At 47.8% G+C, this 120,863-nt stretch overlaps 2 protein-coding genes and 3 long non-coding RNA genes across 7 annotated transcripts; all 5 read right to left on the bottom strand.

The window, feature by feature from the left end:
* Positions 1 to 6,796: 6,796 nt before the first annotated feature.
* On the bottom strand, positions 6,797 to 15,148 carry DUSP7 (dual specificity phosphatase 7). Its single transcript, XM_069865879.1, has 3 exons — positions 14,593 to 15,148; positions 11,855 to 12,283; positions 6,797 to 9,246 (listed from the first exon to the last, which is right to left on the bottom strand). The coding sequence occupies exons 1-3, from the start codon at positions 15,002 to 15,004 to the stop codon at positions 8,939 to 8,941; spliced, it is 1,149 nt and encodes a 382-aa protein (XP_069721980.1). The 5' UTR covers positions 15,005 to 15,148; the 3' UTR covers positions 6,797 to 8,938.
* A 16,398-nt stretch (positions 15,149 to 31,546) lies between these two features.
* On the bottom strand, positions 31,547 to 37,769 carry LOC138725070 (uncharacterized). The gene is made up of 3 exons (XR_011338177.1): positions 37,482 to 37,769; positions 34,812 to 34,946; positions 31,547 to 32,895 (listed from the first exon to the last, which is right to left on the bottom strand). It is a non-coding gene; the product is annotated as an uncharacterized lncRNA (long non-coding RNA).
* A 7,771-nt stretch (positions 37,770 to 45,540) lies between these two features.
* On the bottom strand, positions 45,541 to 50,443 carry LOC138725216 (uncharacterized). Its single transcript, XR_011338204.1, has 3 exons — positions 49,795 to 50,443; positions 48,192 to 48,460; positions 45,541 to 45,789 (listed from the first exon to the last, which is right to left on the bottom strand). It is a non-coding gene; the product is annotated as an uncharacterized lncRNA (long non-coding RNA).
* Positions 50,444 to 59,439: 8,996 nt separating this feature from the next.
* Positions 59,440 to 101,302, bottom strand: POC1A (POC1 centriolar protein A). Of its 2 annotated transcripts, XM_069865873.1 has the most exons (12): positions 101,127 to 101,302; positions 100,589 to 100,759; positions 94,115 to 94,199; positions 93,129 to 93,300; positions 92,268 to 92,447; positions 91,449 to 91,556; positions 90,291 to 90,406; positions 85,271 to 85,404; positions 74,822 to 74,890; positions 74,371 to 74,469; positions 66,511 to 66,654; positions 59,440 to 59,725 (listed from the first exon to the last, which is right to left on the bottom strand). In XM_069865873.1, exons 4-12 carry the CDS (start codon positions 93,287 to 93,289, stop codon positions 59,627 to 59,629), a joined length of 1,110 nt encoding a protein of 369 aa, XP_069721974.1. In that variant the 5' UTR covers positions 93,290 to 93,300; positions 94,115 to 94,199; positions 100,589 to 100,759; positions 101,127 to 101,302; the 3' UTR covers positions 59,440 to 59,626. The 2 variants fall into 2 exon arrangements, with proteins under 2 accessions (XP_069721974.1, XP_069721973.1); XM_069865872.1 differs by lacking the exons at positions 100,589 to 100,759; positions 101,127 to 101,302 and adding an exon at positions 95,696 to 95,773.
* Positions 101,303 to 102,341: 1,039 nt separating this feature from the next.
* On the bottom strand, positions 102,342 to 119,210 carry LOC138725212 (uncharacterized). 2 transcript variants are annotated; one of them, XR_011338200.1, is made up of 5 exons: positions 118,335 to 119,210; positions 113,322 to 113,424; positions 105,064 to 105,128; positions 104,458 to 104,564; positions 102,342 to 103,405 (listed from the first exon to the last, which is right to left on the bottom strand). It is a non-coding gene; the product is annotated as an uncharacterized lncRNA (long non-coding RNA). The 2 variants fall into 2 exon arrangements; XR_011338201.1 differs by lacking the exons at positions 102,342 to 103,405; positions 104,458 to 104,564; positions 105,064 to 105,128 and adding an exon at positions 112,096 to 112,347.
* Between the last annotated feature and the right edge of the window lie 1,653 nt (positions 119,211 to 120,863).

Below are 120,863 nucleotides of genomic sequence, written 5' to 3'. Positions count from 1 at the left end.
TTCAGTGCCCAAAGAACAAGCCTCCGGAAAAGCACCCTCCCCTCTTCTTCCACAGGGAACAGCTGATTGCTTCAGATAATGGTATTAAGAGAACAAGCCGGACACTGAGCAGCTAGATTAGTTCCCACAAAGACTGGGTAGTAATGAGAGTGGTTAAAGACAGGTAATGAGTGGGTGGCATCTGTCAGCTTCATAATGTACATTATAATTTGTTTATTACTCTTGCTGCTGCTTTCGCTGCTGATGGAATGCAATGAAATAATAGCTGAGTATCTGTCATCCCTGACCCACAAACATCCCTGGGCCTCCGCTGCACAGGCAGAGGCACTGGACGTGTGGTAGTATGGCAGGAGGAAGTATCCCACGGCACAGAAAGAAAAATGAGGAAGAAGTCCATAGCCAAAATCAAAGGTACCTTCACAAGGAACAGGCTCACAGAAGATTCAAGAAATCTAACCATCATCCATGTGTAGTTTCATTCATACTTACTCCAGGACAGTAACATCTGGGAGTTATTCTGGACTAGCAGAGATCAGAGCTTGATTTTAACACTGAGGCAGGGAAAATATTCTTGTGTGCAGCTCACATCTCCAAGGTCAAGTGCTTCATCTCTTGGTGACCAGCCAATACTAGCTGCAAGAGCCCACTGTTTTCCAGGGGAGCCAGCACATACGATCTGGGAGTGCGTTTGATAAGACAGATGTGTCTCTCCTGAGAGGATTTGCTCTCTCCCTTTCCCTCTGAGAAGAGCCTGGCTAGCCCAGCCTGGGGGATGAGGCAGCAGGCACCGGAATGATACAGGCAGTTGAAGAAGAGCATGGACAGGGGGACAAGATGGGGCTTCCCTGGCTACTGCTGGCTCAAGCCACAGATAGGAAGCAAGAGTCCCATCATATTGACTGGAAGAACTTATTCTGTATCAGGAATGCACATTGGCAGACAGCAGAGTCACACATGACTGCATCTGTTTTATTAACAATACTGACATTTGTAAATCTTGCTTCATGCGCACACACGCTCCTCTCTCCACTTTTACCGGACTTAAAAGTAGACTGGGAATTTCTGTAAAACTCCTTGAGCAGCTGGCAACACAGGAAAGCAACAGGCTGGCTGCTCTGAGCTTCTTCAGATAACAGGTTTTGTGCAGTTTGGCCTCTTCTTTGGACCCCTATTGGCACGACACCCCTGAACACTAGTGCCTTCATCATGTTCTACTACAGGACTTGTGGCAAGAGGCAGACGGGGTCAGTTCAGAACCTCTGCTTCACTAACTTTCAATAACAACCCTCCTGCCTCTCCCCAAACCGCCTAAGTCCTTCCCTTTGCAAAGAAAAACATGCTGCAGGGACATAAATAAAAATCAGTGGTGGATTTCGGCACTGAACTGCACTATCAGTGCATGTTTGGGCACAAGCTAGCGCCCACTGAAGTCAGCAGAAGTTTGGAAAGACAAAACACCTCCCACACAAAGGAGAGACAGAGGAAGCACTCAGAGCCGCGAGGCAGATAAGCCGCCTGTCAGAACAGGCTTGGACTGTCCTAGCAGGAATATGATGTCCAATGAGAGGGAAAGCTATTTGGGGAATGAATGGTAAAGCTGCTTGTTAAAAAAAAAAACCAAAACCAACCCAAAGAAAACCCCAACCTCACAACACTTTCCCAAACATCTCTCTCCCTCTCAGCTTTCTGCCAAGTGGATGCAAGGCCAAGACACGCAGGAGCCTGCTTGAACCTCTAACACAGGATCAGTCAAAGGCAACAGCCTGAACGGGGGCAGAGGGAAGGTGATGGATGGCAGAGAGGACACAGAGATGGAGCTGACAGCAGAGCTAATCCTTGTTCTGCCAGAGGAGAGGGCGGTTTCTGTGGGCTCAGCACCCTGAATCCCCTCAAACTCACGTCTAGCATCCCGCTCTAAAGAGCTTCAAAAGGATCCTGCCTGGAGCACTGCCTGTTCACAGGAGAATCAGCTATCCAGGGAGAGGAAAGGGGAAAAGAGAGTAAGAACCAAACAAGCTGCATCACTGGAGTAGAGCTGTAAATCTTCCACCAGGTACTGAGCTCTTCACTGCCAGAATCACATGGTAAAATGCCAGGTCCGGTTCAGAGCCACCCCGGCAAAAGGAAGGAGAGCACTTACCCCAAACCCAAAGTCACAGCCCCTCTAACTGCACCCCGTCATACACATTTCAATTCAAAATCTCCCATACAGAAAACCACTGTGCTTGTAGGGTACCGCATCCACAACCAAACCTCAGAGCTCAGCGTCTCGTCGGTACGGGGCTTTCACTAAAGTTGTATCAGTGACCAGGGGCTCGCCAACGCACCAGTCTGCTCCCTCCCACTTTCTGCAGGGTTTATCACAACAATTCACCTCTCAGGAGAAAACAAGGCAAAACCACAAGCCAAACTGGAGCAGTCCTTACAAGAAAAGGAAAGGAGAGAAAACAAAAAAAGACAACACAGACCAGAAACAAAGAGTAAACTTCATAAAAGCAAAACCCCAAATGATGAAGAATCTGCCCTTGAGGCAGTGATGGGAGATGAGAAGAGCAGGAAGATGAGAAGAGCAGAGAGTGTCTGAACACAGAGACTTCCAAAACAAAGCAGCAAGAAGCCCAGTAAATGGTTTTACATAAGCCAGATGTTTCTCCAGGGAAAGTAAGTAGGAAAATAAATAAATCTGTCTGGATTACCCTTCCTCCACTCATACTTGGTTCCCTCACCAGATACTTCTTAAGCCTGTAAGTCCCTATTACATGCTCCTGGATCACTGGCACCACTGTACAGCACAGAAGTAACACGTATGCCTCCCAAATCTTCCCATGGCACAGTCAATCCAGTCTTCATTTCCAACAGGCCCCAATGTGTCTGAGAGAAAGTCAAGGCATTTCCAATCTAAATCTTCCTCCTTCCATTTTAAAGCCATTCCCCCTTGATGGCCTTGTAAAAAGTCCCTCCCCAGTTTTCTTGTAGCACACTTCAGGTACTGGAAGGCTGCTAAGATATCTCCCCAGAGCCTTCTCTTCTCCAGATTGAACAACTCCAACTCTCTCAGTCTGTCCTCATAGCAGAGGTGTCACAGCCTTCTGATCATCTCCATGGCCTCCTCTGGACCTGTTCCAACAGTTCCATATCCTTCTTATGTTGGGGATTCCAGAACTGGAACAGGACTCCAGGTGTGTTCTTACAAGAGCAGAGTAGAGAGTCACAATCACCTCACTCGCCTTGCTGGCCACATTTCTTTTGATGTGGCCTAGGACACTGTTGACTTTCTGGGTTGCAAGCACACAATGCCAGCTCATGTACAGCTTCTCATCAACCAGCCGCCAGCCTGGTCGTCTGTGCCTGTCGTATGATTAATTCCCAACCCGTAATTCATCCCCAACCCTTGTCTGAGACATTAAAAGTTGAACCGCAGCTTCCGCCCTGACCCAGCTCCCAACCCAAAACCACCATCGCGACACAGTTGAGCAGGGCAGCATGGAAATGTCAGGGAGGAGCCTGGAGGCACCAGAAACTTAGTTCCATTGCGAGCAGCTCATTGTCTCTGACTGCTGGTGCCAGCATCGTCACTGCTCCCAAGGACCGCTGCTGCAGGCTGAGGGGTTCAGCTGCCACCGGCCGCACAGAACCTTCTTCCCCTGAATGTCCATCCTCTCACACTCCCTTTACAAGACCCAGCTGTGTTTCTCTACATCTGTGATGGCTGTGAGTCTTTCAGGTCTTCCCAGGCCACCAGTTGGGGTCCCCTCAAGTGCCACTCAAGTTGTCACAGAAGTTCCTCAGGTGTTTTGGAGAGGAAAAATATGAGAGCATGGGCTGAGGATCCAGCAGTGACCTCACAGCAGCTCTAGGTGGCCTTGCCACAGCCGATCCTTTGGGCCCATGCTGCTGGGAGACACAGCAAGAAGGTCAAAAGATAAAAGCCAGAAGAAAGGGGAACTTTGCAGCTTGGATAGAGGAACTGGTGGAGATAAGACGTGGAGGCTGGATGGGGCTCCCATGAGCTGCTCTTCCTACCTGATGAACATTTCCTCACCCACCCTCTCATCCCAAATTATATTTAGCCTGCCCAGCACTCTGACCTCAAGCACAACTGAGAGAAAGATTTGAGGAAACACAGGAGCAAATCACACAAAATCCAGAAAAAAAAAAAGCTCACTTTGACACACTTTGAGCAGCCTGGAGCATGACTATCACAGCCTGTGCCAGCCAGCTGTAAATACAGGCACGTGTTGATTAGCTGAACTATTTACATGCCTTTGCAACACTGCAAGTAGCCTGATTTGCTCACATAAAGGATAAAAAAAGAAGATAACAGCCCACAAATAACCTGGTTACCTTGGAAATGTAAGCACCCAAATTCAGAGGGTGGCAGGAAGAGTCTGTTTTCCCACGTGCATCTCTGGGTGACACAACAGCAGGCAAGTTCAGAGCTGCAGAGGTTGACTTGCATCATACTTGGAGTGCGTTTGATGCCACACCAAGAAATATGGGCCTAGGAAGGAGGCAAGGGTAGACACAAGCAAGAGAAAGAAAGCTACTAGTAACCCCAAAGCCCCTTCCCTGAGCTCACGTCCTGTTCCTTGGGCTCCTGATGTTGCTTCCACCACTCCTTCACATCTCCCATGCCTTTGTATTGTCTACGACCACAAGCAATCCCTGGGAACATGATCTTTGGTCTCCTGTTTAACAAGATGCCAAAGGATGATGCCCATCACCCCCACGCTCAGGACAGACCTCTCCTTGTCCTTCTCTCTCCATTCAGGGTAAGCAGCACGGAGGGAGGGAGAAGTGGCCGCTGGGAGACACTTTTTGAAAGCACCTGGAACCTGCGGTCCTTTTAACCGTTCAAATCGGAAAGGTAAGGCAAAGTCATCCCTTGGGAAAAGAAGTTCCCACTTGTATTGCCTGAGGGCTTGTGGCATCACAACTGAAAAGCCAGGGACAGATCCCTGTGCCCGAGCAGGAGATGACCTGGTTTTGTAGAGCAGAACACCACAGAGCATCTTACAAGCGGCTTGCCTGGATTCAGTGGGTTAACCAAGGAGCTTCTCCCTGCTGTGTGTGGGAAGCAGCATCTCCTTGCCAAATTCCACTGATCTGAACATAACCAGCTTTCTCACTCAGCTCGCGTGCCTACGCTCAGCTAGTGCTCGTGCCCACCTCTGCAAGGGAGCGCAGACAGACCCCACGCTCCTTTCTCTCTGTAACTATTTCTCCAGCATCGCCCCATTCCTGATGTCAGTGCTTGTCTCTTCATTAAATTACAGGACACCAGGTCTCCAAGGAAACTCCTCTGAGCCAAAGCAGCACCACGCAAGACATTTCTCAAATACTGATGGCTGAAGACCAGCTAGACTGGCTGCTCCCTGCTGTCAAAGCCAGGAAGCTTGGAAAATTCTCCTTTGGTTCCTAGAGGAAAGAGCACTTGCAGGTGGCAGGATGGCTTTCAGACAAACTATCTCCTCTATTGGCAAACAAGGATTTTGAGCGTAGCGGCGGCAGGACACACGACAGCCCTCCACCTCCCAGGATGAGGTATCCCAAGGGAGCTGCCTCCACACCAGCTCTTCCACCGAGGCCGTTGCAAACAGCAGCTGTGCTGTTCCAACCAGCCACAACCCAGCCACCGCGCAAACGCGCTCGCAGAGCTCATGTTAACTGCTAATATCCTCTTCCACACCTCAGCAGAAAATCATAAGAGAAAATTAGATGGAAGCAAATATAGCCATACACCTGACAAGCTGTTCTGCACTCCTCCAGTGCACAGCTAGCCTCCAGCAGGTTTTCATATCTTCCTCAGGAGCTATTCTACCATGTAATTACAGGGAAAAAACTAAAGGTCTTCTTTTCCCTGCATTCCAGGTAGGTTTTCAGTTGTTGAGCCATGAACAGCCCTCTAAATCAATATATAGATTCCCATCAGGCAGTCACAGAGTAAACAAACAAATTCTCACGCACACACACTCCCTTGGCTCCTGCTTCAGCCTCCCCAGCTCTGCAATGGACTCTGCCTGAGCTCCTTTAGAATAAAATTAGCTATCGCTCTAGGATAAGAAGAACAAGGCAACATACACGTTCACTTCAAGGAACTGAACAGATAGTCGTTTGATTTCTTGCCATTTAGATTAAAACAAGGAATACAGGGGCAGGGAAGCTCAGTCCTCCCCAGCTACGAGCAGAGGCATGGAGGCTCGAGTCCCTTAGCTGGGCTGCACTCAGATACACAGAGCCACATTTCAACCTCGATCATCCACATCAGCCCCTCCGGGTTGCCCACAAACCTCATGCACCCACAGCCCATGGGGACACTGCAGCCAGGGCTTGGCACCCACCTGAGGATGCTGGAGGGCATCCCTGCTCTGGGAGACCCATTAGTAGTCATCAGCCTGTAACTTCTTGCTTTCCTACCAAAATAAAGTCTGCTCTCGCATGCCATGCCTTGGTAGACCACACTTAAACTAAAGACACTTTTGTTCACTGTTTATCTACTTCTTTTTGGCACGGAGGAACGGCCGGGGTCAAAGTCAGTCCCATTCTCAAGCTGTTCTTTGTTCTCCAGTTTATCTGATACCCCATATCCCTCTCCTTGCCCTCCCACCTCCCCCTCTCCATTTTACCACAGGTCTTAAAAATTAAGCTGTGCACGAAACCAAACACCATACTTGAACACTGCCCAGCAAATGCTCTCCGTGGTCACAGAATAATACTAATCGACCATAAAAAAAAAAAGGGTAAGAGCAGTGTGCCCTTAAATGGGCAGAAGCTAGACAAGCATCTGACACAAACATCATTTTTAAAGAAAAAATAATATTTATTTGCAATATAAACAAAGTCCCAATATTGGATCAGTATATATAGGGTCACTAATTTTCCTTCATAACTCAGAAAGCAGAACCATTCCTCACTAACAAGCTCTCATTTGTACTAATCACAAGATGCATCTTGGTTTGTTTTTTTGTTTTTGCTTTTTTTTTTTTTCCTTTAAAGAAGAAAGACCACTAACAGCACAGGAAGCCTTTACAAACCAGCTTAGCTGTAATGCAATACAGATGCACTGTCAAAAAATCCCTGAAAAAATAAATTCCTCCATGAGGTAAGATGCAATTAGGATATTCTCAATTTTTCTCACTCACAACTGTACTTATGTCCATTCTCCCTTCCAATGACCCACGATCCCAACATTGTTGCAAACAAAACCCAAACAAACAAAAAACAACCAGAAAACAAGAAAGAGAAGCTCATTCCAACATTCTGGTAACATCTTGAACAAAAAGAACGGTTTCAGGATGTGACAGCGTCTAACATTCCTCCAGATGGAGGTGGTTTTTTTTATTATTTTTTTCTTTTTCTTGAAAAAAGTACAAAAACTGGATATTTAGAAAAAATCCGTGGCTTTTTTTTTTTTTTTTTTTTTTCATTTATATGAGAGTTAAAGTGGACAGGGAGGGGGGAGAAAGGAGGGACTACATTGCAGCCAATAAAGAAATCTCCAAATCCGTTCTGCCCTCCTCCCAGAAATTATTACCACTTCCTCCCCCTCCCGGCTTCGTATAAGGTGTTTGCCAAACACTAGCCAGAAATATAAACAAGTCTTCTCAGAATAGAAGGCACAGCATAAAGTTATTTGAAAGAGGAAGGAAAAAAAAAAATCAGAACCTCTGTTGAAAGCTCCAATCATCTCAGAATTTGCCAGTTAATATATATATATACTCATATATATATAAAAAAATTCTCTGTTACAACGGTCTTGTCATCATTTCCACACCTCTTCACTCCCCTCACACACTCTGCGCGTGACAATTGAGCCCCGTCCCACTCCACAATCCTCGCTCTGCTCCCAGGCACTCGCCGTGTTCCCCCTCCGCCCCACGCACGTGGGAACAAATCGAGCGTGCGCGCGAGACGCCAACAGCACAACTACCTTCTGCACTCAGGAAGCTGGAATGGTTTCGGGCCAGCTGGATGACGTTAAGTCAGTCAACAGGCAGCAGAAAACGAAGCCGGGCTCAGACATGCTTCTACCAACTCTGGAGGCTACGAGGGTTTTACCTCTGGCAACAGCAAACAGTGTTTTTGGCAGGGGCGGCATTAAAAAGAAAAAAGAAAGCTCGCGGCTTAGTCACCTTGGCTGAATCAGTGCAGAGTTTGTGATTGTGAGTGCAGGAGTGGTGAAGGGGTTGCGTTTAAGCCCAACTGGCCTTCACACATAACAAAGCTTCCTACCAGATGCTAACAACAACAGCAGCAGCATGTATCTCTCTCTGGAGTACCCAGTAATATGCCAGGACATACCAAGGCTTCACAAAGTGTGCAAAATGCATTTGGTCAATATAAACATTTGATTAAAAAAAATAATAAATGATCAAACAAGAAACAGAATAAAATACTGGTTTTGCAACCTCATCTGTACAAACAGTCAGGAACTTACATATTTAAAAAGAGTTTGAACCCAAAGCTCGAGTAAGATCTACCTTTTCTTTTTTTAAAATAAAAAAACCCAAAAAACAAAAAATGAAGTAAACTTGGGTTTTAAAACAGTCTTGGCCCAACACCTTTTGTTCAAGGTTTCCAAGTGCATAAATCTCCTCATTCTCCACAGCAAGCTAACCCCTGGTAGCTCTTCACACGTGTGCGTGTTCTGACAGTCCCAATGCACCCAGGAAAGCGGTTATTGCCGGTAACAGCTGCGTTCAAAACGCTGTAACATCGCCCGTATTAAATAACCCCCTGTAAAAAGACTACCTCATCCAACCACTTTGATCAGGACACTAATGAACGGCATTAGCCTTCTTAAAGCAGCAATCAGGCACCTCTGCCCAGAGAAGCCAGTCGTTTCAGAGCTGCCTGGCAAGACAGATACTTTTCTAAGAGTTGAAATGCTCAAGAGAAGCAATTTGATGCTCAAGTTCCCGACCAGGCGGCATCCCCTTCATGTGGACTCCAGAGTGTTCAGCTGAAACAGGTTGTGGTTGGTGGGGGTGGTGAAGTAGAGCTGTTCGCTGGGCGAGCGGTTGTCGCACGGGCTGTTGAGTCCCAGAGTCCTCTCAAAGTCCAGGAGCTGGCCCATGAAGTTAAAGTTTGGGGAAATGTTGGATTTTTTCCTTTTCACAAAGTCATAGGCATCATTCAGGGACAAGTTGAGTTTTTGCATCAAGTAGGCGACAGTGACTGTTACAGACCGGCTGATGCCAGCGAGGCAGTGAACAAGGATCCCACACTTCTTGGAACGGGCCTCATCTGAAACAAGACAAGGGGAAGGGGGAGTCTATTATTCTGCACCAAAAACGCGTGGCTTTGGAGCAGGGGCAGGTGGCAGCTGCAAGCTTCCAGGACCAGGACAACTGCCAGAACTGGATCCCCTGCTCCTAGTGACACCATCTCGTGTCCCTTTGACACCCACATCTCTCCCAAAAGGGCTCCTGAGCTATTCCCACCACACTGCCAAGCTGCGCATCCCAGTTTGCACAGCAAGGCTAAGCATCTCACATGCTTGAGAATCATAGAATCACCAGGTTGGAAAAGACTCACCGGATCATTGAGTCCAACCATTCCTATCAAACACTAAACCATGCCAAAGAATTAACCAAGAAGAAGAATTAACCAAGCCTGGTAACACATCCCTCACCTAGGGAGCATCAGCACCCTCTATTCAAACAGAGAAATGAAGAAACCCACAAAAGGCATGTGGAGCTGGAGACAACAGCTCCAGGGAGATGCCAGCACACCCACCTCAACTACCAACTAACTAGGGAAGGCTGTGCACTTGAAGTGAGGCTACAGCCCAGCACTATGCAAGCTATTCTCTTCCACTGTTCTTGTCCTCCTTTCACTAGGAAGTTCTCTCAAATGCAGTCGAAGCCAATTGAAGCGGAGTCTGAAGTGCAGGAACTTCCCTTATTGCGAAATCGTTCTTTAGGACCGACAGAAATGCACTCCACTACAAACAAACGCTTGTGTTGGAGGAGGCTCTCAGGATGAATGGTAGCAGGGAGCAGGAATGCAGGCTGGACCAAAAAAAATGGTGAGAGAACAGCGACAAAATTTCCCCTCCCTTGCCACCGATTGAAAAGCACACACACACTCATTGTCTCTTGCACAGCCGGAACAGCGTGATCCCTTTATGAATTGACATCTTAGTGCTGAAAGAGGGACACGCCACTGAGAGCACTGAATGCACGCAAGGACCCAGAGCTGCTTACTTCTGGGCAGCCCTGTTTGAAGTCAGTCATTTGACAGAGAGCTTGGCAGGAAGGGAGAAGGTGGCAGGAGAAGGGATCTTCAGGCAAAGCCAGAGGCAACACACACACACACACACACACTCTGGCACCACGAGGGCAGCGAAGGGCAATGAAGATGTAGGCAAAACAAAATCCAGACCCAAGCCACAACAGGTTTTCTGCCCCTGCCTCCAAATCAAAGCAAGAATTCCCAGTACCGTCAGCAATCACCCAGCCCTCCCCCCAGTCTCTCCCCGTTCAACATTTTTTCTGAGACATTTTTGCCTTTCATCTGACCTGCGCCGCATTTTTTGGTGTTTGGTTTTAGAGTGAGGTAATCCTCCATTTCCTGTCATTAGCTGGAAAGCACAAGCACCGTGTTCACAGAGACATCGCCCGACCAGAGCGGACAGATCCCAAATGCTACACACCAGCAGGGACCCTGCACCTCACTCCTGATGTTTATCACCCCGCTCCGTGTGGGAAGTGCACACGGGACACAGACTGATCTCTGCCACCACACCAAAGCAGCTGCTTCTGCCCCTAGTCATGTTGCTAGAGAACAGAAGCTGAGGGCCAGGGAGAATGTGGGAACAAGGGTTTCCAACAACTGAAAAGCAGCCGAGGACCTACTAGTGCTCTGCCTGCTTCAGGCCTTACAGCACAGCAAGTGAGTGCACACACTGGGGTCTGAAACCAAAGGGTAGCAAAGCACCATCAAAACAGGCTGCACAGACTTCAGTCTGAAGGTAAAAGGCCCCCCTTACCTTCACCTACACCAGTGCTCTTGATCAGATATGAAGCCATAGGGCTTTTAATAGTTAACAGTGGTAACGACTACCTGTGTCATCTGCCCCCCATAAATCAGAACTGATTAGGTTAACGACCATCACCAGCAGACAGCACAGGTCAAGCTGGAAGGGTACATCCCTATTCAGTTGACAGACACTTCTCAAAGAATAAGAAGCAATTTTCAAAGCCTGGGACAAAAGATCTGCCTCCTGCACCCCTTCCCAAGAGCAGCCAAAGCTGTCCCAGGGGCTGCCTGCACAGCAGTTTTTCCAGCTGAGCTCTGCGGCGTAACTGTAATCACCAACCCATTGTGTTGACACTTACCTTAGGAGAAGTATCCATACGAGGAGTTAGTTATGCTAGGGCAACTTAGAGTGGGATCTCAACTAGACTAGCAAACCCCCTTGGGAAAAGAAAACACAATCCCTACACTCAGATTGCAACCACACTTGGGGCTAAGGCATTGCTGGCACCAGTCACGTTAACGCAAAGCCCATCAGCACTTTCTCTTCGGAGAAAAGCAGTCAAAGGAGCTCCCCACCATTTCACCCAAGTGCAAAGAGGCAAGAGACAGCAGGGCCTGTCCTACCACTTCCAGGGAACCCAGCTGAGGTGCTGCAAGAGGGCTGAACTTTGGAAGGGGAGGCCACCCTGAAACCCAGTCAGGGTGACACGCGCCGTGAGTGTCACCTCAGCAGCATGACACTCGGCTGTTAAGCTAGCGCTGATGCTGTGCCCCGGAGAGGTGAGGCCAGAGATGAGCAACAGCCCTGGGAAGCAGCTTCCCACATTCCCGAGCAGTGAGTAGGAAAAGAGATGTTCTGCCAACCACCTACCAATGAAAGCAATGGCCTCGGGAAAGAACTGCGAGAGGTTCTGGCTCCAGTGATCCGAGATGGGGATCTGCTTGTACTTGAACTCTCCGTCGTGCTCAAACATGTTTGGCAGGTTGGGTGTCACATTCAGGATGTATTTAATGCCATATTTGCCCAGGATGTCCAAGTTGGTGGAATCTTTGGCACAGCCCAGGTAAAGGTAAGGTAGGATCTGGACCGGAAAGGCAGGCTGATTGTTAGGGATGGGGCTCCCATCCGACTCGGTGGCACTGCTGGGTTCCCTGTCAGATTCACCATCCGAGCAGTCAGAGCTTATCCGCAGCCCTCCCAGGCCAAGGACCGATGCTGGGGGAGAGTTGCTGGGTGAGGAGCTGTCGAGGTTTGTCTCGCAGTGCTCTGAATATTCAGTCTGAAACTTGTTAAAACCACCTGGGAAGGGGGAAAGGAGAAAGGGAAGGGGAGAGGCAGAGAGAAAAAGAAGTTTTATTTTTCAGAATAGGATATCCTTCCACCTGAACAAGTGTTTATATTACTTAGCAAGTCTGCCAGTAAAAAGTTGCTATACCTTCAACTTCACCCCAAGAAAGGCAACTCCCTGCTCCCTCATCCTCCCTGGGTAGATGTTACTGAGCAAACAGGTGCAGGAAACCAAAGACTGTCTCTTACGAAGTTCGATATTGCTTGAGATAAACAGGAGCCAAATCTCAATTTCAAAAGAAAAAGCATCCAAAACTAAAAATCAATGGCAAGAGACAATCTCGCCCTGTTTTCCCTCTCAGAAATATGGGTCTGAGGCAGCTCAGGCAAGAGCTATTATGCCACCTAGACAGAAAAGCACAAAAATATTTGCGTCTGAAAAAGTAAAATGAGAAGAACAACCACATAACCAGCCCAGGCACTAAAACTCAGTAAAATAATTCACCGTCAAGCAGGAAAAGAGGCCGTGAGTTTTGCTGGAGAGCGATCCTCACACCTATTTTATCACTGGAAACACATTTTGCGACAGAGCAGTGTCACACGTTTGTTCCTCACCCAAACCACAGACGGCTTGAGGATGGATGGACCCCTTTTTGTCTGCTCTAGAGTCCTCAGGCTCCTCGGCTCAACAGTTTGGGAAGGAAAGCAGAGGCAGGGAAGCAAAAAAATCCCACTCATCTACCTCTTTTCCAGGCAATATTAAACCAGAGCTCAGCCATCGGTATCTGACACTGACAAATGGTTTAATTAGAAAGGCCTCCTGGAAACTTGGTTAGTGGGTTCGGCGGTTGTGGTGGGGTCACTGAGCAGGACAGACAGCTCCTGCCACATCCATTCATGAAAAAGGCTCGTCCTCATCCTCCTCCTCCCCCCGCGCCACCAGACAGCGCCGAGGAGCCATTTTGGAATTTTAATTGAAAACATTTCCCACTGAGGCTCCCAGAAAATATAAAGGCAGAGAAAGGCGCTCAGCTCCTTTACCCATCAGGGAGAGCTTAGGAGTAACTTCAAAGCTGCACCTTCCTGCTAGGGATGAGGATGATGGCGAGAGAAACGGGAAGACGAGGCGAAGGAGCGATGGAATCCATTGGGAAACCCCAAACTAGGATGGGATGAGGGGGTTCTCCCACTGGCACAGGCGGGGAGCAGAGGGACTGAAAGGAAAGCGGGATCAATCCCTGTGCTGGAGGCAGATTTTTCCCCCTGATGTCCCCTTTGAAGGAGGCTTCTGCAGGCTGTGCGACCCCAGAGGATGGTCCCAAAAACCTACCTGTTCCCTGCCACCCCAACCCCGTCCCAGGGGCTCCCTGAGGTACCCAAAAAGGGTCTTGATGATTTTTTAAAGGGCTGCAAGTGGCAACTTTCCTCACCACTCTCCCCCCTTCAGCTCCTTCGCGCCTCCGCTCTCCTGCCATTTCTGCCTCAACCCCGCCACCCTGTGACTGAACTGGGAAGACTGGGAGGATGGGAAGGGTCCCAGCAGCCGGCTCTGCTCAGCCTGCTGGGATCTTTCAAAATACCCCAAAACCACATATTTCCCCCCAAAACCCCAAACCACCCCCTAGCCCTCCCAAAAGGGTACGTGTGGGGTGCAGGGCTGGCATCTCCAGGGAGAGAGGGAGAAAAACGCTGTCTTTTTGGAGATAGGGAGGGAGGGGGGGAAAGGGGGCTTCTCCTGCATCCCTAAACGCCCTCCTGCATCCCCAAAATCTGAGCATCCCTTCCCGAAGGCAGCCTGGAACCGGGGAGGGAGCCCCCAAACAGCCCCTCTGGGGAGCGGTGAAGGGGGGACCGGTCAGGGTCGGTTCGGGACGGGTTCGGGGGGGTCTGGAGGGGTCCTGGGGGGCTCCTGTGGCCGCTGCTGGGGAGACGATGCGGGGAGAAGCGGGGCGCCTCCAGCCCGCGACCATTTTGTGCGGGGGATTAATGCGGGATGCAGGGGGGGAAGGATGTATATATGTATATGTATGTATAGAAAAACATATACACACAAATATAAATAAATCAAGCGCAGGGGGAAAGGAACAATCCAGCCATCTCCGGCCGGGGGCAAAAGGGGGAGCAAGGAGGGAGGGCAACGAGGGGGACCAAAGAGGGAGAGAGGGAGGGCAACGAGGGGGACCAAGGAGGGAGGGCAACGAGGGGGACCAAGGAGGGAGGGCAACGAGGGGGACCAAGGAGGGAGGGAGGGAGGGCAACGAAGGGGGACCAAGGAGGGAGGGAGGGCAACGAAGGGGGACCAAGGAGGGAGGGCACCTCACCTTTCAGGTAATAGGCTTTGCAGCCGTCGTCGCGCAGCTTCTGGAGCAGCAGCCCCAGGACGGAGGTGGCGGCGCCGCCGTCCTGCCAGTCGGCGGTGGCTTCGTCGTAGAGCAGGACGGTGTCCGCCTTGCAGCGCTTGACGAAGCGCTCCTTGTCCTCGTGGTTGGGGATGATGGAGCGGATGGGCAGGTTGCCCTTCTTGAGGCGGCGGAGCATGAGCCCGGGGATGGCCAGGTTGATGGCGGTCTCGATGTGGGAGCTCTCGAACAGCTCGTGGGGGCGGCAGTCGAGCAGCAGCAGCGAGCGGCCGCCGCCCGACTCCAGCTCCTCCTGCAGCCACTCCGCGCTCTTGCACGGCATCGCCGCAGCCATGGGCGCCCGCGGGGAGCTCCCCCAGACCTGCGTTTTCATGGGGCTCGGCAGCGGCGGCCGCCAGCTCCCGGCCCACCGGCCACGGCTCCGGTGCAGCCCTCGCTCTGTGTGTATGCGGCGCGCGTGTGTGTGTGTGTGTGTGTGGCGCTGCGGCAGCCCCCGCTCTGCCCTACGCGCTGCGCCTCATCCCGGCGGCCTCAATTAAAGCGGCGCTTCGCCGCCGGCTCGGCGGGTCATGCCTCGGGAGGCGGGGACGGGCGGCGGGGACGGCCGAGCGGCGGGGCAGCTCCGCCCGCCGCGGCGCCCGCGCGTCACGCACCGGGGAGGCGCGACACCGCGACTAGGCCGCGCCCACCGCCGGCATAGGCCTCGCCTACCGCGACTAGGCCGCGCCCAACGCCACCACAGGCCGCGCCCACCGCCAGCATAGGCCTCGCCCACCGCGACTAGGCCGCGCCCACCGCGACTAGGCCTCGCCCATCGCGACTAGGCCACGCCCACCGCCGGCATAGGCCGCGCCCACCGCCACCGCGCCCACCGGCAGCACAGGCCGCGCCACCGCCGGCACAGGCCGCGCCTACCGCCAGCATAGGCCTCGCCCACCGCGACTAGGCCGCGCCCACCGCGACTAGGCCGCGTCCACCGCCGGCACAGGCCACGCCCACCGCCACCTCAGGCCACGCCCACCGCGGCGAGCACGCGCCCCATATCGCGCCCGCCGCTCGGAGGCCACGCCCACCGTCACCCCAGACCACGCCCACCGCATAACCCACCGTTGGTTAAAGCCCCGCCCACCGCCTCAGGCCCCGCCCACCACCGCCCCACGACCAGTCCATATATGGACAGGGGGCGTGGCCAGCGTGGGCAGAGCGCGGGAAGGCGCCCCCACCCCCCCCCCTTCGAATCGTACAATGATTTGAGTTGGAAAGGAGCTCAAAGCCCATCCAGTTCCAAGCCCCCTGCCACAGCAGGGACACCCCACGCTGGATCAGGGGCTCCAAGCCCCATCCAGCCTGGCCCTGAGTGCATCCAGGGAGGGGGCAGCCACGATTTCTCTGAGCCAGCGCCTCCCCGCCCTCATCGTGAAGGATTTCTTCTTAATGTCGAGGCTAAATCTTCCCCCTTCCAATCTAAAGGCATTCCCCTTTGTCCTATCACTACACACACTCAGAAAAGCCCCTCCCCAGCTTTCCTGGAGCCCCTTTCAGCGCTGGAAGCTGCTCTAAGACCTCCACAGATCCTTCTCCAGGCTGAACAACCCAGCTCCCAGCCTGCCCTCGGATGAGAGGTGCTCCAGCCCTTTCATCATCTTTGTAGCCTCCCCTGGACCTGTTCCAACAGCTCCATATCCTTCTTGTGTTGGGGATTCCAGAACTGGACACAATACGCCAGGTGGGGCACTCAGCCTAAAGTTTAAGTGAAAGATGCAGGACTGAAGTGACATGGGACGTGGGGCCACAGGTGTGGAGGCTGGCACGGGGTTTGAGTGGGTTGTGTCCAGCCCTGCCTTGGTCTCTGATGGCAACACACGTTCCAAAATGAAATTGCGTGAGGCTCATTAAGCCTCTGGGTTCCTTTTCATTCTCAGAGTGACCCTCAAAACACATGATATTGACACAGGTTGCCCAGAGCAGTGGTGGCTACCCCATCCCTGGAGGGGTTCCAGGCCAGGCTGGATGGGGCTTTAAGCAGCCTGGTCCACTGGGAGGTGTCCCTGCCCAAGGCAGGGGGTGAAACTGGATGGGCTTTAAGGTTCTTTCTAGCCCAAACCATTCCATGATTCTATGATTTTTTTTGTCCATCCTCATTTGTTTCAGGTATCTTCCCCATCGGTATCCACTTCTCTAAGTATAAACCTTTTGTTCTGCAATACTGAAATGTCATAGAATCACTAGGTTGGAAAAGACCTCCAGGACCATCAAGTCCAACCATTCCTATCAACAACTAAACCACGTCCCTGAGAATGTAACTGGGAGCATCCTTCTGCTTTCCTTCCATCTCTTACATGCCTTTTCATGTGAATCAGTCCTCCAGTACCAGAAGTTTTCCATGCCTCGCTAATCTTTCTCTTTCTAGTAAGCCGGATGACATTAAAGTCGTGGTTTTGTATGAGCTGCTTTTATCACAGTTTATTTTCACCATGCAGGCAGTCAGATGGTGATGGGTTCCTTGGAGAGGTTGCATGATTTCCATCCTTGCTGGTTTTCAAGCACAGCTCACAGCTCAGCACAGCTCCAAGTAACCTGGTCACACCCCAGGGCTGACCCGGCTTCGTGCAAGAGCCCTCCTGTGATCCCTTCCCACCTGGATTATCCTACAAGTCCAAGCTCTTCAAATTCCTGTGGGCATCAGTGGGAGGAGGAACGGCTTCTCCTCCCCAGTCTGGGACAGATGAGCCGTTCCTCTTTGGCTCTAACTTCTCTGTAGCTTCTCACTACAAACTTCCTCAGCAAACGCTGTTACAAAGGGAAGAGTCAGGGTCTGTCTCAACACCAGATTTGCAGGCTCAGTGCCCTGACGAGGTCTCGACTGGGTGTTTTCCAAGCTGATTTTCAAGACCAGGGCTGGATCTTGTGTAACAGGAAAGATATTGTTCTTTAAAACGCCACCCCCCGTGCAAACAAACACTTACACACACACATAGAGAGTCTTAGCCTTAGTTTTGCTTAAAACCGTGCTGTTCAAATGATGTCATGTCAAGACAAAAGATACAAATCAGATTGTATTTTCATCCTGTCAAGACCTGCTTTTCTCAAATCCAAGATCCACTACTGAAACCGTAACAGAGCCACCGTTTTCCTCGTGGTCTTCTAAATACCCTTGACATATCATATCTCCCAAGAAGGCTGTTTTCCTCTGTCTTTAGTACCAGCACTCAGCTGGTTGAGGGACCCCATCTCCTTTTATTTTAATTCATAACTTTGCATCCTAATGAAAAATACATTCTCAACGCAGTACTCGAGCGCATGCTTCGCTTTGAGCACACTGAGCATCTCCGTTGCAAAACACACCGTGATTTCAGTGGGACCGTGCTCCAAACCGCTCATGGATTTTGTCAGCATCAGCAAAGTAAACAGCTTGTTCTACATGGCTTTTTTTTTTCTTTTTTTTTTTTTGTGACTCAAGAGTGCCCGAGAAAGCGGAACAGCAGAGGCTGTCCACTTCCCCTTGCCCAGTTTATTTTTACCACTGGTTGCTGTGGCAAGCTATTGTGATTCAGTGTTGCAGTAGGAAGTCACAAACGCTGCTCTTGCAGCGGAGGATGTTGAGGTTCTTATGCAAGCCACAGCGAAAACAGCTGACCTTTCAGTATGGTTATCAAAGCACCTTCAATTCATGAGGGGAACAGCAGAGAACTTACAGCCGGGTCTGAAGCCCCTTTATAATGAAAACAGCACCCAGAAATCTTAGAATTATAGAATCACCAGGTTGGAAAAGACCCACCGGATCATCGAGTCCAACCATTCCCATCAATCACTAACCCATGTCCCTCAGCACCTCGTCCACCCATCCCTTAAACCCCTCCAGGGAAGGGGACTCAACCCCCTCCCTGGGCAGCCTCTGCCAGGGACCAATTTCTGTGAAAATTTTTTTCCAAATGTTCAGCCTAAACCTCCTCTGGTGGAGCTTGAGGCCATTCCCTCTCGTCCTGTCCCCTGTCCCTTGGGAGAAGAGCCCAGCTCCCTCCTCTCCACAACCTCCTTTCAGGTAGTTGGAGAGAGCAACGAGGTCTCCCCTCAGCCTCCTCTTCTCCAGGCTGAACCCCCCCAGCTGTCCCCGGCCCCTCCTGAGTGGTGTGAGGGATGCAGGTGTAGCCACCAGCGTGCGGTGATGTCAAACCAGAGCAGAAAGGTTTCACCCCCATTCTGCGGTCGCACCGGCAACCACAGAAGTTTCGGGACAGGCTCTGGGCGCATCACCTGCAGAGACAAGACTGGATTTCACCCTGACGAGGGTGAAAGCAATATAATATCACCTAACACTGGTGTGGCATCCTCTGCCTGCCCGGCCAGGAGGTGAAGGGCGTTGGGAGAGATTCCCTTGCATCTCCAGGCCCTCAGGACTGTGGCTCACACCAGTGAATCCCTCCTGCAGCCCAGCAGGCAGGCAGGGAGGGCTGGCAGCGGTGGTGCCAGCCTGTCAGCGTGCTGCCCTCTGGAGCCAACCGCTCCACAATGCACCAACCGGTTCTTGTACCACCCTCCAGCTCCAAGCTCCCTTTGCCAGACCCTGCATCCCCACCCCTGCGACCAGGGCTGCTGTCCAAGGGGATTTCTTCAGTAAAATGAGAATTCTTCACAGAAAGGGTCATTGGTCCCTGGCAGAGGCTGCCCAGGGAGGGGGTTGAGTCCCCTTCCCTGGAGGGGTTTAAGGGACGGGTGGACGAGGTGCTGAGGGACATGGGTTAGTGATTGATGGGAATGGTTGGACTCGATGATCCGGTGGGTCTCTTCCAACCTGGTGATTCTATGATTGCCATCATCTCTAAGATGAACCAGCGCAGCTGGCCTTGGGTTTCTAACACACAGAGCTGTGTATGTCTTCCTGGTTGTTGTCCTGAGGTAGAACTCTCTTCCACCAGCCTTTCTACATGATGCCCACCACAGTGACCAGCAACTTCCCCCTGCCCACAGCCACGTCTTGCTGGTTTGGCTTCAGACTGGTTTTGTCCGTATCCGTCCCTGTCTCCCATGATGCTGACGCAGCCACCTCTCAGGTTCCTCATTTCCATCGCCATGACCTCTTCGAGGTTCTCCCACTGCTGAGCACGCAGGCTGCGTTTTGATGTCTCTTTTCCACCTGGATCTTTGCCTCGTGTTTTAGAAACCGTGAGACCCAAAATTCACTCTAGATCCTGACTTAGCCGGTGTGGTGGGCATTGCTTGCAAAGATGTGACAACTGCTGCTTTGAGCCAAGTGAGCAAAGGGCAGAAGGTGTCACATTGTGAAGAGACTCATGGTACAAACTACAGCTTAAGTCATGGAGAGTGACTCCCAAGGGTTTGAAGAGCAAAACAAAGGTATTTGCAGTTGGAAGCTGGTCAGAACTTAAACCATATTTTCTTCTTAAAAATGAACCTTTGAAAACCATTTTGGCTTTTTATTTTCTTTTTAGCCTGCGCTTTCTGAATGACATCACACTGCAAAAGATATTTCCTTCCAGGCTCAGCTGTTAAATCAGCCCTTCCTAAAAAAACTCTGGGCTGTATCAGCTAAACCTTCCTAGGACTTATATTCCGATTGCTCAGTCAGCTCTTTGCAACATCTAATAACAAGTATCAGGTGTGATTCATGGCCCAGATACCAACCATAAAGCTGGCCTATTAAGCTCCTTCTAGCAGGAGTCTTCACTGCTCTCAGGTACCTGCGGTCAAATATCCATCAGTCCCAAGCAAGGATGCTCCTTCCTGGCAGCTAACGATGCGCCAGCAGCTTGAAGAAGTATTTTGCAAGCAGTATATCAACTGGGAATTTGCTGAAATGCCCTGGGCTCCCAGGGTGGCTTCTGATTTGCTCTGTGACATTAAATAAAAATCACAGTTTTCTAAACTGCTGTCTTCCCATCTGCAGAGTGGGGCTGGTGCCTCCCCATCACCTTTGCAAGCATTTGGGTGCTAGGGAACCAGGCAGGTGGGCTGGTGTGATGCTAACAACCTCCTTGCAGTGCTGAGTTTCTCTGACTGAATCACTTTTTCTTTCCTTAAAAGAAAAAAAAAAAAGAAAGAAAAAGGGCTTTTAATTTAACTTCAGCTTTCCTTCCTAATTACTTAATTGAGGTAGGAGTTATTTTGTCGGGAAAGGGCACTTGTTGATGGTTTAGTCCGTGTTTCATTAATGCATGTAAAAGGTTAACTCCTGCTAGAGAAATAGATGCATGGTTATAACAGTTTAAAAAAAAAAAAAAGGCCCCAAATTTGCTTTCTACTCCTGCACTAATTTGTGACTATTTTTATCAACGTTAACACTGAGCCAGGGTAAAAATACTCCCTAGAAAGTTTAGAATTTACATTTGTCTTCTTACATATTCAGCAGAAATCTAGCTCCCCAGCCTCCGCGCTGCCTAATTGGGATTCATTAGCTTCACCCACCCCCGAGAAAAGTGTCAGATGACTTTGGCCTGGTGAAGCGCTTCACCCACAAACACTCAGCAGGAGGATCTGAGCGCACTGTCCTCCTTTCTGCAGCAAGATCTCCCTGTGGAGCATCAGCTCTGGCAACGCAGGCACCTAACTTGGTGATGGGAACAGATTCCTCCTTCCTAACACGGCACCATTTCAGGGCAAATTCTCTGGTGGGCTCCAGCCGTGCATCCCTAGCAAGCATCTCCCCCCAGGGAAGGCTTGATCTAGGCTGAGGAAGAACTGGCATGAGGAAAAAGGCTTTGTGGACCACCTCGTGAAGCACAAGGCAGCCACAAGCACATGCAAGCTGTATGGCCAAGTCCTTGGGTGGTGCCTTTTTTCCATGCACATATTCCATACACACAGGTTCTATTTGGACCTATATGGTTTAACATCTTTGTTGAAGACCTAGATAGTGGGATTGCGCGCACCTTCAGCAAGTTTGAAGACAACACCAAGCTGTGGAGATTGTTTGATGCAATGGAGGGAACAGATGCCATCCAGAGGGACCTAGAGAGGCTTGGGAGGTGGGCCTGGGCGAACCTGATGAGGTTCAACAAGGCTGAGGGGAACCTCAAGGGCAGGTTCAACCTTAAGCACAATTATAGGGGGATGGAGAATAGATTGAGAGTAGCCGTGAAGAGAAGGACTCGAGGATACTGGTGCGTGAATCAGCAATGTACACTCACAGACCAGAAAGCCAGCAGGGTCCTGGGCTGCATGCAAAGCAGGGGGACCAGGAGGGCGAGGGAGGGGATTCTGCCCCTCTGCTCTGCTTTCATGAGACCTCACCTGGAGTCCTGCCTTCCATTCTGGAGTCCTCAGCACAGGAAGGACATGGATCTCTTGGAGCGAGTCCAGAGGAGGCCATGAAGATGATCTGAGGGCTGGAGAATCTCCCCTGTGAGATCAGGCTGAGATAGTTGGGGTTGTTCAGCCTAGAGAAGAGAAAGCTCCAGAGAGACCTTAGAGCAGCTTCTAGTACTGAAAGGGGCTCCAGGAAAGCTGGGGAGGGGCTCTTTATCAGGGAGTGGATAAGGGGAAATGGTTTTCAGCTGAAAGAGGGAGATTTAAATGAGATCTTAGGACGAAATGTTTTGCTTTGAGGGTGGTGAGGCCCTGGCTCAGGTTGCCCAGAGAAGTCGTGGGAGGGCAGCTCCAATCTAATAAAACTGTGAAAATATCATTAAACCTCCACGTTTTCCTTTCTTCCCTGCCTCAGTTTCCCAGGCTCCTTCCAGAGGAAGAACTGGAGAATACTTAAGATTTCTTTTAGCCGTGGATTTTAAAGGAACAGTTATGGGAGTGGTGTGCCACCACCCTTATGAAATCCTTCCTTGCAGAAGATCAGAGGAGGAGGCAGCTCTGAGGCTCCCTTTGGCATTAGACCCTCCAAAGTTTGTCACTTCAATGATACAGCAGGACAGGATATTTGTGGGGCTTAAAAAGCCAATAACATCTATTTTTAAGCCTGTCGTGTATATGTTGGAGACAAATACACAGCGTGTAGTCGATTATATACCAACATATCCAATTTCTAATCATTCCTCCTGTCGTGTGCCAAAAAAAGCCCTTTCTCCATAGGGCACAGGCAGGCGAGAGAGGGATGGCCCAAGACAGCGAGTGCAGGACCTGATCCCCTCTGATCCTCTCACATCTCCATTGCCTACCTAGCTCTGCAGTTTCAGCATCCTCGGCCGCCTGCCCTGCGCACACGTCAGTTCCTCAGCAGCTTCTCCCAGGCGGCCGGGCTTTTTTTCAAGAAGCAATTTCCTGCAGAGCAATATTTCTTTTTCAAGGAGGATAAGTGGCGAGCTTCCTGGTGCAGGCTTTTCACAGGAAACAATTGTGAAAGCAGCTTCACCACCCACCAGGAAGGGCTGGAGATGAGTGGTGCGGGCACAGGCTGCACCCTGCCTGTGGAACCCTGGCCACCCAGCTCTGCATCCCCAATACAGCTTCCTCCATACATACCCAGAGAATGAGGTTTGTGCCCCTCGCCCATCTCTCCCAAACTGCTGCTGGGATGCTGGCTTCGAGCAAGGGGAGCAGCTCGATGGGGAAAATCTGAAATGGAAGAGAGGAATGCAGGCAGTGCAGAGATCCCAGCTCCCAGGGATGGTGCTGCGTGGTCCCTCCAGCTCTCAGGGATGGTGCTGCGTGGTCCCTCCAGCTCCCAGCCTGTCCCTGTGGTGGGAGAAGGTGAGAAGACCTGAGAGAAGATACGTTGACTTTGCCATGTTTTGGCTCACCAGTTTTCATGCTCTCCTTCCTTCTCACTACGCTCCTGGACCCGATTTCACGCAAAGCCACTAAATACCATGACAGGCTTCTCTTCCCACCCTGAGCTGGGCAGTCACCGCTCTTCAGCCTGGTCCTGCCAGACACCTGAGTTTCTGGGTGTTCCTCTGAAATGCAAACCCTGCCAGGACCTCTCCTTGCTGGTGAAAGGGAGAGGCAGTCCCACTCAGCTCTGCCGCAGCGGATCTGAGGCAGTCCCAGTGGCTTCAGCAGCTCTGTCTGAGATTTATATCGGGACAAGATCAGAGGTGGACTCAGCAACACAGTGGCGAGCCACATTCCCACCTATCAACAAAACCCCAGACTGCACCAATTAAGCCCTTAGCAGATGCAGAGATACTGGGGAAAGAGGTTGCACCGTGCTGCCGCCTCTCTGGGCATGGCTTTAAAGTCAATTATTGTTCATATCCTCTCATTCCAACAAGCGGGGCACGTCTCAGCCAGTGCTTGTCCACGTTCCCCCCAATACTACTTCTCCTCCATGCAGTTGTGCTGGTTTGGATGTATGTGGTGGCTACGAATGGACGGGCAACCCAGGCTCCTGCCCCACTTCGAGGTGTCACCACCCATCCTGCGGCAACACTGCTATTTCATTGAGAAGTTTTGCCAGCAATCCATGAAGATACTCCTGTTCCTGAGGTTTCTTTCTTGCACCAAGTCCCCTGGTTTTGCAACCCCTCATTGCGATGAAAATAAAACTGAAAAAAAAGCCCTAGAAGCCGTTTCCGTGAAGCTTTTCACAAGCAGGGGATGGTTCCCCTTTCAGACCACCGGAAAATGACTTCTGGTTTCCTCCAAGTGTTAGTAATGCTAAGCCAAACCCTGCTATTTTCCCCCAAAAGTTTAGTTTCTAGGAAACAAAGCTTTACTTTGAACACAAACCATCTCTTGGGACTATCTCTCTCTCTTTTTTTTTTTTTTGCTTGATTTTTTTTTTTTATGAATATATTTAACAAAAACTCTAATTTTCTGTGAACTTGTTCAGCAATCCCTGCTGATCACTGTCCAGCTTCTTTGACAGTTGGCTACACTCACAGCCTTTGGATACTCATCTAGGACCTTCAGGAACATGATCCAGCACAGAGGGAACTGGACCAGGTGTCAGGGAAGAGTCTGGTCCCTTCCCAGCTCACCCCTGCACAATTATGTGATGCTAGGCAGGTCCCTTCTCTCTGTCTGCATCCTTATTCACAGTCCTTGAAATGAGGTTAAAGCTCCTTCATGCAGCACTTTGCTGGACCGAAGAGTTGGCAAGGAATACCTGAAACACCTACAAGGTGCAAGTCCAGTTTCCACCAGTGGCAGCAGGGCTTGGTGACAAAAGAGGAATCCAAACCTTCTTGCTTCTTCTCCCTGCTGGCAATGCTCTTCCTAACAATCCCATGATGTTGCTGGCTCGTGGTCAACTTGTTGTTCACCAGGATGCCCAGGTCATTACCTGCAAAGTTGCTTTCTAACCAGTTGGTTCCCATTGTGTACTGGTGGGAGGGTTGTTCCTCCCAGGGGCAGGAGTTCATACTTCCCTTTGTTGGACTTTGTGAAGCTCCCCTCTGCCCATCAAGGTCCCTCTGAATGGCAGCACAATCCTCTGATGGATCAGCTGCTCCTCCCAGTTTTGTGTCTTCTAAAACCCAGTGCACTTGGTCACAACATCCAGGTCATTTATAAAGAAATTAAACAACACTGGACTCAGTGCCAAATCTTTGAGCACACCACTGGCCTCCAGCTGGACTTCAAGCTGCTAACCACAGCCCTCTGAGCATGGCCATTCAGCCTAGTTTTAGTTCATCTCACTGTGCACCAGAGAGGAGATACCAGCATGGTCTGTAGAAGGAGACCTGCCCTCTGCACGCTGTGGGACACAGTGGCAAAGATGTTCTGGAGCTCCTGCTCCTTCCATCCCTGGCTTTCCAGACAGTCCCATGGTTCCTTTGCTGTGTAGTAGATCAGGGAGGAAGATGCCACAACTTCCCCCGGTGTCCTCCAAACCTCTTGGTGAGGCATTGAGCAATTTACCTATTGCACAACAGCCAAGACCTCCACGGAAGCTTTGCTGGACCCTCAGCCCAGTCTACAGCTCCAGGAAACGTAGCAGACACGATGCTGGATGGTACCGGTGTGAGGAAGCAGCGTGCAACCAGCCATCATCCAAACACTTGTGCATTGCTGCGTCCATTTACAGCATCATCTCTGAGGATTCTTGAGGGTCTGGAGCTTGCTTGAGCGTGGCTTAGAGGTGTCAGCTCTGGTGACCAAAGGGAATGTGGGGCAAACCTTCGCAGCTGAAATAACAGCCTGGATTTATCCGGCAGCTGCTCTAGCTGCGGTGGCCCTGGGACATGTCCAAAGCCAGGGGTGAGGGAGAGCTCACAGCTGAAGTGGTGGAGCAGGGAGAAAAGGATGCGCTTAGGGACAGATACTTCTCCACACCTGACAACAAAAGAGGGACCCGCGTGGCCTGACGACACACAGGGCAGGAGGAAAGGGGGATTCTTCAAGCAGCTTGTGCTGTTTCAGCGCACGTGTGCGTTGTGCCTGTGTGTCACCACTTCCTCGCTCCTGATTCAAGCCGCGAGGAAGCAGTGATCAGAGAAAGAGGTGATCAGGCAACTTTTAAGCAAACACATCCTGAGGAATGAGTCACCGGCTTTGCGTAAGATGCCAGAATCATCTCGGCTCTGGAGGGAGAGAGGCAGGCAGGGCATCAGGCAAGAGGAACGCTCCAGGGAGACGCCTGCAGCAGGATTAAAAGGCAGCTTGGACCTGGAATTAGGAGACCCATCTGAGATAGCAGCAAAGTGGGCTCTGGGTGCATCCACATAGCTCAGCGGGCGGCAAGACAGCCGCAGCCCCACAAACTGGCTGGTCATGAGGATGCAGTGGTGGGAGCACAGCTCATCAAGGGAAGCGGCTGCCAGGAGCTGGAGAACTCACAGCATCCACCTAGCCCACGCTTTTCCTCAGGGAACCTAGGGAAGGTTTCAGTCTGCGTGGTGGCATTTCTCACAGGGAACATTGTTTCCTTGAAAACCATGGCTATTGAGGTCAAGTAAAAGCTATTAGCAAAGTGGCATCAGCCACAGTGAGCCGGTTGAGTGAGAAGGTAATTTCCAAGAGCACATAAGGTAATTTCCAAAGATCAGGAGTGTTTCGCCATCCTGTTTTCCTGGTGACATCTTCATCCGTTTTGCTTTTAAGAATCAGCCTTTTGTTTTCTATTTTAGCTTATTTCCCCATGGAAAGCTTTTCATTTACTCTCCAGCATTACCTGTAACTTTTAATCTGGGTGAAGGAGGAGTTGGAACAGCTCTTCAGCAGCATGGCCAGTGTGCCAAAAATCATACTTCTTTTAAGGTATTCATAAAGATAACAACAGATGAAAAGGTTGTGTCAGGAGGAGGATCTTCTCTAGCTGGAAAACATGAAATACGAGAGCACTGCTGTCTTTTCTGCCAGGGCCCTGGCATTTCTGATGTTATCTCTCCCAGGGTTTGCCCTGCGGGGCAGGTGCCCCAGAAGGGCAGCCAAGGGGGTCAGATGGATGGGAGAGGAGCCTCCCGAGGGATTCACACCCATCCTAGAGGGGTGGTAAAGCCACAGAGAGAGAAGAAAATCTGGGTGAAAAAATAATTCTCAGAGCCCAGAATTGTAGGGCGAAAGGTGTTGGAAATGCAAATCATTAAAGAACTGGGACGGGAACCAGGGGTGCCAGGCTGAGCTGTTACCTCCTGCACCAGCTACGAGTCTGCCTCAGTATTTCAAAATAAAATTAGACTTGCAGCGTATGTCTTTAAATATTTAAATTGCTTTCAGTAATTCATATGGTGACATTTAAACAGAGTACGCCAAGCAAACGGCTCCCAGTGCTAAAAGGAAATGTTTGCAGGTAATAATATTTAATTTAAGAGGGAACAGCTGATATCAAGGCAGAATCTTAATGTTGAATTCAACCTACATTCCTCTCTCAACCAAGAAATGAAGAATAAATCCCTGTGAATGACTGAACACGCAGGGTGATGTGATTAAAGTGCTGGGCCCAGACATCCCAACCGAGCTGCGAATTACACGCGTGCCAAAGTATTTGCAGGATTGGGGCCCCCGTGCAGAACTGCTTCATGGGCTCCCAAAGGTGGGGATGGGCAGGTCCATGTCTGGAGCTGAGGATGACCACGCTTGGCTCTCCCTGAGGCACCTTCCCCGTCTCCTGCCTGCCCGCATCCTCCTTGGGCCCTTCCCGAGAGTCTGTTTTAGTAACAAAAAGTGAAATCCAGCCTGGGTACAAACAAGCAAAACTCAATGAAGTCAACTTACGCACCGGCTGTTGGTTCTCCCGGCCAATTTGGAGAGCTTAGCCGCTCTGCTACATCAGTCACGCTGGATTTCATAACATCAGACATTTCAATGAGGGTGACTCATTCTCTCTCGAAGTGTATTGTATGTATGAGCAAAGATGATTAACTTTTGCTGAATGGTATGATTTCTGGGATGGGAACAGCTATTAATTAGGAGCAGATCTCAGATTTTCACAAACGCTGTTTTCATGGCCTACTTTGTGTATTTTTCTCCATTCTACTTGGGTTTTTTTAGCTCAGGATTAACTGCGCTTCCCTACTCTCTGCTACTAAAGCAGCCAGGTGTCCAGCAAAGGCATCTCATTTTCATGGTCGGGCACAGGCTGTCGGTTCCTGTGGCCAGACTACAGCTACCTGCTCCTAAAATCTCAGTTTTTCCATTAAAAGTGAATAAAACAAAATAAAAGGGACCTTCCAGCCATCGCAAGAGCAGCAGATAAAGTAGCGAGGGAAGTAAAATAGGCTTATGGCTCAGAATATAGAATACAAAGAATTACCCTTCCCCATCCTTCCCCAAACTTTCTTTTATAAAAGGAACTGAGCTGGGGGCTTGTGTTAATCTTGTGTTTCTGGCTGTTGAGGGTTGAGCTTTTGGGGTTAGCAACACTCTTCTAAAGAGTCTTCCAAGTTCAGAGAGAAGTACCCTTCCTTCTGTACCCTGCTCCAGCTCCATCGTGCTGTAGACAGCAAAACAGTCTTTGGAACAGCTGAACTGTGGCCATGCTCTTTGCCTGGCCAGCGAGGAAACGGAGGCATGTTTATTGGAAATAGATGATCGTTGAGGTCCCTACCAACCCAACCTTGCCCTTGGTTCCTGGTGAGACGCTCCTGTGCAAGCCAACTGGGACTTCCAGGGAAAGAAAGGACGGGCCACTGCTCAACCTGGTATTCTGCCAGCAAGGAGAACGTTCATCTGCTTTTCCCATCACCCCCATCACCATCCTCCCCCCTGTCCAGCACTTACGGTAGCTCCTCAAATGTCAGGCAGGGACCGTGGGCAGCAGTTACGCAAACAAAGGTCACCATCTCCATGCTTTTGCCTTTCGTCTGCTGAGGCCACATGCAGCTCTGGGGCACAGGCTGGAGAGCTGGTCCTGCTCCACGACAAGCAGCAATGATGAGCGTAAGCAAAGCCCTAGAGAAGCAAATCTAGCCCGTGTTCGTAATTAATCAAGATGAGAAGAACTGATTTCTTTTTGTCAAAACTGAGAGGAGTGGGCTGGGCATTTCAGTGCAAATGGGGGATGACCAGTAAAACCACCCGTGTGACTGGCCAGCCCTAACCCAGGGTGGTTTGGAAACCTCTGGGGTAGTGACTTGCAGCCTCTCTTCCCCGGTAGCTTGGGGTGATCAGGCACTGCAGCCAGGCTGGTGGCAGCAGACCTGGTAGCACCTGCTGCCCAAGCTTCCTTTTAACCACCACAGCTCCCAGGCTTGCCCTCGAGAAGCTGGGAGGTGTGGGAGCATTAAAATGCTTCTCCTTTCAGACTCAACAGTGAGGAACGTGTGTTTAAAACAGAGATAGGGCTAGTTTTTCTTGAGCTGAAGGGAGGAGGACGTCACTTCTCCTGCACACCAATCCAACTATGAGTATTTTTGAGGTAAAGTGGCATCTAAGGATAGGAAACCCCCACGATTTCCCTAAAATTAGGGTCATTTGCACGAGTGAAACGCCACTGGCACATGGAAGTATGAATGTGGGATTCAGGCACAAGTCTGGGACACGCGAGCCACTACCCAAACTGTGGATGAGTGGCAAAGGCTGAGCCACACAGAGTTTCATTAGATGCTGACACGGAAGGGGCTTCTCCTCCAAGAGGCTCTTTCTTCCTGCCTTATCAGGCAAAGAAACACCCCCAATCCCTTCCCTACAAAGACAGCCAGCAACATTCCATCATACTGCTGGAGGAAAGGCAGTGCTGTGAGTCTGGTGAGCAGTTTTCCTCCCCTTGGAGTGGTTTTCGTGCTGCACAGCTCACTTGTGCTTCTAAAAATGTATGCCAGAGCAACTGTCTCTAAGGCAATTTCCATAACAATGAGCACAGAAGAACAATCCACACTGCTGGTGTGCCTTTCTCACTCACACACGCTCCAAGGAACGGGCACGCTGCTATTTCAGTGATGAGGTGCCCCTGTGAATGAGAGAAAGAGAGTATTTAACCAATTTGCTCTTGATAGCTGCTAGAAAGCTCCCAGGTGGACCTGCTGTCCATCGTCCAGCCAAGGGGTCCAGAAAGGGTCCCCCCTGCCTTGCCCTGGGGAGGCAGACTGGATTGGCTGCTGTAAAAACACCAAAAAGTACAACAGCAAAAGCACAGAACCGTAGAAAGAACTTACTTCTCCACCAAAGCAGCTTACTGGTGCCCCACCGCTGCCCAGTGAGCACTCAACAGCGCAGGCAAACAGCAGAGGGACAAGTCCAGTGCCTGTAACACCAGCCAAAAGCTCATGCTTACTCTGAGGCTCCAGTCATAGAATCATAGAATGGGTTGGGTTGGAAGGGACATTAAAGCCCATCCAGTTCCACCTCCTTGCCATGGGCAGGGATATTCCACTGGACCAGGTTGCTCCAAGCCCCATTCAACCTGGCCTTGAACACCTCTAGGGATGGAGCAGCCACCACTGCTCTGGACAACCTAAACCTCTCGACCCTCTCAGGAAAATATTTCTTCCTTATATCTCCTCTCAATCTCCCTTCTTTCAGCTGAAAACCATTACCCTTCATCCTATCCCTGCACTCCCTGATCAAGAGCCCCTCCCCAGCTTTCCTGGAGCCCCTTTCAGTGCTGGAAGCTGCTTTAAGTTCTCCTCAGAGCCTTCTCTTCTCCAGGCTGAACAACCCCAACTCTCTCAGCCTGTCCCCAAAGGAGAAGGCCTTGAAAGGCTGCGAGTTGCACAAAGCCCCCAGGTGTTGCTGTTTTCTCCCTCAGTTCTGGTGCTCAGCCCTAGCCAAATGCGCCTGGATTTGCTCCTTCCCCACATCTTTTCCTGTTGACCCATTAAAGTCAACACTCAGCCTCTGCGTCCAGTTTGAATCGCTCGCATCCTGCCATTGCAGCTTTGTTTAAATCCGTGCAGAGCTCAACCTGTTGTCAGACATACACTAATATGTGTGTTTCTAATTATTTGTTTCCATCTTAAAACCTGTTTTTCAGCAGATTGCAGTTTTATTTTAATACATGCTTGGCTAGAGCTCGATATACTGGTTGCCAGTAACCTAGACACAAATGGGCTTGCATTGCGCAAGAGGGAGCAGGGGGAGAAAAGAGACTGAGTTAAACTGAATTAAAAGCCTATTTGTAAAAATGAATCAAGCAAAACCACAAAACAAGCAGCAGTTTTGCATCACTGAAGATCCTGCTTTTATATTCCTGTTCCTAATCTTTAAAATAAGATGAATCTCGGCACTCGCAAAAAAGGCATTTGAAACACCTCCCAACACAAAAACTTTGACCAGCTCCATGTTGTGTGATTAAAGCTCAAACTCCTCTATCTGAAAGCAAACTGGGGTGTTACTCCAAGGCAGCTGGCATCACTGCAACACATCAGGCAGCAGAACCGGTGCTCCAGGACATTTGCAGGAGAAGATGCTCAGCAGCAGCAACCTCTGAGCAGATGTTCCCCGCTGTGTTTCACCTCCAGCTCCTGTCTTCTTCAGATCCAGGATGCAGCGGCTGTTCCTTTCCATCACTCATGTGCATGGCCATGCCCTTGTTAGCGATGGTTGGACAAACCACCTGCCCACTATATCTGGAGTAAACCCTCCCCAGCTCCCTGCCTTTTCTCAGGCTTGTGAAAGCCCAGTATGGGCATCCTGTGGGCAAGAAAACTTCAACTCCTCCATCACAGGGGCTGCAGGTTCCCCTCCAGCACGGGCAGGAGCCAGACAAGGAGTACATCGATTCCTTGGGGCATCCTGGGCTCCGTCTGTCACCATAGTCAACCACAGAATGAGAGTGAAACTCTCGTTCGGTCCTTTCCAGTGGGGAACACAGTCCATGTGAATCCTAATTTCTCTGCAAGCTTTTTGTCAGCACATAAAGGGGCTCAGAAACTTGTTTGATGCAACCAGCGGGGTGTGAGGTTACACCTCCCAGGAGGAACTGCTAGAGCTGAGCTGTTTTTATGCCAGTGAGGTGGCTTGGGACTTCAGAGGAGGCTCTCAGTGTGAGTAGCTAATCGAGAGCACCTGAGAAATGCTTCTTGCTCCTGGTGTGTGGAGGCCCAGCTGGAAGGCTGATGCTGTGCAGCATCTCCAGATGGGCACCAGTGACCTTCTCCCACTTGCAGGTCTTGGACCCTGTAGGATGCACAGCCCAGGGCAGCTCCTTCATTGGTACCAAACACCTGGCAGCAGCATATGAGTCACCTGGGAAAGCTTCTGACAGGCCAAATTTCAGCGTGGGCACCAGCAGCGAGGAGATCGGCTGGTGGTGTCCACTGCCTTCTGGTTTCATCCTTGCAGAGAAGCATCTTGTCCAGGTGCACCTGCCCTCACCTGAGCCTGCAGGGACACGGAAGGTCCATCATCTCCTTACAGCCTTTCCCTATTTCTCCCTGAAGACATTTATGGTAAGCTACTCCTCCTTTTTTTCACTAAAAAGGAAAGAAAAAGGGAAGAGACGCAAGTGATGTTAAGGAATTCTAACAGCGTGCAGCAATCCAACTGCTCAGACACATATGCTGCCTGCCTTCTGCTCTGTATCAGCGAGGCTGTGCCATATTTAGATCTGGCTCCATCTCTCACAAACTCGACCAACTGCTCCTCCACAGTGTCATCTTGGCTTGTTTACCCTCAAACTGTTTGCTGAAATCCTCAATTCAGCGAGGAAAAAAGCAAAAAGCAAAAAAAAAAGTATTTTTTTTTATTTTTAATGACAGGAAAAGCACTGAATGCCAGATTGCAACAATGCTGGGCAGAGAGGTCGAAAGATCCCATGGTGAGTCACCGTGTTCATCGGGGACCTGCTGTGTGTGCAGGCAGATGCGCTTCCTAGAAATCGCTTTGCCGCAGCAGCGGGGCCAGCTCAGAGCTGGCAGCCAGGGCAGAGTCCTGCTGGTCCAGCCGTCAGCCCGCGGGATGCTCCTGCAGTAGGTGTGCTCCCAGATGAGCAGCGAGTTTAGCTCCCTCAGGGAGACGCCCCAAGCTGAGCATCTGCAAAGCAGGTGAGTGTGTAAGAGCAGCCCTGTGGGAAAGGGTGAAAAGTCCAGCTTTCATAGAACCATGGAATGGTTTAGGTTGGAAGGGACCTTAAAGATCATCCAGTTCCAATCCCACTGCCATGGGCAGGGACACCTCCCACTGGATCAGGGGCTCCAAGCCCCATCCAACCTGTCCTTGAACACCTCCAGGGATGAGGCAGCCACAACTTCCCTGGGCAACCTGCGCCAGGTCCTCCCCACCCTCACAGGAAAACATTTCTTCCCAAGATCTCATCTCCATCTCCCCTCTTTCAGCTTAAAACAGTTCCCCCTCATCCTATCCCTTCACTCCCTGATCAAGAGTCCATCCCCAGCTCTCCTGGAGCCCCTTTCAGTGCTGGAAGGCTTTGTGGCAAGTAGGAAACACAGGAAAGGACAGAGGGCATTCCCCTACCTTCTTCATTGTGCTACAGGCTCACCCCAGTGTTGGGCACTGGCTTTTGGACCAGAAGACAGACAGAGATGGTCTTGCCCTACAGTTTCACTCATGGTTGTGATGCACAAGGCTGAGGTGAGCCCTTGTTCCTCCCCAACACAGCAGAGAGTCTTGGAGGCTTCTCATTGAGCATCCACATCTCCTCCTGGCTTATTCCAATGCCAAGATACTGCTGTCTCCTGGAGGATCTGGTGACAACATGTCCTGCAGCCTTGCAGGATGCTGCAACATGCAACATCTCAGCCCTCCCACCAGCTCTGGGGCGTGTATGGAAACCTTGGTCACGCTCAAGGCAGATCTTACAGAGTTAAGAGTGTTTTCTTCGCTTGCTGTGCCAGTAGAAGAGCGACTTACAGCACAGCAGATGGACGAAATTCTAATTTGGGTTTCACATGATTTATATAAATAGGCTTAGACGAGGTTGCGCGTGGAAGGCGCAGTCATCTGCCAGCTTCACTCTGTTTACCTTAAGACCCTCTCCTCCCTTCTCTTCCAGAGCACCCCACTATAACGTCTAATGCATTCACAGTCACAAATCATCTCAGCCTGTGTCATCAGTAGTTTTCACTGATCTAGCTGATTTCTAACAAATCTAATATTTTCAGATGCTCAGTTTAGCCTGGAGGAGGCTGAGGGGAGACCTCATTGCTCTCTACAACTACGTGAAAGGAGGTTGTGGAGAGGAGGGAGCTGGGCTCTTCTCCCAACTTACAGGGGACAGGATGAAAGGGAATGGCCTCCAGCTCCGTGAGGGTGGGTTTAGGCTGAACATTAGGAAAAAAAATTTTTACGGAAAGGATCATTGGGCACTGGCAGAGGCTGCCCAGGGAGATGGTTGAGTCACCTTCCCTGGAGATGCTTAAGGGACGGGTGGACAAGGCGCTGAGGGGCATGGCTTAGTGGTTGATGGGAATGGTTGGACTTGATGAGCTGGTGGGTCTCTTCCAACCTGGTGATTCTATGATTCTATGATCCTCCAGCAAACCACACGGCTCGGATCTGGCCTCCCAGTAATGCAAAGCAGCCTCCTGGTCACCCCACTTAGCTGGAGACTAATGCTCATTCCTCAAACCAAGGGACAACTTGTCAAGGGGCAAACCAGAGCCACAACTGCCCCAGCTGGCTCAGGATATGGGGGAGGTGGGTATGGACCATGCTGCTTCCTACCCGGGTGAGTAGGACCAGAATGGGGGGCCCCGATCTCCCCCACTCCTGCAGAAGACACTGATTTCTACCAGGGATTTTCCACACTGTTGAGTGCTCAGAGAGAGGGGACACCAACTTCCACCCTCGTGATGATGTCACAGCACACCTTTCCTCCTCCTCCTCCCAGTCAGTGCATCACTAAGAAGCCTCCACCACATCCTGATGAGGAACAAACCAGCAAGTGCATCATTGTTGGGTTTAATTAGAAACTCCAGTCTCATACTCACTGCTCCTGTGTCCCCTGAAGGGTGGCATGGGCTGGTGCTACTGCTAAGTGGCTCGTGATAAACGGATGAAGGTCTGGAACCTGTGGGGCTCCAGCATGAATCTGCTGAACATCTCCATCACACGTTTATTCTCTCCTAGAAAACAAGCATGACATGATCCCAGTAGAACAAAAAACAAAAAAAACCCAACCAAACTAACAGAAAACTAAGCCGCTGTTTTCTTTATGTGGCCACCAGAAGCTGCATCTTCTCTGCATCAGACACAGCTCAGGGGGTTACTCCTAGTGCAGGGGACAGGGGTAAGGCTCTGCTTTTAGCATACATCAACCCCAAGGTATCTCTAGATGCAAGCTGCAGGGGCGATTTGTGCTAAAAAATTCCACGTTAAGGCTGAAATGGGAAGTTGGACATAGGCTTCTCCAGTCTGAAGGCCAAAAGCCAGACTGCTAAACAGAAGGACACCTCCACTCACCTGTGGACCCAAAGTACCCACCACTCTGAGCCGGGCACCACTGCCATTTGAGGTGCCTTTGCTTCTAACAAGAGGAGGATCATCACAAAACAGACACACAGTTTGGGGCAGAAACGGCAGAAGCATCACTGAAGTTGTCCAGAGGATGCTCTGCCTGCATCCTTCATTTTACAACTTGGCTTTCTCCAGAAAAAAAGGATTACGCAGCCACCCCATCCATGCACCCCTCCTCTCCACCTCTTTTTTTTTTGGACACCTTCAGCCACGCTGTCCAGGCGCTCCAAATGATGACAGGAACAATCATTTGGTGAAGCCTGGTGGCTGAGGAGAAGCTGATGAGTGTGTGTTTAGCTTTTACCAGCCGGCGAGAGCCCCCGCGCACCCTTTATCCTGCGACACAGAACCATCGGAAACCAGGCTTTGCCGGTTTCCGCCGCTCATGGAACAAGTCGTGTTATTTGTATTATTGTATCCTAGGAGCCTTTAGTTTCTGTCCTGCGTTCAGTCCCGGGCATGAGCAGTATTTTCCATGGTCAGTCTAGAAGGAGGGAGCAGCCTTTAACCCCTTTGGTGCCAATGCAACCCTCTTCGTGAGAAAAAAAAAGCCCTTTAAAGATCAAGGCACACCAATTCCCAACACCAGCATAGGGTGGCCTCTAAGAAGAGGTGCCGATGGCTTGGGAGCAGCTGGGGAGGCTCCTGGGGGGCTGCCTGGGATTTCACAGCTCCTGCAGCTGGTCCTGTGCTCAAACCCCACCTTCAGCACGGTCACTGCCAAAACTCTGTGATTCAGCCTCTCTTTTCCAGCCACGCATCATAAAGCAGCTCTTCCCCAGCAGGGCTAAGGCACAGGTTGCCAAATGAATGAAGAAGAAGATTTCTCAGGAGACAAAGCAGATAAACGCCCATGTTTTGGCCTAGTTTCCCTTCTTGTGCATCTTCGGTGGAGGAGAAGAGGGATGTTATGCTGGCAGTCGGAGTTACTTCTACCCAGAGAGACACAAGCAGACCCAGTGTTCCTGCTTGGGTCTCCAGTGGAAGATAACAGGAGCTTCATCAGGCACCTCTGGCTTGAGATGGGCAAGCCAAGGCTTTGCAGAAGTGGAATGTGACTTGGAGCTTCTTGGATCTGAGTCTGGTTCACACGGAAGGACCCCGAGTCAGGAATGAAAGGACTCAGGGAAGCTTTCAGGGACATCACACCCATCTCGGGGTATGACTACTCTGGTCCTTGTGGTTTGAATCCATCCTTGAGGTCCTCCTTAGCCAGGCTGAGCCACAGCAGCTACTGTTCCCACTCCTATATGGGTCTGTTGTCTGAGATATGCCCCTAATTATGGGCAGCAGAAAGAAGAAAGGAAGCAGAGAAGGGTCAGAGATTCAAGTCGAGGACTGTGGGGGGTCCTTGGACACCAGCAATCCCCAAGGGAGCTGCAAATGTTCTGCAGATGGGGGCTGGGAGAGCTGCAAGGTGCCACATGGTTCATGGAGCATCTCCAAAGGTGCAGAACCAAGCCAGGCTCTTTGCACTGTGGGTCATGGCATGCGTGGGCCTGAAAAGCTGGACCATGAAACGTCCATCAGGCTTGGAGACTCCGTTCCTACTGTCCTGGGGAAGAAGAACAAGTGGCTGATTCAGGGTCCTGCCAGCAGAGCAAAGTTTGCAGCGGCTGTCGGGCGAGAGCTCTTGCATCTCCCCAGTGCCCACAACCGTGGCAGATGAGAAGATGTCATCTGGAAAATATTCATGTTTTTCTTCCAGCAGTTGCTGCCTCTGTGCTGAGGACATGTGAGAAAAAAAGGGCTGGATCTTCTGTCAAAGTCATTTCCCATTATTGCGGTGTTTTTCAGCAAAACCTCAAACATTCCAAAAAGGACCGAGGAAGATGCCCATAAACCAGAGCAAAGCAGCTCATGGGTTTGGGTGTCACCTGTTCATGGGAGGAGTTGAAACCTCTACCCCAGCCTCACCAAGAGAGGAGAAGGAATGATGGTTTGCTTATTCCTGGATTTCATTTCACCCTTCATATTTCTAATCCTTTTAAAAAGCACCTACCTACTAGTATCGGCAAGGATATTCCCGGGGAGAAGTGCGAGTAGCTTATAGATACAATGCTTGAAAAATAATAAAACCCAATAAAACTTTGCTAGCTCCCAAGAAAAAAATAAAAATCACGTTTTTCTAGAGAAGTACTTACACCAGCAGGATTTCACCAGCACATGAAGCAGAGTTTAGTACAGGCACAGCCTCTGCGAGGCTTTCCCTGGGCATTAAAAATAAAGTGGTATTATTTCAGCCCCAAGCAGGAGGATTCCTTACATCATCTTCGACAAACAGCCTGTGCCCAAGCTCAAAGCGTTGATGACCAGGACAGCTGATTCCCGTAACGGATTACAAATCGCTGCTTCCCCTTCATGAGCTGACGTTGGGTTAATCATGGATTTTGGTGTGAACCATGAAGCATTAATCCAAACCTTGATTCATACCAGAATAAAAGCTTGGATGAAGCATCTATTGAAGCCTCTTTCTTGACTGAGGGACTTTCCTGAGCCAGGCGCTCAGGGGCTTTGCCTCTCCCCTAGGACACAAAGGGCATTGCCTCAGATATTTTGGTCTCACACCAAGTGAAGTCACCACCGTCACGGCCCTGCCTGGACAGAGCCGTTCCCATTCACAACTCCAGTTCATTCACTCCAAAGAATTCCTGTTGGCCAGATATTTATCTTTCTTGTGTCACTCTCCAACTATTTTGCAGGGGTGGTAGGAGTGACTTTTGGAAGACATTTGAGCACACACACAAACACAAGCCTGGGCTGCTCTCTGTTTGGACAAACAAATAGGAGGAATTTGAGAAGAAATAGTTTTATGGTAGGCTAACTACGAAGAGATTATCCCAGTCCTACCAGTACTCCCAAAACCAACTGGATGAAGACCCAGTCCACCCCACCGACTGGCGTGTGTGAAGAATTCAAGAAAAGCTGCAGTTTCTAAGAAATAGAGCTAGGCACAAAAAGATAATCTTGTTACCCTCACAGACGTGATCTAAACTGTCTAAAATGGCAAAAGGGAGTGAGGCAAAATACAACCTCTGGATCAGGTCTCTCCAGCCCCAATCACCTGGGAAAGCAGGAGCCAGACACGGTGCTGATGGAGGTGGCTGCTCCTGCAGCTCCCAGCACCTGGGGGCCAGCAGCTTCTGCCCCAAACAGCCAGATGCACATATATATAAATATATATATCTATAAAATGCCATTTATAATGTGCCATGTCTCACCCCCAAGACAGGGCAGCCTGTCTTGCTGAGGTCTGTAGGGCAGATGTGCACTAGCAGCAGGTCCCAGCCCTGATCTCTCCGAAAACAGCAGCTAAAGCTCCCGTTTAACTTCAATGGTGCCAGGATTTGGCCTGGATCTCAACTAAATCCATGACCATTAATGGTTTCGCTCGGGATCTAATTCCCTGGATTAAAGGGAATTCTCCCCACAGTCCCTCAGCAAGCCCAGCTCCCTGGGCAGAGCTCAGCACCCACATCCCACCACTGCTCCATCGCGGCCAACTGGAGCAAACCAGCCCGAGATCCTCAGTTTTTAACAAACAAACAGAAAAAATGAGAATGAAAGAAAGAAAAAAAGAAGAGGAGCATTTATTTTCCCCGCAGCTGTGCTCTCCCGGACAGAGGATTTCTGTGGCAGGACAATAACGCTTTATACATCGAGGTTAAGTTCCAGTTACTTGAAACTATCAGCTCTTGTGTTCCAATCATCTTATTACCTCCACAATCAAACCAGGCTTCCCCGATGGCAAGTATTCGCTCATGCTGTTTAAATCAGACACGGAGGGCAAGCAGGGCTGGATTTAAAGTGATCTAAAGGGAGCTGCCTGAGGCCAAGTTGGGGAAGCGGGGGAGGCTACAGCTATCGTGTCATTCACCCTGCTAGGCTGTCCAGCCCCTCTTCTGCAGGAGAGAGCAGGTCCCACATGCTGAGCCCTGTTCGTAAGAAAGAGGCACCCAACAACCAAGCTCTGGGGTTGGGCTTTTGGTTCACAGATGTCCCCCTTTGACAGCGATTGGCAACCATCCGGCATCGGTTTTGGTCCTCCCCAAAATGCTTAAGGTATCTTCAGCCTCAGTGAGACATCTCCAGTAGATTTACACTTTATCTTTCTTCAAGCAAGCCTTCAACTCTTGTGGCTATTGCTTCTCCCACCTGTAGCTTGCAGAGGGCAGCATCTCTTCTCATTATCTATCCACATGCTCTCTGTTACCCTAGTGGAAAGAAATAGTCCTAAATCCCATTGATCTGAGCTAGTCCACAGCTTGGGAAGGTGTGTAATATTTGGGGACATCCTGCAGTCAGCAGTGCTAAACACGTGAGTTGTAAACCTAAAATTTGCAGATGCTGCAGCCCAAGAGGTCCTCTGAGCTACGGCTGCAAGGAGACGGCAGGAGCATCTGGAGAGGCAGTGGAGGACCAATAATTTGCATTTGTCCCCATACAGGGGACGGTGATCTACGGACCAACCTGGTGTCACACAGAGGTGCAGAGACAAGGGCGACATCCCAGTGTGACATCTCACTACGCAGGCATGGAGGGCAACCAGCAGCGAAACAGGAAGAAAATAAGTTGCCCACGTCCTGTTTATTTGCACCAAAAACCACTGCTCCCCCACCCAGCCTCACCCTGCCAGCTCCCCTTCCCTCTGCCCCAGCCCAGTGGGCGCCTCAGAGCTGCGGCTACGGAGAGGAGAAGCTGCTGCTAAAAATCATCGATGCTTCAGCAATGAGTGAGCTGTGAGTGGCTGCTGCTGGTACCTCCTGATCTCATCCAGGTGAGCTCCTCGCAGCTTAGTGCACACAGCGTGATTGCGCTTGGGTTTCAGACACAGCGCGACCGCCCTTCCACCAGGCACCCTGGGTACCAGCTGATGCCACAGCAGCATCAGCTCTGCCTCCTAGGCAGGATGGAGATTCATGAGCAACAAGCTGTGTGGATGGAGCAGATGAAGGAAACAGCCTTATGAAACACACTCATGGGCTGGTGATGCTTTACCCATCAAGTACCATGGCTTCTCCCCTGCACCTACCCCAAGCAAATGCTCCAAGCTGAAATCGCTCCCTAAACATCCACTTTTGAACCCATTCTGCTTTTTCTCACCGTGGATCGCCTCTGGCCCTGCTCTGCACCAGAAGGAAGGTGCTTCCTCTGAAGGAAGCAGCTGAGCTGGTCTTGCAGCACCAACAGCCTGGCTGACTGCTTCTACCAGCCAAAACCTGGATGCTCCATCAGCCCCTGGACCAGAGCAGCCTAGCAAGGAGCAGACACCAAGCCTGGGAGCTGTGGTTGGAGCTGCTCTGCACAAGTCTCCAAGGGAAAATTGGCTCCTCGGATCTGATCCATCCCTTTGCCCCAAGGCAAGCTCCTCCATGGAGGAGCTGTAGGACGGATAGTGGTGCGAAATCACCCCTCCAGTTAGCTTGCTGCCCTGCAGTCTTGACTACCAAAGGAAAAGATGTTGCATTATCAGACCTCAGCACGTGTTTCTGGCTCTCAGGAGTTATTTCACACCCTGGGAAGGGGAGGGAGCAACACAGAACCCTCCCAGGGATGTGCAGATGCAGAGAGCTGCTCAGAGCAACCTTCTAACCTGTGTGCAGCAACTCCTAAACGCACGAGGCCAGGGCATGTGTCAGCTCACCCTGTGGCTCCGTTCAAACTACCAGACTTCTTCTCCCACCCAGCTTCCTTCCCAGTTCCCTAGGATCTCAGTCCAGGGGAAGAAGGCGAGCAGGCAGAAGCACAACTGCAGAGGAGTTAAAGCAGAGCCTTTCTAAAAGTAGCACGAGCATCTCCACAAAGCAGGATCTATTCTGCCTCCAGCCCAGCACCTGGGGTCTGCGTCCCAGCTTCTCCTGCCTCTCTTAGGACGGGATGTAAAGAACATCTAACAGGCACCACCAACCTGAACTCGCTGGCTGGTTCCTGAATGCGAGGTGACGTCCTGGCCTTTTCAGGCAAGCCCCAACCGCTCCGCAAAGACAGCGGAGCCTTAGCTGGGCTTTCCACGCAAGCAAGCTCTGCCTGTCCCCTCCAGGGGCACAAGCCAAGAACCAGACTCGCTGCAAACAGCAGCTTTATTTCAAGGCAGGCAGGTGCTCAGGGGATTGTCTAGACACGATTGCCATCTCATACGCCTGATTTCACATCTTTCCTCTTCAACTAGCTCTTCAGTAGCTTGATTTAATGATCCAACACATTTCCACCCAAGCCCCAGGCTACAGGGAAATTTGCACAGGTGTGGCAGTGTTTCCTTACACAGCAAGATCCAACAGCTCCCGGCCACGCTCCGGAGCTTCCCAGGGCTCCCGGCGAGCTCTGGATGCTGCTGCTGTGTTACCTGTTGCTCGAGATGCTCAGCGTGTGGCTGACATGAACCTTGACACCTCTGAGCGCAGGCAGAGGCGCCAGCACAGGCGCCAAGGTACAGCCACATCCCTCAGCCGTGGAGGAACTGGACACAGAGTCCACCTCCCCTAATTGCTTTGTCTTGTACTTGACATCACGTGGTCACTCCGGACGTGAAAAAACTAAATCCCATAATTGTTTAATATAATTAACCACAGGATTGAAATGGGTTCCTTACCTTGAAGACAGGCTGCTAGAAATCATCCCTGTTCTTAAAGCAGTAACGTGAATGCAGCAAAGGCTTTGCCACATCTTCCCCATCAGAGGAGCACAGAGGAGGAGGTCTTGCTTTTTATTTAGTTTTTAATTATTATTCTTGCAATCTCTCATCTCTCATCCCAGAATCTAACACCACAGGATGCTAACGTGACCCCAGGTCTCCTGGACAGCCAGCACGGATGCTCACACTGGTTTGGATCAAAGCAAGAGAGGCAACCACCTTCCACAGCCCCAGAGCCACGGCCAGCGACCTTCCAACAGGGGCAAGTGGAATTAATTACTTGATTGCCTCCATCCTTTAGTGCTTCATGTCAAACAGCTCATAGGACCCGTCCATTCAATGATTCTGCATTTCTCCTCCTTCCCAATGCAACGCAGATCATTTCAAAGCGGTTTTGGCACTCCTGTGGAGATGCTTTTTGCTGAACCCCTTTCTCAGCCGTGCAGAAGCCGCCCCGGGGTGGGGTGGGACGGGGTCCTCTCTGCGCAACACACAGCAGGTGGGTTCTGGCCACGTGCAGCCCTTGTACCAGGACTGGAGCATTTCGGCAAAGCTCTTCGGTTGTGATTGTGAGTTGCAGGGATACTTCACAGCACGCTGAGGCCTGGGTTAAGTTTGCCAGGAATTAATTCAGCCCAGGGGAGCTGAACTGCATTAAAAGATCCCCTCTTGCGCTTCAGCTGCAGCTGGAGAACATCACTACATCTGAAAACAGGGAAATCCTCACCTTGCAGGGCTGTGGGGTCCAGAAACAGCCACACCAGGTTCATTGTTCAAGCAGAGTTCATTAATTTTGAGAAAACCAGCCCAAGACCCAGCTTTCTCGTATCACTTCTTCCACTCCCATAGAGCCATCCAAACCTATTGGTGTAACCCCAGAGCCAGAACATACCGTGAGGCTCTTGGGGCTTTGAGCAGAGCCACCGAAAGCTACGTTATACATCTCAGCATTTGCAAACACTGCCTGTAACGGGGTACGAGGATGAAGACATCATTGGCAGCGCTTTGCCTGGGCTTCCTTCCAGCAGCCCTCGCTGCGAGGAGGGGGTGACCAACTCCCAGAGTGGGTCATGAAGTCATTCTCTCCTGACATGCCTTCTCCTCCCCGGGATCATCAGCTGGGGAAAGCAGGCACAGCAGCGGTCCCTTCCTGCAGGATTCACTTCCAAAGAATCATAGAATCACCAGGTTGGAAAAGACCCATCGGATCATCGAGTCCAACCATTCCCATCCATCACTAACCCATGTCCCTCAGCACCTCGTCCACCCGTCCCTTAAACCCCTCCAGGGAAGGGGACTCAACCCCCTCCCTGGGCAGCCTCGGACAGGGACCAATGACCCTTTCTGGGAAAATTTTTTTCCTAATGTCCAGCCTGACCCTCCCCTGGTGGAGCTTGAGGCCATTCCCTCTCGTCCTGTCCCCCGTCACTTGGGAGAAGAGCCCAGCTCCCTCCTCTCCACAACCTCCTTTCAGGGAGTTGTAGAGAGCAATGAGGTCTCCCCTCAGCCTCCTCTTCTCCAGGCTAAACGCCCCCAGATCCCTCTCCTGCTCCTCTTGTTCTCCAGCCCCCTCACCAGCTTCGTTGCTCTTCTCTGGACTCGCTCCAGAGCCTCAACATCCTTCTTGTGGTGGATCAGCAAATGATGCCTCACTGCTCAGAGTTGGTCAGCACCTCAGGGAGTGTGTCTGGGGTGCGCCTGACACTTTTGCTCCAAGTCAGCTGCTGTGGAGCAGTAGCCCCACAGGGCTGCTGTTTGGTGAGCTGGGTAACACTGGTGGGAAAAGGCTTACAAAACGCTGGAAGGAAACAACTCACTCAGCTCAGTCCCTCTTGTTGAACATGGCTTGGGAGCATCCTCATTCTGCAGATAACCAGGAGTCCATGGGCTCAGCAAAGCCTCCATCTGCCCTGAGGTCAATGCCGCGGTGGAGACCTGCGTGGTCCAGGCATCTAAATGAGAACAAGGTGACCTTCGTGATGAAGGTCTTCCAGAGGGTCTCTGATGGGAAAGGAAGGCATACGCCCTGCATTGCAGCTGGGTTTTAACTCCAGTCTCATTGACGCTCAGCGAAACACCCAAGTAGAGAGAGCAAGGAGCCTTCCTGGGGAATAAGGGACATCCAGGCTGCTGACCTGGGAGAGGGGGATCCTGCAGACCCAGAGAGAGCAGCTGGGAATAGCTCCCAAATTAACAGGAGTGGGGGCTGAGCTCCTGTGTTGGAAATATTTAAAGATTGGAAGTTTTTGGGTTTTTTTCTGGGCTGGTGTCTTCACCTCATCATCCACCCCAGCAGCACCCGCCATGGTTTCACCCAAAAAAAGTGCCAGTATAGCTCCTCCTGCAGCGCTGGGGCTGCCTGCTGCCCTTCCAAAAGCTTCTATCCACTCAGGATGCCCTTGCCAACACACCCACAAACACTCACCTTCTGCCCCAGTTTCCAAATCAAACCTTTTAATTTAAGGCAGGATGAATTATTTCAAGTGGTGGTGGGGGAGGGGAAAATCACATGCAGAAAGTAGAATTTCTCTTCCTTTCTCCAGAAACTAGCATGAGCCACTTCTTTACTTTTCAAAGTTCTTAAGGGATTAAGCAGAAAATTAAATATTTACCCTTTTCACTACTTACCCCCCTTTTTTCCTTTCATTTTTTTCCCAGTGAGAAAATAAAAAGAAAACGTTGAAAGCATTGGAAACCATTTACAAAAGAGAAGCAGCTTTCATTTCTCAACTAGAGAATTTCACAAACAAGATCTGTAGTCTTTTTAGCACCTCCGCTCTCTCTATGTTCTTACTCTTAGAATTCAGCAGGAGGAGGAAACTTCTTGAGAAGATTCAGGAAAGAAGCTGAATTCATAGAACACAGAATCATAGAATCAGATATCCTGGCTCCTCATGCACTAGAGAAATTGCCAGAATTTACTGATACTTGAAGACTCTGTGCTGTCAGTGGTGGAAATAGCCAAGAACTGATTTTAAATCAAATGGGTTTGATGGTGCTTATACCTTTTTATGTTCACTTCTATATTCCAATATGAGCTGAAACGTATCCCGTGGGCTTCCAAGTGTTAGGACCACTAAGTTGTTGAAGGATTAAGAGGGGACGATGTATGAGGAGCAGCTAAACTCACTTGTTCTGTTCAGCCTGGAGGAGACTGAGGGGAGACCTCCCTGCAGTTTACTGCTTCCTCACAAGGGGAGGAGGAGGAGCAGGCACTGATCTCTTCTCTCCGGTGACCCATGACGGGATCTGAGGGAATGGCAGGAGGTGCACCAAGGGAGGGTGAGGTTGGATGCTAGGAAAAGGTTCTTCACTCAGTGGAACATGAGCAATCACAGCACCAAGCCTGATGATATCCAAGAAGCATTTGGCCAACACCCTCATGGTGTGAATGTTGGGGTTGTCCTGTGCAGGGGCAGGAGTTGGAATTGATGATCCTTGTGTGTCCCTTCCAACTCAGGACAAATTCTATGATTTAGCTGGAGAAGAAGCTAATGGAAGCAGTAACGTATCCCAGGCTGAGAACAGCAGCGAAGCCACGAGACCAGCCGTGGCAAGCCGCATAACTGGAGTTTGTTCATCCGACTTCCAACCAAACAAAGAGAAAATACAAGTTCAGAATAAGCTTTCCCTGAGAAACTTTCCATCGTGACAGCATCTGAGATAATCACGGATCTCTTTGCGGATGCTGTGCCAGCAAGGGAGGATGCGCTCATGACTGATGGGATCTCTTCTGACTGCTGATGGTCAGCTGCCCTCAGTTTATTCAGGTAACCAGGGGACATCAGCTTGGGAATGAGGTCTCCTTGCATGCCCCGAACCTACAGAGACAAAACACATAATGTCAAGGTTGCGTGTAGCTAAATGTGCTTCAGAGGTGCTCTTTAAGGAGCCTCCGAGCTCTTGCAAATCAAGTGCACCTAAACACGGAACGGATCTCAACCTAATTCCAGAGGTAACACCACCTACTCACATGCCAAAGCAGGGAGCAGACGGCTTGCTAATTAACATGTCTCCTTCATGAATATTACACTTCCTTAGGAGGAATTTGATGCTCGAGCACAAGACTGCTAAAAGTGAGCCAAGAGGAGGCTTCAAAACTGCTGAGATCCCTCCGGCAGGGCTGGTGCTAAAGCTGGTTGCTGGTTTTCACACCCACCAGGTGAGTCGGTGACACCTCCAAAACACACACGGCTCACAGGAGCATCGGGGGGATGCAGGAGCAGTGGTAGCAGGGACAGAGCGAGAAACAGCAAACCACAGAGTGGTTTTGGTCCTGAACCTTCCTGATATTTGGTGGTACCCAGGGCCTGACCTTTGTTTAGCCCACACCCAAACCTTTCAGCTTCCTTGGGCTGCAACAGCCCTCTGGCACTTGCCTTAATTCCTGCCGCAAGCAGCCACCTCGGGTGGTTCCCAGCAGTCCAGCCCACCAGCAGTAATTACATGGCCCAGGGAAAAGTTAGCACAGCCACAAACTTTGCACTGGGAAGAGCCGGCTCTGCCAGCCCCATTGGAGCCAGGCAGGCGGGTTTCCCTCAGTCAGGGCTCTCCCAGGGCTCTCCCATGACGAGTTGTTACCTCAGACTCTATTTGTTTCCACTGGCAGCCTCTTTTGATGTTACCCCACGAGACTGAGCCAGGGGAGACCAAAGAAACCTCACTGAGGTGCATCTGGTGTTCTCAGAAAGCAGCAAGTACCCTCAGTGTCTTCCCCGCCACAGCATCCCCTCTCCCACTTCAGCACAGCTCAGATGCCTGCTCCTCCAAAACCCACGTAGTGCCTAAATCTCGTTGGTCTTGTGTATGATGGGTTAGAAATCTAAGTAGAAATCGCACTCCTAAACCCACCCCGCCCCAGGAATCTCCCTTCACTAGTTGTAGTTGAATTGGACGAGGAAAGCCAGGTCTGACCACATTAAAAGGGTTCCTGCTTTTAACCAAAGTGCTTGAACTGCCACGCTGGGGCCAAACGACTCGTGGTTCTGGATGCCTGCAAACTCAACCCCCGTGCTGGCAGCGCCGGAGAGCAGCCACCAACAATCCCACCCGCATCCAACAGTCCCATCATGGCTTCATTTGGAAGAAGCTTCCAGAGATACCAAAGGGACACCCTTAGACTACAACACGTTTTCCAGAAGAGGAGATAATGTGAGGATGTTGCCAAGGCATCTGCCGAGCCATGTAACCCCCAGCAGTGGCTGCAGCCCCTGCCCTACGAGTAGAACACAATCTATGGGCTTCATCGCTCACACCTAACCCCATGGGAGGTTAGCAGGTGAGCCAAAGGGGGAACAGGGACCATGCGAGTCCTTTGGCCCAAGGATCCTTCGGTCACACACCATGAGAGAGGGTGGCACCCTGCTACCCCAGCAGAGAGACAACAGAAGAGCAGGATGGACCAGGGTTTCATAACAGATGAACCTTTCCATTTTCCTCCCAGGTCCACTCAGAGGATGCTGGAAACCCTGCTGAGAGCTAGCAGGACAGCTCTGTCCTCCAGACATGGCAAGAGAACAAGCACGGTCTCATCTTCATCACTGGCCAAACGAAAACACACTTGGCTCTTGCTCTTAGATCAAATTCAAGGGCATTTGGGCTGTGACAAAGAGCCACCCCAGCAGCAGACTCCAAGCTGCAACTGGATCCCACAGCAACCTTTAAAGCCACTTCTAAGAAAATACACGTTATTGTATATTTGTGGGACAGGTAGAGACTTCAGAGACCTGCTCCACAGCCCGTTCTGGATAATCACCCTTTAAATCTAGCTCCTACTACAAGCGTGCACAAAATCTACTTGGCAGAGCAAGAAAACATCCCAGAAAACTCATTCAACCTTTGTTAGCATTTCTAGCACTGTACCAACAGCCTCCCTAACCACGGGGAAGCCTGCCTTTCCCTAGCCAAAACGTTCCTCTGCAAGTCCCTTGAGCTCTTACCTCAGAAAACTCCTTTCCTGCCTGCACACACAGGGAAGCAGTTGTAATCTGACTTTATTACAGCTGCGCACATGCCGTTGCCATGGAAACAGCTGTGATGCTACCAGCGCCAGCCGCGGCACAGGCGGGGACCACGGCCGGGCTCCCCGAGGCAGCGCTGCTGGAGAAGCCCCCTCAGCCAAGTTGCTACCAAAAAAAACCCACCAGCAACAGTAAAACCATCTCAGACCAGGGACGGGGGAGTTTCGTGGCTGCTTGAGTCCTTGAGACAACTTGACATTTACCTTGGTAGCAATACAGCTCTTGCTATGTCATCATCAATGCAGCTGCTTAATTGGCTCCACTGAAAAGTCATTAATAACTCTTACGTGAGCTAAGGGACAAACATCCTCAACAGTTTCTTGTTCTTCAGTAGCTGTTCTCAAGGACTCGGTCTCTTCAATGGCCAGTCAGGTCAGCCCCACGGGTGCTGAGAAGGTAATAGAGAAAATTCCTTGCCAGCGAAGAGCAGGGCATCTCCCAGCCCAACACATCGTCCCTCTCAGTCTTGAACCTGTAAAGTAAAAGAGTAGAAAGGAATGGAAAGGTTTCACTGTCCTCATGGTCCTGGTGGAGCAGGCACTGCCTGGATCCACAGCGTGTAGAGCAACTCCTTGAGAAGGAACAGCAGTCTTGGTGACAGGAGTTTTCTGCAGAGCCTGAAGGACAAGCTTAAACTGTGATAAAAAATGAGGCTATAAATTCCTGGGGAAGAAGCCACCCTTTGAAGCATGGTGGATGGAAACTATCTATGCTGGGGAAACAGAGCTTAAACCATGGTTTGCATGCCGGGGAAGGACAGGTCTACACATGCTTCTAATTCTTTTAACTTCATGGCATCCCTCACAGTTGCTGCTGCAAACAAGAGATGCTCCCAGTTGGATCCACACTTAACTCCTCCTTCAGGCCTGTGCTCAAGCCCCGCGCTGGGCAGCTCAGATCCAAGGCTTGAGTGATGCTGAAAGGGACTGTGCACAATCCCACCCCAACCTGCTCAAGGACGGCTGCCCTGGAGCTGAACGGCGGCTTCGTTAGCACAGAGAGGGGCAAAGACAAAGTCCTGTGAGTTTAACAGTTACTAAGGGGTCATGCAGGTGGGGCTCTGTTGTAGCCAAAGGAGGTTGTGAAGGGAAGCAGGACAAGAACTTCCATTTACTGAAAACAGAGCGGACAAAGCTTCAGCTGTCATGTGTGGGTCTTGAGGAAGCAAAAATAAGGCAGGGGGAGGGTAGAAGGAAGGATAGAAGGAAGGAAGGAAGGAAGGAAGGAAGGGTAGAAGGAAGGAAGGAAGTGTAGAAGGAAGGAAAGGTAGAAAGGAGGAAAGATAGAAGGGAGGAAAGGTAGAAGGGAGAAAAGGTAGAAGGGAGAAAAGGTAGAAGGGAGAAAAGGTAGAAGGGAGAAAAGGTAGAAGGGAGGAAAGGTAGAAGGGAGGAAAGGTAGAAGGGAGGAAAGGTAGAAGGGAGGAAAGGTAGAAGGCAAGGTAGAAGCAAGGAAGGAAGGAAGGAAGGAAGGAAGGAAGGAAGGAAGGAAGGAAGGAAGGAAGGAAGGAAGGAAGGAAGGAAGGAAAGGTAGAAGGAAGGAAAGGTAGAAGGAAGGAAAGGTAGAAGGAAGGAAAGGTAGAAGGAAAGGTAGAAGGAAAGGTAGAAGGAAAGGTAGAAGGAAAGGTAGAAGGAAGGAAAGGTAGAAGGAAGGAAAGGTAGAAGGAAGGAAAGGTAGAAGGAAAGGTAGAAGGAAGGAAAGGTAGAAGGAAGGAAAGGTAGAAGGAAGGAAAGAAAGAAGGAAGGAAAGAAAGAAGGAAGGAAAGAAAGAAAGAAGGAAAGAAGGAAGAAAAGGCATCACAGCACCAACCTGCCCACTGATGTCCAACTGCTCCATCGCCGCAGGGCGTGTGGGGAGCGTCGGCGCTCCAAGCCCCTCACCACTGAGCAGCAAATGCCTGGAGATGCACCTGGCGCCACGTCACCAGCGTTCACCTCTTCATCTGGGCTGGAATGCTTTTAGCACCCTCCCATCCTGGAGCCAGCGTGAGTTATCTCCCAGGCTGGTGTTTGGCAGGTAGATCCCACATCAAGCGCATCCCTCCCTGCTGCACCTCGGCGCTTGGGCTCCCAGACCGCATGGCTGAGCATCCCCACTCGCAATTACAGATCTTCCAGTGCCTTTGGTCCTTTCATCATCCCAGACGTGCAACACCAAGCAAACCTGGCAAGCGCTTCTCATTTACCTTCAGAAGAGTTGAAAGAACCTGGCCAATATTTATAGCAGCAAATCGGGCTCGTAGTGCACCGGCTGCTTTGAGCAAAAACAGCTGAGGCTTTTCTGAACCCAAGATTATTTATTATTCATCAAATCGGATTCCACCTCCCTCCTGCAATTTTATGTTTTGTTTTCTCCTAAAATAAGGATTAAAAAGGAGGAGACAGAAAGGGAAAACAGGAGAAAAGGGAAAGAAGGATAACAAAAAAAGTAATTTCATAAAACCATAGAATTTTCAGCTCACAAAATGTACCCTCACAGGAGCCTGCAGAGGAGGAGACATCAACATAAGGCATGATGCACAATTTTTATGGACTATTCCTTCCAAACTACTCAGTGCAACAAGAACCCAATTTACACCACTGCCTCCACCAGAACCAAACCTATACAGCATCCCAAACAGGCTGAGGAACTGAGTCCTGCTGAAAATCAGGAGGATCCTTCTAGAAAGGCTGGAGCGGGGCAGGAGGTGCAGAAGCAGGTGCTCAGCTGATCACAGAATCATAGAATGGTTTGGATTGGAAGGGACCTCAAAGCCCATCCAATTCCAAACCCCTTCCATGGGCAGGGACACCTCCCACTGGATCAGGTTGCTCCAAGCCCCATCCAGCCTGGCCTTGGAACCTCCTTACACTCCCTGATCAAGAGTCCATCCCCAGCTTTCCTGGAGCCCCTTTCAGTACTGGAAGCTGCTCCAAGGTGTCCCCTGCTCTTCTAAAGGGTGAACAAGCCCAATTCTCTCAGCCTGTGCTCATATGGGAGATGCTCCAGCCTTCGGATCATCTTCATGGCCTCCTCTGGACTCACTCTAACAGATCTATGTCCTTCCAAGGCTCCTGCTTGCAGGAACTTGCTCCTCCTTCAGCTACCCCAAGCATGCCTGACAAAGCCTTTTGACCACAGGGCCGTGAGAAAAGGATGGGATCTGTAAGTGAATTACCACATCTGTTTTCTCCAGGGCTTGCCCAGGAGTGAGTCACGTCAAGAGGAGGCTTTGAGCACCGTCTGGACCTGGGCAGATAAAAGGAACGTTATTTGCGTGTGTTTGCTTGAATTAGCCAGAGAGAAAAGTGCACGATCCTGCAAAATAAATACTGCACCGTAGAGGCTTTTCCAGAAGAGATTTCCTGGGAAATGCTCTCCTTCGTTTATCATCTGCCCAGGAAGGAGAAAGCACAAAGTGAGAATCAGCAAAGCCCAGAGCAGAGGTACCAAATCACAGGACACCCTGTGCCCACCCAAACCCCACAGTGGTGGCTGGGGCTGTTCCTAAGGAGGCAGAAAGCATCCAACACCAAGCAGGGCTGGGAACAGAAAGACAGGATCGGTTCTTGCTGGGATTGCTCCTCCTGGATCTTCATCCTTTCCCTCAGGGATCAGAGACGGCTGATGCAGAAGTCTCAGCAGTGGGAGAGCAATGGATGATCCTCCCATCCTCCCTCCAGCACCAAAAACAAGGCAAAACTGACTAGAATTCTCATTTTACATCTCCCTGTGCCACATGTCAGGCTGCCTTTCCCATCTGTATGAAGCCACAATGGGCACGTGGTCCTTCTCCCTGCACTATGCTATGGGGTCAGGGTGAGAATTACCCACAGATGCACAAGGGCACGTTCCTACAGAAAGGGAGAAAAGACCAGGGGAGGAAAATGAATGAAAAACAAGTTCACAAGAAGGGGTCTGCCCCAGGGATCAAATCCACCATGAAAAATCACCCCTGGGATACTGATAGATTGGCAGGAAGAAGGCTACAGAGCAGGCTCAGGGTGAATACTGGGGAGAGGGAGAGACCAGCACCTGCAGGGGGGACCATGAGTGCAAAGAGAAGAACCAGGCTGAGGGAGACATCAGAAAAGGCAAGAGACACTTCCTCAGCGAGAAACAGATGGTCCAAAATGACAGGCAGGTACTTCCTTGCACGTCATGTCAGGCAACGTCGGTAAACGTTCACTGCTGACATCTCACACCTACACAAGGTGACATCTCAACACCCAGGAGGTGACACAACATCCTCGCTGCACCTGTTCCCAGTGCCAGGTCCTCCAGCCTAGATCTCTGGAATTAAGACTCCAGGTCTATTCCTTGATGAGTCTAAACAGAGGGTCTGTGTGTGATGGGAAGGCAATTCAGTTTGAGAGGTCTGTGGCTCTGAACAGCTGCCCTGCCTGAGACATCTCTGCTCTGGAGGTCTCCAATTTATCTGGTCACTTTTCCCTTGCTGTTCAGTCCAGGGAAAGAATTAGCAAGAATTTTCGAGGAATAGGAAAGCCCATGCCTGGATTCCCTCTGATTTCCTCAGCATCCGAGGGGCAGAGCAGCCTTCCAATACTTCTTGTGGCGAAGGGCCACGTCACTTGGATGGGGACACGACTAACATTGAGCCATGTCATCATCCAAGCCCCGTGCAGAAGCGTGCAGATGTCATTACCCAAGCAGGTAACATCACAGTGACAGGGTGTGTGGTTTAGAGATCCTTTTCCTTCCTGACATTTGCTAAATTACCTCTGATGTTTAAAGCCGCGATCATTCAAGAGTTTATCCTCTCCCACCCCCATGAGCTTCAGCACAGTACAAACGGACCAGCTTCCTGCTTGACTTCAAAATACTGCAAAAAACCAAAAAAAAGAGTAGGATTTAAGAACTAGACAAAATGGGTTCAGATCTTGCCAGAAACAAAAGGGACTTGCACCTGGATGCAACCCAAGGGAGTGCTCGGAGCACACAGGGAGCAGCAACGACCCCAGCGCTGCCCTGACCAAAGCCAGGCTGCATCTGTAATGGTTTCAGGGTGAAAGAAGTGATGCTTTTCTGCAAATGTGCTGTTCACCAAAGCCTTTTGCCCATCTTCAACCACGTTTGGCATTTTGGAAGGCTAAGAACAACTAAGGAAACAGAAAGCGAGTTCAAAAAAGACAATGAAAGGAGTGTTGCAACAACACAGAGCAGATACGCAAGCACGCTGCTTGACTTTATCATCTGCCTTTGATTTGCTGTTTGTTGTCTTGGAGATGGTTTAGTGAACTGATTCTTCCCCATGGCTGGGGAACGGATGCATCAACCTCAAGGGCTTCCTTTTAGCTGCACTACCCCACACAGCAACAGAGCTGAGTTTGCCTCTTGGCAGGTCAACCTCACAGGGAAAGCCTTGAGCACGTCCAGTTTTTGCAGACTCTCCATTAGATGCACCTCTGAAATCTTTCTGTCCCTCAGTGGCCAGCCTGAGCACCAGGAGCCTTGCCTCCTGGCTCCTTCTCCTGCCTATTTCACCAGCCTCTCCTCACGTCCCTAACCACCCTGAGAAGTGGTGAAAGTGCAGGTGTCACCCCACACGTCTTAGAGAAGGAAGGAACATCACCGCCTGAGCAATCCGCTTTGTGCAACACGGGTGGAACACGACCAGCCGGGGCAGATCCCATGCAGCAGTTGCTTGTTTCATCAGCACAAGCTCTGTGGGTCAGGTTTGAGAGGTGATTTCCCATTGCACGATATCGGGAACAGACCGCGCAGCAGCTCTTGTTGGGCAAGGGGAGGTGTTGTTTCTCTTCCACCAGAAAAACCAAGTCACTGAGCAATGTGGCACTGACTGCCCCGGCCTGTTGCAGGGGCATTAGAAAATCACAGTTGGACAATCTTGGCATGGACACGGGACAGCTTTGTACCATATCGTGCAGGGTGCTGCACAGGAGCAACAGGTCTGCCCTCTAAAATGAAGATGGAGCAGCCTCATGCACTGCTGCAAAGTCCCCCAGAGCAAATCAAGCCTGCTCAACGCCACCAACACAGCCCCGCTTAAAGGTATCTAAAGAATTTTCAGCATCCACCACAGCCTGGATCTCGCCTCCCCTCTCCCACCTGGGCTGCCAAAGTTGCAAGACCCATCCCACAGCCCATCCTTCTTCCCGTCTCTGCTTCACTGTGTGACCTGAAGGGATTCAGGCAAGAATTTCTGCTTTTGCCCCCATCACCTGGGCCGCCGTCAAGGCGTTTTCTTGGACAAAACACCCCTTTGTGCTCAGGTGAGGTCCTCTCCCCCCTCTCTGGTGAAGACCCTTGGTTGGTGGGAAGGCCGTGCTAGAAGGTCGTTCTTTGCATTCTCCTCCAGCACACCTGGCTCCAGATGCTTTGCAGCTTATGTTCCTTATTAAGATCAATTGATTTCATAAATAATAGAGTAAAGGAAAGACAAACATCACACAAATACACAGGTCAAATATTCTCTCCCTTAGGAAACAAACCGGAGCTATGAAAGAAATAACCCAGCAGGCACGCATTGATCTTCGGGCAAAAGATCAAGGGGCACTGAAGTTATTTGTCAATCAACCACACATGGGGACAAGCCATATTCAAACAGGTCACCTCAAGGGGTCTTGCTCCACAAACCTGCGGGCTCAAAGCCTGCTTTTCTTACTCCTGAATTCATGGAACCACCTGTAGCCTTTTGCCACATCATCGTACTGAAGACCAAGCCCTTGAGGAAGGGGATGGCTCCAAGGCAAGGCTCCCAGGTCACTCCTCTACATCACAGGTGCATGGTTTTGGTCTCTGCTGCTGGGGCATCATCTTGAGATGATGAGGACCACCAGCTCTCAGTTGTGACGTGTCACGCACTTAACGTGTGAAAACAGAGCACTCAGCAGCTTCTGCAATAGCAGAGCTACCTCTGTCTTGCCTGGACCAGGCTGCTCCAAGCCCCATCCAACCTGACCTTGAACACCTCCAGGGATGTGGCAGCCACAACTTCTCTGGGCAACATGGGCCAGGGCCTCCCCAACCTTCAGCGTGAAGAATTTCTTCCTAATCTCTAACCTGAATCTCTCCCCTTCCTATTTAAAGCCACTCCCTCTCATCGTGTCACTACAGGCCCTCATAAAGAGCCCCTCGCCAGCTTTCTCAGAGGCCTCCTTCAGGTACTGGGAGGCCACTCTGAGGTCTCCCAGAACCTTCTCTTCTCTGTGCAGAAGAGGGAAATGAGGCAAGGAGCCACATTCAGGCAGTTATTTAGCTTAACCCTTTCAGACACCAGCTGAAAGAACAGCTACCACCAACCGTACACACTCCATGCAGCCACAAGCTGTTGGAGTAAGCAGGATCAGCCTTTGTCACATAGACATTTGCAGAAAAGTCATTGTGCCATGCAGAACATCACCATCTCCTCAGCTTGACCCGTGTCCAGAAGGTGGCAGCGAGTTATGAGCTGCATGGAAGACGCCTGCAGGGAGCAGAAACAGCAAAGGAGAACCAAGGTGACGGTCATCTCTAGGGCTGAGTAGCAGAAAGGTGCTCAGCACACACCCTCCAGCAGCGCCGGCCGCTGTGCTCCAAGGACACAGGGAGGAAGCAAAGGATGCTAGAAACCCGTACTCTGGAAGCAAGCCCACTTCTCTCTTCCCTGACACACTACGTTCAAATCTTTAATGAGCTCTTCATCCACAGAAACTATCTTAGAAGAGGAAGCAATTTATATGCATCGCCCCTGACAAGAAGAACAAGGATTGAAGATTGTTTGCCTGCAACGGCAGTTCTGTTGCAGAGCTGGAAATAGATCCCAGCTTTCTTGGAGATGCACATAAAGCTGACTACAACCTAAATCCAGGTTAAATATGCAGATGAGCATCAACAAGAGCATCTTCTTTCCCATTACACTTCCTTCCCAAAACTACAGCTGATCAGGTCATGCCAGTCGAGCAGCACTTGGACACCAACCGTTTCTAAAAGCAAGAGAAGAAACGCAGAGCCCTGCTCTCACGTCACAAACCTTTGCAAAACGATTCGCTTCCCTCCCCTCCTACTCACTTGTGTTTCAAAAAGCATTTTGTTCCAAAGCAGATCATTAAAGACGTTATGCAATAAGTGATCTGCACCACGAGGCTGCCTAGTTTTAGCCCAGCTACTTAAATCATAGTTGGGTTTAATTTTGTAGTTAGCTAGCGACTCAGGTCCAGAGATGCCCCTGCAGGCAGAGGATGCTCCTGACCATCTCCTTTCCTGGCCAGAAGAGTCAATACCACAACGCTCTGATGGTTTTGCCTATTCAGTTAGGAGCTCAGCTGTGGTATCCGTCCAGTTCCCAGCTCCCAGACAGGAAGGAAAGTGGGCAGTGCTTGAAGATTCTTACTTTTTCACAGATCATAGTTATGTTTAACATGCTCCATACCCATAGCAGCCAAAAAGCCATTTGCAGCAGCGCCAGGCTCCCCAGGGGCCAATCTCCACACAAAGAACTGTTGCTATAAGTTTAGTGAGGTCATACCTCTGGCAAATGTAATGGCAACAAATTAAACTACTTTAAGAACCTGGCTTCAAGCCTGCCTTGGAGATCCAAAACAGAATCCTTAACTCTTTGTAGCCTCCTCACGTGCACCACGAGGTTTTCAAGGGAGGGTACAGCCTCACGCCGCGCAGAAGCGGTGTCAGCCCCAGCACAATGTGCTCCTCCCCACTCAGCTGTTCCACTGCTCCCCAAGTTAACAGCTTCACAAATCAGTCACTGCAGATGTTCCAAGCCAGAAAAGACTGTGAATACAAAAGGAAAAGGGGATTTAACTCACTCCAGAGGCTACTCTTTCCCCGATGCTCTAAAAACTACGGTGCTTAGAGGGCAGAGTTAAGTACGGAGCCTAGGGACAAGCAATAGGATCTGGGCCCCTCAGATGTGTCTTTGAGGTTATTGCTCAATGTTCAAGCACAAGGATTATAATTTAAATCCTGTATTTTCCACACCTTCCGCCTCTCAAGCAACAACCACCCTTTGGAAGTGCTAGTACATTCCAAGTCCCAATATCTCTGATATCCTACTCCAGGTAAGAGATTGAAAAGAGGGGAAACGAAGCGAGCAAACTGCTTAGATTTGGGATGAGGAAATGATTGAGATGAAAAGTACTGTCAGAAGAAATTCCCTTCAGATTCCCTTTCTTCCCACCTGAATTGTACAGACGTTGTTAGATCTGCTCTCTTCCTACCTCCCCACTCCCACCCACCCCGGGTAACCTCCACAATGCGCTGTATCGATCAAACAAGTGCTTTTAAGAAGCTGAGTCCAGAAAAGCAACTTCCCCTACATCCCACCAGCTTGCCCTTCAGCACCCAAGCATCTCATCTGTTTTAGAAGCACAATTTAACCTTTTAAATGGATTCACTCAAACCATCTGAAAAATGTCCATAACAAATGGGCCCGAAGTAATTTGTACAGCCTTTCCCCCGAAAATACTACATACAAATGGCTCCTGTGGTCTCCAAGACATTATAAACTACACATTAAAAGGAAGCAAAGGCTATTTTTAAAGCAAAGCTTAAAAATTGATTAATGTTAAAGTAGTTTAAACTTCCTCCCCCCTTCCACGCCCCCACGCCAAAGTCAAGTCCACAACATTAAGGATCAAATTGATAAATTAGGCTCTTGCAACTCATTTTTGTCATCGCCTCAGTGGCAGCAGATCAGGGCAGGAACAGCAAATTGGCCACACGTACCTCTGAGTCCCTTCCTCCTCACCCACCCGCATCACAACATCAGCTCATTTCAATGAAATTTTATGTCAGTCTCTCAGCAGAAACCACTGAAAGCTTCCAGCAAAACCACGGAAGAATATCACTGAATTGATTCCATTAAGTGTAATCGAAGAGAAAATAATGATTTATCAGACTCAGAGCTTAGAAACAGAAAACAAACAGCCTGTGGCAGAGCAGAGAGAAATTCAGATTTATAATCAACCCAACAAGCATGGAAATGAGAAAGCTCTCAGCCTCCAGCAAATGAAAGAGTGAAATACTGTGATAATGCCAATGAGGAGATGCAGATAGTACCAGCAGGGAAGGAGACCAGAAGCTTCCTGGTGATGACAGGCGAACAGCTTCATCCAGACGAGGACTATGAATGCTACTGAGATGCTGTACCTGCAGACACAGCCTGCAACGGGAACGAGTGCAAAAACAACCCCAAACCAAACCCCCACAGGCTGGCCTTACAATGTACCAAGCCCCGTGTGAAATAAGAGCTCAGGCAAGCATCCAGAATGCTCGTAGCACATCTGGACATGGAGGCCTTGGAAGCTCCACGAGGCTGGCAGGTGGTGGCAGCAGGAGGGATCAGCAAGGGGTAGGGAGAGAAGCAACCCCCCTCTCTGAAGGCATCAGAGACAGCAGGGAGGAGGGTTTCATTAATGCCGAGGTGCTCAAGTTCCCACAGCTCATTTGTCCAGGAATGTGGGTAATAGTTTACTGCAGGAAAGGAGAGCTCCAGTGAGCGTTAGCAGAAGAGGTGCTGGAGAACAGGATCTCCCAGAAGTCCAAATTCTTGTGCAACTACATATTGAACACCTGCTAAAGCCCTGAAAAAGTCAGGAGGGGCAATGAGGGGAGTAGGGTGAGAGCGTAGGTGCGAGCGATGAGCTATTAGACTGTGAAAACATCTGCGAAACGACCAAAAATTAAAGGCAGTCTGGTGCAAGGAGAGGGAAATTCCACAGTGGAGCAAATGTTCTGCTATTTGGTTGTCCTCCCTCTCCCTCTACCCTGCCTTTTAATTTAAAAAGCAGATGAAGACAAAGCAAAATCTGCTTGGAATCCACCCTGCCTGAGACCTGCCAAGGCCTCTTTTCAAGCCTCAAGCAATTGTTTTTCATGAATTGCACAGGGGAGCAGGTTAAATGGCTTTAAATAGGAAGGGGGGAGATTTAGACAAGAAACTCTTCACGGTGAGGGTGCTGGGACACTGGCCCAGGTTGCCCAGAGAAGTCATGGCTGCCCCATCCCTGGAGGTGCTCAAGGCCAGGCTGGATGGGGCTGAATGGGCTTAAAGGTCTCTTCCAACCCAAACCATTCTACGATTCTAAATCCCACCACTAGATTTAATCACCTCTGCACAAACACCATCCATTGTACAAGCTGCTCTTTGTCAGGTTTGCCAGGAACCACGGGGGACTCGGGCGAGACAGACCCTTCTCCAGGGGCTGGTTGTGCCAAGACCTCACCTGCTCCCTGCAGCTCAATAACAGAGCTGAACCCCCACGGCCCCAAATACCCTGGGAGCTCTTTTTTGCTCACCACCTATAGCCACCACACTCCTCAGCAACAAACCTAATGCAGCCCATGCCAGACATGCAGCAACTCCAAGATACTTAAATGTTTTAAAACTAACTCATCAGCACCAAAGGCAGGAGAGATGAAACCTTCCTAGTTAGTACTCCAACCACACACTTGCTGCTTTATCTCTGGAAAACACTTCACAATCGTTACCCATGCTTATGATTAAAATATTCCTTTTATTTTAGTACAGTAACAAAGCTTATTTACACATAAAATAACTGTACACTCCAATTGAAAAATAGGTTGCGCTCTAAATTGTTAAAGCAAGTCACACACAGTCTGTTCGGAACACAAACAACCTCAAACCTCCCAATGCCTTCAGCTCCTGTCTTCTCTCAGGAACTCAGCTCATTTTGTTCTGAATGATTTTCTGCTGATTCTCAAGACATTCCTTCAGCTTGTCTTCAGTGAGCGTCAGCCTCTGCTCCAGGATGGAAACAGTCTGCAAAACAAAACGAAGGCTGTAGTTGAGCTACTCGCAAAGGCAAACTACGCACTGTACTCTCAGCAGGTAATAAGATGCTAAATTCACAGGAGTATTTTGAAGTATTTCAGGGCTGTAACTCCAGCATCAGCATTTTAGCAGGCTAGAGCCCCCACATGACTTCAAAGAGGAGGAACAGAGGCTGGCAAGCATGAAGCTCTCCTGCCGAGAACACCGAGCACCCACTGTGGCACTCGGCGCTTTCAAACTGTGTTTCCTTGCACAGACAGGTTCTGTCCTTACTGTTCACGAGCCACCAGACACTGGAGAGCCACCACAGACACTTCCGCTAACGAGACTGAGGTTTTGAACAATTTTTCCCAGTGTTGGCTTTGATTTTGCTCCTCTGCTTCCGACTCTTCCCTGGATGCTGTCAGTTTGCTGCAATTAAAACACGCAACTTGCTGGACAAGCACGATGACAAGCGAGAAAACCCTCCCAGCATACGGCAGAGCAACAGGCATCGGAGAGGAACCGAAACCCAAAGTGGCAATATCTACCTCAACATAATGCCTACATATTTTTGTGTAATCCAGTTACCCCAAAGGACTGTTTTATCTTCCTCCTCGAGCTGAAGTCATCATGTACAGGATGCACAGGAAGAACATTTTAACCACGTGGCAATAAAAGCTTCTGCTGAAAACCTTTTATTGATTACTCCGAGGTAATCAAGGGACCTCGCTCCACAGAACTGCTTTCAGCTTCCAAAGACACCGGAACGGTTGATAATAGGCGGTGATGATTTAATGCTTTAATATCCATAAACTTATCAGCAACAATCAATAGCTCCACATTTTGAGCGTTTTTACTGCATAAATAACATCCTCTGTTAAAAACAAAGGATGTTCAGAACCTTGGACCTCAATAAAGTAATTCAAATAAACTTGGACAACCGCTGTTTGTATAGAAGTTATAGATAGAAAGCCTTTTAATAGCGCATTTCGTAAGCACATCTTTAAGTGCCTGACAAAAGAAAGCAGGTCTCATTATCCCCATTTTACAGCTGGGGAAACGAAAGCACAAAGAGAGGAAATAGCTTGGCTAAGGCCACTTGAGAGTAGGAAAAGTCTCCTGTAAAATGATGTGGGGAATGAGAAGAATGTCAGGGGGAAGAGAAAACAGATCTAGTAAAAACAACACCAAGCACTATGGCAAAGCCACCTTGCAAGATCACATATCAACAAAGTCAAAGGGTTTTGTTCATAGCATTTACCATAAAGCACCTTTTTTTTCCTCCTCAAACAAAGTTCAAAGTTTATTTCTACTGCACACAAAGCTTATTCCTATGCTGACCTGCGAGGAAGTGGAAGAGCCAACTCCTGCTGCCTAACGCAGCATGGCTGCATCTGCAGAAAGCTTCACCTGAAAGAAACAACTCTGCATCAAATATTCCTGTGGGCTACAGCACTAGCTTCACTTAATTTTTTCCCTCCGCTATTGCCACCCCTTCGAGGCACAAGAACTGCAACACACAGAACCAGAAGAAAAGTTGTGGAGCCAGCAGGTAACATCCTAGATGCCACAGGGCCAACAGGAGCCCTCCCATCTATTCAAAGGAAAGCGGATTTCATCTTTTTCATAGCCAGCCACGCTGTTGCCTAGGGCAGCAGTAAAGCTACTGCAGGCAGAACACAGCAGGCTGAATGTCTACCAGGGGTTTAGAGCACAGATCTTATCCTGCAAGCAACCAGACAGGATGAAAAGCAGTAGGGATCCTGCCTTCCCTATTTAGAAAAGGATAACGAGTAACTCCAGACCGGGTTACAACAGACAAGGTGAATTTTATCAGATTTCCTTTAGAAAGATAATCAAGTGCATTAATGTTCTGGTCACACTGCCCTGCTAGAAGCAAAGCCCCAGACTACCTGTGGTTCCTATAGCCCGTGATTTATTGGCATCACAATCCTGCCAATACGAGTTAAGCGCTTGTTACGGCACCGCGAGACTAAGGGCAAGTAAAGCAGATTCTGGTAAGCGTTGGATTCGTGAAAAAGCTGTTAAGGAAAATGTTTATTGGAATGGAAGTTGCATGTAAGTGTAAGCAGAAAACTTGTAGTGAGTATTTTTTGGAAACTAGAATTGGGAAAGTATCAGTCAGAAATGAAATCCAGGAAGTCCAAAGCAGGAACCCATGACTACAGCCCATTTAGACTTCAATATATGATGCCCAAAATACACAGGGTGTCTGACATCCTAGGGAGCTCAGGGAAGCACAGATACTGCCCAGCTGCTATTAGTGCTGTATCATAACTTACACAGGAGAGAAAAAGCTCCTTTATTCACAGCTGACAGAGTTTTGCAGTATTTCCATGTTGCTATTTTATAAAGCAAGTCCTTCTTGGTAGGCAAATTAAACTACAGCTATCCAACTCCTGCATGGTTTTGCTATTGCCTTTCAGAAGATAACGAAGCAACAATAAAGCCAAGGAGGAAAACACTGTGAGCCAGACAAACTGATGATTTGCTGGAGCCAGGTTCACACTCGAGCAGGTTCTCTGTGGCAGGATCTGGGCTTCCCGTTGTGTCAGGAGGACAGTACACATCCTCATTACACACTAGGAAGTAAAAGCTGGATAGTTTATTAAAGTCCTGGCTCAAATTGACAGAAGGATGGCAGCTTAGGCATAAATATGAAGAAAGATCAACCTATTTATTTTGTTTTATTGAGTATTTCCGATGCTACAGTACTGACTGAGCATTACTATGGACACCAGAACAGAATACGGAATTCTTCACACAAAAGAAAAGCCTAAATCACTTCTACCAACACCTCCTGCAACATTTGTCTTCATTCATCTTCACAGGCTTAGTCTACAAAAAAAAGCCTGCTCTTCTTTTTGGAATCATTAATGAGGAACTACATAGAAAAAAAAAAAATCAAAGAAATGTTTTGCTGTGATTGCGGGGAGGCCCTGGCCCAGGTTGCCCAGAGCAGGTGTAGCTGCCCCATCCCTGGAGATGTTCAAGGCCAGGCTGGATGGGACTTTGAGCCCCCTGATCCAGCCGGAGGTGTCCCTGCCCATGGCACAGGGTTGGAACTGGATGGGCTTTGAGGTCCCCTCCAACCCAAACCATTCCATGATTCTATGATTTACTAAAGTTCTGGGGAATATTCCATCCCACCCTCCCCAGGACAGGTAAACTGCAGCACCCAGCAGTCACACTTGCTTACACAAGCCCCCTGTGCTATTGTTCTATGTTATTTTCACTCCCTCAACCCAATTAACAGCGATTTGTGACGCTGTTCCAAGATGCTTTTATCAGTATCTTGGTCTCTGTTATTCCCTCTCTGATTAAGCAGCAGAGGCAGTTTAAGAACCACTAGCCTCAGGGCTGAGACCTTTGCAGCAGCCCTGGAGGGGCAATCAGCCCTGCCTCTTTTGAGATAAGGGGAACCAGGTGCTAAAGGAATGCCAAGAGAAACCAGTTCTACAGCTGCCAAAGGAAACCTGAAAAGCAGAGTCCAGAGCAAGCAAGCAGAGGCAGCCTCTGGAGCAGCGGTGGGAGCCCCTGCCATGAGAGAGCGTGACCTAGACAGATGGCTGATCCTCAATTAAAGCAGGACTTAACCTGGAGCTGGGGGCAAAGCGAGCAAAAGCATGGTACGGTGGAATAAGGTTAGCCTCATCCTGCTAGCAAGAAATGACAACCTTCACCTCATGTCTTACTGTTACCTCTTTCAGCAGAAATTAAAAGGGGCTGGAGCACAAGCCTTGCGAGAGGCGGCTGAGGGAACCGGGGTTGTTTAGCCTGGAGAAAAGAAAGCTGAGGGGAGACTTCATCACTCTCTACAGCTACCTGAAAGGAGGTTGTAGCGAGGTGAGTGCTGGTCTTCTAAGTAACATGCAAGAGGATGAGAGGAAATGGCCTCAAGTTGCACCAGGGGAGGTTTAGATTGGATATCAGGAAAAATTTCTTCACCAAAAAGGTTCTCAAGCCCTGGCACAGCTGCCCAGGGAGGTGGTTGAGTCCCCATCCCTGGAGGGGTTTAGAAGATGGGCAGATAAGGTGCTCAGGGATATTGTTTTGTAGTGGACAGGTATGGTTGGACTCGATCTCAAAGGTCTTTTCCAACCAAACGATTTTATGATTCTATTAATACATTTTCTCTCCTTCTTACTTTTACATCATACCAGGTTTAGCATGATAAACCCCTAAATGATGCCTACAGACAAAAAACATTAGGAAAGTAGATTTGGGAAATTCTACAAACATGAACCTAAGTAGTTTATCACAACTTTAAGTTTCCCCCTCTGGTACATTACATCATGTTAACGCAGTGTTGGGAACTGCAACAAGAACAAAAAGCGCAGGAACTCAAGGTACCAAAATGTACCCAAGCTCCCACAGAGCTAACAAATTCCAAGTTCCTGGAAAACTCACAGATTGTTTCTAGAAATATCACTGGGAGTCTGTAATTTCCCTTCAACTTTCTGGCCCTGCTTATGCCATAAGCATTCACTTTAAACAAGCAACACTCAAGAATTACAAACTAATGATTTATAACAGAGAACCAGGAACATCCCCAGCCCTTCTTCAAGAAGGGAAAAATCCTGACACCTGCTATGTCTTATTTATGAAAGCTTTTTGTTCCCTTTTTGAAGAAAGGGTGGTTTCCTCCTTTCACAAAAAGTCAGCAGGCTCAAAGCTGCCATACGAAAGGCACAATACTGCTTTGAATCTGTCACACGCAGGGATCATCATCCAGTTGTGCTTTAGCAGAAACGTCTCAGAAGGACAATCAACCCAACACCACCAGCCGCTGTTTCCATTTCAAGGGTAACAGTGGCTCTACTAGAGCCGCATTCCCTTCTCTGTTACAGGCCATCAGCACTGGAAAAAACAAAGTTCAGCTAAGCAAGCAGATGCCCTCCAATTACCTTCCACAGCACTGCCTTGGAACCTGCCTGCATCCCACCTCTTTGATGAGCCTCCCTCCTTACTCTAGGAATAAGGACTTATTCCAGCCTCATTTGCTTAAGTTTGTTTGGTTTCACAGCTAAATATCAAAACCTTGGCATGAAAATGAAGAATTATGAAACCATCTCAACAGCATGTCAGGAACTTGGAGAAAAGCATTAAAATGGTGTAAACACAGACTACAACATACAGAGATTAGAACCAATGAGAAATTAAGTACTTCAAAGGGTGGCAAAAAGAGCTACGAAAAAGGTAAAAGGTCGGTGAACACAGCTACTCAAGGCAGCTTTTTGGGGTTTTTTTATTATAATTTCAGGCCTGTTTCCAATTATATCCTATAACCTACTAATTTATTCCTCCCCCACTGATCTCAATTTCTCTTTCTGCTAGGTTTGAAACAACGCTTGAAATTTTCTACAGTTACACAATATCTTCAAGAGGAGATTGCTTATATCTAGTTTAAATCCCACACATACTGTTTACTGCAATATTTGCCTCCTCTAAACACTTACGAAGTTGAAGCACATCCATCATCAGAAGCGTGGATCTGATCTATGTAAGGAAAGATAACGATCACATTCCAAGCTAACTACAGCGACGTAAAAACAGTAATAAAATGTTTTGTGTATACACTGGGCTCCATTTTACTTACAAGCACAAGGGCCAAATAATTTCCACCCCTGTCGTTGTTCAGCATTTTAGAAATCCCAGAAAAAGTCCTTTCCTGCATTTCTGCCAAACAAGCTTAAATACCTTTTGGGTTTCATCCTACACTATTTTAGCCTCTTTGCAGTCCTGGAACGTTTTTTAAACCCTAAATCAGCCATGCTTCAATCCCCTGATGGGCTCCCCAACCCATCACCTTACACTTTTGGACAAGTACTTCTCAGGAGCAGACAGCTAACTTGGATTAGGAATTGGTATGTTCAGTACCAAGTATTCAAGACCTGCTTGTTCTTCCTCAGAAACACCACTCAAACTCACAGAAAACCCCTCCCACACAGATTTTTTCCATCCTACGACCATGGTCTCATCTACAGGAGATCACCAATGTTTACTGTCCCACGCTTTCTCCTTGCTTCTCACATTCCTTAAAAATATATCATGAAATTCAGCCCCAGACAGTAATCAGAAAGGGTATTTCTTCACAGGGGGAATGAGCAGCTATTTAAACAAAAACAAACTCTATCCCCACATTCTTATTAGGTAAACACATACTGTGATGATCACAAGTTGCAGTTGGTACTGTTCAAGCATTGCTTAGTGACCGAGAAAGAACTGTGTGTTAATGCTTTAGCAAGGGATTAGTTGTTTGCTAGCTGTGGGTGAAAAGCATCTTTCAGAGACGAAGCACAGAAGGGCCCAGACTTGTTGATGGGAGGAGAATACTGCAGAAATTGGACTGTGTAGGTGAATGTTGGGTGGGGGAAAAGGAGCAGAATCTGCATAGAGTTTACTTCTAGACTGCAGTATAATGGAGGAGGGAAGAGAGACAGATTACTCACCAAAACAGAGTGCTACTGCCAATCGTTCCTTTAGGCATCACCTTAGATAAACCTTGGCTAACAGCACAGGGTACCAGCGTTGGCTCAAGAAGCGCCCTGCTACGCTGCAGCATAAAGGGATTAGAAGAGCAGGGCCTAAGCTGGAAGTCAATGTGAGGGAATTGATAGAGATAAGCTGATAAGCTGATGAAGACAGATCTATCAAAAAAAACCTACTAGAAAGCAGAGGTTTTCAACTAGCTTTTATTCTATGAAACTATTCCTAATTCTTCCAGTCACGGGTACCTTTTCACTGCAAAATTAGAGAGCAAACTATACCTGAGTCAGAACATCCAGCTGTCCCATAATGTGTTCCAAGGTATTTGCCAAAGCAGTCTCAGTCTCCTCCTGCTGCACGTGGTTCCTACCAGGATCCTGAGTTTTTGTTTTCTTCACATGAACACCACAATCCATTTCTGATTGCTAGAAAAATAAACAGACAAACTGCTATTGCAAACAACTGGAGAAGGATTGCTGTTTCACAGAGGGCAAACAGTAAAGAACAGGTTATGTTTGGACAGTCTATGCTGTTCAAAATGGGCAAACGAGAACAGGAATCGTTCTTGCTGCAGCTGGAAAAGGAAAAGCTGCCCAGGCTCACCTGTCTTTACAAGGTGGAGGGGTTTTGTTGTTGGGGGGGGGTGTTTGTCTTTAAACCTTCATCACAAAAGGCAAATCTTAGGTAAGAAATCTGAAGCAATCCTGCAAGGTTCCAGTGTTGCACGTGCAAAGAGCACGCTCATGTGGGATACGGGCACAGGCTGCACAGGTAAAGGAAGACTTACTGGGACCACAAGCAAGTACCATGTCCAGATTATAAGAATCAGGTGAGCGACCCTGAGAGAAGACCAATTATTTTACTCCAGCAGTGCAGTAAAAGCCTCTCTCCATGTTTGGTAGTTGTCAGAAGGCAAGGAGGCGGCACTGTAGTTAAGTTCAGCAAGAGCAAGACATTCCAGTATGCACTAAAGCAGACAGTTTTGATTTAGATGTTTTAATTTTGCTGATATCTTGAACCGGTTTTCCTTCCCCAATGAGGTTAAGAACAACTTTACTTTGAAGTTCCGTTTTCAACTGTTTTAGTTATGTAGACTTGAATATGTCATTCAGAATAAATTAAGTTTTAAAAGCACAAATAGATCTTTACTAGAGAACATATTCTTCCGTCCTTCTCTTTCAAGTGGTATCTTTCTTCTAGAACAAACACTATTTGCACTAGTTATCTGCATTGCTGCCAGTGAAAGAAGTTCAGAGAAGTTTATCTAACTCAACAAGATAGCCAACCAATTAAGCAATTGCAGACTTAAGAGTCTCAATTTACACTAACAGACAAGATTTGAACCCAAAGCTCGATAGGTCAGTGCCTTACCACCCTCATCGTGAAGAATTTCTTCCTAATGTCTAATCCAAGTCTCCCCTCTCCAACTAAATCATGCTCTTACCAAGAGGGGATAAAGCCAGCCTTACAAGGCTGCTATTTGCCATTTAAATTTAAAAGCAAAAACAAAACCCAAAGTACTGCTTTTCAATGGGTAATTAGCATCAAAAAGCATATTTTCTCTTATTTTAAGGCTGTCTATGCTATTTTGATGATGTAACTTTAGGCCAGTCAATCATGGCACAGCAGGAATGCGAGTTAGCTAACACTGCATACAACCTGCACTTAAAAACCCCAAGCGACGATGAGCTATCCACTTCAAAACCCATTAGAACCAGCTGACTCACAGAAGCAGAAAAATGACTGTACCAACATATTTTCTCCCTCTCTAGCATATGTCTGACAGCTTTTGATAAAAAGCTGCTGGGTTGAACTCAAGAGTTGGTATTTTCTTTGCTACAGTCCCCAGAGTTTAGGAGCCTGGCATATCAGCAAGGGAAATACTGCATAGATGTTCCCACAGCTGGTGCTTTACTAGTCCGGAGGTCCACCTTCTGCTCACACGCTGTGTACCACTCCCATAAAAAGCCAAGCAAGCCACCTCCATGAAGCCTGTGCCGGCTCCTGAAGAAGATACAATCTTCTTGATCAAGAAGATAGAATCATATAATGGTCTGGGTTGGAAGGGACCTTTAAAGGTCGTTCAGTTCCACCCCCCGTGGCCACAGGCAGGGACACCTTCCTCTGGATCACGTTATTCAAAGGTTCATCTAACCTGGCCTTGAAGACTTCCAGAGAAGAGGCTTCCACGACTTCTCTGGGCAACCTGTGCCAGTGCCCCACCACCCCTGCAGTAAAAAAAACCTGCAGCTAGTGCCCTCAGCAAAGAAGTTTTGAGTTAGTTCATCTATCTAAAGTAGGGCCAGCAAATAAAAGCTACGTTACTGGGCAATGGAGTGTGACTTCCACAAGGGAGGCTTTCAACTGACCGAGGTCTCTGAATATTCCATTCTAGGAACACGTACATCCTACCTAATCTGCCCTGCCCCAGCAGGTGCAAAAAACCAAGTACCCAACACCCACACCCACAGACAGCACTTTGAGCACTGCCCAAAAGCAGCCAGGCAGAGAAACTGAAGCCAGTTCTCTCTGGCTTCTTACTCATCCCACCTACTCATCACATCAAGCTGCAATGTGAAGTCTGGGATCCGTCCAACTAGGCTTCTCAAAGAAGAATTCAACAAGGGTTAAACTTGGATTTGCCCAACACAGGCATGCCCAGCACAAGGTGGAGCTCACAAAAACGCCTGCAAACTCTCTACTAGACACACATGGAGTTGTAAACGCAGCCCGCGACGTAGAGAACAGCAGCAGGACAACAGCAAAGGATCGGCTGGTCTAAGGTCTCCATGGAGCCTTCTCTTCTCCAGGCTGAACAACCCCATCTCTCCCAGCCTGTCAGCGAGGTGAACCAGCCTCTGGTGATTTAAATTCTGAAGATTTTTTTAAAAGTATAAAAACATAGAAAGAGCCCTGAAACATGCATTGGCTTTGTGACAGTCTTGGTACTGACGAGCATGACTATCAGAGAGCCCTGTGCTCCCTCCCACCTGACTCACCTACAAGGTGAAGTCCCAGCTGCAGCCTGGGGACAGGCAGCAGGAACAATGACACCGCTGCAGAGGTTTGAACTGTCATAGTCCGAGTTCACGCATGCCAGTTATTCAGCACAACTGAACAAATGCATTTACCATTAGATATCTTATTACAACATCTGTTTATTAAGCACCGGGAGCTTAGTGAGAAGCTGAACATTAAAGGAAGAATAGATGAGCAGTTTCAGAATACAATACAGCTCAGTGACAAAGGGAAAACAGAAGTGATTTATTTATAGCAACCACTTAAAGACAGCACAGCACAACTACTTGGGGGAAGGGGAAAATTAATCAGCCTTCATTCCACAGGTCTCTTACTGAGCCTCTTATGAAAACTCTTCTGGCTAAACAGCATTCTGGACAGCTATTAAGAGTGAGGATCAGCAGGTGGGGGGCAAGTATGAGCTACCCAATGCACGTACATCTGCAGTAAAACTGCAAGGGACAATTAAAAAATGCCATTTTGCTTTCTAAACGGTGATATTCAGAAGAAATACTGACGGGATAACTACCTACCCTGAATTTTACACATACTAATAAAAAGCAGGATTCTTAGAATTCTGTCTAAAGGAAATATTTATTTTCCCTTCTCTTCAACTGTCTCCACTGGAAAGAAGGAACCAAGTTGTGCAAGGGGGGCAGGCTCAACTCTACCTTTAAGTCTCTTTAAATTAATTTCCGCTATATAACTGCTGTTTGGGTTTTTTTGCTTTTAAAGAGAGTATTATGCCATTAAGAATTAATTTTCAAGTACCTAGAAAGATGGCATTCCCATTAAGCAATACAATGTATTCAATTCAATAAAACGTATTAAAATTCAAGAAGTGCAACTAAACTCACTATCTTAGCTGAAAAAATTCCCTGAGAAACAAGAGGAGCAGAAAGCTCCCAAATGTAGGGTACAGCATTTATTAAGCCCCCATTTCTTCTAACCCAAGTGAGAGAGAAATACCATTAAAAGTCTTCTATTTCGAGGAGTCATTTTCACCACAGGTAAAGCGATGTTTTAAATGCACTCCCAGAGAGCAACAGTGACATCCACTGGAAGCACAAAGGCTTCAAGGTAAGCTCTGCAGGAAGGTCAGACGGAGTACACCTGCTAGATTGGAGGACTCGCCGAAAACAGAGAGGTAACCTCATTTCTCCCTGCTAAACACAAAATATCATTGACGGAACCCAGCTCTCCAAGCTCAAGCACTTTTCTCCCAGCTGGGAAAGCATCCCCTCCTCAGGGCAGCACTGAAATATCTGGAGTAATCACTCTTCAAGACTTACATTACTCCGACATCAATTGTCCAAATCAGCATAACAACTGGGATTAAAATACAACTTTAATTGGCTCTGTGAAATAATTTATAGGACCATTCAGCCCTGCTCACCTCTTACTTCAGGATGCCAGTTGTGATAACAGAAAGGGAGCTGGAAGGGCGGGGGAGAAAAAAGGAAGGGAGGTGAAAACATTACTTTCCTTTCATTTTTGTTTGCATTTTTGCTTCACACCAAAGGTCAGTCGGGTTAGATAAGCAAGAGGCCAGAAATAATTGAGACAGAGCCTTTCTCCCTATTGGTGCTACTAAAAATAGCAAGTTAAAGCATTAAAACTTGGCACCTCTACAATAATGGATGTGTTTTGCCATAGACCAATAAATATTAAGGCTGTGATAACCCCAAGAAAAAACTGGGTTAATAAGCACATCTCACACCCTTGTAAATCCCAAGACACTCTTGGGCCCAAGCTTAAGGGAACCACTGGTAGAGGCAGGCAGATGGAGGGAGGTTTGTGTAATTTAAGTGAAAGAGGTTATCCGGATGGACGCGAGTGAAGGAGTTCAGATAGGCCTGTGAACACACTACATAAGATCAAGTTTGTATCTCTCTTTTTAAGAGAAATGTGTTTATAAATGAAAGGGCAATGTGCCCACATTGGCTAGAATCATCCTTCTAGGGAAGAAGGATTATTTTCCCCAGAGTCTGAGGACGCTGAACCAGGCAGGAAGAGATCAAGCAGACATTCTCACCAGCCAGCCTTGCTCAACACAACAACTCACTCAACTAAGAGTTTGGTGTCTCTTGGGGGTTAGAGTTCATGCTGCTCTAAACCTCTGGTTACCAGCAAGATGAGCGGAAGAGCACTCTTCATGCACGGAAAGAACTAGGAATTGCGCTTCGCAAAAAGAGGGATGTGAACAACAAAGTTATACCCTTCTGGTTCTCAAGGTTTACAGGCACAGCCTCTTCAGGCAACGCCTAAGGTACAGAACTGGAAACATGTTGAGCATTTCATCACACCGCTGTTCTGTTAAGTAAGTGATCTACCTACGTATTACAAGAGGAAGACAACTATGTACAGGACGGGAGTGGAAATGCATCCTCATTAAAACAAGGTGACAAGCAGATCAGGAAAAATAATCATTCTGCAGATCACATTTATCCTGAAGGCTGGGTCCCCTGCTGTTGAATACAGGATTCTTCCCTTACAACTCTTAAAAGTAAATAAATAGAAGGGCTCGAAGGAGGTGCAAATGACAACACACATTCACATCCAATTGCAAAGAGCTGCAGCTCTGAAATTGTTTCCCAGGAGGGGGTTGCACAGCAAGTAAAAAAAAAAAAAAAGAAAAAAATGTACAAAAGTATTCATAAGTATTAAGGGCTGCCAAAATTAGAGACAGTTACCAATTTGGAAGCCAAAAGGTCAAAAAAGGCACATCTGGCCTATGAGTAACTCAAGAGGAATTTATTTACACGAGGAACGAGTAGCTGACAGAATGAATTGCTGCAGTCAGCACAGGGATCACGGGCTCAGCACAGGAGGCACCCAAGGTCAAACACAGAACCAGCACAGGAGAGGTAGAGTCAGCTTTGGACATCAGTTACAGACTTTATGACCAGATCACATCTTTTGGTGTTAGTCTCCAATCCCATCCAACAGAAAGATTTGGGAAAAACAGCCATTGGAGAAATATGTATAGTCCAACACCTGGAGAAAATGTTAAATCCAGCCTAAAAGCGTGTCTTAACCCAAAGACACATTTGAAGAGCACAGGCTACTTACTTTTTAGAAGTCCTTCCTATGGCAGCGCTGCTCTTCCCAAGCTTCACTTTGTCAAGTCTGCTATGCTCTCAGCTTTCAAGCTTGGTGGCTCTGCAATTGAGCACCCTTTAACTTCCAAGGAGCTCACCCTTACGCTCACAGTAACTGACCCCAGGACAAGCAGGAGAGTCCACATTTATGAAATCCCAACCAAAATGTGTATGTTCTGGCTTTCTTTTAGGTCCTCGCCCCTCAAGAGCCACAGGTGGCAGTTTCAAGCCTGATTTTGATGGGAAAAATAATTGATCTCAACTAAACAAAATCCACCAAAATACATACTTTGTTATTAAAAAGCAAATGTTTTGCTCAAAGGAAGAAGGAACTGAACATAGCAGTGACAGTGCTCTTAAGGAGCCCAGTACAACACATTTCCAAAAGAAAAATGAAATTCACTTGAAAGAAAAGAGCAGACTGCCACGAATGGCATGAATTAAAGCAGAGTTCAAAGTTAGTTTGGTTCAATAGGCCAATAAGCACAGAGGTCACTGCACAGCCAGTTTCATAGCCTGCATAACTTTAGAATTGGAAATAGAACACAGGAGAGGAGGAAAAGGAAGAAATCAGTTTTAGCCAAAACCAGCTGAGGATCAATAAAGACTTTCACCTCCTCCTTCCTTCTGTGACTGCTTCCTACCATCCTCTCCCACTCTACTAGCACCAACGTCCTCTGGTTTTGTTTGCTTTCTTTACAGAGCGCTCCACATAGTAAGGAGATTTAGAGCTGCAAACTCAAATCTTATCCATCACAAAATACTACAGCTATTTCAACACCTCCAGCTATGGACTGAAGTCACATTAAATAAAAACACTATGTTTAAAAGAGAACATAGATTTATCAGCCCAGCAAATATCTAAGTTAATAAAATTGAAGACACTGCCACAGAACAACAGGCGCTGGCTAGAAGCTTACCTTTCAACTGAGGCAATGCCACATAAACACCCTGGTTCACAAGAGCTTTTTAGCTTACAGCTCATGTCGAACAAGATGCTGCCTAGGGAGGTGGTTGAGTCACCACCCCCACAGGTATTTAAAAGATGAGTAGATGTTGGACTTGGGGACATGGTCCAGTAGCGGATGGATCCAGGGCTGGACTCAATGATCCTAAAGGTCTTTTCCAACTAAAACCATTCTATGATTGTAAGATATACCAGAACACAGTCACCGTAACAAGACATTTCAAAATCCTGTAGGTATTCCTAAATGTATTAAAACCATCCAAAGATTGACAAGAAAAAAATCCAGAAGTTTAAGTGAAACATCACCACGTGCAAAACTAACTCCAATGGGCAGTAAGTTTAAAGGGTTATTCTTGTAACAGCCAGGACATCCAGCATCAGTACTACACTTCCACCAGTGCATCATATCAAATCACTCAGTTGATGGATTTATCCATCAGTTACTGTCAGAACTCAGATTATCTCTTAACACAGGGTTCAGGGAATGAATACGAATGGATGTCCCCAACTATTTAGGAAAGAAGCTCCAGCAGAATACGTGATCTATTTCTCACGTGTGTAGTCTATGCAGATTCATTTTCATAGAATCATAGAATCACCAGGTTGGAAGAGACCCACCGGATCATCGAGTCCAACCATTTTTACTTTGCTGATTGTCAGTGAAAAGATACCATGAACAGTATCTATTTTCAGGACTGACAGCAGCCTAAAGGATCCATACCAGCTGGTAAAACTGACTTCAGATGTTACATCCATGCTTTTTTTGTGGACTATCATCCAAGCCTACCACACATTCTTAAACACAGGCTGTTAATACAAAAATGCATATATATGCACTAAATTTATTTCCTTTTTAAAGTCATTATATATAATCTTCCTATAAAGTAAGTACAGTTAAACAAAACAAACAACATGAGATCAGTTAAAAACAGACATCCTGCAGCTAAAATAAATACCAAGGAAAGATGGATCTATCTTTCAACTGTGGGAAAGAGCCACATGCTTTCAAGTTGCAGAAAGCATACTGGAAAGGAACTCTCTGTATGCTGACGTACCAGAGTGGGCTGGGCCCCATCCACATTCATGCTAGACTTCTGTGTTTTCAGTACATCATCATAATCTGCTGCATCAAAGTTGGTCTTCCACACCATCACCTGCAGAAGAAAGGCAAGTGGCTAAGTTATCTCTTAACATTTTCCATCTACATTTGCTTAAAGGTCAATTTTGCCTACACATCAGAGAACAGTCAGCACAAATCTAGGCAAATCTATAAAAAACAGATGCCTCAGAAAGGCACATGACATGGGCTACATACAGGGTAATTTTACTTCTGTTGTACGTACCCTTCCCCAGATAGTCCAGCTGAACTGCTTCCTCAATCAGATAATCCTATGTTTAATATCTCTCGCTGTTCTTAAATATTTGTATTCTCTTTGAAAGCAATAAAATGCAAAGTAAACAGTAACAGCAGGGCACAAAACTATCAAATTAAAACTAGTCAGATACCTGCTCATCAGAACCTCCAGAGGCAAATAAGTCTCCAACTCTTGAAAACGCTACACAGGTAGCTGGTCCCTGCCAATAGATTTAAAAGATATGTTTAAAAACTGCAAAAGAGAAAGTGTTATAAAGCTCCATTCATTACAGCTTTATGAGATATTTCTCATTTGACAATTAACATCCTAATTTAAAATTTAAAAGGCTTTTACTTGGCAGGTAAGAGGGCCACAATTAACATGCTATGAGTGCTGGCACCCACCACTTCCCTCTTTTCTACCTCCAGTTTGAAGGCACTTTTCAATATCCACAGGATCAAGTTTTTATGAGCATTTCCTCATTCCCTTTCAATCATTCTCTCTTCCCTATAGAATTACGAATTTCTGAAACTCCTGTTCGTTTATGAAAAGCTGTGAAACTTGAGTTCAGTTAAATGCAGCCTTCAGCCACCTGATGGAAAGGCTTAAAGCAGAAAAAGAGGTTTAAACACACAGATACACACAGAGCAGCATCAGAAGCCATGAGAAAGACTATTAGACGTAAAATACCCCCACTACTGAAATTTCTAAGCATTCACAAATCATAAACCATGTCCCATTAAAAAAAAAAAAAAGTTTTTTAAAAAACACATTTGAGAACCTTTCAGGCTTTAGTTGCCAAGCCCTCAGAATCTACATTTTCCAAGCTTCTCCTCACAGCACAAACACTAGAACCATGAAGGGAAAACGCATTAAGCCAAGATTTTCACATAATTGTGGAACTCCAGTGGCCGAAGTGCCAAACATCACCCAGAACCTTCAAGACACTGACATCAGACAGCAAATTTCATGGACCCCTGCAAGAAACAGATTCAACCATAGAAAAATGGCATCTTCTCTCCAGATGCTTTCTATTAAAAATGCCTTTTAATTAAAATACATAGCTGTCACTATGAAAAATTATGATAAAACAGCCAACAGGTAGGGCTACAGGCAAGAACTGAAAGAATCAGCTCTATCACAAAGGAAAAGGTGGGGGACAGTTTGGTTGGTTGGTTTTATTTGTTTGGGGTTTTTTTACAGTCATCACACGCTCTACTGTATATTTCTAGGATACAAACTACTCCGTACAAACTACTCACTGCATAAGATCTAAGACTTGTAAGCTCTTGCTTACTCCACCATAACATAATTTGAGAACATTCAGAAAATGTCTTTAGCTAAAGAGTGGTGAAGCACTGGCAGAGGCTGCCCAGGGAAGCAGTGGAGTCTCCATCCCTGGAAGGGTTCGGAAAGCATGTAGACAAGACACTTTGGGCCATGATTTAGTAGGCACCATGGAGACAGGCTGATGGCTGGACGTGCCGATCTCCGAAGTCTTTTCCAACCTCAATGATTCAACAAATTTGCTTGCCCAGACATCAACCAAAGCAACCCATCTGAGTCAATTCATTTGACTAAGGTTAGAAGCATTGAAGTCTGTTCAAGCAGAATAACTGAACACAGAAGATTCAGTATTTAGAGCAGAATCCAACTACTCATTTTATCCGAGACTTGGCAGCCAAGAAGCCCACAAAGTTTTCAGCACAGGAGGAAGAAAAAGCCAAGGCTACCTGAGGAGCACTGGTGAAAAGAACAGGTTGCTGAGTGGCAGATAGAGCAGCGTAAGCAGAATATACTGCATTTGTACAATAGCTTCGATGCTCTGTGGTCTGTAGCACTGTCCAGAGTTTGGCAGGAGGGAGGCATTCTCTTTGGATACCAACTAGCGGGACAAAGCCAACACAGAAGGTACATCCAAAGGCATCAGAAACAAAACAGAACCACTGCTTCCTATCTCCTTCAGCATAGGCACATGGCCAAGCAATGACAGAGGCTTCAAACCAAGCAAGCACCTGCAGCAGCACTGGAGAATGCAAACAGCAGACAGGCACTCTTACACCACCATCATTTGCCATTTTTAACTTACATCCTAATGATTTATACAGGTTTGTGAGAGTCGTCAGGTTTTTAAACCGAAGAACGAAGGCTGGCTTAAACTGCTATTCTCTTCGTAGCTTTAGAGAAGAGATGCCAGAGTTAATGCACCCAGCTTCATCTTCGTACAACACAGACACGTGCATTTTGGAGAAGCCTTGCTGTTAAATCAACAGTCGGTTCTGAGAGACTTTAAATGGTGCTGACTGCTCCAGCACTGCTTGAGTAAACGCATTCGTTTCACACCAAGCATCTATTTTAATACGTTTTCAACCTTTCAGAAAGCACATGGGAAGGATGAGGCAGGCATTGCGAGATGCAGTTAAACAGGGCTGGGAAATCATTACGTGTGTTCGAGCACAGGCACCACAGACAAACTGTTCTCCGTAGAATAAACAGCTGAGGAGCCAGGCAGTGAAGTTTTATGTCAGCTGCTGAACACGTTACTTCGCAGACTTCACAAAGCCTGAGCTTTTGCCCATGCTGGAACGGGTAGAGGCAGCCTATGGCCAAGCCTGTTAGGAAAGCAAGCTGAACTACTGACAGGCTGAAAAACACCATCAGAAAAGCCACAACCACCACCAGAAAACTCCACCACACAAACGTACACCTCCAGACAAAAGCAGAGTTATCCTCTTTCAACTAAGATCATATATCTCAGAAGCCAAAAAGCTTCTTCCCACCCTATACTGAGTTGCAAGGGTGGACTATTCTGTTAAGAATTCACATCTTCCCAAAGGGCGTCGCATGGAAATCTCACATCCAGTTTGCTTCTGGTTTACTTTCTTTCTCTCCTTTGTAGGGTTAACCCCGAAGATGATAAATATCCAAAGATTGTATTTGGTATAAACACCCACTGCTTGCTGCAGCCTGTGTCCCACAAACCTGCTCACTTTCAAATATGCTGGCACAAGGTTATGCCAGCAAAACTAATCTTGATGCAGTCACTGCCAGTGAGAAGAGTTTTAGCTTCCTTAAAACACATTAAAGTGCTTCCATGTTATAATTTCACCTGCAGCAACTTCAAAAGGTTTTGAGGCTTTCTAATAGCAACGTGTCACTTAAGAGAATTGATCTAGCAGCCATTCCAAAAGGCACACTCAGTCATTAGTGTGACTGGGCTCATTCGACTAACACAGCATTAAACGATGCAGATATTTCAAACCAAAGATACTGCCATCAATCAGCTGAGACAGAGAGTGCTTCTGCCTTCTGCTCCCACCCACCTTCCCCAGTAGTTCAGCTCTCTGGCCACACTGTCAGGAACGGAGACTCTCTAAAAAATGCAAAAGCACAAGATAAATAAGCAATAAAAAAGAGCAGGAAGATGTACACGGTCAGGAAGCTGCACAGCGGTGAATACTGCTCAAAGATAACAGAGCTGAGGACACAGAAGCTGCATTCTGACTGTAATAAACCAGTCAGCATTCAAAAACATTCAAGACATTGCTTAAGACAAAACGTTCGGGAACAAGCACAAGTGAGGAGTACTGGAGGGGAGCAATGTTTCACAAAGTTATTTTTATCAGTCTAAATATTTCAGTGTATTTAGATAAAATTCAGCACAATACAAATCACATCAAAACAGGCAGTGAACCGACTCCAAAGTCAAGGCATTCTGAAGGGGTGGGAAAAAAGAAGAAAAAACAAAAAAATTCAACAGAACATATTCCTCCTAAAATAGAAACTGATATCAAAGACTGAATGTGCCTTTATAAATCGAAAGAAGTGGAACAAACAAGTCTATAGACACAACATCCTCTACAGCTTTGTTGACATAAATTAAGTGAAAAGTATTTTTGCTACATACACTTAGCAGCACTCTTCCTGGATATTGCAGGTTTGCTATAGCAACATACAAATAAGAGTTTGCCAAATACTCACGTAATTTAACAAACACAAAACGAAAAATAAGAAGCTACACACGCCACTGATCAGAGACAGCCTGACACCCATCTGTTCCAGGTGAGTGCAGCAGAGATCAAACAGGTTTCTCGTGCAGTTCTGGACAACAGGTACCTGGTCAGAGACTGAAGAATTCAAGTTCAAATGTGGAAGAAAAGTCTGAAGTGACAAAAAGCAGCAATTGCATATTCCCCTCTACAAGCTGAAGGGAGAATTTTAAGGTTATTTCCCATGCAATGAGAACATGTGTGATGCAGTAGCCTTCTAAAAGACCACTTTATTCCTCTTCCTGTAGCAAGATACAAATGCCCCTCTATCAGTATTTCCTGAGGGTTTGGAAGTTCCATTTCTGCATCCTCATTGCGCTACGAGCAGCACACAAGCTGCTAGCACGGGTCCTCAAATTCCTGCAGCTTAGATTGAACAGCAAGCCGCAAAAAGAAGGCGTTGGACAATTGAGCTACACCAAGTCAGTGGTAAGGAACATTTCTATTTAGCCCTCAGCAGACCAATAACATGAGGACCGCTGAGCTGTTGTGCATGGCAAAGTTTGAAATCACAGTAATAGTTTAGATCACACTGGGAAAGCGCTGCAGGAAGTTTGAGGGAAAGTAGAAAAGAGAGCAGAAAGTCATCCACTTGAAATGTTAAGTGGGAAGAACATTGCCACTAATCAATATTCAACTCATCTCCTCTAACAAAAGAGGAGTACCAAGGGCAGGGTGGAGATAAGCCCCAGAGAACCTTAAAAAGGACAAATTGCTCACACACTAGATGCAGCAAAGAAACAGGAAACAAAAAAAAAGAGGAAGCCATACAGGATACATGATCACAGGATCAAACCTAGTCCTTGGTAGCAGTGTTCTGGCAAGGTCAGATAGACATTCCAGCTGGAATTCCAGGTGACATCCCACTCCTAGCTGCATACGTAGGTAAAAAGGGTGAAGCACAGCATGTTAGGCAATCTAATTTATGAGCAGGCTATGCCCCAGAGAGAAGAGATTATACCTTCTCCTTGTTTTCCCACTTCCTACAGAAGGCGGCTAATGATCACAAGACTCTTCTGCCTCAGCAAACCAAAAGTTTATCAGCTCACACAAAACGTTAAGTATGGCTCTAGAAAAAGAAGTTTAGAACTATTCGGGAACAGCTTTAATGCATTCATCACCTACAGAGATGGGATCTGAAGCCAGGACACAGAGTACAGAACTAAATGAGTGACTGGCAGGATGCTAACAGCATCTGTAATACTTGACACAGGGATGACAAGAGACAACAGGAACAGCATCCCTGAACACAAAGCTTTCAAGAGTGGCACTAAAAATAGATCTCTCTGAAATAAATACTTAAGAGAAAGTCCAAGAGTTTAGTTTGTAGGAGTGGAAATACGCCTGGAGCAAACAGTCATACCTGCTTGCAGATAGCAGATGAATGTGTACCATCTATAAATAATAAGTGCACAGTCACAGAGATGGCCCTTTTGAACATTTCCTCCCCCACAGAACTGCTGGAGGACACAAGGTACACAACTTCAAGAACAGCAGGGCCAACACCGGCTGCCAATTCAAGTCAAGAGAGGCCAGACTAGCGAGCTTCAGCTAGGAACAGAGTTAACATCTTGGCTCCAGCCTAACAAAAGAAACAAGAGCCAGGCTGGAGAGGGTCCAGGAATAAACCACAGGAGAGTAGTTTAATGATGCACAGTCTGCACAACGAAAGGAGAGGCAGAGAGGAAGGTAGCTGGAGAGACAAGTGAGGTCAAGTATGCCAGCAGATTCTTTTTTTTTTTTCTTCTTCCTTTAAATCCTGGGAGAAACTAAAGGATACCAGAGAAGAGCCAGATAACAGAGTAAGGGAGGTGCCAGGAGCTGGAACAAGACACGTCTAGAGGATGCAAATAGCTGAATTGGAGGAGAGCTTCCTCTTCCGCTGCCCACAAAAGGAGATGTAGAAGTGTGAAGGTATGAGCCAGTACATTCAGTCAGACGCCCCTGGAACAGATTAACCAGTCCAAAGAGAAAAGAAATACAAGTGGTGACGAGGTCTGACAAGCAAATTAGAGGCAGCAACAAGCACACTGGGATCCTAGACATGGGATCATCACTTCAAGGCATAAAGGAAATAATAATCAAAGCAGTCATTACCACTGTTGACAATGCTTTCAATTGCTCTGTGGCACAGGAGAAGAGGGCAAGTCTCACTTGGACAGATGGACAGTGAAATGACAGAGGGTAGAGGAGGAAAAGTTGCAAAGAATAACTGATAAAGAAAATTAGGAAAACACCATGAGCAGGTAGGAAATCTGATAAATGCATTTGAGTGCCAAAGAACACAGAGGGCCTGAAACAAGATGCTGATGTGATGAGTCGTTGACCTATCACTTGGTTTCAGCAGCATATAAATCAGTGAAGAGAGTAAGAGAGCTCAGTGAAGAGCAATTCAAATTAACAAACCTTTTGGTAAGGCGGAAGCACTGTGCCTGTAACTCAGGATCAAGGACAAACTTGCAACAAGGAAACCCACAGCTATAAAGAGCTATTCAAGCTCCTCAGAAAATGTGAAAGACAATAGCAGGATACGTAGTAGGAGAAAGCTGAATTCAGAGATGATGACAGGCAGGAAGAAATACAAGGGGCAAGACAGGTGACAGCTACACACTCTTGTTTCCCAGCGTGGTACAGGATGCAGCACGCATCCTGCAGAAGCAGGATCAGGCAGGAAAATCCAAAACTTGGAAAGAGGCAAGAGTTTCGGGGGAGGCGGAAAGCAAGCTGTGAAAGCCATGGATGTTTGTTGTCTTTCTACAAACAACACAGATACCCCAAAAGATGATGTGGAAAGGGGAAAAGGCATCAGTGCAGGCACCGCACACTGGCAAATCAAGAGGTACGGGACAGAGCTGAGCATTGTCCTCAAGCAGGGACGGACTGGGAAATGATGAGGGCTGTGGAAAGAATCCACACCTCTAACGCTAAAGACAAGAAAAGCATTTAAACAGAAAAAGGGCACACTCCTAGAAACTGTGGAATAGGGGTGGGTAACAGAAAGGAGAGAAAGGGACAGTGAAAGAGAAGCAAGGAGAAAAGCGAAGGGGACAGACATGGCAGTGGCAACAAGGGATTTCTTCATGCAGAATCTCTCTGACAGGGAGTCACAAGGATATGCAGTCACTGATCTTTGAAAAACTCCTCTATCAGTACACAGAGCAAGACTGCCACGCTCGTGCTCTCCTTCACCAGGTAGCAAGTGCTACAGCTAACTTACACTGGCACCTTCTGATCGAATCTTCAGTAGCTTTTTAACTCCTGAAAGCTTGTTTAAAAAACAATACAAGGGAAAAATAGAGCGCTCTTATTTCCTTTTAAATACTTCTAATACTTAGAAATGCCAATCTAAAGCCAATCACTTGCTGTTTGCAACGTGTCCCTGCTCTCCCTCTGCTGGTCCAGCTCTGTGCAGCCCTGGTATGTTCTCACCCTTCGAAGTCAACAGATGTTTAATGCCACCCAGCAAAGCAGGCAGCAGACAGTAAAGGAGCACACTTCTGTTTTGTGCACCTGCTCAGACAATCTCGCTTTTCAGAGTGGCAGCGAAGCAGAGAACACTTATGCCACCCAGGCAGGTGGAACACAGCTACTTTGTGATTCAAGTCAAGGCTGCTTGGAGAAACGTAACTTTGCATCTTGTGTCCTCCTATTTATAAACACAACCTTGCAGATGTTTTCTAAATATTTACTGAGAACTTCCACTCCACTAAGGAAGACAGCCTGGAAATGCTCTAAACAAGTCGCCCCAATGGGTGGACAGGCTCTGCGTACATACCTGCTCTCCTCTGGTCACTCTCCAGAGGTGACTTATAGCCACAAAACATTCTGTTCCTTGAGGACGATGCAGTACCAGAGGTGGCCCTACATACCAACCTGGTGTCTCATACGTATGGAATTAGGCAAGAGTACTTCACAGCTCGAAGCACTCCAGAACTAAAATATGCAGCATGATACAGAATGATATTTCCCAGCTGTAAGATGTCAGCTCCAAGCTGCAACCCCCAGTTTCTAACGCTCCTTCTGCTACAAGGGGGCCAGCTACGCCACAATTAAAGACAGCAATGTAAACTTGGCGAGCCTCTCTAAGTAAACTACAGCTAATCAGCTGCTAACTAATTCCTGGCACTCCAGCAGTTGCGTCAAAGCACAGCTAAAGGACCTTACGTTGTTTTCCTTCAAGTGTCCACTCGCATGCAGCCTTCCCAGAACAACATAACAGCTGTCAGTGTAAGAACAAAGTTTCAATCAGCATATTTACCCCCACAAAGTCACAACTCAAGAATGTCTTCAGAACAAGCTGTTCATTTGGTGACTAACCTATAGCCCTCACTTATGGCAAATCTACTTAATGACCAAAAAATCCACTCCCACTTCATTTTTACCCACTTGGAGATACAGAAATCACAGCAAGGTTGGAGGAAACAAACGAAAAAAACCCCTCAGTTTTAAGCAGCTTGGGCTTATTAAAAAGCAGAACAGGTTAGAGAAGCAGCCAGTGCAGGAATTCACTCCAGCAGCTTCTGATGAACGCAGGGACTGTTGTCACTGCTGGCTGCTCACTGTGAATGAAAGCACATATATTTTTAATGGAAAAGCAGAGTAAACCAGGGATTGAAAAAAAACAACCCACAACAATGTGAGCAGAGGGAATGTCTGCCCAGGGCTATGCCAGGATGGGGTTCCACAGCCATCTCACTGCAACACCCTTAAAGATGACCAGAAAGCACTGCCAGACACTTTTATACTTCTTCTTTCCAAACCAAAGAAGGTGTAATCTCACAATTACCTTTCAGCTGTGCCAGCGTCAAAGCATTTCCAGTGTCAGATGCCCAGAAGAGTGGCAGGCATCTAACTGATCTGAAACAGGGTGGGGCGGATAACACTGGGCTTTAACTCTACTTCTAAACAATGATTCGCAAACCAACTGTTTTGTAGAAGCCCCAAGTTAAATACAGCGTCAGCCTAAAGGGACTTTCCATTGTCTAATATCATCACCATAATCAGTTTTGGACTCTCATTCAAAGCAAAACTGTTTTTTTTTTGTGCCACTGCACTCATCAAGGAGCAACCTACAGCTCTGAAGAGAGAAAAATGGAAAGCAGGTTCAGCTTCCTGCTGAATAACCAGGCACATCCCTTCCTAAGGCAAGGATGAGAGGTGCAAAGATCCACCATCCCTCCACACTTACCCTTTTCCAGAAAGCTATTTCCTAAGCACTCACTTGGCCAATTAACATAAACATGAGTTGAGACTAGGACAACATTTAGACGCTTTGTAGCCCCTGACCAATAAGAGTAGGCACAGTGATGCTGTGCTGACAGTTGAACTGGATGATCTTGGAGGTCTTTTCCAACCTTAATGATTCTATGAGTATCCACTTAATCCAGTTTTCAAAGTTTTACGCAGTTGAGGTTTACGTTTTAGGAGACCCAGCATTTATAACCTTTCCTCCAGCCTTTTCAGCATTTGAACCCTTGGCTCAGCTTTAATCTCATCTACCCATGAAGTGGAGCTTTAAGGATGAGGTTGGCCTACTTTTCCATTAATATTACAAAAAAGGAGGAAAGTGGATTAACACAGTGTAGGAGAAGTTACAGGACAAACTCAACCATTTCAGACATCAGACAAGGCAGTCACTAAACAAGCCACAAGAAGCCTGAATTATCAGCTTTTCAGCTCACACAGCTACAATTACTGCCCAGAGCCATCTCCTTCACCCCCAACAGCTTCAAGCTGTGATTTTTGTCCAGGTAGTTTTGATGCTTTAAGACTCAGCCTACACTCTAACAGAGAGAAAAGTAGGTTAGGGTAGGTTAAGGATAGGATTTCTGTTCTCTCTGTCCCTTTGGAAACGGAACCTTTAAAGCAGATTTCCTTTTTCATGCCTTTGAGCCCCATTCAGTATGGACAATGAAACTGGTCTGTCTATTTTCATTTAACATTTAAAAGGAGAGCTCCAAGCATTCATCTAATTAACCTTACAAGCAACACATCCAGCAGCATAATACTAATAGGCCAATCAGTTAAACTTAAACCAACCAGCAGCTTTTATCACCTTTAATTATTTAATTCAGATTTAACAAAATGAAAACATGTTCCCAAATTGGGTCCTAAAATATATTTCCTTCATTTTACCACTACCGTCCCTCAGTCTGCTGTCAGTTGAACAGCATTTATCCTCATAACATTTAAGTCAGGAGAGGTTATCTGCACCCACTAGGGAGGGTGTCAGAGCTGTGATACAGAGAGTGCAGGACAGACCCAGGATTAGAGTCTGAGGTGCAGCTCTGACTGTGCCCCTCAGGATTTAAGCCTAAGTCTAAGTCCTCCCCTTTTTGCCTTGTTTTCTCATCCTCTCCATTCCTGCCTTACCTCCTTCCCTCTCCCTCTAAAGCAGTCATGATCTCAAAATTATTCTTAGTACCACCATCATCCTTTTATGCAAGGAAGTTTTCCAACGGCTTCTTGCCACGAAGAATAAAAGGCTCGAGCACAAACTTACCCAGTTTGTTATAGCCTTGTACGTTACTGTATAAGAGGCTTTGTCTCACCTGGTGACCATGAAGAGTATACAGAAGTCTTCCTTCTATCAAGTCCAGGATTTTAAGAGTTGAATCATTGGAAGCAGTAACCAGATAGTTTCCAGAGGGGTGAAAGGAAAGACTGTTTACCACTGCGCTGTGCACTGAAGATGGAAAAAACATACATAATAATCACCAAGACCAGTTTACAGAAGCCCAAGGCAAAAGAATAAAATAAAGTACAAGCACATTCCAATTTTCTGTTATAAAGTTCAACAGGAAAATTATCATGGGGAAACATTCCACACAAACTCTTCGAAGCACTGGGGAACAAGGGCAGTATTCAATTCTTGTAAAAATAGGCACGACTTTATTGAAAGGAAAAAGAAAGCTTTGCCAGTTTTTCTGGGAGATTTAAGACTACAAAAGCTTCCAGCATAGCCCCCAAAATAATCACATGCACAAGTGAGCCATACGATTCTATGAGAGAGCTGGACGTTGACGTATTTTACTACCATGGAGCTGCTGTTCTTACTCCAAAGTGATTCTAGCATAAAATCTGTATGCTGGTACGTTAAGACTGAAATTATGATGAAAGACAAACTCAGAGCTGGCATTGCACAGGTTCTTTTGGTTTACTACCTGATTCTAGCCAAGGCTGGGTTTCAGAGAAACTAGGAAGGAAGAACCACAACTTGAAAAAGGTCCAGTATAAGCTTTATTCCTTCAGCAATCCAAGTCACCTCACCAAAAATGTTAAAATAAGAATGAAGAGACAAACTATCACGAGTGCCAACTTCCAACAAAGCAATCCTTCCTGTATGACGATGAAGCCTAAGAGTTATTTTGAAAAGAGTTAAAGAAAATGGTCTAAGAGCAACGACAAATTACATTTTAAGTCCACGGTAGTGTTAAACATCTACCTAATGCAGGGCTTTTCTTTCCCTTCTCCAAACTTGGACAAAACAGATTTATTGAACATATTAATTTATGAGAACATGTAGTACTTCCCATATGCACAGCTTTGTGAATGTATATGACAGTATGGAATATTAAGACTGTGCTTGAAGAAGGTTTCAACTATCTAATTATTCTTAATCATACTACGTGCTCTCCAAATGTTCTGGTACCTCAAATCTACTACTATCAGTACATCTCCCCCAACTAAGCTTACATTCCCTTGAGAATCTACTGTGTATTCCAAATCCAAACGGCAGTTAAAAAAAACCCAAACAACTTAAAATACAATTTTAAAGACACTAGAATCAAATATTATCTTTTGAAGATGCAGATTTGAAGCAGAAATCTGAAGTAATCTTGCTCCATTTTAAAACAGAAAAGTTATTAAACTCTTGGAAACATTAGATACCTCAGCTTAAGTTCTGAGAACATAACTCCTCTTGACCTGGACTATTAAAAAACACAGAAGAAAGCATTAACTCACCACAGGTAACTCCTAAATAGTTACTCTTGTTGGTGAATGCTGCCTCTGCCACACAGTTAGATCTTCCTCCATACCCTCAGCCCTGTATCACACTATGTATTGAAGGAGGAAAAAGTCTACACGGAGGTTTATCTCCTGAAAGAGTGCTAAATATATTTCTCCTTTGAAAACTTTATCCCAAGTGATCTGTAATTTTCCTCAACCCATTAATGTCTATATTCAGATAAATGCAACCATATTTTGGCAACTAAGAAAGGAATCACACCAGAAACAGATGAAGTTAATGATATACCCTCCAAGTTCCAGACAACGAATAAACTATTTCCAGTTTCACCAGAAAACCTTTCCATTATGGAAAGAAATCACTGACTGTGTAAGCACTTGCAGCTTCTGTGCCCGAGGAGTTCTTGGCCGTTGCAAGCTCAGAGAAAACTTCATCTCTCTTCTTCCAAAACAGCTCATACCTCCCACAAGACCATCCACAACACCTCTCCAAAAACTCACCAACACACCCTGCAACTTCACTTGATTTCATGTGGCGAACAATACATCCAGTGCAGCACAAGGTGGCATCTCCTGCAAGCCTAACCTTCCACCAGACAAATAACAGCCAATTAAGAAGCTTCTGCTGGGGTTTGGTTACTAAAATAGAGTCATGCCAGCCTATGGAATGACCAAACACCACTGTCCCAAGCTTGGCAATACTACTTTTATGCAATCAGTGAATGTAACCTCTTAGTAACCAGCAGCCAGAAGACAAATGAGGATGGACCTGACACAGCCACAGTCCCCGGTGAATGTATCACCAGCATCCAGCCCCAGCTGAACTGCACAAAAGGACCAACTGCTCTTTTTAAAAAGAGCTGTTTCATAGACCTGCAATAGAGATGCCTCACAACCAACCCCACACTGGGAAAATAAGTATCAGGTAGTAAACATTGGCTATTTTTGTAGGGAACAATCTGCTTTACAAAGAAGTAAGTGCTGAATTTGAATAAAGCATCCGTCTGGTCTGCAGTGAACGTGACCAGAGCATACTTAGCTTTACTAAAAAATGCACACAAAAGGTTTCCGCAGTTTGCTCTACAATTCCAACTTTCATTTACAAATGCCATAGTTGAAAGCGGTCCTGGCAAGAGCAGCAACACTGCTAAAAGTGTGATCAGTTTTGGAAAACAATCTAACTTTAACACGCAAGAGGCTGTGGCGGGGCTACTGACCCATGAACTTCTGAATAAAATTAAACCTTTAAAATGGATTCCCTCGAAATCAGGCAGCATAAGCACATACCGAGGGAAGAGATGCCCTCTAGTGGGACTGAGGTCCTGTTGGTCTTGATGATCTCAAAGATCTTTTCCAACTGAGGAATTCTATGATTCTGCAAGCTGTGAGAGCCACACAACTGAATCCGGTTTAGCTAAAAGGCAAGTGCATAAACCTTGGGAAAAGCAAGGCTACAGACACATCCCCAGAACATGTTAGAAACACGTTGGTTTGGTCAGACATGCATGAAGTGACTGCGCGCAGCTACCACTGCAGTTTTAGGTTTCTTTGGCTTTTATGACTATGTCTAGTCCAAAGCTTAATACACAATTAGGATTTACACAGAAGCTGTTAAAAATAACACTCATAACAGGAAAAGATCGCTTTGATAGCAAGGGTGTCAGACTAAAACCTCATCCAGAAAGGGTGGGATACAGAGGAAACACAGAACTCCAAGGCACAAAAAATAAACCTGGCAGCCAAACCTAAACCACACCAGACTCAGACAATTAAATTGCAGTCAGTGTAAAGCAGGAAGAGATTAATTTTGAGCCAAGTTAAACTGTGACTGGAAACACACACTGCAGATCTGGCTACTGTCGAAAGGCTGATAAAGTACATTAAAGGGCAATCTGCTGCTGTTCAAGTATTTACACATGGTACGTGTTTTAGCAACAAGACTTCAGAAAGTCATTTCCAAGTTTCGATGTTAGCAATACATAACTATTATTAATACTTGTTAATACAGATTAACAAGTTCATACAAGTTAACAAGAATTCTTACACCAAGACTCACAATTCAATATTCCTCATTGTAATGCGGAATACTGGTGAACAGTCCTTGATAGGTTTGTTTTCCATTAGATCCTGTTAACTGTCAAAGCTGGAAGTGATTGTGATCCCATAAGAATAATTGAAGAAATAAAATTCGTTATATTACATGAGTGTTCAAGGAGTTCAGGTGGGTTTACAGATGAAAGAGTTCAAAGAGTGCCCAACTTGACTACACAGGGAGAATACACTTAGAGGAAAACCTCACATTTTGAAGTCAGGAATAAAACAATCTACGCGCAGGAAGCTGATGCTAGAAATATGATATTTGTATTCTACCCAAGAAAAAAATCCATTCCAGTGATGGTGGTGTCAGCGTTTGGTGCTTAGCACTCAGATCAATAGATCATAATGGTGTTTCCATCTCTGTGCAAAGAGCAAAAGAACAGCACACTACATGCAGTAGAATCATGGCAGGATTCTACAGTCTGCAGACTGTTCTCACTCCACAGCAACCTCTTTCGGGGGAGCTTTTATTTACTCCTTTACAGAACCGAAAGGACTTTCATAATCTTAATAGCTTCTCTACAGACATTCTGCATTTGCCTCGAGATAAGCAACTCTCACTACTCTTATCTACCAGAAGAGGTCTATTCTTTCACAGGTTGCTGTGAAGGCAGACAAACAGAACAAATCTGCTCCTTGCACACTGCTACGCTTCCTCTGCTTTTCTCTATCAAGGGAAACTAGAGAGTGTTTATTGAGAGACTCTGCAAATTCTTTCATTACCTTATAAGTAATAGGATACAAAGTTAAAAGCACTTTAAAAAGCAACTTTAGTTACATAAAGCAAGGAGGACCAACAGCTATAATTTGGAACTCGATTTTTGTTTCTTAGTTTGCAAAGTTAACAGGAATCTACTGCAAACAGTTTTACTACTCTTTTCTACCTGGCATTCAGGACCCTTTTTCTACCCAGTTTTACCAAACAGCAGCACTAAACGGTTTGACAAGAACAGGTAATCGGCAGAGATGCCATTTCGCAGGTAAGGGGGAAGAGGGAAGAAAAATGCAGATTCCTAAATATAAAAGCTAGTTACTCCCAAGACAAGCCAATCTGGACAAGCCACAACAAGGTCAAATCGAATTCTGGAAGATGAAAGCCAAAGGAGATATTGGAACTGTAAATGTGAATCACAGTATAGAATTGCAATTGGTTGATTTTGATTTCGCTCTTTTGTTAACTTCTCCTAGTTTTCTCATGCAAAACCTAACCTTTTACTTCGTTTGGAATGCATCCAACTCCTCCTATAGGCTTATTTGGAGGCAAAGGTGACATCCTTTTACAGAGTAAAGAGACAGAGAAAGCCATCAGAACAGAGGCATTTCTCACCAAGTGTGAAAATTGGTCTTGGAGCTAATACAAAGCAAAGCACGAAAAAAAAGGTTTCCACTGCCAGCCTTATGCCAGTGCCTCTCTGGAGAAGCAGCAGGTGATGCAGTCCTTGGACTTCAGAGCAATTCATATGAAAATATGTGGAGAGGTCCAATATCTCTAAGATCTTAACTTGCCTTGATAATGCTGAAGGAGTCTATTCATCCTAACGTCCCACACTTTCACCGTGTTATCGGTACCAGCCGCAGCAATGCACGTACCACTGGGATGAAAATCCACATGATTCACAAACCTGTAAATTGCAGTGAAATCCAAATGTTTACATTCAACTCTTGCTAAGGATCAAAAATGCCTTTTCAAGAAGGGAAGCTACATATGATGCATTGAATATTATAGAAAGGGGGAAATAACCTGAAAATTTATATTGCTAAAATTCTTTTCAGACCTTGCTTATAAACCTAAATAGACTGCAAGGTTATAGCCAAGCATACTGCCTTCAACATTCTGCCTTACAGGTGTAGTAGCTGTAGATAAAAGCCTCCTGATGGATCTGTGTGATGGATCTGACTGTCACAACAACATTTTCAGGTGTTCATTTAAAATCTGCATAATATATGTCTGCTATTAAGTTAACAAGATTTGTAGAGTGCTGTGTACAAGTCTGAGTGGGTTATTTTTATTCTACTACTCTTAACTAATTTTAAGATGGAACCCGTTGAATTTGTGCCTGAAATCATGTGTTGCCACTTAGAAGGTGGTGAGGCTGAGATCAAATTCCTTCCTGGACCTGAATGCAATCAATTCTTATTTTTGAACACACAAGTACAGTAGAGTCTTCAGTGAAGAGCATCTGGTAACTATTCAACCACTCCATGCAAGAAATTGGATAAAATTAATTATCCTTTAAGTATTCTTGTAATAGATGCCTAGAACACGGAGATTTTCAAAGTTTGCATGAATTTCTAAGTACAAGAAACTAGGAAGATTATAGTCTCAGTTCTGTAAGGACTTTTGTGTTTATGGACAAATTAACTTTTGCTGTGGCTCAATATTCTTCATGAAAAAAGTCTTGATTCAACAGCTGTTTTTCTGAATTTGAGGATGAAATGAAGCATCCAAGTACCAACCTGCCAGTACACTTGTCCTCTTCTAATTTACTTCAACTCAGAGCAAAATTTAAAAGCTTAACAGAACCAGAAGAAATAAAGAATTTAAGCGCCTCAAAAAATAAATAAGTACAAAGAAACAAAGGCTTAATGTGTACGACAGCATTCAGCAGGCATCCCCATTTGAGAGATGAGAAGGCTGGTACTCGGGTGCTGCAAGGTACTTACCCCCCATGCTCACAGAAGGAGTGTATGCATTCTCTGCTGGTTTTATCCCACAGTTTGACAGTTTTATCATCGCTGGCTGACACTATCAATCGTCCATCAGGTGAGAATCTAAAATAAGAGTTGTAGCAATTAAAAAATCTCCCCAGACAAAACGTGTACAGGGTCAACTGGATTTTGCCACCATCAGGGTACGTTGGCAATCAGGACTTAGGTCACTCACTACAGAACATCATCACACATATAGAAAAACATTCTACTGGGGCATCTACAGTACCACCAGTCACTACCACTGCCACATTCAAGAACTGTGACGAACTTTTCACCTACAGAGACACTGTAGTTTTATCATAGATGCACGTTTATACGTAAACACTTCTCAGAATAACCAAGATTGGCAACTGAAAACCAAATCTGAAGACAGTTATGAGGAAGTAATATTTTTATTATGGAGCACTTTCAGCATTTGGATTATTATTTGGACGCATCAAGTCTTAGACTAAGCTAAAGTAACAATTATAATACAAATCTCTCATTTGGCTTCTCTCAGCAGCTTCAAGATGCAGAAGCTTCCAGACCAGGTAAAAGCAAAACACAGAACAAATCACTAGCAGGAAAGGCTCTGGTTGACAAAGATCATTGTAGAAACAAAACACAAAGTGGGTAACACAGCCACCATCTGAAGGGATCCCTCCTCAGGTTACCAATTAATTTCAGTCACTACACACAGCTGAATAGAAATGTTTTACATGAGACCATGATACTCAGTCTCTGCTTTGAGGCATAAATCTCCATCTCTATTTGTCAGAAAGCTGTACTTACCTGGCACAGCGGACCCAGTTTATGTGTTGACTCAGTGAGAAGAGAAACTTCTGCCTGTGAACTGTCCACACCTTGACTGTTTTGTCATCAGAAGCTGTAACTAAGGACTGGCCATCACTGGAGAAATGAACACTTCTTACAGTTGCTGTATGAGCCTTGAAAGCAGTAGATTCTCCTTTGCTATATGGAAAGAAAGAATATTTTAAAACTCCACAATATGACAGCAAAGACATCATGTACCTGCAAACACAAAGCTTCTGTATGCTGAGCAAGATTAAGTCTTTGAGTAGTAGTTCTTCAACATTCTCTTGTTTGTGTTGTATTTCAATTTAGCGTTTCTTGCTGTAGACATACCACTTAAAACAACACATTGCAGAGTGAAATAATGGAAGTTATGAGGTCTCTCAGCCAACTGGACAAGTCTTAACGAGTTAAAGCAACTAAACCCTCTACTCAAAAATGGATGGCTAAGGTACTGAAAGGGTAAGTAAATTCTTGTTAGTCACATGCAAGCTCACAAAAAATTGAATATGCAGTCGAAAGTAGTTTTATCCTGGGAATATGCCATCCCTTACTATCAGTAGAAGACGGAGTTACTAGTTTTAGACCAAGAAATAAAGATTAAAAGCTCCTAATGGCTTTGTGGATTACAGCAAACATGCAAGCTTGTAACCTCCACCCTGCTTATAGAACAAGTACTTGCATCACTAAACCCCAACTTGTGTTTCAGTATCTTGTTTAATGCTGGCCAAGAAGCAAAGGATCAATTTGCTAGGAGGAAAGAGACTGGATGAGGAAGGGGAAGAGAAATCCAACTCACCACTGATGAGCACAAAAAGAGAGAGAGGAACAGATACTTACATACTGGGAATCCATAAACGGACTGTTTTGTCTCTAGAGCCTGAAGCCACCAGGTGACCAGATGGCGAAAACTGAACACACATCACTGCATCTTTGTGGCCCACAAAGCGATAGGCTCTGATCTGAGGTCTCATACTCCAGATCATCACAGATGAATCCATCGAGCCACTTGCTGAAATACAAAAACAAACCACAAACTTGGATTAGATCTCCTCCAAAACTTCATTTCATGCTCATTTCACCATGACAGCTTCCAGAAGCCTCAAGCACATTGTCCTTGAAGCTTCACCAATGTATTGCATGCTGTATTTTTCACAAGTAATTCAAACAAAGTCATGCAGTGGCTTGGACTGACAGTTTTCTTCCAAGAATGAGGCCATGCAACAACTGGAGAGGCAAATGCCACATGAGTTGCAAAACTTGATCCAAGTAAATACATCTTAAAGAAGCACATAAGAAGTCTGTGGGTGAAGGTTACCTCATCACTTTTTTATTGGGAAGCACAGGCATCTACCAGTTGCAGAAGATCAAACACCAAATAACACATTGCAGATTAAGCAGAGAAGCCCTGTGAGTCAGTGGCTTAAAGACAATTCACACAGGGAACACCTTTCCTTAGGGATATTAAAAATTAAGGGGAGACAACTGTCTAAAAGTAGATTAAGCACACAGGCCAGCATCAAAAGATTGGATTATCAGTCATAATTACAGCAAGTCATTGTCTAGCATGGATATTAAGTAACAATGTCATGGCTTCCCCAGGACTGATGTTAATAAAAAAATAAGGAAAATAATGCTCCAACACAAAAACTTGTGGTTTTTTCAAAGCACACATTACATCCTGAAATTATCCAAAATCTCTCTATCATGAAAATAAGTTCTTTGTTCTTGCACAGCTCAGTACCTCTAGTGCTCCCTCCATTTAACTACAGGAGAGAAGCTCTTTCTTTACCATTTGGCCCTCAAAGCACAGAGAGACAATTTACCCAATTGTTTCTTATTGAGACTGAAGTCCACACTTGTGACAGCATCTCTGTGGCCTTTGAAGTGTCTCTCCAGGGACGGATCTTCCTATAAGACAATAACGTTCAGGCACTGTAGATTAAGAACCATCTTTGCACAATAAAACCATTTAATTTCTACAACACGCAAACCACGCATTTATCCCACAAAAGTTGAGCAGAGACACAAACATCGTGCAACACAAAATGCAAATTTCACATGTATCAACAGACTTTTAAAGAGGCAAATTATCCAGGCTGCTGCCCTCCCTGGATCTTAGGTGACTTCCACAAATCATTCACACATTTTTACAACATGCTGCTGGTACAGAGACCCCAGGGCTGACTTTGGGACATATCAGCCACATCGATGACCGCTCCAGCAGGCGGTCGAGCTCAACTTTGCTCTGACAGCCGCTCATCTCGGCGCGGGTGCAGCCACGAGGCTTCTGCTTGCACAGAAGGGACCGATCTGGAAGTTTTAATCAGATGTGTCGGGGCAGACTCAATCAGAACCACAGCAAAACAGACTGACCCACCACCCTTCCCCTCTGTCTGGGGAACGCAGCACGTCCCTACGCAGCATCTTGCGGTGCCAAACAAAAACTGAGGTCGGGGGGAGAAAATGAAAATATTAAGCAGCCCCTGTGGCACCAAACCCCGGGCACTAGCATCCCCCGGTAGTACCGAACCCCCGGGCACCAGCTGCACCTGCCCCTCCCCTCCCATCAGGGCTGAACCCCGGGGCACCGGCAGCCCCCGGTGGCCCCGAACCCCGGGGCTGAGCAGCTCCAGCCCCTTCCCTCCCGGTGGCACCGAAGCCCCGGGCACCGGCAGCCCCCGGTAGCCCCGAACCCTGGGGCTGAGCACCTCCAGCCCTTCCCGGTAGCACCGAACCCTGAGCAACAGCAGCCCCAGGCCCTTCCTTCTCGGGGGCACCGAACCCCGGGGCTGGGCAGCTCCAGTCCTTCCTCTCCCGGTAGCACCGAAGCCCCAGGCACCGGGAGACCTCGGCGCACCGGCAGCCTCAGCCCTTTCCCTCCCGGTAGCACCAAACCTGGGAGACCCCGGTGGCCCCGAACCCCGGGGCTGAGCAGCCCCAGCCCCTTCCCTCCCGGTAACACCGAAACCCGGGCACCGGGAGACCCCAGTGGCCCCGAATCCCGGGGCTGAGCACCTCCAGCCCCTTCCCTCCCGGTAACACCGAATCCCGGGCACTGGGAGACCCCGGTGGCCCCGAATCCCGGGGCTCAGCAGCTCCAGTCCCTTGCCTCCCGGTAGCACCAAACCTGGGAGACCCCGGTGGCCCCGAACCCCGGGGCTGAGCAGCCCCAGCCCCTTCCCTCCCGGTAGCACCGAACCCCGGGCACCGGGAGACCCCAGTGGCTCCGAATCCCAGGGCTGAGCAGCTCCAGCCCCTTCCCGGTAACACCGAACCCGGGAGACCCCGGTGGCCCCGAACCCCGGGGCTGAGCAGCTCCAGCCCTTTCCCCCCCCCGGCAGGGCTGAACCCCTGCCACCAGCAGCCACAGCCCGTCCCCTCGGGGCGGCGCCGAGCCCCCTCACCATGCCCGCGGCCGCCATGTTCCCCCCCCGCGCCGCCGTTCAGTTTCAGCGCCTCCCGTAGCAACGGCCCCGCCCCGGAGCGGAAGTGGCTCGCGGCACTTCCGGTCTGCCGCCAGGGGCCCGCAGGGAGGCACGGGAGGGTTTGGGGTGGAAGGGGCGTTAAACCCGCCGGGTCCGGCTGCTTCAAGACCCAACCAGCCTCGGCTGGAGCCTCCGGGGCTGGGGCAGCCGCGGCTACCCTGGGCAGCCGGAGCCAGCGCCTCGTCACCCGCAGCGTCATCAGTTTCCTCCTAGTGTCTAATGTCAATCTTCCCCCTGCGGATTTAAAGCCGTTCCCCTCCCCGTCCTGTCATAGAATCACTAGGCTGGAAAGGACCCACCGGATCATCGAGTCCAACCATCCCCATCCATCACTAACCCATGTCCCTCAGCACCTCGTCCACCCGTCCCTTAAACCCCTCAGGGAAGGGGACTCAACCCTCTCCCTGGGCAGCCTCTGCCAGGGACCAATCACCCTTTCTGTGAAATTTTTTTTCCTGATGTCCAGCCTGAACCTCCCCTGGTGGAGCTTGAGGCCATTCCCTCTCGCCCTGTCCCTTGGGAGAAGAGCCCAGCTCCCTCCTCTCCACAACCTCCTCTCAGGTAGTTGTGTAGAGCAGTAAGGTCTCCTCATATCACTCCATGCCCTTAGAAAAAGCTCTCCCCAGCTTTCCTGGAGCCCCTCTCAGTCCTGGAAGCTGCTCTAAGGTCCCTCCAGAGCCTTCTCTTCTCCCACTGGGTCAAGCTGCTCTAAGCCCCATCCAACCTGGCCTTGAACATCACCAGGTGTGGGGCAGACTGTGAGAACTGATAAATTCTGCTGCAGCCGGTTTGCATCTCGTCATACAGATCTGTCTTGTAGCTGTTTTAGGTCAGGAGAGAATCTGAAGGGAGTCTCCAGACGTGGTTGGATAATCTGAAAATGAATGAATGTTCTTTGAGAATTTATACAGTTCATTGTCTAAAACTAGGATATATACCCACTGCTTTTGGAAGATGTCATGCCATTCTTAGAAGGGCATCCGATTCAGCCCTGAGTTGTAAAACAAAAATATTATTTCCTTTTTTCAAAGACTTTGTCCTTTTCAATCTTTTACCAGTGAATGAGTGTTTCTCACGCTACCATTTGGCAACCTGGGCCAGCTCCTCCCCACCCTCATCGTTAAGAATTTCTTTTTAATGTCCAATCTCAATCTTCACCACCACCAGCAGTGAGACCCCTGGTTTTCTTCAGATGGCCACCTGAGGGCAGGCTGAGGCCTCTGCCAGCCTTTAGTTTTATAAAGACACAGAAATAAGCACGAAAATTGGATAAAATGGAACATGATTTCATTAAAGATGATTCATGGCGAGCTAGCCAGCTTCTTTCTTTAAGACTACTCTAACTCTAGGTGCAAGAAGCATTGAGTTAGCCTTTTTCAAACACCACTTCCCAGCTTGTAGCTTAGACATCGTACAGTAATTCTCAGCCCGTCCTCCCCTGGGTTATCTGGACGGCCACAAATCATGAAGAAACCAGAAGCCCTGGGATCTGCCACCTCTGTCCTAACGAGAGAGCCCCTGCGAAGGCTGCAGCCCCTGCACGCTGCGAGGCAACAAAGCTCTTGCACAGCATCAGAGTCACTCGGAATTCAAGTGTAATGAAATTACAGCTAAGCCAAGCCCAGTTCAGAAAGCCCCGAACTTCTCACGAGAGCAAGTGGGTCTAAGTTTAACAACTAAACTGCACTGAACTTACCGCTTCTATATCGCAAAGCCCAGGTCTCACGTGTCCTGTCAATATTTGAACTGCTGTGCACACCAGTCTCTATAACAGCTCCTGCAGTTTTAAGACTATGCCAGCTGAGGGCCAGAGTGCCAGGGTCCAGAAATGAGACTGTTTCCCTGAAGTTCTCAACAAGACAAGGCAGCAAGAAACATTTGCTGTCTACAGAGGAAGCACCAAGAGATGTGGAGTTGGTCAAGGCAATGCCCACAAGCTAAGATGGAACCAGCAACTGCACCCGGGTCTCCCAGTCACGCTCAGAACAAGGTCATCCTGTCTCTGTGACCACTATGATCCCAGCACAGGTCTTCCACAGCTGTTTTGTGTCCTATCCTAATACACCCAGAGGTGGAGGCAGGAGCCTTGAGCAACCAACCCTGTGATGCTTTGGCATACATCAACCCAAGCGTCTGGGATGGGACACTGACCATCCAGGGAGCACAGCAGGGATTCGGACAGCCTGAGCAGACAGCTATAAGGTGACAGAAATTGCAGATTCCCTCATTTCTGCCATGGAAGGAGACAGCTGCAGACAGCTGAGGCACCGCAGAGGGGACCAGGTCCACCAAGGAGCTCAGCCAATGACAATGACATGGTCCCATTGCTTCCATGGGGAGATGCTGTTTTCCATCAGCCAAAGATGCAGCTTGCTGCCACATCGGTGATTTTCTCTCTTACTAATGACTTTGTCCTCCCATGTGTACAAACCCCATTTATTTATAGCCCACATCTTTTTTTCTCCCACCTGCCTTTGTGCTTATTTTCCTTTTTTATGGAGTTAAGAAACAAGATGGGAGAAAAAAAAATCTTTCAAGTAAATCGCTCGCTGACCTAAATGCAAATTTGTTCGAGCAACTTAAGAGAGCTTTGATCCTGTGTTAGAGGGGTAAGGGGAGGAGAGAAGATTCTGCTGCTATCAGGACAGATCTTTACTGCTGTGTAACAACTAGGCAATGAAGCAAAAACCACTGGAGCTTATAGAGGCTGCATAACAACTAGGCAATGAAGCAAAAGCCACCGGAGTTTAAAGAGGAAGCTCAGCCAAAGGTCACCTGGCTGTCCTGGGTGCTTGTTATCAGAGCCTTGAAAAGAGGGAGGAACTCGACATGAGCTGATTCTAGCAACGAGAGGAGCAGACTGACAGGGCAGGGAGCCCGTCACCCCTCCTCAGCACTCAGCATGCAGGGGTGCTCTGCTGTCATGAGGCAAATGGTCAGGAGAATCCAGGCTCTGTGACTGCTTGGGCCACTAAGAGAACATTTGTCTGTCTCAGATGCAAAGCATCTGCTAGGCAGAGAGCCAGGAAGCACCCTGCTAATCGCAGTATGGTATTTTATTTGCTGCCTTGTCTTTGCAGGTGACCTAAACTACTTTCACTGCTCGTCTGTAGAGCCGCAGAGGTGAGGGGAAGGGTGACAAGGGGACAGAGACATACTGACACCAGGACATGTCCTGGAGTGCCAGAGGAATACACCGCTACTCCCTATGTGAACCTGTACAGTTTCTCAGGCATCCGAGAGTGGTGGAGGGAACAGAGCTCAGTTTCCAAAACTAGCCTAAAGGAGTAGAAGGATTCAGGAGTGAGAAAACCTGGCAGGCTGGATCCAGCCAGAATCCCATCAGCAGCTTTCTGGGCATCTACAAAGTTGTCTCCGACCACTTACAATGGTTCTAGTGTCTTTGAATCACAGAATTGCAGGTTGGAAGGAAACTTGGGGATTACCTGGTCCAGCCCTTTTAGGTGATGTATAGTTTAAATGAGATGATCTGGAACCCTGTCAAGCTGAGCCTTTAAAGTGTCCAGTGTAGAGGAGGACTGTACTGGCCACTCTAAGATCTTCAAGTCTGTTACACAAATGTAGATCAAGGCCGACTTTAAAATATCTCCCAGCACAGGTGGCCCCAGACATGGAACTGTTCTTTCTGGACAGATGCACCTCTTTTGTCCATACATTTCTCCTTCTGCAGTATGAATAAGCGCTCACTTCCCCACATCACAGGCTAGTCCCAAACTCCTTGGCTCCAGAGGCATTTTTGGTTTATTGAAAATTAGATGCTTGCTAAATAAGCAGTCTCTGCTGATCTTGCTGACCAAGGGCAGGCAGCTGCTTTCAGTCCCTGAACTTTCTCTGCTCTTGACTGCAGGGGTGAACAGAGTTCAGGCTTCGCTGAACTCACGATTGCATCAACCCCCATCAACCCAGAACCCAAAGTGCACAGAGACCGGTACTAGAAAAGTGCTGCCCGAGTTCACAGAAATGGAGCTGAGACCTTTGGGACACGGAGTTCCCTACTCGTTGGGTACGTACCCCGCACCCGCACCCGGCAGGGCCATCACCACACAGACCCTTTGCTTTTTGTTTCTCATATTTGATAAAAAAGGGAATAGGGTGCATGAAGAAATTTGCCCTGAAATACCCTCCCTGTATTTGAAGAGCTGGCAATGCGTATTCCTGAGCCAGCTTTAACTGCTCAACAAAAGCTATACTGACCCAATGCTCCAGGCACTACCACAGCCCTGATACAGCTCCTTCAGAGCAGCAAAGATTGTGAACAAGGACTCCTCCTGTGTCCTGGGGTCTGTCCTGCAGCCGGAATGGCTCTCTGGTGGCAAATTATCCTTTCAAAGGGACTATGGATACTTCTGCCAAGCAAGGGGAAAGAACTTCCCTCATCAATACACATTGCAGCAAGCAACCTGTAACAACCTGTTCTAAGCAGTGGCAAAGTCTGGAAATGGTGCTAAAAGCAGGCTTGCTGCTATCAAGCCAGTGAATGAAGAGCTTGTTAGAAGAGGGAGGGTCACCAGCAGCAGGACAAGGGAGATGCACAAACATTACCGTACAGTATTTCCTCTTGAAATTTTATATCTAAGCACGAGTCCTTCAAAATGCTGCAACACGGCTTCAATGCTGCATTTTTAATGCTGGGAAATAGAAGAAACAGGGTGTATTTCACTGTATAGCTTCAGACTTTTGCAAACGGATGTGAATCCTCCACTCAAAACACAGATTCTCCTAACAAGCCAGTTCCCAATACATTCTGGTCCTTGAAAAGCATCCATATTCAGCTTTTGGTTTTCAATTTACCTCCTGAAAGTCCTCAGTACTTTAAGCTTGCTCCCACAAACCAAGGAACAGCAACCAACGTGCAGTTGCTGGCAGCAGGGGTGCCACCCTTTGGCGTGGAGAGCCAGGACCCAGTGATCACAGCCACCTCTCCCATCTCTGCCTTCAGGAAGTGACTCATTCCATTTTCTCCTGCAAACGCAGAAAGCGGGGAGAAAGGAGCAGGTTGTCACAGGAAGATGGACAAGTCAAAAAAAGAGAGGTGTTACAGCTGCAGTGAGTTTGAGATGTGCTGCTCTGAGTCATCCTGAGGTGTAGGAGAAGCCACTGTCCCACCCCTGCAGCACCTCAGGCCTTCTCACAATTTAATTCCCACCACAAGTCACCCAGCCCCGCATTTCTTAGCCAGGTTTACTCCCTCTTGGAAAGCAGACACATTCCTCTCCCTTTCAGCTCAATGCCAGGTCCGCAATGCACAGATAGATAAACCACATCATTTATCACTTATAGATAAACAAAGCCCAATCAAGACCAAGAGCATTCTTGTTCGTCACTGTACCTTGACCCATTGTACGAGATCTTATCAGCTCCTAGAGATGCGAGAAGCAGCTGGAACCCAGGATCCATGGGAGGAAGAGACAGCGTATCAGGCATCTCAAAACCAGAAAGATCAGAAAGGTTAGGTTTGAACCAAGCGAGGCACACAAAGCCCAGAGCCCCTGCCAAGAGGATGAGCAACGCAAACAGTGGATGCTTGTATCCGAAGCAGAGATTTTCTCCCAGTCACAGCAGAGGAATGTGTTTTAAGCAGCTGGCTTTTGGCTGCCTGTTTTGTTTACTCTTCTAAAGACAAAACCAAAAGTGATGCCATATCCTGCTTTATCGAAGCACAGAAGGAAGCACCTGGAAAGGGGAGGCAGAACGTAAAGTCCAGAACAGCCTAGAGGGTCCCATGCACAAACCCTCCTGCTCAGCCTGCTGAATAGACAGGTGTGTATCCACACAGCTTGCTGCCACAGCCAGGAGAACAGCAGGAACATCACACTCTGCTCCTCAGTGGCTGCCTGGTTTCTTGAATAACCACCACTGCACAGAAGGACCAGACCCTCAGCAGATGTGAGCAGGCTCCACAGCCTCCTCCATAGCTTCATTCATACTTACACCAGTTCAAGAGCTGCATGGCTACTGCCTAATTTTCAAGCTTGTGATAACTTTTAATCTATGCAAGTAGAAGCAGAAGAGCAGAATGAGGAGGTGATCCACTGAAATTTGTCCTGTGTGAGCGACTTCCCCGGAGAACCAGCATGAGGAACGCACCGCCTGCTCCAGTGCCGCACTAAACCAGGTGCTGGAGAATGGCCAAGCACTGGTTCAAGCTGGGTGCCTCGTTCACAGCAGATAGTACTGCTGAGGGCAAGCAGTGGCTGAACACTGTCACGATTAGAGCTGAGGGGCCAAGCCAGTTGTTTCCAACTCCTGTTGTTTTTATTATGCATCTTCCAGTATTTTTCTTTCACCTAAAAAGAGACAGTGCCCAACTTCAGGGAGCAGAGAACTTCCTGCTAAGAGCATCTAGTGTTTTGTTTTCCTACGTACGCAGAACGGTCCTCATCGCAAACCTAGGTGCACCACAAAGGCTCATAAAGAGAAGGCAGAGGGAAAAGACCCCACTAAGTCTTGAATAATTAGGGCTGGCAGCACTTAGTTCTGTCACATTACTCCAATGGTAATTTTTCTAATCAGCAAACGTTTACTAGAAATTGCAGAGGTACAGCAAGAGGCACAGGGAGGGACAGACCATTTCTTCTGCAACTGTCCTGACCTTCAGGGAAAAGAACCCTCCAGCATTACATAGTTGCCATAAATACTTAGACCATGACAAAAGAAGTCAGCAATGCAAGCTGTTGACATTACAGGATACTTGGCCAAAATGAAACCTTATGCCTTTCAAACCGTGAGCTGTAAAACCAGCAAGTTTTATGACAGCGTGATATGCTATCCTAGAGCTTCGAGGGCAGGAAAACGCAGCAGACATTGAATACACAACACTGATTACTTTGAAGGAAGTTCATTTCCAAATGATACAGAACTGTCTAACTCATTGCCAGGTTCTGGATCTAAACCAAGCCAGTTCATAAAAGGGTTAGGCAGATCAGGGCAGGTGGGTTCAGCACGTTTATGTCCTGGGCTGTATCCTCTGGCTGAGGGGATTGCCAGGAGGATGGTGCCCACCAGCATCTTCCCTTAGTGTCTGCCGCTACCTGGATGGATGCTTGGTCTGATTTGCTTGTCACAGTCAGCCAAGGCTCAAATATTCAAGACTGAACTTTATTTTTTGCACAAAACAAAGCCTCCTCCCCTGGTGGTGTGGGATCGGACAAGCTTGTTTCACAAAGAGGCTCATGCATTAAGTTCTTCCTTCTGTCTTTTGTGAGCCTGAGCAGAAGACAGGCCACCACCTCCACAGAGAGCAGACACCTCCACAAAGGGCTGCTCTGCTTCTTGTTTGTAAAGTCTTACAACATATTGCGCAAACAAACAGTCGGATTTGAAAACTTGGATGAAACAGATGTCTTAGATAAATCCCATGCATGGGATTAGTCACACCGATGTTGCAATCATTGGTGTCATGGATAAAAATGACCCAAAGAAGAAGAGTACGAGAATCTTCCATCACATCTTATTTACATTAATTATAAATAAATACTCTCAACTCCCTTGTGCTCGCCCAACATCTCCTTGCACCTACCTGATGTCTGTTATCTTAGCTCAGGACGATGCTAGAGCAGATTTTCTGCCACATCTCTGGAGTGGGCTGCCTTGTTCTTACAACTTCAACTAAACAGCAAAAGCATTTTATTGCAATTAATTCATACAGTTTTCTTACACAGTTACTAGAACAATTCCTTGCTGCTATAAAGATGTACCCTCATCTCGCCTCCAGATAATATAAGCTAAAGATTCCTGGTGCCAACCACACCACAAGCTCCTGCATAGGTGAATATCCTTGTCCGTGGGGCACAGCACCAAAAACTGCCCCTGAGCAGAGCCATGGTTGCTGCTCTGGTATGAGCACTCACAATGGTTTCTCTGGCCTTCGACTGGAGAGAGGAGGCTCCAGCATACAAAGAAATCACTAGTAAGCTCATTAAATTGTTATAAGCTAAACATATCTTTTATACAACCCCTGCCCAAGTGAAATACTGTGGTGCAGATGTGATGCTCTTACAGCTACTGACCTAATGCTTTTATGCAGTAGAGGAGGTGGAAAGATAGAATCATAGAATCATTAAGGTTGGAAAAGACCTCTAGGATCATCCAGTCCAACACCACCGTGCCTGATAAACCATGTCCCAAAGTGCCACATTTACACACTTTTTGAACCCCTCCAGGGATGGAGACTCCATCACTGCCCTGAGCAGCATCTATCAGTGCTTCACCACTCTCTCAGTAAAGAAGTTTTCCTAATATCCAATCTAAATGTCCCCTGGCACAGCTTGAGGCCAATTCCTCTTGTCCTATCACTTACTTGTTGGTTGGGAGAGGAGACCAGCACCCACCTCACCAGACCCTCCTTTCAGGTAGTTGTAGAGAGCGATGAGGTCTCCCATCAGTCTCCTCTTCTCCAAGCTAAACAATCCCAGTTCCCTCAGCCACTCCTCATAACCCCTGTGCTGCAGACCCTTCCCCAGCTTCGTTTCCCTCCTCTGGGCATGGTCTAGCAACTTGACAAAGCCCACACACACCAAACCACCTGTGCAGCAGGAAAATCAAATCCCTTACACAGTAAGAGCAACCAGCAGAGAGTCAGGTCATTGGGCCAAAGCAATCAGTCAGGCTGACGAACAGAGATGCCTGCCTGGTGTTCGTAGGTGTGGGTGACTACTCACACAGATTGTGCAACTGCTCTGCTTTTGCTCTGCGAACACAGCCCGATGTCCAAACACCATACAGTCCACAACTGCGCTGCTCTGTATTGATATCGCTTGCGTGCATTCTGTAAATAAACAAACACTGACTCATAATTTACAGGCTTGCAGAAACCCAGGCCAGGGGTTATAACACAGGTTAAGTCATCACCTTCTCATTTATCCAAAAATACTGTTGTACGTAATGGGACTGACTGAGCAGCAGGGCAACTCCAGAGGGGGAGCAATCCTGGATGCCATGGCCAAATCCTCCCACCCGTGCTTGTTGCGAGGAGCACGAGGCAGAGTCCCGCAGCAGCTCAGTGGCATTCAGACACACAGGTAACAGCAGCCCTGGGCTTGCAGGGCATCCCACAAAGGTGGACGTTCACACTATATCCTCAGCCAAAAGCACCTCTTCCCCCTGCACTGTGCACGCCGTCCCACCCTCCAGAGACGTCTGCTGAATTAGCAGTGGGCAAGTGAAAACAAGTCAGAAGGTACTAGACAGAAATTAGGGTTTAACCTTTGTTGGACTTACACTGCTGACAAACAGTTGCGGGCAATCCAGGAATTTTTTCCACTTACTTGGTTTCTGACTTGCGAACAACTTTGTTTCCTCGGCCACGCAAGGAGCTCCATCAGCAGCAGACCTGAGGGAAGAGAACAGCAGACCTCTGGAGAAGAGAAGGCTTTGGGGAGATCTTAGAACAGCTTCCAGTACTGAAAGGGGCCCTGGGAAAGCTGGGGAGGGGCTTTTTCCAAGAGCCTGGAGTGATAGAATGTGGGGAAATGGCTTTAAATCGATATGGGGGAAAATTTAGATTAGACATTATGAAGAAATTGTTCATGATGAGGGTGGTGAGGTGCTGGCCCAGTTTGCCCAGAGAAGTCATGGATGCCCCATCCCTGGAGGTGTTCAAGGCCAGGCTGGATGGGGCTTTGAGCAGCCTGTTCCAGTGGGAGATGTCCCTGCCCATGGCAGGGGGTGGAACTGGATGGGCTTTATGGTCCCTAACAACCCAAACCATTCTATGATTCTATGGAACTAATTATCTTTGAATAATTAGTTTCTGCATGGTTTTTGTTTTAATCATGGCTGCTGTGGTTCAAGTCTGGTACAGCCTCTTCCTCGGTCAGTGTGTTGTAAGGTCTCTGTCCATGGCTGTGAGGTTTCAGAGATCCCTTAGGGACCTGTAAAAGCTTTACTGTTCTTTGAGCTTTTCATTGAACTCAAGCATGGCCACCAAATTCAAAGCTGCTGGCAGGCAGTCAGCACAACCACAGCACAACCATTTGCCATCATGAAACTCAGCTTAAAACCGATGGAAAAGGAGGCAAATAGTGATTCATATAACAGCCTAGCAAAAATCCTTCAGGAGGCAAGAGAATTGCAATAGTAAATCTGAAAAGGCATCAAATCAGAAAATTCTTGTTTGTAGCCTCATCTCCTCCATTCCCAGAGCTACAAACTGAGCCTCCAAAGCAAGAAGTTTGAACAGTCATGATCTAGCTCCTGATCTTCAGCTCTGAGTGCCCAGACAGAAGAGAAGCACTTCATTCCGAATCTGGAGTCTTGTTCTCTCACAAACAGTGGCCACAACTGCCTAGCATGAACCCTCCTGTCACAAGAGGAGAGTCAGTCCTTTATCCTTGCAGCCCATCACCCTGCAGGACCGCCTGGTACCACTGCAGAAGCAGTACCACGTAAATGGATGGCTGATTCATGCTGGGACACTGGTCTCTTTTCTTGTCCCTCCACCACGATCTCACCCAGCACCAGACAGCTGTAGAGCCAGTTCTCCACATGGTCCTACTCCAAGCTGCAGTGGCCACACTGAGCTGAGCAACCAGAGATGTCAGTGGCTTACTGGAAGCTGTGATCCTGAAGGCTTTGTCTGGTTGTAATTAAGCCACTTCATTCTTCTTGATGAGGGCTTGGTGCAGAGGGTATCTTCCCACACTATCTGAACATACCGTGTGAGCAAAAGAGAGTGTGGGGACAGGGACAGAAGCTGCTAGGATCTTCTTGCATGCTGCAGAAAGAAGAACAGGGCCATAGTGAGACCACCAGTTTGAGCTTCCAGTGGCTCACCCTGCATCCTCACCTCCCTCAACGTGCATCCGGAGCTGCACAGTCATCTCCATGTCCTTCCTCTCTTTCCCAGTAGGGCCCAGCTGTGCTCCTCACTCCCACCCTGGGCAACCCAGGTCTAGGTTTGGACTACTGCTCCACCCCAGAAGAGGAAGCCAGGACCTGAGCAGCCACAGGGTGAGGGGCTTGCAGGAAGGAGCAACCCCAGGTTGCAGCAAACTCCGCCAACAGCCAAGGTGTTTTAGTCCTTCAAGCACTCCCTATTTTGAGATTAATTCAAATAAAGTTGTTTCATTCATAGGACAACTGAAGCTTGCAAGACACATAACTTGTGGGACAGCTACTCGCTAGCAGCCCTAATTACTATTCGAGACCCAGGCTGGTGTTTACTTCAGAGACTCTCCATGTTCCAGTACAGCTCTTCCACTACCCGCAGTAGTTCAGCAACATCCGAGGCTACAGTAAATGTTAAGTTCTTCTCCTGTGGTTTGGCTGAAAACCTGCGTTAAACAATATCAAGACTTATCTCCAGAAGAGCTGAGCAAAATTGAGCAAATGAGAGATGTGCTCTTGCAACAGAAACCCATGCAGAGCCGCAGGCTAAGCAGAGTGTTGCTGACACCTCCATCTCAAGAAGTCGAGCCCAAGAGCTGCCTAACCTCATCTCTTGTCCAGAGCAACACCAAACACTTCCCAAAGAAGTGCAAGAAGCCCAGCCAGCCTGCCTCCAGTCTCACCCTGCCCTCCCATACCTCGGGACTGGTTTATTTCTGAACAATAACACCCGCTACTCCATTGGGAAAGTCCCACTGTTCATAACCACACCAGACTGCCTTGCTTCCCACTTAAAAACTTGAGTTAGATGCTCTGTCTCACTAAATTTACAGCCTCACCAACTTAAGAAGACAATGAGACACACATAATTAAACTCAGTTAATCAGTGGTTAAAATTAGTTTTTCACAGCCAAATCATCCTTTAGTTAAGTTCCACGATTTCATGGAACAAGCCCCCACAGGCTGGAGATGTTGGGAACAGGAGGTTCTTCCCAGCTACCACACAATACATACCATTCCTGGGGAGCTATTTGTTGCTGACAACAGTGCTCTGCCCTGCGACACAGTGGATTTGATTTATTTTAAAACCAAAAAGAGAAAAAATAGGCCAGCCTTGACAAGATGTGCTTGACACGCTCCTGTTGCTACGTTTAATATTGCTGGGAGAATTGCTCCCTGCAGGGAGCAAGTCAGAAAAAGCTTGATGAGAAAAAGCTTGTGATGAGGGGAGCTCATCTGCTTTGCTCTAGCCCAGCCGCGTGCCCGCCCAGGACAGATGCACTTGGCACGTCTATTGAGACAGCTCATACACAATGAAGGAGCAACTCATTCAATAACCACACGTTTATGAGACAGTTTCTAATCAAACCCTCCCACCAGGCGAAGATAACAGGCGATCGTCAACATTCTCACCACGAGTACGTGACAGCTCCGGCTCTCTGCTGTCCACAGCACACAGTGGCCTCATTGTGCAAGGACCCACCAAGCAAACGTGACACCCGTTCCCTGTCTAACTTGGAAAATCTCACGCTAGGAATTTACCCTAATCCCACATCTTGAGTAAGACTTCCACGCCGTCTGCGGTGCGCTGGCAGTGCCTGCAGCTAAGATACGTGCCTGCTTGCTTAATGCTCTGCTCTGCAGGGGTGCACAAAGCAGGGGAGACGTCTTCTTCTGACTGTAGGTGGAAAATACATCATTCTGTTCAAGATTTCATTGCTGGATTGCGTCCTACATTGGCTTCTCTCTAGACCACCATGGCATGATGAGAGAAGGACTGCTCACCTTTGGGTTGGGCGGCTGATATGTTACAAACAGGCCTTGCCCTGGGAAGCCACCAAGCTCTGACTTGCACAAGACCAGCAGTTTCGGAGAGGGATCAGCAGTCCTTCAGAAATGAACAGTAGGTAGCCTCCAGGTCAGTTGGTATTTAGGGGATTTGGGAGAGAAGCAAGGATGGTGAGGGACGATGAGGATTACTGCATCAGAGGCAAGTATGAGTGACGTCAGATATCACCAAACCTGTTGTTCACAGAGCAATTTGTCCCTTGCCTAGGTTACAATCAGGAGTTTACACTAGAGCTTTCTCTTTTCTCAGTGGGTATTGCAAGGTGTAAGAGCAAAGTGAGGCCACCCCAGGGTAACGGCACTGGAATGACACCGAGTTGAATTTGGTTTGGGTGCAAGTTTTACTTTTGGCAACCAGAAGCGTTTGCTTATTCCATGTCCCCTTTCCACCCCTGGTAGGACAGTCCTGTCTCCCAGCAGCAACTGCTCCTCCAGCACATATAGCTCAGATCTCACCTTGGTCATGTCTCTGCACAGCGGAGACCTGCAGAAACAACCTCCTAATTACCAAAATCAAGCCTAAGAAAGTCATTAAAAGGCAAACAACCCCTGAGCCCTTGAGTTCCTATTGTGGATCTTAATGCAGAGTGGATTGGATCTGCTTGCTTTCAGGGTGCCACACACCCCTCCAGGTGCAGAGTCTCCCCTCTCCAGCTGCTCTGCCCCCGTGAGTGGAAGAGGAACCAGCCACGCTACCTGCCACCTCCCCAGGGCAACTTTCCCTGCTCTTCCAGAAGAAGCTGCTCAGCGGAGGAGCCCTACTAGATTTCTCCTACTTTCGAAACTGTTTTTTCCTTTCAGCTGCTGATGACCTACATAATAAGCAGGTCACTGGAACACCAGAGATTTTTTTTTTCTAAGGCAGAGGAGAAAAGCCAAGCAGTTCCCGCAGCGTGCATGCTTCCCAGGACAAAGTGAAGCACTGTTTCCCAGGGGTCGCACTCAACAGCCTCCTTCATGCTCTTCTTGTCTGAAAGCAGCAGGAGCTGCTGGGATCCCAGCAGGGACGTGATTGGACCCTGGGCAATACATCAGGCTTGTTAAGGACCAGTTCCGTGGGGGATCAAGAGGAGCTTCAGGAACATAAACGCTCCTCACGTGAATGGTAAACGTGCCACGTGCAGCCACCGTGCACAAGGCTGTGAGCCCGTGCAATGGCCCAACAACGTGAGGTTCAATCCACTGGGCAAGGCGAGCTCTCATCAAACAGGCAGGAAAGGGAGGGAAGGAGAGAGCAGGGAGATGTGAAGGCGATGGGTCCCCAAGATGATCCACACAGTACAATCCCTCCCTAGCTGAAGGAAGAGTCTGGTGGTAGCAGGTTTGCAGACCCCAGATAAAAAGACTGAATCGTTTCCAGATGGAACAGTGCCCTGCCTGACAATATGACAAGCAAGAAGCCAGGTTAGAAGAGCCTGAACTTAATTTACTGTAGTCATTCCCGCGCCTTTATGTGAAGCATTCCTAAAGGCTACAGTGAAGTACAAACTGGAAATGAGAAGGATTTGAATAGCTCAGAGAAGAGATACCCTGGGCTATCCCCTCAGCATCAGTACAGTTTAAGGCATGGCAGCCCAGAACTGGAGCATCCCCACCTTCAGCCCCTGCCTCCCAGCACTGCAGAAGATGTAGGCCAGCACACCTAATCCCCAGAGCAACCGGTGTGCTGCAAGCAGGAAGCATCCAGGTGAGGGGAAGGCAAAAATCAATTAGAGAAATGGATGTAACGTGATCCTGCCTGGGGTTCAGAGTCAGCCCCAGAAGGATATATGGAGCGAGTAACCAGAGCAGACAAGAGTAAGAGGCTCTTTCAAACAGCTCAGAGAGCTCCAGTAACAATAGTGCAAGTCTGGTAACTGGGTCACAGTTATGATCCTTAATTAATCCTGAAGAAACCCCCACCTGCCATGGGCAACATGACCAATAAGGCTGCTCATTAAGCTCCCAAGCAGGCCAGGGGTAATGCTAGAGGCCAACCTAGACCCCAGAGGTTTGGGGACAAAACCCCACTCTGCAGCAGCACCTGCTTTGCCCAGCCTGCTCTCTGACGGGTTCTTAGCCAGGAGATGCACCAGGCTCTCCCCATCTCCTCCAAGCAGCCTGGAGCCCGTTCACTCACCACTGCTCAAACCACACCAGCATAAACCATGAAACAGCAGAGATGGGATCAAAACCAGCCCAGGGGCAGGCACACACGGGGTTCCAGCAGAGGAGCGCTACCAAATCCTGCTGGATGGCTGAGCCCCAGCTCCCTGCACTTGCTTCACCCACAATACTACTCTTCTCCCCGGCACCCTTCTGTGCCAAGGTGTGCTATCCCAAGCTACTTTGCTCCCTGCCTCCTCTGGGACAAGCTCAGAGACACCAGCTTCTCCACGTGTGCTGCCTCAGCTTGCAGAGAGGGTTCCGTTAACAGCCCTGAGACACGGGTGCTGCAAAGGGGCATCAAGGCCAGTGGAGAAAAGGGCCTGACGCTGCAGCTGAAGTTCCGAGAGGCCACGCGCTGGCAGGGCCAGGCTGTTCACTTGGCAGAAAGACCTGTCCCTGACCATGACAGTGGAGGGAGAGCCCGTCTGGCAGCGAGGTGGCACGGACCAGCTAAGGGCAAGGTCTCTGACACCTAGGAGAACAGTCCAGGTGCATGTGCTGTGCCCTAGCTCCTAAAGCGACGTGATCCCTATGAATGTCTTGATCTGCTTAAACCCACCGGTGACAGGGAGATAAGCTGAGATAACGTTGCTCGAGTTTTCAAGCCCCACTTCTACTACCTGTGCAATTAAAAAGCAGCCACCATTAGCGAAGACAGCAAAACCTAGCAGGGCTTCTGAGGACTCAGCACAGAGCAGAAGCATTACGAATAGCTGTTTTCAGAGGAGGGATATCACAGAATCACCGAATCACCAGGTTGGAAGAGACCCACTGGATCATTGAGTCCAACCATTCCCATCAATCACTAACCCATGTCCCTCAGCACCTCGCCCACCCATCCCTTAAACCCCTCCAGGGAAGGGGACTCAACCCCCTCCCTGGGCAGCCTCTGCCAGGGACCAATCACCCTTTCTGTGAAAAATTTTTCCTCATATTCAGCCTAAACCTCCCCTGGCGGAGCTTGAGGCAATTCCCTCTTGTCCTGTCCCCTGTATATGTAGCTAATAAGCCCTAATCTGACAATTGCTGGGAGATGGAGGCAGCTTTGTAGTAAAGTCATGTTTCTAGGGACCCTTATTAAGGTGTCCCTTGTGCTCACTACCACCCCAAAGGCTTTGTATTCAGCAACATGCACAGCTGACAACACGCCAGGGGACACACATGACTCCATACAATTAAACCAGGACAAGTAGCACGGAGAAAAGCTGCCAAATAAACATAAAACAGTATTTCTACCCAAAGAAACTTTGAATAGCAGAGCAATCAAACTCCGGGCACACACACCATCACCATACACGTGCATTGTTCTCCCTCATCCAAGTGAAGCTGGGTGAGGGACCGCACTGCTGAGAAGTCACTCCATGGAAACTAGGTCACTGGCTATCAAGCCCAAGAGACAGCGCAAGGGATTTGGGAAGGATATATGGAAATCATTTCTTCTAATTAACACAGAAGCTTAGTAAACAACTCTAGTTTATTTGCTCTTATAATGACAGCTTTAAATTTCAATGACTCACTTAAAATCTCACCATCCTTCATGGTAAATACACCTTGACAGGGTTTTTGCCTTAGAGGAGACACACAGTTTTGGGAACCAAACTGAAGCAACCACAGGAAAGGTTACTGCCTTTCTGAGACAGGTGTACAGAGAGCACAGGTAGCATGGAGCAATCTTTGGTCTCAAAGGCTCACAGGGGGAACCCCAGAGCTTGTCCCTTTCCAGCCACCTGTGGAAGACAAGCAGACTCATTTGCTGTGCCAGGCAACAGACTCCTCTCTCCCTCCTCCAGCCAAAGTGCAATCCAAGGTGCTACACAAGCCCCGAAGACCCTCCTGGATTTCAGCACAAGGATCCAGAGAGGTGGTCCACCTTCATCCATTAGATTTATTGGCTCCTGTTTGATGGCTACGGTGGTGGCTGCTCCCCACCAGGTACCCCCCGCCCCCACTACAAGGTCTCATTCCTGCTGCAGGTGGGATAGGATGAATGAATCCTATCTTACAGCCTGGCCCAGGAAGCGTTGGTTGCCCAGTGTGACACCAACACAAGCAAAACTGCCTCTTCCTAGGTATTGTCACCTCACAAGATGCTGGTTGGCAAAAAAGCCCTGCTCCTACCCACCCAGACAGAGAGATTGCTCAGCACACTCCATCACAGGCAGAAGAGTTAACCTTTAAGTAGCAAATGGGCTGGAAAACAGTGCGAGGCAAGCCAACCACCCCTTTATGTGTTAAACACTGAAATAATACATACAAGCTGTGCTGTGTTTGCAGCCTCCTATGTGCCAAACAACAGAAAACCAAAACTGTCGTCAGGGCTTCAGGGGAAACAGTTCACTGGCTGCTTAAACCTGAGCATCCCAGCAGCAGCTTTGAGCAGCGGAGTCATTCTGAAAGTTTGCTGGTGCTACTGATGCCTGAAGAGAATCAGTCACCTTCACCCCAGGTCACCTCTCCATGCAGAGCCACCACCCCTCCACAGCACCTTCTCCCATGGCTCAACACTTTCTCCCTAGGTGATCAACCAGCCTTTATCTGTGCTAAGAGGAGAGCTCTCCTGTCCTAACACTGAGGTCTGGGATTTGTATATTTATATAGATTTATATAGATTTTATTATTTTCTTGTTAACACTGTTTTCCCTGTAATTATTATTCTTGCTTCATTAAAGCTGTTCCAGCCCAGCAGTCTTTCTCTCCTTACCTTTTCCCTGATGGAGGCAGGGATTGGGATCACAACTGCTCACGTTCTGCTGCCAATCAGGCCAGGCCAGGACTAAACCTTGACAATGCTGCAACTTCAAAGTCTGAAGAGACAAGATGTTCTAATGTTTGTAAAAGGTCCAGAAGATTAGCAGAACTGTACATAAAACCACATCACACGGGTCCCTCACATGATCCATCTTTAATGCTAAACCCCCTCCTCTCCCTCAGTTTGCTCTTACCATCAATTTGACACGAGAAACCAGGCTCAGCAGTGTAGAGAATGACTTAACCCCAGCTTTGTACTTTTACCATTTCAGTCTTGATTTCTCAGCTGGTCCCTTCCAACTTTTCTTACACAATGTTAGCACTTCCATCCCTTTCTAGGACATCTCCTAGAACCAGCTTTTCTCCTCTTTGCTCAGGGCTGGGACAATGTGCACATCCAAGAGGAGGCACATGCATCTCGCTTGATTAAGTGGAGGGATTGCTGAAAAGAAGACACTGGAGACTGCAGGAACTTTACCACATCTCCTGAAGATACAAGAACGCATTTTCCAACCATTACCACCACCCCAGACCAACACTTGACAAGACTAGGCTTGCTCAGCAGAGGCATTAAAACTCACTCCTTTGAGGCCAGTAGCCCCACCGATCTCAGCTGGAATGGTGTTCAAAGCGGCTGCAAAACCACCAGCTCAGATAAACCACATGCAGAGAAGGCTGCCAGCAGGGTCACAGGACCCCAAGAAACCTCCCTTGCACTCCTGGTACCGCCTGGGCTGCTTGGCAGGCAGAGTGGCCCAGGAGAGCCTCAAAAGCAGAGGCCAGAGCTTTGCGTAGCTTAGGCTGTAAGACAGTGCAAACAGAGAACCTGCCAGCTTTTTTGAAGAGTTCAGTACAGAGGCAAACAAGGAATGGAAGCCTCATATTCTCAAATAGCCTGAATATGTCAGACTTTCTCTAGTCTGCAGCTCCCAAGTTCAGATCTGGAGATAATAATGTGCTAATTTCCTCCCTCGATATTTCAGCACTGGCCACTTCGTCGTTATTGCTGACACTCTTCTCATTTTAATACCTCATCACCACCCTCTAACTTTATCTATGATCTTCAGAGCACAAAGAGGAGTAACACATTTTGCACCTCAAAGATTAGGCAACAAGAGCTATTGCAAAACAGCACAGCAACCCCCACGGGCAGAACGCGCCAACACATCCTCCGGGAGATGGAAAGATTCGAAGAGGAAGGAGCTGGACACCAAGGCAGCTGTAGCTCATCCCTACAGCTTTCTGCTGTGGCACAGACGCCGTGGTGTTATACACAATCCTCCCACTCACAGGAGGAGTTTGGCCCTGTGGTGTTTCATACCCCCTGTCGCCACACATTTCCATGCTATTTTCGTGTCTGGAACATCTCCTTTTAGATGTGAGGCATCCTTCTGCTCTACTGCTTGGCCACTGTCCTCTCAACCTTTCTTTCAAGGAATTAATTCTAATTGACTCTACAACTACAACAACTGATATTAACCGTAACAACTAATTCTTTAACTATAAAGTTTCCCTGACCATTGATGGAAACAATAAAATATCAAAACTGCTTTACCCTTCCCTCTTTATTGCTTGCCTTCTCCAAGACAGTTCTTAAGACTGTCTCAAGACCAGCAATATTGAATGCTACAGAATAGCTGCGTAAGAAGAAAAGGCACTCAGGTTAGAGAAGAGTCCCGTTCCCTCATCAGGTATTCATTCATGGAATAACATCCACAAAGGAATTCCCAGCTTGCGTCTAGTTAGAAAGGGAATTTTCACCCACTTTCTCATGTTATCAGCAGGTATTTCATTCTGAAGCGCTTATCTTTCTCCTTACTTCACTGAAATATCAATCATTGCAGAAAAAAAAATTAAAATACCAGATGCATAAGAGAAAAATAAGCCTTCGCTGAAACAAACCTCAACAGCTCGCCCTGCCCATAGCTGTATTATACCTACAACAGACATTTTAAGGTGACAGCCTTTTAAAATCCCATTATTCCTACCCACCCAAAAGAGATCAGAGATTATTAGGACTTCACAGGATGCCTTTATCCCTATTTCCAGGCTGAACAAGCAAGCTTATTTGGAAAAGAAAGGTAGCATGGACACCTGCAGGAAATAGTACTGCTTATGAGGAGAAATGAGGGCTGAGATATGCAAGAAAAATGACAAGCTGAAGGCCAGCAATAATCCTAACTAAATATACTGGTTGGAATCTGCTGCTTCTTTCTAAGAGAAGGAGGAAAAATGGGAGAGGAAAAAACAAGGGTGCGAATGCAAATCATCGCAAGCACGGCAAAGCTCCCAGTAGCTGGAAGGAGTCATGTATCATTTCCAGCCATGTGCTGCACAAAGCGAGACAAACTCGAGGATGCAAGAGAAAGAGAGACTCTTGTGTCATTTTCCACACCTGAAGCAACCGGAGGGATGCCAGGGAGATATTCTGGAATTAAGATAAATGACTGCTGGATGTGTTGATCAGACGGGTTGCAGAGCGCAGCAGCCCTGGTGTGGGAGTGGTGCCCTTCAGCAGAAGGGCTGGTACCTTGGGTGAGGGTGGTAACAGCTTCTTCTGGCCCAACCAAGCATCAGTCTTGCCCCTGTAATGGGACTTTGCCACGTGACCAAAATCCGCTGCATCAATGGGCAGCACCGGGGTCCGGCTGATGAGCAAAAGTGTCCTAACCCAACAGTTCATCAGTTTTACAAGACATCTATTATGTTGGGGAGCGTGTTTGTATGAGAGGGAGTAAGAAGCTTGCCTGGCCTGTGTCTGTGAAATAGGGATGCTCTTTCATCGCTCTGCAACACACACTTCAGCTTTCAGCAGCTCTTCCAGCTTGTTCGAGTCTTCTGCCGAACAGAGGGTCCCAGAGAGAAATGAGATTTCCTGTTTTGTCACGTAAAGACGACACAGGATCCCAATGAGGGAAATCTGCTAAAGAAATTCAGCATGGAAAGAATTCTCACTATGCAGCTACTATCACAACCCTCGAATTTTGCCTTAAAAGGTAAACTAAGTTCCCTTTAAGAACTGCCGGTCTCAGGACCGGAGGTAGAAGTTCTAAAATCTAAGCCTGGAATTTGAGTCTGGATTACATCCAGATGTCAGGATCACATCCACTCCCTTGGAAAATTCAGATCTCAATATAGACAGTGTCTTGTGCATGGGGAGGGGGAATTGTTTTCCCGGCTGGATGCTGGCTGGGTGGGAAAAAATGAGGAATATGCTCAGCTCTGACTTCAGAAGTGGGCAAAAGGGATTAAATGTTGCTAGTGGTAGTTATAAGCTCTCATCTGGACAGGCTGAGTGCCAGAGGGGCTTTGACTCTTGCTTTTCTGCTGAAGCATCTAAATGCTTTTGTAAAAACACAGAATTCATTAAAATTCTATCAAAGAAGCTAACTGCTAACAGGTATGAGGCCAGATGAAGGCTACAAACCTGTGACTGAAGTTCTGTTGCCAAGAAAATTGGGCAAAAAGCGCTTGAGAGAAGAGGAATGGGAGGGAAGCATTGCACCCTTAGCAAGTTTGTGGATGACACTAAGCTGGGTGGAAGTGTTGATCTGCTGGAGGGTAGGGAGGCTCTACAAAGGGATCTGAACAGGCTGGACCGCTGGGCAGAGTCCAATGGGATGAGGTATAACAAGGCCACATGCCGGGTCCTGCACTTGGGGCACAACAACCCTGAGCAGCTACAGACTAGGAGAAGTCTGGCTGGAAACTGCCTGGAGGAGAGGGACCTGGGGGTGTTGGTTGACAGCGACTGAACATGAGCCAGCAGTGGCCCAGGTGGCCAAGAAGGCCAATGGCATCTTGGCTTGGATCAGAAACGGCGTGACCAGCAGGTCCAGGGAGGTTCTTCTCCCTCTGGACTCGGCACTGGGGAGACCGCTCCTCGAATCCTGTGTTCAGTTCTGGGCCCCTCACCACAAGAAGGGTGTTGAGGCTCTGGAGCGAGTCCAGAGAAGAGCAACGAAGCTGGGGAAGGGGCTGGAGAACAAGAGGAACGGCTGAGGGAGCTGGGGGTGTTTAGCCTGGAGAAGAGGAGGCTGAGGGGAGACCTCATTGCTCTCTACAACTCCCTGAAAGGAGGTTGTGGAGAGGAGGGAGCTGGGCTCTTCTCCCAAGGGACAGGGGACAGGACAAGAGGGAATGTCCTCAAGCTCCGCCAGGGGAGGTTTAGGCTGGACATTAGGAAAAAATTTTTCACAGAAAGGGTTGTTGGTCCCTGGCAGAGGCTGCCCAGGGAGGGGGTTGAGTCACCTTCCCTGGAGGGGTTTAAGGGATGGATGGATGAGGTGCTGAGGGACATGGGTTAGTGATTGATGGGAACGGTTGGACTCGATGATCCGGTGGGTCTCTTCCAACCTGGTGATTCTATGATTCTATGATTCTATGATTCTATGATTCTATGAAGGTAGCTTCCACTTGAGCCTATATGGTAAACTGGTAACATGGAAAAAAACCCTCTTAATACACAACTGCAGAATTCAACCTGACCCCGTGGCAGGGATTTTTTTCTCCATTTCTATTTCTACATGGGAAGCACTTTCTATGGCTTCTCATCCACCTCCCAGACTGCTGGAATTTAACCTTTTTCCCCCTCTCCTACAATTTATTTAGCAAAGAAATGGACATATCATTAGAATGGAATGGGCTTCAGAAAACCCAAATCAGCAGAGGCTCTCAGGGTAGCTAAGAGTCTTCCCTTCCCCTTCTCCTGCATCCGAGGGGCTTCTCAGGCAGATGGAGCTTCCCAGTTTCTCATGTACCACTTCTAAAGACTGCTCCAAAACACAGTTACAGCTAGAAACTCCCCATCTTCCAACATAAACCTTGGCATGGTGGGCCAGCGGAATAAATTTGCTCATACACCAATGCTATCCCCTCAACTTAAACTGTTTTCCTTCTTTATTACATGCAACTCTGCCCTTTATAAATTGACAGGCAAACGTTCCTTCTCCCCAGCGTGCTGTACCTGCCGTCCCTCTCCAGAGGGGCTCCGTAAGCTTGCTTTCTCTCTCAGGTCAGGCTCTCTCTTCCCCCTTCAAAGCCACTAAGGTTCTGCCTCTTCTCACAATGTGAAGTCCTCCTTCTGGAGTCTGGCAAACAGCATTTGCATGGCACTTCACGCTAGTTTCTCCTGCAGGATGCTGGTAATACATCGCCAAAATTAACATCTTTAAATACCACTTAATTAATCCACTGAAGCTGTAAGAAATTTTAATTAATGGCAGCTTTTACTTCACCTTCAACATGTAAGCTCTGGCAATATCTCCAAAGGGCACAAAGAGTTGAGAAGACACCCTTTTCCCCTGCCTTTGCCCTGCTCTGTTGCTCCCAGAGCTCACAGGCATCTCTCTGCCAGTGACAAGGACACGTTCCTCCAGCAGCTCTCCAGGATGAAGGTCAACTTAACGTCAGTCCATTGACATTTATCTCTGTGCAACTCCTGACACGCACAAGGCTAAATAAATTCACCAAAATCGAGTTCTAAAGATGTGTTCTGGAGGGGTCTGATTAGCAGCAGAGATTGTAGGGAATTCTGACAGGAAAGCCAAGAGCTCAGCTCCATTTGGAGATCTCCATATCGCAGCCAAGGTCACTGTGTCTCAGCTGCCAGCCTTGGATGATTGTGTAAAAAGAAAATGCTCTTCTGGCTTCACATGCACTTTTGAATACAAACCCACAAGTTTTTGAATTCCAGCAACAGAGCGCACCGATGCACTTCATCCCTCAACCCTGCAACACGGTTAAATGCTGCTGTTATCAGGATAAAGAAGGATTATCAGATCTTTGTGGGACTGAACCTGCTGTGGCAGGTGTCAACGCAGATGAGCTCTGCAGCCTGTTGCAGCCACCTTCCTCCGGTGCCTCCTACAACAATATGTTCCCTCTGTCCCTCCCGAGTTAAATATCACGGTCAATTACTACAGGAAAAATATTGGGAGAAGGAAAAATACAATTAACATACTATAAATCAAGCATATAGGACTTTGGTTTCTGTTGTTAATACTGAAATTAATCCAAGGAGCACTTGGTTCAGAAACAAAGTCTGTGCTCTAAAGACACTCATTAGGCATCTATGTGGTAGAACGTCATGATGTTTCCTCATTTTTTTGAAGTAACGGATGGGATGCAAAGCCTCAGGGCAGGGACTCAAATGTTGTTGGGTCAGGGGAATGGGGATGGCTAATAAACACACATCAGGTATCTTTAAACTTCAAGTGCTAATTAACTATCACATTTTTCAAAATGTAAAGACTCGAGACATGTAACTGAAAGCCAGCTGGGAAAGAAAAAAAAAGCACTTTTCATGAGTGAACTGAACTGATAATTTGAAGTACCATCCTAGTATCACTCTATCACTAAACAATCAAGATTCTTACTACCGTAACTGCTACCCAGGCTCAGGTCAAACATCACACCCTTAGTTTAAGCATTTATTTACAGGACAAATTTAAACTAGCACATATCTAGCTTAACAATGCCCACTGATGAAAGGCTGCTTCTTAATGCTAACTTCTGCATCACATTGCTGGAATAATTTGAATTGTTTAAGATCAAAACATAGAAACTTCTTAAACAACGTTCTCTTAAAATCCTAGCATGCAGGAAAAAAAAACCATCTAGCCCTAACACCCAAATCCCACGCCTCTTCCTATTGCTTTTTTCAGAGCCCCAGAAGGCACATGAGAGGGCAGAACTATTCCATTTCCTACCTCAGAGCTTAGCAACGCGCCGGTGCTGAGAGCGACTCTGCTGTTTGACTACACGGTTGCCTTCCTCTCCATTCACTTACTCAAATCACAAAGGTTACAAACTGTGTCTAGCATCCTTGAAGTGAGGCAGCGATGCAGGAACAAAGGTCAGGCAAATGTCCTGCTACATGCGAGGCACTCGTCAAGCAGGAGCCATGTTTCAAAGAGCTCTCCTCAAAACTCTGTACCTGTTACAAAACCCACTCTTGCTTCCAAGTACCAGAGCGACAGACGTGGTGCCAAGAGGCAGCACTCTACTCAAATCCTCTCTTCCGTGAAATCATTGTTTTGCAAGATAAGGAAAAAAAAATTATGCATCATCTTTCTTCTCTATTCTTTCCACACTTCAGCTGTCGGTTCACATTTACGGGAACCAGTCCGACTGCGACTCGGATGGCCAGATACAGAAGGAGAGCTCCTTTTATCATTACCTACCGATAAACATCCTTTTAAACAAATGATCTTTAATGCTCATTGCAAACGAGAGGATGCAGGATTCAGTTTTCCTTGCTGCTGTCATCCTCGCAGGAGTCTTATCCATCTTCAGGCAATGGCAACACACTTCAAAAATGTGGTGGTGAAAGGCTGATAAAATGTGAGATTCAAAGGGGCTGCAGGGATTCAAAGGGAGATTCAAAGGGAGAGGATTTCAGGATCCCACCACCACCAGTGAGACAGGAGCGAGTGTTTAGGAAATAAATACATGAGACCTGTCTGAGCAGCGCTGGGTTTCCCCTGCAGCTGAC

The sequence above is a fragment of the Phaenicophaeus curvirostris genome, chromosome 11, assembly GCF_032191515.1.
Source record: "Phaenicophaeus curvirostris isolate KB17595 chromosome 11, BPBGC_Pcur_1.0, whole genome shotgun sequence".
NCBI lineage: Eukaryota > Metazoa > Chordata > Aves > Cuculiformes > Cuculidae > Phaenicophaeus > Phaenicophaeus curvirostris.
Note: the sequence above shows the minus strand (reverse complement) of the source record. Positions and strands in the feature narration are given on the sequence as shown.

Bases quoted from the DNA above. Each gene is read 5' to 3' on its own strand.
- DUSP7 (XM_069865879.1), bottom strand. From the start codon at position 15,004: ATGAAAACGCAGGTCTGGGGGAGCTCCCCGCGGGCGCCCATGGCTGCG. The intron at 12,284-14,592 runs GTGAGGTGCCCT...CCCCCTTCCCAG, and splicing joins CAAAGCCTATTACCTGAAAG to GTGGTTTTAACAAGTTTCAG. The intron at 9,247-11,854 runs GTAGGTGGTTGG...GTCTTGTTTCAG, and splicing joins CGAGGCCATTGCTTTCATTG to ATGAGGCCCGTTCCAAGAAG.
- POC1A (XM_069865872.1), bottom strand. The intron at 93,301-94,114 runs GTAAATTGTCTC...TTTGTATTTCAG, and splicing joins TCTCAATAAGAAACAATTGG to CAAGTGGCTCGATGGATTCA. The intron at 74,891-85,270 runs GTGAGACAAAGC...ATCTATTGGCAG, and splicing joins ATACTCTTCATGGTCACCAG to GGACCAGCTACCTGTGTAGC.